The sequence below is a fragment of the Ammospiza caudacuta genome, chromosome 1, assembly GCF_027887145.1.
Source record: "Ammospiza caudacuta isolate bAmmCau1 chromosome 1, bAmmCau1.pri, whole genome shotgun sequence".
Lineage (NCBI taxonomy): Eukaryota > Metazoa > Chordata > Aves > Passeriformes > Passerellidae > Ammospiza > Ammospiza caudacuta.
Window position 1 is genome coordinate 12,340,554 of NC_080593.1, and position 144,179 is coordinate 12,484,732.

The window sequence follows — 144,179 nt, forward strand, 5'->3', positions numbered from 1 at the left end:
CCCATGATGGTATCAAACAGAGCCATTCTGCTGGGGATTGTGTCATAATGGGAGGCAAAGAAACATAATAGAAAGAATAAATAAAAGCAGTCAAGTACATAGGATTATTTACAAACAATAATTCAAGGAATTAACCAAACTCAGGACTCCAGAGGCCTGAGGGTGGAGGTGTCTCATCTCAGATAATGGTGGTGCTTCTAAGAGACACAAATGCAGCACAGAACCAGCTGCCTCCCTGCACTGCTGGCACTGACAACACCCAAAGCACACTTTGAAAATGAAAAACAAAGGAACACAAAGAATTCTCTTCAGTGTATATCTGAGCTCTTCCAGAGAGTGACAGCAGCTGAAGTGCTCCTCCACAAAACCTGCCTGACCTAGGGCAGGTCATGTATTCCCAGTGACCTTTCCCTGCAGTGGGAACATCAGATTTCATCTGCACTTTTCAACATACTAGGCTGAGGTTTTCCCTTTGTACATCAGCTTGAGTTTAATTTTCTTCATTTTATTGTGTCATTTCAGGGGTAACGTGTTCTCTTTTAGAAATAATTGCTGGTTTTCGTTGTGCTGCAACAAACATGATGAAATATCTCACAAGGTCTCATTTCCTGTTGGGTGTTGAATGCTTTATTAATTTCAGCTTGCAAAAACTTTTGCAAGAGGGAAAAAGTGGAAAGAAGAGATGAACAGAAAACCTGGTGGATGCAAATGAAAAGCCCTCCCTTAAGATCTGGACTTCAGACTTTTAATGCCTTTTTATGGGGTTAATATGCCATGGTTCATGTGGGGAATAGGGTGATGAAGTCCTTGAGAAAATGTCATTTAAGCATAGTCTGTTGTTTACAATGAACATTTTGCCTGTTTCATACGGAGCAAGAAAATGTCCTCTATTCTGTTTTTCCTTTTCAGTCTAGAGCAGCTAGAGAAAAAAAATTGTATTTAATTTAGATTCTTTGTAGCAAAAGAATGGCTTGGAGAATTCTTCAGACCAGTACATACTACACTCAGGGTGTGCAGTACAGGACTAGTTTAGAAAGTATGACACCCTATTTCCTGGAGCATTTCACAAAAATTCCAAAGGGAACATCCTGCAGACAATGTCTTGGCTGTTTTCTGGGCAGATTCCCCTGTTATCAGTGTACCTGCTGAGGTTTAGTGCGAGTTACTTCTTTACCCACATATGTATAATCTTAGTTTTGCAATATTCAGAAAGACTATTTCATATCTGCTCAAATTTATAAATCAGAATATATTCTTTATTATCCCAATTCATAAATATTTTTTTATTTATTTAAAAAAACCTCCAACAATTAAACAACACAATCCACCTGAATCAATCCCTATAAGAGAGAAAAATAAGTTTTAAATACTGCTTTAGGAAAAATATATTTGATAATTCTTGAAAGTTGTTGGATACATATAGAATTTACAGCTATGTAGCACAGTGTGTTGGTATATCGTCCTGGACAGAGAAAGAAAATGTTCAGATCTTGCCCTTTTAGGGTTAAAAATGTCAAGTAAGAGCAGGAGAGTCTCTTTGCCATAGTAAACCATCCCCTGACATGAGGCTTGCTCATTGTTACTGCACCCACGTGGCAAACAAATGCAGCTTTGGGGCAAGCTGGGTCCTCAGCTAGCCTGTGACACCTTTCTGGCTCCTGTGAATACATTTTCTTCAAATAGGAACAAGAGTACAGAAACGGGAAGGGAAATGGTATTGCCTCATTCCAACACTGATCCACTTCTTGTCCCAACATGGTCAGGGCATGCACTAAGAGATAATAACAAATAATTACTGTGAGGTGTCTGAACACAGCCTAAGAGAAACAAGAGCACAAGTTCCATGGCAAATTGATGGAACTATTCACTTGAAGTATAAAATAGGCCTTGTAGATATTAAAGCATTAATTTATTTGTGTAAATTCAGTCTTGTAGTCCTAGTTAATCTGAGGACATTTACTGAAGTACATGGGACATTATAAACTTTTTAATTAAATATAGGAATTCTTCAGCATGGTGAGATTCAAACTCTAATTCACAAGATCCAAATAGAAAAGAAAATTATTTCCTGACTGAAATTATTGTGCACTCACCTGGAATGCACATTCCACATTTACCATATTCAGAGAAGGGAAAACAGCTGTTACACAAAAGGACATAACACTCAGAGTAAATATTGGGAGCTGCAAGATGAAACAAGTGTGAAGATGAATCATCAGGAATGTTTTGCTGAGCCTTTGAAGTTGTATTCCCATTTATCTAGAGCACTCAAATGGCAAAAAGCACAATGACCATGCGATAGTTTCAGACTGGCAAGTTGCATTCAAAGTTAAAATGTTTGATCTTATATTTTGTAGCTCTCTCTGGTTACACTGTTGGGCTTGCAGATTTCCTTTTTTTTTTTTTAACTAAAATCTCTTTCTCATTGTAACTCATTCAACTATCATAGCAAGGCTTTTGACATGGTCTTCCAATGTAGCCTTTAATCAAACTGGTGAAATACAGTTTCAATTGATGGGCTATGAGTGGAAAATTGACTGGGCAGCGAACAGGCTGCAATGAACAGCATAGAGGGCAGTGAATCCCAACACTGATCCTCAGGAGTCGTGGGATCAAAGGATTGTGGAATCACTTAGTTTGGAAAAGACACACACAACCAGTCACTGATCCAGAGCATTACCTGCCTGCTCAGCCCCAGCCTGGTGGCTGTGGGGCAGCAGCCTTTGCTGGGGTCAGTGCTTCCAGTGCTATTTTTAATGACTCAAACAATGGAAGTGAATACACTCACAGCAGGTTTGTAGGGAATATCAAAGGGAAGGGGCCAGTACACTGGAAGGTGACAGAATTCCATTCAGAGGAATTCCAAAGGTATAGACTGTTTAACAAAAGGAAATGGAATGTCTGTCACAGACATCTTTTATGAAAAATCCTTTCCTTAAGATTTTTCCTTCTGAGAAGCTGAGAGGCCTCAGGAACAAAATGTAAACATTGATTATCTGCTGCTGTGGAATGCAACAGTTGGACCTTTGATTGGTCCATGTTAGTTGTTTCTAAATAATGGCCAATCACAGCCCAGCTGGCTCGGACAGACAGTCCTTGGCAAATCCTTTGTTATCATTCTTTCCTGTTCTATTCTAAGCTAACCTTCTGATGAAATCCTTTCTTCTATTCTTTTAGCATAGTTTTAATGTAATATATATAATAAAATAATAAATCAAGCCTTCTGAAACATGGAGTCAGATCCTCATCTGTTCCCTCAACCTGAGACCCCTGTGAACACTGTCACAGGATGTCCTTGTACTTGGGGTGGAATAACCACACTCAACTGCCCATGCTGAGTGCTAGCAGCTGGAAAGGAGCTGTGCAAAACACACCTGTGGTCCTGTGGGGCATGAAAATGAGTCAAAACTTTCTCCTTCCAGTGAAAAACATCCTGGCCTCTATTAGGAAGGGCTGGCAAACAGGGCCAATGAAATAATTATTCCCTTCCATTCAGCACTTGTGAGAAGTCACCTGGAGTTCTTTATTGTGTCCAGCACAATAAAGGATATTGTCATACCAGAGCAAGTTCAGGACAAGGGTCACCCAGAGGATTAGGGGGCTGGAGCACAGGATGAGTAGAGGCTGAGAGAGCTGGCTTGTAAACCTGAAAAAATGAAAATCTAAAGGGAGGTCTGCGGCTGCTTAAAGAGAGGGTACAGAGAAGAGAGACTCAGACTCCTCCTAGAGGTGCAAGAGATAAAACTGCCAAAGGACACATATGGCAATAAAGGAAACTCTGACTAGTATGGAAAAAGCATTCACAATGACAGTAAGCAAAATAATGTGCAGAGAGACTCTATCTCTTCACACCGGACATATTAAAATCTCAGTTGGACACACCCTGTGAAACCTGCCCTAAGTCTGGCCCCACTTTGAGCAGAGAGTTGGGCCAGAAAACTTGTAGAGGTCTTTTCTCATCTATTTTATTAAGAAGATAGATTCCTCATTATGGAAATTTATTCCATCCATTCTAGAATAAAGTGATTTATTTTAAGTCCCTCTTTCTTCATGGCCTACCATTATAGAAAATATGTAATTACATAACTGCTGTCTTGTAGATGGCTAGTATTACATGAAATAAATTCAACCTTTACTATTTTTTATCCAGGAAATTTATCATTAAAAGAATACCCTACACAATTAGTACTTGGTTATTTAACACCCAGAACAATCATTAATTTAAACCAGAAATTTTTGAGAAAAACAAACTAAACCTTATATGAGAAGACTGAGGATTAAGAAAATGAAATAGAAATAATTCTATAGAAATCTATTTTCTTGTATAATTCCATTTCAGATATTCAAATACATAGGCCAGTAAAAATCACAAAGCTACACTCCTTAGTTTATATATCAGAAATTAAAAGTATACTACAGAACCATTCAATGATTTCTTTAAACACCTAAGCTTTTGAATAGATCCATTATGAGTTGGCTGTGGCTAAAAACCTCAAAGATTTGTCAGCTGAGATAGATCAAAGAAAATTATGCTGACCTATTTGAGAATAATAGATTTATTTCAAGTGTTTAGCTGATTATTTTTTAGCAACTACATAAGATACTTTAAGCAGACTGATATAATTTATACATTGTGAGGTTGGATCCTAGCCCAAAGCTACAATTTTAGTTGTTAGACATCTAAGCCACAGCTATTCATTGTAAATTCCTTTTATATTGATAAACAACTAGAAATTTCTAGACAATTACTCTGAGAGAGTGTCTAAGTGCCAATAAATCACATTCTGGAGTTGCCTATTTACCTCCATTGATTGTTAAAAAACCCAGATGACTGGAGTAAGGGCATATTGATGTTTTGGGTCAGGAGTGTTTCCAAGGCAAATATCAGATCGTGAATGGGGGCACTGCATTCATCTGCAACCAGAAGATGCATTCCAGGATCGCAACTGAGTACTTCTACTGAGAATAAAGTATTCACAAATAACCACTACAAAACTTGAATAGTTTATCAGAGTTAATCACAAATAACCACTACAAAACTCAGATAGCTTATCAGAACTCCACTCCTCAGAATCAACTGTTTGGGTTCTACAGATTCATTCCTATTCCTTGCATCATTTTCTAATGATGACACAGTGCATAACCAAAATTTAGACCTGTATGTTTAACAAAGACTAATTTCATTTTAGGCATCCAGTCGCTAACAACTCATTCATGTTAAAGACTACTCATTTATGCCACCATGAGGTTACAGCTCATGAGGTTACCATGAGGTTACAGTTTTCCGAACAAGGTGTCACTGAAGCTCTCAATTGATGTTGTGATTTAGAAGTCTTCACTTATTGACTTTTTTGTTTATTTAAAAGAAGAGCAATGACATGAAAAGTTTGATCAGTAAATATTTAAATCTTCACACGGCCTTCTACTGGCATTTGGAAGGGCCCCATGAATGTCATGTTAATGTGAGGTTTAGGAGACAGTTTCTTCCCTGAGGGCCCTTGGGATAGGAGCACTTTTTGGTTTTTTTCCTCTCAACAATTCTTAGTTGTCTCATCACCTGCTTTACAATGAATTTGAAAAGTAACCCTCCTATGATAGACAGTGCAGAAATCTATGATCTTCTCTAGCTCCCCATGTTCTTCTGTGAGATCGTGTCTTGTAGGCATGGTAATAAATTGAATGTACTATCTGACTGGTGATTAAGCCTCACTTTGGGAAGAACAAGTCAATCAGGTCTACCAGACTTGAAACAGTTTCAAAAGTCACAGACTACTGCTGTACAAGATGAATTTTAATGGTGAGTAAAATGATCAAATTAAAAAAATTAGATTTCTATTGGAAATCTCACTGACGGATCACTAGGAAAAGATGGGGCATAACTCACTGGTAATGGACTTAATAATTTCTTTCCAGATTATTTTGTTGTATGTTTATATTTAATTATTTCCTATATTTTTTGCTGTTCATTATTTCTAATGTTTGTTTGTAGTGTTCCTTTTACCTTTACTGTATCAAATTTGTACAATAAAACAAAATAACTCCACTTAACAAAGACGTATCAAGTTTTGCCAGGCAACAATATCATTTTAGCATGGCATGACAGAGTTAAAACATGTAAGTTTTCTTACTTTTAGAATCTAGTGGCAAGCGGCAAGTATAGGCGGCAATGGTACTAGACACTACAAGAGCTTTTCTGTCAAACTACACAGGCCAGTGAGATGGCTGTGCAAAATTCTGTGCCTTACACTGAAGTAAACCCCAAATGACTTACTTTTTCAACTCAGTTATACACCAGGAATATGAAGAGTAGCCATCAATTCCGACTTGCCAGATCTCCCAATCCACAAGTGACAAACACATCAGTCCTGCATGAAAGATGGCATTTTGGAAGGCAGCCTTGAAATCAGGTTTGAGATGATCTGTAGAAGTTATGAGTACTATGCAAAGTCACTCCTTGACACTATTCAAAACATATTCTTTGGGGTCTTGAATCCCTCACAGACAAAATGAGGCAGCTGGCCTAAGGCTTACAAGGCTTTTGCCCAGGCTACGAAGGCTAGAGCTACCTACCGAACTTAGCATAGAGCAAGGAAATTGAAAATTAGTAGTAATTTTAGACATTAGAAGGAATTTCTTCATAGAAAAGGTAACTAGATATTGGAATGAGCTGCCCAGGGAAGTGGTGAAGTCACCATCACTGGAAGGATTTAAGGAAAGACTGGACATGGCAATCAGTGCCATGGTCTGGTTGACATGGGGGTGTTGGGTCATGGGTTGGACTCGATGAGCTCAGAGGTCTTCTCCAGCCTGGTTGATTCTGTGAAATGGACAGGGGCACACTAGAAGGAAAGGAAAGTAAATGTGTCAGACTGTTTCCAAATCTAGAGTCATAAAGAGTGGAGAAGCATGAAATTCCCCAAGTCTCACTGTTGCGTCATCATCAGAGATGCTCCATTTATTGCCAGGAAACCCATTAATGAAATTCTGTGAATTCAAAACAAAAAAAACCCCACAACTCAACCTGGAACTGCAGGAATGTACTGTACAAACAAACAATTGTCCATTTCATCAAGTGGAACTATAAAACAAAACAAAAACTGAGCTGGCCAATAAAAAGATTCTGCAATTTATTGTAAAGAGAAATGTTTAACTTATGGGAAGGGTGGAGACTATTTTCCAACTGCTGGTCAGAGTAAAAGGAAACAATTCAATGCTAATCTGACCAAGAAAAGTGAAAGCTAGGAATTGAACATTCTGATTTTGCACAATAAAAAATTAGATCTGTTAGGCAACTGGAACAACCTAAACCATAAGAAATTTGATTTTTTTCTATACAAAATTTTTCAGCTACATACATATAGGAAGATTGCATACAAGTATCCAAGTCACACTACTGGCATTGCTTTCAAAGCCCATGGTAAAGAGAACCAAGTATTCATTACAGACATAAGTTTTTCTAGTCAGAAAGAAGTGTTAAAAAAAGAATAACTGTTCAAGTTCATTTACTGGTTTTCTTTTATCAACAATCAACAATCTTTAAGTCTCATTTACCTCTGCAGTTAAAAAAAGCCAGTCACTGTAAAAGTTAGGTTTAAAAAATTTCAACATTTGTTGTTTTCAGATCTTGTGGCAAATTACTTATTTTTTATATATAGTATAGTAAATCAACATTGAAAATAATATTTTTATGTATGGCTAAATATCCATATATATACATATTGGTTTAGAATATCTTGCAATTATATGTTGACCATTTAAAATATCTCCCTGAGTTTTGATAACAGCAAGAATGAAAATAAATATATCACATTTTATTTTGGATTATGTGATGGGTAAATCTGTAACTTTATGCTGTGAAATATTCTAGGATTATTGGAAAATAGTATCTTTTGGTAACTATGAATCACAAACCTTTAAAAATACTTAATAATTAAATATTATTTCAAATAACTCTTCTAAAAATATGGGAAAAAAAGTGCTAGAAATTTCAATTCATTGAAATAACTATTCAGAAATACATGTTTCATACTTTTCAGGTTGCATGAAAATCCAGATATAACTTTATAAGACCAGACTTTATAAAATGCCTATGCCATGACGATGCATTTTCCTATAATACCCTGCTTTAAAAAAAAAAAATACTGTAATTGTTACTGCAAGTCAGAACAGAGCTTCTTATGACTGACAAATCTACAAGATTGAGTGGCTTGTACAAATCTTCTAAATGTCCATTTCTGGGAACTGAAAATGAACTGGCTTCATTCTCTCCACATATATTACCTGTTCTTCCCATTCATTTTGCACTGAAGTTAAGTTTCCTAAAGCAAATTGCAGACTGCTTACCACATGTAGCAATTAAAAAAACTATCTTCTATAATTTTGCCACTTAAAAATGATTAAAACCATTAATGTTTATGAAAATTCTCATTAATTTAATTCAGTATTTTTATGCTATCAGTAGATGGAGTTAGTCCAAAACCCTGTTATCAACAATTCCAAAACTACTGTGATCCTCTTAGCACAGTGTGAAAAACCTGTTTTATTATAGAAATGTATCTGCCTTGTGTACATCACTCCTTAATTTAAGCATACCTGCACAAGTGCCATAAGCCCAAAATATTTTATTACAAATGAGGCTAGCAGCACCTGGTTTATGAGGTCGCCCTTTATTAAGCAGAGGAGAGTTTTGACATTAGGTCTCCTACATCAGGTTGCAAGTTTATTTGCCAGGCTTCACATAAATGCGGGTGACTTGCTATGAATTTTTAAAGAAATGAGTAATCCAAAGTTTTCCCAAAAGCCAGAATGAAGGTGCTTAGTCTCTGGAGACTTCCAATGACACTGTACAGCAGCATCTGTTTTTTACCTCCCACTCAGCTACTTTATCAAAGCTGCAGATATGAATGGAAAATTGAAGTCAAAGTCACTGTAGCAGAAACCATCTCAGATGTTTCCATAGTCATCTGTTATGTTTTTATAGATTTAAAAATCCTCATTTCAGGAGTGGTACTTCATAAACAAGGACATTAAATTGTCACTGGAAAAAATCTTTTCATTTTGGATGGTATTATCCATTCTTCATTGTTTTCCCCCTTTCTTTTTTAATCCTGAAGCTTTTCCATGCAGTAATTAATAATAAAAAAAAAAAAAGCTATTGAAAGGCTGAAAGTTATATTCTATATATATATATATATATATATATATATTTCTAATTTCACTGACTTTTTAAATGTCAGAAGTTTTTAATGACATTTTCTTCAGGTAGTTGGTGGAATCTGGTGAATAAAGGCATTTATTCAAGACAGAGGTTAATGCATACTGGCCAGCTATTACAGTGCACATTATATATATAGAAAGAAGGGAAAAGAGAAGTAGCAATAACATTAGGCAGTAATGTCTGCTCTATAAAAAGGATTACTTTGGAACAAGTCCAAAAGGGACTGAATTCATATTGGAGTACAAAATATAGTTTTGTTCAAGACTTCAGTTCTGGAAGCCTTTGAGATGCTTGAATTTATCAGAATTTCAGCTCTTTAAATTCATTTATTCAAGCCATGCAACATTCTTCCCCTGCACACTACTGAGCCTGACCAACATCTATCTCAGATTTAAGCACAGCACAGATCCTGTGTCTGAAACCCTCAAGGGAGACAGTCTGGCAGTTTAACACAAAATGACACAACTCTACTTTAGTGGGAAGACAAAATGGATCAGCTCGAGAGAGAAGTCAATGAAGTTTAGTTTTAAGGCATATCTGGGGAAGAGCAGCAGTGCCTCTTCCTCTTTGTGTAACAAATGAAACACATATTGCACTGGAAGGCTGTGCAGCTCTCACACTGCCTGCACTGCCTCAGCAGGCAGTCTGGGCAGGCACAAGATTTAACTAAAATGTTAACGCCAGTAGGATGACTATTATATTCATCTCAAGTTGGTGCAGCCTTCCTTAAATCTCCAGGTTATAATTTATCCACCTATGTTTCTGACTGGTTTTATCCTACACTGTAAAGCAAAATAATTGTGGTTTTTTTCCCCAAAAATATTGCCCTTCTATTCAATCACAGGCTGATAGAACAGCTGAGATTGGAAGGGAATCTCTGGACATCAGCTGGTCCACTGCCCACGGCCAGGAACACCACACATGGCAGCAGACCCCACCCATGGCAAGGACAAGGAACAAATTCCCTTTTTAGCTCAGTCTCTCACTGTATCTGGTGTTCCAGATCTGTTTTACAGCAGCTGACTTTTCCAAGTACACTTTCCCGAACCTTTGTGCCTAGCTCAGGAGCCCAGAGTCCACATTAGGAAATATGTAAAGATAAAGAATATGAGGAGGCTTAAGAAGATTCTAGAGAGTTGAAAATTGGTAGAGTTTGGCCATAATTAGGTTTCCATTTTGTTGTGCTCTTTTTTCTGTTATTGGCTTTTTTACTTCTTCATTAATTCTCTCCCAAAACAGGAATTTCATCTGCCAATCAAAAAGCATACATTTTTCTGATGAGAATTTAATGAGTTTCCACTATTATTGTACTCTATTACGTCATTACAGCTTTTTGTGCATCTTTTCATGAATAAACTTCTGTGTTAAAAGCATAAATGACTGCTTTTAATTTATGCTTTTAACACAGAAGTACATATTTTTTTTTTTTAATTGCATTGACCTTTAAGTAAGTGAGAAACCCTATGGATTTTAATTAGAACAATACAGTGAATTTTGAGGTTTTCCATTTTAAATTTTGAATGAAAAACTGTCACACTTTAGGGAACAGCTGGACTATATAGCTAATTAACAGACTTTCCATAAACATTTTTGTATTATATTCAGATAGAATTGAGCTAATTAATAAAAATTAAATGCTAGCAAGGCCTATTTTCATTCACACAGAAACAAGGTAAATTCAGAAAAAGTTATCCAAACAAAGGATAACCTTTGAAAGGGTAACGCAAAGTTAAAAGATGCATGGCAATGATTTTGAAAATAATTGATGATTTTTTATGTCATAATTATTTAAAATACCATTTTCAGGGACTGGATGATCAGTACTTTCAGGAAGCCAGGCCTTTTGACAGTGCCTTGGTCTGGATGCCAAAAATATGACATCTATAGTGCTTCATATTACAATATTGGTGAAAGAGATTATATAAACCACAAAGCACTTCCAAACATGAGCTCAGGAATATCTGACACCGAGCTCAATCGTTGCATGAAAAATTTCACACAGAAAGAAATGAATGAGAATTTTAAAACAGATGCACAAACCTCAGGAATAGAAAGCAGGGATTGTTAAATCCTATGGAAGGAAATGATACCAAAAGTAGTAAGGATTAATAATTTTCAAATGAGTTCAGGCCTCACCACAATGTTTAAGCAATCTGATGATTTGTACAATAATTTTAATTAGGCAGTGAAATGATTGTGAGAACTGAAAATAAGGCAACTCTTGAAATTTTCTGGCTTTCAAATTAGAATTCTATCTGGCTGAGTTAAAACTTTTGAAGAATGTTTACACAAGCTCACAAAAGTGTGGAGAAAAATATGCAGGAACTTCTAAAATCACCAAATCCAGCTTCCAGCTCTGGCACACACTGGATTTCGTTATACTTTTCAGCAATTTATAAAGGTCATATGTTAATGCAAAATACAATTTATCCCTACTCCAATTAAAAAATTGTTCCACAATCCAAGAGATTGTAAAATTCCAATTAAATATTGGTCTGTTTGAAATGGTCCCTGTAGAGCAGAGTGTCTGTGAAAACAGCAGTGAAGGTACTCTGGAGGGCCTGGCCCAAATGAAATCAGGAAATCACCAAATACAAAGGCACAAGATCTCTCTAGGGATGTGTTGTCATGGCTGTCACTCTCTCCAACCTACTCCTGCCACTCAGTTATGCCACACACTCAGAGCTTCAGTATTCAAACAATACTTTCCTTTTGAAGCAAATTAAACATTGGTATGCAATCACAATTTAATCACATTTGCCTTTTCTTCTAAAATGTAGTGAGATGTGCTGAAACAAGACAATACTGACAGTCAAGTAAAACCTTCCTAAACATCATAATCATAAATTCAGGTTATTAAATCACCATTGGTCTTCTACATTCACCCTTTGGACTCTTGTATGCCTCATGTCCTAATAGTCATAATTGATAACTCCATAATAATTAATAATATAATACAATCAATAGTCATAACTGCTATCTTCACTTTCACTGAAATTAAAAAGTGACACAATTTAATAGAGTTTGTTTGGTTTTATTTTTTTAAGCAACCTGAATTTCTTATCCATGAAGCTCAGATTCCTGCAGCAGTGACAAAATATCAGTATTCTCTCCCCTTCCTGGTAAATATTTTAGTTTTAGCATTTATCATTCTAAGTTATGATGAATTTGCAAGACAACTTCCTTGTGAAGACCAAAAATGGAAATGAATCTTGTGAACATGGTTTAGATCATGCTGCAGCCTTCTCCACTAGGAATGGTAGGAATGATTACAGGCTGATATGACAGGAGAGATGTGATTATGGTAGGAAAGATATGATTATCATAGGAAAGAGTCTGTCCATGCTCACGTTGTTGAGTCTCCAGAGGCTTTGCTGTTCCTGGCTCTGCCACTGACACAAGCTCTCACTTAGGCTTTTCTGTTTCACCCTCTAATAATATTTAGGTTGCTTCCTGCAGACAGAAAGCCTTCTGTTAAATTTCCCAATGGACACTCTTGTAGAGATAAGAATTAAAGTTATAAAGAAAAAGTGATTGCACAAAGGTCACCAAAATACAAAGTCTGAATGTCCAGATCTTCCAAATTCCATTTTGGAGCCTTAAAGACAATTTATAACCTATATCTTTATGAGGCCTAACAAAAGTTAATTATTTCCTCACTATCAATCATCTTGAACTAGTGAAAGCAATTTTTTTTCTTGAGAGCTATGATGCTATCATTTCAGTTCAGATCTTTACTTTAAAATTCCAAGTGGTAAAGTCAGATGCTTAATTCCCAAACTTGGGTTCCTTTTTCTGAAGAGCAGGAAATTGCCTTCTTTCAGATGCCACTTTCGCTTTCTGCAGTCACGTTTCACAGAGCAAGGTGTGCCTTTTCAAAAAAAAAGGTTAAAAAAAAAAAAGGGTGGGGCAGAGTAGGAACACCCCTCCCACACACATTAATCCCAAACAGAATGGGATCTCCTAGCAGAAGGAATTTCTATAGTTCCGTAGTGAAACAGAAAATATTCCATTACCTCGTTTTTAGAAAATGAACCATGGTTTCCTCTGTCAAACCAGCAGGAAAAGGCCAAAACACAATAAAGACTTTGGTTCTTATGATCAATAAATTTACTGTGAATTATTTTTCATTATTTAATTTTTTTAAAGTCTTTTTTTTGTTTGCAAATGCTTTAAAGAGAAACATATCAGAGCAAAATTTTACCACATCAGTGTTGAAAACCTTATAAGAGGAAAACCACAATACAGGAACAAAATATTAAAGTAAACAAGCCAAAGGTATTTCAGGTGCCAGCCTCTGCCACTAATGGTGTTGCAGTGCACAAAAGAAAATTATATTATCCTGAAATGTGAAGCCTAATGTTGAAAGCCAAGCTGGGTGGAAAAAAATGAAGTGGCAAATTTTCAAACACAGATATTTGTCAGTCATCTTTCAGGCCAAGAAAAGAAGTCTATCATTTTAGCAACACACAAGTAGCATTTATGCTGTTAAGATATTCTAATTTTAAAGGTAAATGCATTTTTTAAAAAATCTATTACTGAAAGATTTGTAGGTTCAAATAAGGTTGTTTACATCACTACAAATTTTATTGTTTCCTCTTTTCATTTTTTCTGATTTTTTCTTCAAGAGAACATATTTGAATCCTGACATTACAGATGATTACAGACCCTCACAAAGGTGAGCTGGAGGCTCACAATATGGTAATTTCATCAGTCATCTGAGAAAAGGCCTCTACTAGCACAAAAAACATAAAGATATAAACCTTTTGATAGATGATGTGTTTTAGCTGCAGCCCCACCATGCTCCTTCCCTGAATACACTCACCAAAGCAGTCAAACCCAATTTTATTTGAGGTACAATAAAATTCTAAAAAGAACAGTTATGATTTTGTCACAGGATACTACAAAATAATCCTGGCTATAAATGAAGATTTAGATCCACATCTGCAGCATCAAGTTAGGTAGTCAGGGGTCGCACACTGAAAGGTGTGATCACATTGAAAGGGCAATCAAGTATGAAAATGTTCCTGGCTCCAGCACTGATGCCCACTTTGCCCTGTTCTTTATTCAATCCTGATGTGGCACTATGCTAAGATAGGACAATCCTCAATTTTACCCTTCCCTAGTGGCTGCAGGTATCGTATGGTAAATATTCAAGTCCCGTATCCAGAATCTACTGCTGAAAAATGTTCATGAGACAGCTCCAAGACAAGATAAAATGAGGCATGTTTTACCACACACATATAGTTATTTTCAGACAAGTGACAGAAGCTGCCCTTAATTCCAGCTGTTAGGTTCATTACAATGCCTGATGATTTCTGAATGGCACAGAGAATTGACATCCACTAGAATTATTAAAGTAAAATTATTGAAGATGGGCAGATATTCTGTAAAGTGGCAAACTGACAAAAGACTACAGATGAAAGTTACAAATATAATCTTTATGTAATTTCCAGAAGCTGGATGTTAAATACCTAAGGACTTCTAAAATTACAAGCAAATCCACCCAGAAAGAGCTTCAAAAACCTGGTGCTTCAAAAACCCTTTCTGTCAGCAAGGGATGCAGTGCCTGATATTTGGCCAAACTATCACAGAGAAACTTCAGGCAGTAAGATGAAGGAGCTCAGATAGGTATGAAATAACAAGAACAATACAGTTGGATGTACAGTAGGCCTGCTTTGAGTTTTAATGGAATTTAAAACTCCCAGGGAGAAAATGTAATGAAATTTTATTGTTCTTACTATTATTCTTATTACTACTACTACCACTACCACTACATTTTCTGATTTTGTAGGGGTTAGTTCTCCTGGAAGTTAATTCTCTTCAATACCTCAAACATTCAGTAAAATAAAATTTTCTGCAGATTACTTCATAGTACTTGATGCAGCTTCTGGAATTACATGTCTATATATACAGAGATGTGACATGTAATATGTGTGTGCATATGAGTTTGTGTTTTATATTCTGAAATAAATATAATAGTTATAGAACTATAAACTAAGAAGTTCACACAGGAAGAGTACAGTTAAGCTTTTTTAATGTTCAATTACTACAATTACACACAAACCACATGGATAAGTTATATGAAATTCTACATTCATACTGTAAATACAGAAGACAATACTATTCATATAAAAGAACAGTATTTTAACACCTGCATGTGAATATTTACAAACTGTTAGTAATAAAGTTATTTTAAAATCAAGTAAGATAAAAATGAACATTTTGTTCTACAGGTTTTAGAGGTTTTTTCTGTTTAAATAAAACCTTCAAGACATGCCACCCACATACAGGCTCGCTGTTGCCTGGAAATCAACACACCTGAAAGGATGGAATACTGAAAGAAGATAGTTTCACTCTGCATCATCTACTGAGAGTAGGTGGTCAGAAATTAATAGAGGTGGAAGACTATTTAAAAGGGAATCAGCTGGCAGAATGGTACCCCAGGAGTCCTACAGAAGTGCACAGCCAGGAGCTGAGTATTATCTACAAGGTAGGCTCTTTAATTCTATTACTGTTTTTCTAGATGAGATTTAGTCACTCATTTAATTTCTTCTTTTTTACTTTACTATTTTAATGCAAAATGAGTTTATGAAAAAAAGTCCCGTTAAAATACAACCTAATATTTAGAAGAAACTGCTCTAAATCATGTTATGAATTAGAGGCAGAAGAGTTACAGGTTAATATGAATTACAGCAAACCACTGGAAAACTGGAAAAACTCATTTTTAATTCATTAAGTAGTACCAAATAGTTTATATTTAGTCAAATTTGCCGCAGTAAATAATGCCAGTTTTCTAGATACAGTATGTATTTATGAAAATAAGTATTTCAAAAAAACAGAAATGAATTTTAAAAAACTCCACATATGCAACCCTTAACATATTATATAAATATAATTATATATAATATATATATAGTGTCTTTAAAAAAGGGTTTCCTCATACAATTTTTTTTATTTATTCATTGGATAAATGTATTTACCTTTCAAATGTCCCACCATAAGAGCTGAACTTGTTAGGTCTATCACAGAACATCTGTAAATACAGAGCACAGTGAACAAGCAGGAGCTAACAATCACCTACACTTGTGTTACTCAAAACTGTAAAACGTTCCTGATTTTATTAAGCCTCCTGTCTTCTTCTCCTAGTTCCAGAACTTGACAATGTATTGCCCTGGGAGCTGCTTCTTCCTCTTAAGTGCCTGCCTTATTGCTACATCCCTTGGTAATCCCCAGCGTAGCAGCCACCAATGCTTCCAAAGTGTGCCGTGGAATGAGGTTTTACAGAAGGTTGAACAACTGGTAAGTCAAAGAGAAAAACACTGGCACAATTGATAGATGTCATTTTCCATCTTTCTTCAGTTTAGGTGTAAGGAATTCTCAGATGTGGAACTGCCAGATTACGATTTTTTTCGCCACATAATTAAGAAGTTGTGAGTCAGATGTTCCTTCTCTCCAAAACCAATAATCCTAAATTTAGATTTTAATTCACACTATTCCTGTTGAATATTTGACATTCGTGTGCCTTCCCAAGAAGAGTGCAGAGTCATCTGGCAGTCCTTCTAATTGGCCTCAGCTGAAAGTGTAACTCCATATTGTGCTTAACCACAATATAATCTCGCTAAAAGAAAAAGACATCCACAGTCACAAAGTTTTTGGTACAAATACTCTATGCAGCTGGTTTTGAAATCATCTATATGGAAAGTTTCCTTACCCACTTTGGCTTCTTTGGTGGCCTGCCCTTTCCTCAACCCTGTACATATTGACATTCCTGAAAAATTTGAAAAAAGTTGAAACAAACAGCTATTCTTCCCATTTCAGACAGCCTTGGGAAGCAAATTAATCTTCTTCAAACTCATGAGATATAATGTCAGTGTTGTCAGTTTTACACTTTATTGTAAAGAAACCAACTGAGAAATGACTTGTATGAATTTTTTACATAATAAACCTGGTTAAGCACATGCTTATAGTTTATTTGTTATTTTTTCCTTAAGAACAAAAGAAGCTTTTCCCTGGAGTGTGAAGAAGTGAGCAATGAAGATTTGTGTTTCCCTGAGCAGATGCTGAAGGCAGTAAGTAGAGAAACACATGTACTTGACATTATCTCACTGTAGTAGCTCTACCTCACACAGCCTATGCATCTTGTCATGAGACTTCTACACTAGAGTTGTGCCACATTGTATTACAGACTTAAATGATAACTCTGACTGTTCACTTTTCAGCCTAAATTATTTCCTGAAGAGGCTATTTATAGAAATCAATGTTTTCTTCCTTCTCCTACTATTTAAGTCACAATGCCACTTTTATAAGGAAAGGGTTAGGTTTTTCTTGTTAGTCCTGCTGTTTAAAGGGGGAAAATTAGTTGGAATCAGTCTGGTATAATAGAAATCACCAGAACAGCATGCTGGCAGCAGTTTCAGTCAGAAGCAGATCCCATAAAGGCAGTGCAGGGGTAATTCCATGTACTACTCAGTACATACATCAATTCATGTGCACAGCTCACTTTGCATCCAGATCTTCAGTGCCACAAAATAAGATACTGGCTGAGAATGTGCCACTGCACCCCAGCAATTCATTCTGCATGTTTCCAGCTCATCTCTTCAATGGATGTTCTAAAATGCACCCAGGGAACAGAAGGACAAAGGATGCAATATTGGCCTCTCCTGTATTTCATCTTCTTCAAGGTAGAGGGAGCTGCCCCTCATCAGACAGCGACTGTGCTTGGGAGGAAAGCCCTGCACAGTCTGATGTCTTGGGCCTGAATTCAAAAGATCTGCTTCTTCCTCTTGGCCTTTTATTGACTATTGCTTATGCATTGTAAATATAAAGGTATATAAATGCAGCCCAAAAATGCAAGATGGATTAATTTTACAAAATAGGGCTCCTCCTTTTTAAAGCAACTTGAATTGAAGCAACTCATTAATTGCAATTGCAAGTTGAACATACAGTTCCCAATTTTCAAATAAATGTCATCTTTGCAATGCATGTTACTAGCTAGAATTTTTGTACTGAAAAATTTAGAAAAGCACAGGAAAATGGTGAAAATTGTTTAACAATTTATGATAATTGGACTCAGGTAGTTGAAAAATTAACTTATGTTTTAGTGCAGATTTTAGAAACTGAATTTGTTTATACTTTTTTTTTTGTCATGACAGGTAAAATATGATAATGCAGCCATTGTTCATATATTGCATGAAATTGCTGAGTTTTTCAACAGAGCAGACACTCCTTTTCAAAATAAGGACTCTTTTCTAAGAGAAATGTATGAGACTCATGCTCAGCTCAAGACATGTGTAAGTACAATTTATTCATTTATATGGCATGATATTCAAGTCAGGTACTCATGGTGAAGGAAACTGACAATATGTATGCTGAAAATGCAATAGAAAACTTAAAATACTACGTTTTTAAATATTGATACTTAAATCTTATGTCTGAAAGTAAAAAGATAGGCATCTTTCAACTCTTTTACTGACCTGTATGATACAGGCAATTTTAAGTTCACACATTTTATTTATGGGCTTATCTAAAGATGTGATGCTAAAAACCAGTATTTCACTTTCTTCTCCTTAAAGACTGCACTAGTTCTAAACAGAATTACCTACTATTTTAAATAATATCAGTTTCATGTGTTTTTCTTCAAGTATGTATGACTTCTGACAAGCCAAGTTAGCATAAAAAATTACATGCAAATTGTAGGCAAAAAATCTTACGTCTGCATTCAGCCTGTTTCAGCTGAGCGAACTACTTGAACACACGTGCAAATAGTCAACTCAGTTGGGGTCAGCTTAAGAACTATTTACAGAGGACAAAGCCTCAGATTTACTGTAGCTTCCCTTGAGCTAATGCCTGTGCCAGGCACCAGATTTGCAGGAGAGCAAAACTGGGCATGCAAAGAGTGGTGCAGGGGAGGGAACCCCTGCTCAGCTCTACGGGGCAGGGAGCTTTCCATGGCTGGACACTGGCCTGGGCAGGAGCACAGGGACACTGACATCCAAACCCACTCTGCTGCTCCTGCCAGGCCAGACCCCAGGACTAAGCGTGTCCAGCCATGGACAATAACCACTGCTTAATACATATATATATACACACATACACATCAATAGTTATTTTGTGCTACTGATCAAACATAATCACCTCTGTACATCTGTAACACTGAATATCAGTGACCACCAGTTATTCTGAAATCTGCTTCCTTCAGACAGCACACACTGACAAAACCAGTATTGCTACAGAACAAAAAGCTCCCTAGACCCTTGCCTTCCCTTGAACGCCGGTATATTTATTTCCTGATCTCTCTGCAGACACTGTGTGCTGCACTACCTCTAGCATTAACCCGTTCAGCGGGCTTGCACATGGCAGCAGAATTACAGCGCTCTCAGTTGATAACCATGTCCATCAGAGGGCACTGTTTGAACTTTTATGTAGTAGTCATTGTTCAAAATAACATTTCTCTTCTCTTCTCTTCTCTTCTCTTCTCTTCTCTTCTCTTCTCTTCTCTTCTCTTCTCTTCTCTTCTCTTCTCTTCTCTTCTCTTCTCTTCTCTTCTTCCCTTCCCTTCCCTTCCCTTCCCTTCCCTTCCCTTCCCTTCCCTTCCCTTCCCTTCCCTTCCCTTCCCTTCCCTTCCCTTCCCTTCCCTTCCCTTCCCTTCCCTTCCCTTCCCTTCCCTTCCCTTCCCTTCCCTTCCCTTCCCTTCCCTTCCCTTCCCTTCCCTTCCCTTCCCTTCCCTTCCCTTCCCTCAGCTGAAGCCCAGACATAACATTAGCCATGAATCTCTGGTGAAAGGCTGCTTCAAGAAAATGGAGGAATTTGTGGCCAAGGTAAGTTCCCTTGGCTGTTTCTTCCTGGCCTGTTTTAATTTAAGGAAGTCTTAAAGATAAAAAGCAGCTTCTTGTGCAAGAAGTCCCATGGCTGATCAAAGCTGCACATACCTGTGAAATTGTGCCCCACTCCCATGCACTATGGATTTTCACTCACTGAAAATCTTCTGGTCCATACTCATGTCAAGGCCAATGTATCATCATGGGCTTTTAAAAAACATTTCATTTTAATTCAGCACCAAAACCCATGGCAGTCTGTGCCTATTTAGAAAACTTTACATCACATTGGTCAGGATTAGCTATGTGTCTGTTGGTGGAAAAGGTCATCATATATACTAAAGAATATTTATACTTTAGATAGACTTCTTAAAAATAATTTTTTTTCTTAAATTTCTTTTAAATAATTATATGCTTCTTCTCAACTCACATTTTGCTTGCCATAATATTGGATGTATTTTTTTTACAAACCAGTTAATAGACACTTCTTAATAACCTTTTTTTTCACAGTCAAATGACCACTGCGTTTGGCAAGAGATCCATGCACATTCCAGAGAGATACTCCAAAGAATTGAAAACTACTCTTTCAGAAGAAGAGCAAAGCATTAGCAAAGTCCGTTCCCATCACACACTTCAAGGATCTTCTATCAAGTCAAGATGTAAAAATTAAAGGAAGAAGCAAATACACTGTATGCCTTTAAGACTATAAACAGATTAATTTATTTCTGTCAAGATATTTTTCTACACTAATATAAAAACTTAAGCCTTAATAAAAAGAATGCAAAAAACCCCTGTGTGAATATATTTGTATTTATTTGTTTTATAAAAACAAAGGTGATATTTTTCATGAAATAGGTATCATAGATAAGGCCCTCCAAAACTGTTTTCAAGCTAAAAAGTCAGCAGATCAGTTACCCTGTTTGATTTCACATCCATCAAGCTATGGAAATACAAACCTCTGACAGCCTAATGCTTTTCCAATGCACATCTCACATTTGCACTCTTGCACTTTTACCACTGCAGTCACAAGGCTGCCTAACCATCCATGCATGACAAGATCAACCTCTTTCCACAACACTGTGCTGCCAGTGGCGAGGAACAGCCATTCAGAAATTCTGAGATTGCAGTTTGGTCATCCAGATGCAAATTTTATACATGTACAGATAGTTTAAAAAACAAACAAAACAAAACAAACAAACAAACAAATCTCCGTGTTCTGTTGTAAAGACTAGGCAGCTCAACAGCAAAATACCTTTAAATGCTCACATGATATCTAATAGGCACTGGCAGCACTGCATACTGGCACATTTTTCCAAACAGCTCACTGATTATTTCAGAGCCTGCAGAAGAAGATAACATCTATGAAACTGACAGTTTTGAAGGAGAGAAGGGAGGGGTACAGTGAATGAACAGTGTTTCATAATATCTTTTAGCAATGTGCTACGCCTTATTCCTGTGGTTCCTGATTTCTAGGCAATGGTTTTCAAGCTCTTTCTTCAGACAAACAAAGATGGTAAAACAAATCAGAAGTCTGCAAAAGATTCTAATATTTACTCTTAACTTAGATTGCACAAAGATGAAAAGAGTAAAAATATTTGTAATACCCTATGGATGTCATTTTCTTACCATTTTTGGACATTGTTTGGTTGGTTTTAAATCTGGTTCTAGTCTTTACAGGCAGCCTAGCATCTCACTTCAGTGTGACTTTCCCAAAGCTATCTCTCCTTTCAAAAATGGCTTCAGAAAAAAACCCCAAAATTTATCTTTTACAAAGAAATATAAGAGTAACCAGTTAATCAATATTAACCCTTTTGGACCATCACTTTGTCACCAAGTTTAACACAAAACTCAGTCGTGTTCTTTCAGGACATATTCATTATACTGCCCTGTTCATGCGTCATCTGAATTGGAAAGTGTTCACTCAGCTGAGACTTGATCAGTGTGCAGACACTGTTCCAGCTGAAAAAAATAACCCCCTGAAGTCACACAGAAATCGGTACATGAATCCATATTCTTCAATGAATAAATTCCACTAAGCAAAATAATACATTAAAATAATGAACAGACTTTCCACATCTTTGAACTGAAGGAGTGTTTTGTATTCATTACTTTCTAAGGCAGATATTATTACATATTGGTGTTATTTTTATTTAAATCTAGCCTTTCCATCATAAAGCGCCAGTGTAAGTACATTATATATAATTATAGCATTAAATACTTAAAAAGAAAAATATAGAAATAATAATAATAAAGTCTTACTGTGACTTTCTAATGTGTTCCCTTGATTATAGTTCAATTTAAAACATACACATATTTATTCTGTAACATGTAGACATTCGTAAACTGAGTTTGAGTATGATTATTATTCTAATGCATATGTCTGAATATTTATTTTAATACTGGTCATAACCTGTTTTGATCAGATTGGAAAGTACAAAAAGCATTTAAATTATTTAATGCAGAAAGTATAAGGAGACAAAAACAACTTTGGAAAAATAAAAGAGTGAAGAGATTCACTGGGCTTTCAAGTTTCAGATAATGAAGCATTTGATGAATGCATCATTTTTACAATATATATCCAAATCTTCTACCATACAGGAAGATTGACTAGTATTGGGAAATTTTTAGGCATCTAGCAGTGACACTGTGCATTTCAAATAGCCAAGGACAGACATTTTAGTTTCTGATGGAAAAGTTGGCAATTTCTAACTTTCTTTGCTCTTCAATGAATAAACCAACCTGTGCTCCCTTCATAGTAACACATTTTTCTGTTTATTCACGTATTTGCAGGCAAGTTAGAGCGATATATGAAACTAAAACATCTGTTATATTCTGTCCGGGGACATCAATCACAAGTCATGGCCACAATCCACTCTGTGTGTGTGCCAGGCAGTGACAGAAAGTTTAGACCAGCAGGTATAAATATATAAAAAATTATATTTATATATATATACATCTATCTACCTATCTATCTATACATATACATATAAATTTACAAAATTTACTCTTTTTTTTCCTTCATTCTCAGGAAAACTCTCTACAGCACAGGGTAGCCCAAAAATACCCAAGCAAACTTCAAAACACTTGGCCATAGCATGATCAACACACAGGCTAAAGATCAATACTTCACTTGGGCTCTGAAGAGAAGAATAACCAAGAGCAATCTTGGTCTTATACAACAAAAATTTAACATGACTCAAAAAATATCAATGCATAACTCACTATTCATGAGTGGTTTATTCAAATTTTTATTTTTCCTGACAAACAGCATTAGAATTGCTAAAGGTTTTTATGCTTTGGGAAAAAAAAGACAGAAGCTATTTAGCATCTTCTAAAGCACTAATTTTGCAGTGAGAGAGAAAAGAAAAGGCTGGAGGGAAAAGATTTTTAAAAGGAAGAGAACTAAAAATATGAAAGAATTATCATGTTAAACAGCCTACACTTTTTCTTGGAAAGCTGTAGATAGAGGATTGAATATATGTTATCTTATTTAGCATATGTTTATGAAGTATTTCAACATGAAAGTATTTCAGAATATAAATAAAGCAAGCAGACTGTACACACTATGAAACATCATCTTTGGAATAGACAAAATTTATTCTTTTTTCTTCTATTTGAAGTCTCTAGCATGCACAAATTTAAAACTACTCTTTTCTAGTACTCTTTTCACTAGCATGCAGAAAATTTAAAACTACTCTTTTCTAGTACTTTCTTCTAGGACTTATGTCCAGCAAATATAATTTTATCTGCCTAGAGGAATTTGTAATATCAAAATTTAAGCATAGCTTACTTTACCTGTTGAGTATTCACACTCAAAATTTCATCTTAAAAGCATCTTTGTGAAACCTTATTCCTCAGTAGCAGCCTTGATAATTACAAGAAGTGTGTATATCCTCAGATGTAGCAAGCACAATCTTTTAAGTAAAGAACATATTAAAAGTATAATACTGGAAGTTGACTAGCAATACTGTATTATATAAACATCATTTTTACTGAGACCAGATTAATGAGTCTTCAATTCCAACCTATGAAAGAGATGAGAGTGGTCACTCTTTCCAACATACATGCAGATCCGTGATAACACTGAAAGTTTTCACCCTGCATTCTTATTTCCATAGGCTTTTCCCAATATCATGTGATGTAATTTGATTTTAAACTCTTCCCTAGTCTGTATTGGATAACCAGCATCATTAAAAGTCTAAAAGTACCCTTGTTATAGTCTGAACTGATAAATGTAATGAAGCACATAGCACAGTTTGGTTTGTCACTCAGATTCAGCATGAACATTTTAGTGTAGCTGATATAGTAAGAGCTCCTAGCTGCCTTTGACCCAGCTATCTCTCAAGAAATGCACCTGGTGGCATACAGGAACGGCAAAAATAGCAGGAGCAAGTTTAAATGGCATATTTATGCTATTAGAATGTGACAACCAAAATATACACTAGTTATTTGATGTTTGGAGTTTTAATCCACTCCATTTGCACAGAGGCATCTCAAGAGGGACAGGGAAGAGCAGCATGAGGCAAAAAGACACAAATGGGAAAATTCTGCTTACTGCTGATTTTAATCAGCTATAGCAACTGAGCTGTTGTTCAGTTTTTAACATAAACTCACAGCTGGAAACAAGAAGGAATGAGTGCCACAAACCAGCTTCTAGACATTAATGAGAATACATGGCTTTCAGTTTAATCTGAGCTAACCACAGCATTGGAAGAAAGCAGCCCCACATTGCCTTTTTATGTGATCTTCACTCAGACATAGCAGATGAAAAAACCTTGCAACAGCACAGCCTGTTACAGGCTGGGGGAGCTACTTGTAGGCTAATAAGAGAAAAAAAGCTGCTCTGAATTATACTCCAGAGAACTCTTCTTCGTCCCTGATCATGACAGAGAGCTTCCATTTAGCTTAAGCTCGTATGAGTCAGTCCACACTGCACATCAAAACACTAATAGCTCATGGTGCTTTGATGAAGGGATTTTATATTGTTTTGTTGGACTTTGTTAGCAACACACTCTTCACGTGAAAGTCTTATTGCTGTAATCATCCTAAGTCTAATTTGCTTTAGATAATTTTGAAATGCTTAGAGAAAAATGGTAAGGATTTTATAGCAACCATGTTGCTCTTTACAAGTTACTTTTAATACTTGATCCACTGTCATACTACGATATTATTAAATTCCACTTCTTGAAACCACTCAAGTCTAGTACAATTTAATAGTCCCGTTTTCTCTAGCTAGCTTGGAATACCAAATGTTTTTTCTAATGGGAACTGTTCACAGACAACACTCTTTCTGACAAACAGAACAGCAGTTCTGCAATAAAGAAGCTTTATAGCTAAAGCTCTTTCCTTTTCATGTTTTTATATTCTCACCCCATCCTTTTTCCTTCTTCACTTGCATTTCCCATGAATATACCACAACTGCACATCAGAAAAACCTAGCAAAGTCTAGCTGAGTTATCAAGTTGTTTTCCAAGTAAGACTTTTCTTGCAGCATGGAGTCCTGAAAATAATTCCATCATCAACAATCTGAGTTCATAAGACAGTCTCACCAGAAATACAGAATTTACCTGGAACCCCAGCTTCCCCTCTAGAAGGGCAGGTCTAGCACAGAGGAACATGTTTAGCCTTTGTCCAGCTCAGCAGATTCACAATTCTTTCTAACTCAGCCTTGAAACTTAAATGGACACATGGCTCCAACGTCTCAACTGTAAACTTGCATAGGGGTCACTTCAAAAACCATCCAGATGCAAAATCCTGTGCAATATTTTCTAGAATGATCCTTCTTGAGCAGACAGGTAGGACCAGATAACCTTCCAGCCTTAGCCACTCTGCTTTCCTCTCTTTTGTCGCAGAACTGAATGTTATTGGCAAGAATGACCTGCTGTTCCTGTTAATGAGAGTGAACATTCTGCTCCTGCTATTTAAACACTGTCCATCTTTTTTTTTTTTTTTGAATAACTTCTGCCTCTTAATAAATATAGATAATATAGGTAAAATTGCCAGCGAATATTAAACATTACAGATAAAATAATGAAAATATTATTTCCATATGGTAGTCTCTTACATCTGAATTCTTTATTCCTGGTCAAAGACATTTTCTTATTAAACTCTCATATCCTGAAAGATATAACCAGATGCAATGTTCATTTTTAAGTACAATATTTACATGGCAAAATTATTTAAAGCTAATTTGGAAACTACTTCAAATTGTTACTCATGTTATCTCATAAGGTTTAACTTTGAATGCCTAACCCAGAGCAGAGGGGAAACTGTGCTGCAAACCTGATGATGTGAACTCATTACAAGGCTGAAAAGGTTGTAAAACTGAATCAGCTCCACGATAAAGGAACAGAGTACAAATCTCCCATTTGCCCTCCCCGTGTGATCTGTGTGCTGGATTTGTGCTCAGCAGCCTCTCCCTCCCACACTGCACCTTTCCTCCTAAGGATGGTTATTGCTGTTTTTGCAGGTGTTTGCTGACTGACAAGCCATGGAAGTAATCGCTGCTCCAGACTTGGCTGCGTGCTGCCAGACCTACTCCACAAGTCATATTCACTTTCATTTTCAGTGCTGGCCTAACTCTGTAGCAAAATCCCCTCCTTTAATGACATCATCTACAGCAGCAGGCACTGTGGCCTCTTCTCAGGGGGCATGGCTTTTGGGAAATTGTGGCCCTAACACCTGCAAAGAAAATGCCTGTAATTTCAGTAATTTTGGTCTCTTCATGCTTCTAACAACTCTCTTACCTGCACAAGGAGGTACCCCTTGGGTCTGAATCTGTCAGCTATAAAATTTTTCCTCTTTTCTCATTAATCACAATCCTACACTGACTCATGCTGTTCACCTACACAACTGCACAGTAAGAATTTCCTCACAGGAGCCCAAATTTCTAAAACGACACCGGTTCTTTCTTAAACAAAATTATTTTCAGGCCAGCTGTAACTTGCTTGGCAGTGGAACCACCTGTGTAAGCCCCACCTGATGCTTTTAGCCTGTACCTGACATTCTTCCCTTCCATGGAAGATGCTATACCATGCTCCAAAGTACATCCTACACTGGGACACAGAGGAGGAGATAATTCAAGTACACCTTCTGATCCCCTGGATGAAAAAGGTTGAAGAGAGCTACACCAAAACACTTGTGAATGCAATAGGAGACCTGTGCCAACCTTCCTCCACCTCTGAGATTCTAAAGGCAAGCTGCTGTGTGAGGCATTTGGTCTCAGCAGCAAATGGGTCACTCAAGGTCAAAGAAACACTGCCTTCCTGGAAGGGAAATGAGCAGCCTAAGAAAATTGACTGTAAACATTGAACATTAAATGTGCTCCATCTATGCCTGATCCAAACAATCACCATTCAATTTACTCACAGTATGCCGTCTACTTTCACATAATGATGCTAATGGTAGTACTCAAATGTATTTTGAAAGAACCTTGGTCACTTACAAAAACAATCAAATAAATCAATTTTTCTTCATTTAAATTCTAAGGGGATTCAAGCAATTATTATGTGAGTAAGAAAAAAAAAAACAAAAAGGCAAGAAACCAGATATTTAATATGTTTGTATTTGGATATTTATTATATTTGAGCACTGGCTCAAACTCTTAAATTCTTCAATTCTATGCTACACAGAAGTTTACAACACTATTTTTTCTGTAAATAAAAGCAAACCCAACCTGGTTTGGACTTTTTACTCAGCTCTGTTCCATAGTTTAAATATGCCACTTAAATTCTCAGTTATACCTGTAAACTATTTCTAAACTGGGGGTTCTGGCATAGGCAATATGTTTGGGCTGTTTTTTGGGGTTTTTTTATTGTGCTTGACTTTTTTTCAGAGGGGAGGGTGGGGGTTGTGCCACAGAATCCGAGATTAGACTTTTTCCTGTGCTGTTCTGTGTGAGGGATGCATACAAATGCATTTTCCAAGGAATTCAATATTAAATACATCTTTGCTAACTTATTAAATTTCAGAGACAAGGAGAAATGGGATGTTATTAATTCCCCTCACAGGAAGAAAACAGATCACATTGCATGAGGCATCCAGACTGGCTTCTTGCAAATGAAAATGGCTCTGCCACTTATTACAGGCTATATTTTTAATTCTGTAAGGGAAGCATTACACTTTTTTCATCCTCTGTTATGATATTAAATCAATGCCATAGAAATATTTAGAAGCAAGAGTACGAAAATTGTAGCAGTTAACTACTATATTAAAACTAACAATGGGAGTGAAAAAACCTGTTATTCTTATCTTCAATTTAAGAAGAAAGGAGGAAAGAGGTGGGAAGAAAGTGGAAAGTAGTGAAAGCAAGGAGAAAAAGAAAATGGATGATAAGAAAATACATTAAAGGAAGGAAAGGAAGGCAAAGACTGCTCTTGAAATGCTAATTATTTGGATGGAATACCTTACTTCATTGCATTCTCTAGGTACTTGTAATCTCTCTCAGAACCTACTGGCTGCTAACAAACGTGTAATGATGATCCCACTCTCAGCTCTGGTACCAAAATTGTTTTTTCTAGTCTCCTCAGTCTTGCAAACACAACTCTGTGGCACGGTACTCCCCAGAGAGTTTTCGAAAGAGACAAAAACGTCCTGTACACTCTGGAACACATTCCATTTACAGCAGTTATGCTGTCCCTCCACCTCACTGCCCCCCAGATCAATGTCTCCATTAGGCTTAGGCAATTTTTACTCTTAATTCGAAGACACCATGCTGAACAAGAGCCTTTGGAGGACTAGGGTCACATAATGTACAATAAAATCTGCAGTCGTGTATCACTCTGTCCATCTGAGCAGTCTGTCACTAATGGCTGCCTGAGGTCTCCACAACCACCTAAGTTATTTTAAGCTTTGCTGGAGCTGCCATTTTCAGGCAAGGCACAAAACTGCAAAGAAAACATGCACAATCTCTATTGCAAAGAGTGAAATCTATCCTCAAAGGTAAAGTAAACCAACAAGAAATATATCTCAAATCCATTATTTAACAGCACAAATAAAAGCAATATAAATTCTCACACTTCAGCAAAAGCATTTGGTAAGTAGGAAGTTGAGGATTTACACTGCAATGGACAACAAGGTCTTCTATTTAACTCTCATGTATTACAAAACATAAAGATTGCAAACTATAAGCCACAATCAGTTTATTTTTAAATAAAATAAAATTCTCCAGTATTACAAGAACTGTTGAATATTTGGGGGAACTACTGCACAAACAAGTATTTGGGAGGACTGCATTCTTAATTCATCATATCAGTAACCGTGTATATGTAACATTTATAATACTTCAACTATATTGCCATGATAACTCTGTAAAATTCTATTCTTTGTGGAAGGGAGCAACCATTGTGATGCTTGTAAAATATCAGAGCTTACATTTAGGAATGAAGTTACACTAACCAATCAAATTAATGAGATCAGATCATTACTAATGGTAGCATTTTTTGAAATATAGTTATGAGCACATAGTTTTAAGTAGAAAAACATTCCTTTGATTTTTTGGTTGTTTTTCTCTTAGACATAAAAATGATTCTTCATGTCATAAAAAAGGAGAAGAGACTACTGTCTCCTTGAGCAGACCTAAGTTGCACAAATCATCTACATTCTTTATCTTTCCTGGTTCTTTCAGACTTTTCCCCTTGCAGGTATTTCCATCAATCCTGCTAAGGGAAGGAACAGAGAAAGCTTCAAGCCAAATTATCCATTTGGCCCCAATCCACATAAGCACTTAGTTGATGTGCTCTGTATTTGTGTCTTTTCAGAAACAAGTGGCTAAACATTATTCTAACCAAACTCTGTCAAGGAATATGATATAACAAATCTTCAGAGAACTCCTTAATATCATTCACTCTTTAACAGTGGTGACCTCCATGTAATACTCCATAATGCACACCTTTATATATATATATATATATATATATATATATATATATATATATATATATATATATATATATATAGTCTAACACTTCAGTTAGGAAGGCATGCTCAATGAGATAAGTCTTGTCCAGGTACATTGAAGCCTTCCTCCACAATCTGCCCACCAATCAAGAGGACATTTTCTGGATGGGGACACTCCAACCCTCCTGGTGAAGTTGTTCCAAGGATTCAGTAATTCAGAAGTACTGTACAAAAGGATAATACCACCTATAATAAATTAGGGCATTCATCTAAAAGAAAGTTCTGCATTTTAGACAATGTTCTAAGGTTACTGTTCACATTTTTACACTTACCATCAAACGAAACAAACATAATTTGAGAATTATCTCATGAATAGTAAGAATTCTCCTTGGTATCTCAAATCCTTTCACACTAGTTAAGAGAAAGCTGCAGAACTATCACATTCTGAGAACACATGAGTAGTCCATATCCTTTTAATGCAGACTGTGAACATGTATACATGGCCCTACCCATATCCCAATACATACCTTTTGTGGCTCACACTACAGCAAGTTTGCAAATTATCCTGTGGTACCAAATGATGGCTCACTGTGGAAATTTTCTAGGAAAGGGTTTCATTTTCTTCGCCCCCAAACCTGGAGAAATAGCTTAGTCAATTGTATGATTGATTAATTGACTAATTAGCACGTTTCCTCGTATTGAAGTGTTCAGCAGGTTTTTTCCTGTTTCTGAGGATTTTTAAACCTCTGAGCAATTATGATACATGTATGACTAGCATGGCTCAATTTTTCCAAAAAGAGTGTATCTTACACCATGTATCTTTTACAGTAACACAGATCCTCTTTGGTCTGCAATAATTTTGGGTGGTATTTAGCTCAGTTGTGAATTTTCCTACCCAATAAAACATAAAGAATAATGCACTTTTCAATTAGGAAGTGGACTCCAGGTCACATCAAACCACAGAAAGATGAGGTTTTAGGGGTTTAGAACTTGGTTGGGTTTTTTTTTCAATAATCAAAGTTTGAAAGTTAGATAACCTAGACATATATAGCATGTTGTTTGATGGCAGCATTAAGCAGTAAATTTAGGAGCCGGCAGCAGGAGGAAGGAAAAACAGTGACACATAATGAACCTGTTGGGCACAAATTAAAAGTGTGTATGTGTCATTTAAGAAATCATACATGAATTTACCAGAGAACAAATAATATCAAGGCTAAAGACCATACTGACATATTTTCCATATAACTACTTATAGAACATTTTCCTTAAAACCCCGGAGGCTTCCAAACTACTATAAGCTGAACAATAGCTTTTGGTTTTAAAGCTATATAACAACACTCCCATTCAGAATGTTTTGGCTAGCATTTAATTTGCTACTGATTTATCATGTTTTACATTTAGATTCTAAGATAAAAACAGAGTGGAAGAAATTACTTCTAGAAAGTACTGTTCAATCATTGTCTTTTATATTTTTATTAACAGTTATAATTACGTAAACATAGGAATTAAATTTGTGCTTTTCATTTACAGAAGTACCATTAAAAACTCTTGTACTTTTATTTCAGTGGGAATTTATTCAATGCCTTAAATTTGTACCTAATCTTTCAAGTGAAGAATCAGTTACAGCAAATTCAAAGCAACAGCCATTTGACATTCAAGAAAAGGTTGTAGCTCATGTTCAACACATGATTTTCCTTCATGATGAATATATGGTAATGTTTTGTCGTTCCTCACTGAAAACAATAAAAAATCCTCTATAGCTGACATGTAGGACCAGGAAATATTGTCGTACGGGAAGTAGGGGAGTATTATGAAAAAAACCAGTCAGTTCTCTTAAAGAAATCACTGTCACCATCTGCTCAGAAATGATATCTAAATGACTTATTAGTTCCTTCTTTTCATGCTTATCTGTGCATTCCATGACTAGCCTGCATAATTTCAAAATGCCAGAATTTCTGTAAATTCTTCCATCTGATTTTCTGTTCTCTGCCTGGTTTTTAATAATACTAAAAAGTTGAATATGCAGAATTTATTTGTCTTTATGATTCCAAAGTGTCATGAAAGAAAGACAGCTGAGCAGAAGAAACAACTCCTCCAAGAACTTTAGACAAACTTGGAAGTGTGGGCTCAGGTACCACAGATGCCAGAAAATCCACACCCTAGAAAGGTCTAGCTGTAGAAAACTGTTTCAGCTGTCTGGAAATCCATTCTTTCAGTTCTAGTATCCATGCTGTAATCTCATTCTCTTTGGGCATAACTTGTTCTTCCCAGGTGAACCTGATTTCAGTGGAAAATGCTGTGCTGGATGTGGTACTGGGTGCACCTGTGGTATCACACCCAGAAGATGAACTGTACAGTTTAAAGCAGCACCTGTAATGATGCTGGTGTAGCAAGGGAAGGTGGGTAGCAAGCCAATGTTAAATGGTCAATCAGGATTTTTTAGGTCATGATAAGATTCAAAGATGGGCAGATATGCTTGACCTATATGGCACAGGGAACAAACAGGAAATGTGAAAAGGATGCACCAGACCACCTGCAATGGTATCAGAGAACAGTCAAACTCACCTGCCCTCTCTGTTCCAGGTAAACTGGTTCCATTTAGTATCACAGTAACAGGACAATTATAACAGCTAATGTAGTGTGCAAATGACCTGCTGAGGCTTTATTCAGATACACAGTTTATCTGAAAAGAGCCTATTCTCTCAGTGTCAGTATGATTTATACATGTGTACCTAGCTGCATTAACAATATCCCACAAGGCTAACACTGTTTCCCCCAACAATCTTCAACCCTTAAGCCAGGCAGTCACTCACTCTTAAGATTATAGGCAATTGTATTGCTGGAAGATATTTAAGTGTATCAAGACAGCCTCAGGAACAAACAGTTCCAAATCCATTCCTCTCCTCCCACCTCTAAAAACCCAACACAGCCAAAACACAATTCTTCCCCGACAGCTCTGTTGAAGAACAAGGAGTAGCTATAATAAATGATGAAAATATTAGCAGATTCCTTGTTACACGAGGGAGAAAAAAAATAATCACAAGTTTAATTGTACAATAGAGCAACTGAAGAAAAAAATACTTTCAGAAAATAGGAGCTCCTTAGCATCGAGGTTGTATTGGGAAGCAACAGGGACACATCTACTTCCAGACAAAGTGTGAATGTTATAGCTACAGTGAATAGCCATTTTTAATAGATGCACCAAGCAAACACTAGGAACAAGAAGTTGTCTTTGTCAAAGTGGTCCTGAGATGACAATGGTCCTTCGTCCATGGTGCTAAAATAGTCATAATAGTTTCTACCAGCAATAGACCTTCTTGGTTTTACAGGTTTTGGATCAAGTCCTGAATCACTCTGTTGAAGAATGCAATGCAAGTTGTTTTCCATTACCATCTGTATGGCAGATTACCTTTGCCAGGTGGGCAGTTTGCTTTATCTCTCTCTTTGAGTGACCACATTCACACCTCCCTCGGGAGGGGACATTGCTGATAACAGACTATTGAATGCCAGTGCATGACTGATAAGAACTGTAACATCCCACTGGGAGATGCTCTGCCCAGAGGGAGGAGCCAAGCATTGCTCCCCAGATACAATCCAGAGGTTTTTGAGACACCAGCATGGCTTTCTCCATGGGATTCCCCAGAGAAACAGCAGCTGCCTCTTCTTCTTCCATGGGATCACAGAGGAAGAATACATCCTTCTCTACAGATCCCCTTTGCTCCAACAGAAACACACCTGACACTGCAGGAGGGCTGCAGCCACATTTCCAATGGGACTGCCACCAACACCCTGACCCACAGGGTGTCAGGCTGGGTTCTGACTCTCAGTGTTGTTCTAGTGTACTGCATTGTTTATTTTATCTTTTTTTTTATTTTCCCTATTAAAGAACTGTTATTTCCTGCACCCATATTTTTGCCTGAGAGCCCCTTAATTTAAAATTTATAGCAATTTGGAGGGGTGGGGAGGGTTTACATTCTCCATTTCAGGGGAGGCTCCTGCCTTCCTTAGCAGACTCCTGTCTTTCCACACCAAGACACACTCAAATACCTTAATTCAGCTTTTGCAGAGTTATTCTCAAATAAAATAACATGATTTCAAATCAAACCAAAATCTTTTGAACACAGCGTGATTTAAGGATTCTATAAGAGAAGTTCACTACCATTATAATCTGTGACTCAAGACTTCAGATTCAGGAAAGAATACAGCAAATTCCCTACAGAGATATTAATGTTCATGGTATGCAATCTATTTGTCAATGAATCGTTTCTGTTTGTCAGATCACACTCATTACAGTCTTGGTGTAGATTTGCAAACTACAAAAAGTGTGGGCTGCCCACACGCTAGGTATAAGTATCCATTTTCAGGTATGGCTTCAAACACTTATCTATGAGTAATTTTGACTGAACTACTCAAATGACTGTACTTCCACATGTGCCTGTGTGAAAGCTGACAGGATGAGCACGTGTATTTTTACGATGTGAGTTGTCTGTGATGTGATGAAGACATTGAATAAAACCAGTAATTAACACAGCAATTAAAACATAAAACTCGAGTCAGCATTTTGATGCTGCTCCTGACTCTCTCCCTGACTTGCTTTATTATTTCGTGCAAGTAAGCTGGCCCGATTTCGCAAATACTTTTACTTATGCAAAGTACCACAAACAACTGTATAGAGGGTAATACAGCTTTATTTGCCTAAATTACCAAAACTCGTGTGAGTACGCACGCTGCTATGATCAAGAGAATTACCCTGCCAGCGTGGGGTTACAATACAGGGAGTTTAAGAGCGCACTTAAGTAGTAGTACTTAGCACTAACCACTCCCCAGGCAAAAGCATCACGGCATAAGAGGAGGACGAAAAGAAAGGCAGGAAGATTGCGATTCCCACCCAGAGCAATTCCTCCCAGCTGCTTTGCCTCTGTTGCTCTCTGACTCTCTGACTCAAACTCTGTCTCAGTCGCCAATACTCACAGAATTCCTGTTCCTACCGGCGCCTGAACGCCCACTGCGGGCTATGGAGCCTCAGCGGGAGCACACACCTGAGGAGCATGAGAGGCCAGAGGAGCAGAGCTCGGGGCCTCAGGGTGTCCCTGCCCGCCCCCGGGCCACGGATCCTGCCAGACGCGGCCAGGAGCCGTCTGTCTGTCCGTCCCGCATTCCCAGCGGGAATGAGCCGCGCTCTCCGCACCCTGCCAGAGCCTTCCGAGCAGCAGCCGGGCGGGCCAGCGAGCCCGAGCCGCCCGAAGGCATCGGGCTGCGAGGAACCGACACGCTGGAAGCGGATTCCCCCCTCGAGCCTCCGGCAGAGCCGTGAGGGCGGCGGGAAGCCGCCGGAGAGCCTCCGCTGAAGGGGCTGCCCGGGGGAGCCGCAGGCGCGACGGAGACACGCGGCGTTCCTCAGCCGCTACTGCGGGGAGGATGAGCCAGCTCTAGCCAACACAACTCCCTCCCCCGCACTGCCGCCGTGCCAAGGCGCCAGCCATGTTCCCGCATCGCCCCCACCTCGGGCGCCGGGAAGGAGCGGGGGAAGGGGAAAGAGGGCGGGGAGGCGGCTCCGGGACTCCCGCCCCGCTGGGGCCGCCCCCGCCCACCTGCCCGCGCCCTCGCCCCGCTCGCGGCGCCAGCTCGGCCGCTGATTGGCCGCGCCGCCCGCCCGTCAGCGCCGCTCCCGCAGGGCTGAGGGGGCGGGGCCGCGCCGCGCCGTCAGCGGCGCGCGGGGAGGGCGCGGCGGCGGGGCAGAGCGGGGGGCGGCGGGTGAGAGGAGCTTAAGAGCTGCTGCTCGGCTCGCTTTTTTTCCCGGGATTTTGCACACAGTCTCGCCCCTTCCCTCAGGTTTTCTGCAGAGATTTACGTGCCGGTGACCACGCACCCACACCGGGCTGCTCGGGCTCTTTTCCCGCAGAGGCCGAACGCTCGGTCCAGCGGAGCGGGGGCAGACCCCGGCGGCCAGGGGCTCCCTCAGCGACCGCGCTCCGCCTCGCCCGCCGGTGCCGCTCCCGCAGCGCCATGGATCACCAGCCCAAGTTCTTCGAGAACCTCTCGGGCGCCGGGAAGGCCATCGCGGTGCTGACCAGCGGCGGCGATGCCCAAGGTAACGGCTCGCACCGTTTACTCCGGAAGCACGGGGAGGACGAGGGGAAGGAGCCGCGGGGGAGCTGCGGGCACGGTGGGGAGTGGGGGCAGCTGGAGGAGAGGGCGAGGAGCCCCTGGAGGGCGGTGTGAGGGGCAGGAAGGAAGGAAGGGCCTCCCCGGCTGGCCGGGCGCCCATGAGGGAGGCCGGGGTAACAGCGTGGGCTGCTCCAGGGCTGGTGTCGGCAAGCCACGGTGCGGCACATGGAGGGAGTGGAGAGAGGGCTCTGGGAGCGGCTCACACGGGATTGCAGTGGTGCTCGGGTTCCTCTTTCCGTGCTGGCCTTCGACCCGGCTTTCCTACTAAGCGCATTTAAAAGATAAATCATTTTTGCACGGCTTGGGCTCTTAAGGTTCAAACATCCCTTCTTCCCTTCTCACCCCTTTTTCCCCGGTTCAAACATCCCTTCTTCCCTTCTCACCCCTTTTTCCCCTCTCCCTCCCTCTCCACGTTTCCTCTGCCCCAGGCTGGGCAAGGGAGAGGGTAGAAACGCTGCTGCAGTAACTTTTACTACCGAGCTGTCTGGTTCCCTGGGGAGATGGTGGGGTGAGGAGGGATGGCTGATGCGAGCGGGGGAAGAAGAGGTCGTGCTGCCCTGCACGGCGGGTGGGAGGCTTGGCTGCGCTGCTGGGGCTCTGCCAGCCCTCGCCTCATCTGCTTTTCACTTCGTTTTGGCACCAGCAACACGTTTATGTTCCTACCCGTGGTTTAGAACGCTCAGATGGTGGTTTACTTTCCCACCCTGTAGGAGTATGTTAGAAACGTGTCTCGCCTTCTTAAATCTCTTCAGTGTAGAGGAAGTCGTAGCTACTACAGGACAGGGCGAACAAAAGACCTGCAGACATTAAGAAGGATGGCAAAGAAAAGAGGCTCGATCACAATATACCTAGTCAAGAATCCATTTTTTTTTACACTTTAGTTTCTCCTTTCCTACCAGAATGGGTCATTTCCAACTCAGCATATTCTGTGATTCTATGGTAATAGTTTAAAGTTTCAGTTAATTAAGATTTCAAACACGCAACGCTCCGTGCTGTTCGAGAGGACTCTTGCTCTGCTTATACGAGGAGAGTTGCTAAAAGGAATTATCATTGATTGAACACCTTCTCTTAATTTACAGTTGGTTTACTTTGTTTTTTTCGCCGGGACTGTCTCGAGAGTACTTTCGCTTAAAGAAGCAGCGGCACTCGTTCGCGTTTGTGAAGAGGATGGGGGGTGGGAGCCTCTCCTTTCGTTCTGCTTGGGCTCGGTGGGTTAGGGACCGATCTCTCCGCAGATTTTACACGGGGAGGTGCCGGGACGAGCCCGCAGCCTCCCCTCTCCCCCTCTCCCCTTCCCCGGGTTTCCCGGCGCGTCCATGCGGTGGTGGCTTGCATGGACCAGTGTCTCCCTCCCTGCTTCCCTCCCTCCTTCCCTCCGCCGGTGTGTACGTGATCCGCTGCGAGTCGCTGCAGATTCCGCCTCTTTGCGTCATCTGGGCTGGGAGAAGCATCCTCCCTCCCCCTGCCCGCAGGAATAACGGGGAGCCCCCGGGTTTACCTAGGATTAGCCGAAACTCTAATCGGGATGAAAGGGATTTGTTGCCATCGAGGAGGAAAATGTTGCAGTTCTGGATGGAAAAAACAAATCGATGCGGTTAAATGGCTTCTCTTACCCCTCGGTGGGGCTACACTTGTTCAAGTTTTAACCAGTTTGCCCTCAGTGACATCGGTTCCACTGCTATATGATTCTAGGAGGAACCGAGAATCTGAGCATCCCTGTGTTAATGGTCTGGTGGCCAAATCGCCATTTTCATTTAAAAGTGTGGCAGGGCACTGCCTGAAGCAGCAGTAGCGTGCTCAGCAAGAGGCTGAGCCCTGCAACTTGCTTCCGCGTGGCTGGAGATTATATAATGCAGCAGCAGATGCATCTCCTTTTATAAAGTACTAATCTTCGCTGGCTCCTGTGTGAATTAAGGCATTTGAAGGACTTGCAGAATCCACGGGTAACATCCAGACTTTACATCTGGCGGATTGCCACAGAAGCACGGAGAGTTCCAAAGTAACAGCCTATGAAAGTTACTGTCTAAGGACTGGGGTTGTCACAAAGACCAAAAAAAGTAAACTGGATGCCTTCCAAGCTGTTTCACTGGCAGCATTGTTGCCCTAACTTTGAAGAACAAGGAAATAACCTTCCCAGCATTTTAGAACTTGATCATTTTACCTGAATCACGCAACACAGCGTGTGTGACCATAACCCTTTACTATCTTGGTAGCAGCAGAGATGTGTAAAATAAGCAGCCTCAAGTCAGTTTGAAGGTTAGGAGTTAACCAAGGGACAGAATGAGTCATGCCCTGTCAAGGTCATTTGCCCTTTGGAGGACAGAGTGTACATGTGTGAGAGAAGTGAAGTCCTGAAGTACACGGAGAAGGAAGTTGCTGTTACTGCTGTTTGAAAATAATCTGTTCCAGCAAAGTGTAGGTGAGGCAAAGCTGCTGACTCAGAAGTAGGCGAAAAAGTTTTAGGAATAAAGTTCCAGTCTTCTGTTTTGTTATAGATTTGTCAGACACTAAAAGTTTTCAAAATATATGTAATCCAAACTAAACTCACAAACAATTGGGTAGAAAAAAAAAACTGTTAAACACAAAATCTTTATATGTGCTAGTATTTAGATTGGGCTGTAAGTCTGAGCACAGACTAAAATACACGTAAAATTATTTTAAGGTGAAATTAATCCCTTTGTTGTTATTTGTACTTCTAATAACTTAAAAGTAGAGTTATGTAAATTTCACAAGGCTTTCTATGTAAGTTTTCAGTTAGTTCCCTGCATTGCTGCTACTTCCTTGAAAGTTTCATTTTTCTTTTTTGTTTTTCTACATGTAGAATTTTAAAGACTATAGAATATGTATGTGTCATACTGGACTTTTTTTCTTTGTGGAGTTAAAGAATTTATCAGTGATTGGTTTCACAGGAAAAAAAGATCTCTCTTTAGTATGCTTATAATATGTATAAATACTAAACTTGACAGTATCACTTCAGCTAACCAGCTGTTAAATTGTGAGCTAAAAATGGACTTTCCACTGTAATCACAAGTACCTTGAGAGGCAAAAGAAGTTCTGACAATCAATTCTCAATATTTATGGGTTGGTTCAGTTTCTGGAGCATTTCTAAATTGTACTGGTTGCAGCTCAGGAAGGTGGTTTAATAAATGGGGTTTAATAAGTCACACTTCTCACTTTGTTGGATTCTCTGGCCATTGTGCTTCAGGTCATGAAGTGCCCTGGCTGACTTTTCTGTGGGTTGGATTTTCTGTGGGTTGGATTTTCTGTGGGTTGGATTTTCTGTGGGTTGGATTTTCTGTGGGTTGGATTTTCTGTGGGTTGGATTTTCTGTGGGTTGGATTTTCGGTGGCTTGCCCGTGGCTGCGCAGGCAGCCCTGCCCACCGTAGGTGCGCGACGTTCGCGCGTCAATGGCTCTTGGCCTCCCGGGAGCCGTTCCGGACCGCGGTGGGTACAGGAAGCGTCGTGGGAAGCTGTGACAGAAGGTGATTGTGCACGCCTGGGGAAGGATGTGCTTGTGGCTCTGAGGCTGCTGCCCAGCCAACTGACTCAAGGTGGTTGTCTGAACAGGGCCATGTTGTTTTTCAGACAAACTCAAAGATTCAGTGCTGAGGAGGACAGCACAAGTAAGGGGTGTGATGCTCTGGAATATCATAGCCCATCCTGCTGAAATAAAGAGCTTTGTATCCCTACGTTCAAAGCGTTCCAGGCTTCCCAAAAACCAAACCCAAGCAAACCAAAGTTCCAAGTCTCTGTTAGTAGTGTAGATATACAAGTTTTGTCCTGGTGACATAGACTGGAAGAAGAAATCTTGGCACTGAACAGATGAAAAAGCTCAGCTCCTTCAGCAAATACTGGGTTTAAAAACAACTTAAAAAAAACCCTGAAGAAGCCTTTTGGATTCCAGAGCTTTGGGTAATACCACTGACCATGACTATGGAACCATGCTCTTGAAGCATTACAGGCTGAGGACGTATTTAATATAGTAGTGTAAATGCATTGATCTTGTCTGGGTGGCAAAATTTCTTTTTCCACCATAAGCTTCTCAACTAATACAGTAAAATAAATATATTTTTTTTAAAGTCACAAGCTAAAACAACCCATACTCTTCTTATGACATCCAAATTAGAGTTTATTTGTTAACACTTATGTGATTTGAACATAGTCACAAGGAATTTTTGAATTCTAGACCCCCTCAGAGGCACCTTTTCCAGCTAAGAATAGTGCATGCAAATAGACATGTATATAAAATGCATATATATGTGTCTATAGACAAGATAAGTACTATTTGTATGTAAAATTAAGGAATGCAGTTATTAATGGATGAGTGTAACTGTATCAATGCATTTAGTATTTTTGAGAAGCTGCTTCTGTAATTAGTGGATTTAATGGTTGAAACTGGTTTCTTAAGATTTTTATTTTAATTTTTAAGAAGGAGATGCATTTGCCATCTGCAATTGTATATATTTGTGCTGTAGAATGTTCTGATCTAATACAGTTGGTGTTCAGGAAAATTGTGTGATGTTTTCTTCATGTATCTAGAATAATTACTGTGATTCTATTCAGTAAAATCTGTAATGTAATTAAAAGTAAATCAAACAAATTCAAGTTGTGTTTTTATTGATTTGTTCAGTTCTTGTATTTGTCTCCTTCTCTTTTGATGATTATAGACTCTTACTGACATAACCATTTACATATTTGAATAAAATCTTCCTGTTTGGTAATGTTTAGACATTTTCCTTAGTGATTTTTGCTATATAGTCTTTTAAGTCTGAATCTTTATTCAGGGTAGCACTGAAACATATGTGCTGAGTCATTAAGCCTGCGTTAAAGCCAATGTTTATCTTTAAAATTGGTGATACTTTATTATTTCTTGATGCTTGTCCAAGATGCATCGTTTTGCTTTTGAATGGTTTATGTTACAGTTATTTATTTAAAGGCATGTCTAGCTGACTAAAGCAAGGCAAACTTGGCTTAAGCACAAACTCATGTAGAACCTCCTCTCTTGTAATGGTGCAAATGCACGTGGACGAGGACGTAGGCACAAGAGAGGGGTACTCTTTAGGAGGCAGAGAGAGCCCCTGAAATAATGTAAAGATTTCTGCAGTACTGTTTGTAACCCTGTTATGAAAACCAAATGCTCCTTTTAAGGACAATTGAATAAACAAGATCAAGGACAATAAATTATCAACTTTTAAATTAATTCAAATGTTATGTAAAGCCCTGAAAGTAGCTGCATTTCACTTAATCTTTGCTGAGTCCAAAAGAGCAAAATAAATATTTTCCTTTTTCCAAGGCTTTAGTGCAAAAGCCAGTAGTAATTCAGAAACATTTAAAATAATACTTATATTATTAAAAACAATACTGGTTTTACTTGTGGCTTTCTTTTGAAGCTGCTATTCTAATCCTATATGTTTATCAAACTGCGTTTATTATTCAGGACTAAATCCACAGTTAACCTGCTAAATCTCTTATAAAGTAATAAGCATGAGTAATAACATTTCATGGTTATTGCAGTAATTCACAAATACTTTTGTAAGATTCCACAAATAATGAAATTTATTAAACAGTTCTACGGAGGTTTCATGATTTTTTTTCTTGAATTACTGCAGTTAAGACAGCCAAACTGTAGAAATCTAAAGCTGCAATGTGTTAACTGTGTTTTGTAGGTATTGAATTTTAATATCCTGTAGTCCTCAGCCCTTCTGAAATGTAAGCCAGGAGCTTGCCACCAGACAACCAAGTCCTTTTTCTCTATAAGGAGATAACATATACAACATGAAATAACAATAAAATGTAGTTACCTAAACTTCTAAAACTGCAGTGGTAGTACTGGGAAGATGCTGTCTGTGTTCTGTGGGATTACACTTTTTTTTCCCCTAGTATTTTGCCTTTTTACAGAGCAGGCAAATTGTGAATTTTCCTATTTTTCATGCAAGAAACATGGAAACTGAAAGGTATTCACTAAGAAATTATGTGGCTGTATTAAGGATTTATATACAAACTTTCCACAGCAAACTAAACAACAACAACCCCCCTCCAAAAAAAAACCCCAAAAGCCAAAACACAACTGCCAAAAAACCTCAGTACCAAGCAGCAACAACAAAAAAGCCTCCCACACAAAATGTGCTTTAATAGAAGCAAGCTGTGGGCTTTGGTGAAAGGAGTACCTTGTGCTGAGTGCTCCTGTTTGTGGAAAATGGCAGTGCTGGGATGAGCTGTCAGTTTGTTAAAATTAAAGGTCTTTGTGTCTCAGGGGTGTTAATTTTGTTATGAAAACTGTTTCACTGAGGAGATAACTTTGCTCTGTTTGATCTGAGATTTATCATGCTAACTTTCCTTTCATTACAGACTGTCAGATGAGAGTCTCTGTTTTTCTTTGGCATCATCCACTTCTTTGTCTAAAGCTGTGCTTTTAGCTGGCTTGGCATTTGAAAGCTTTTTCCAGCTATGCCACAAGGCCAACTCTGGCTGAAAGAATTCTTGCTACAATTTCCTAAAACAGGACTTACGTGAAAACATTGTTACTTCTGATTTTTATCTGAAGTGTAAGTGACATCTACATAAACAGCAAAACCAACTTTTTGGTTGTGGCAAACTTAATTTTTTTGTTTTGCTTTGAGCAACTTCAGGGACTTTCTGGTGTGCTCATAAGTTATGAATCTTTGAGAAAAACTCAGCCGGATTCTTTAGACAGGTTGACTTTTACAGCTCAATATTTTTTGCAGTAAAGGTAGATACTGTGTAAGATTAAATCTTTGGGACTTGCTGTGTTGTTTATATATTCTAGTTACAAGCTTTTTATATCTGCAGAGAGGAGAACACTTAGCACCTGTGTTGAGCAGCAGAGCTTACCTGCTACTTGGCTGTTTTGATATTAAATGCAGGAGTGTTGGAGAATTGGTGCCTGGCACTTCGGGTTGTCATCCTTCTTGCATCCATTTGTCACTAATGTGCCAAGACGCACAGTATAGCCTAACTATTTCTCTCTTTGTGCTTTGTGTGAGCTCTCATGTCTGTTTTGGTGGTATGGAAGCAATTAGTTGATTAGTTCTGGAAAGTTCCTGAATAATGGGTAAGGTAAGGCAGTATCTGAAGGAATGAATTATAAGAGAAATTCATTTGGCTGTGTAGAGGGACCAGTGGAATTCCACTGCTGCTCAGGAGGTTAAGTGTTTGACCATGGGACTTAAATGGAAAATTTTCCATAATTATTGTTTGTCAGATGTCTTGTGAGCAGGGAATTCCAATCAGAGCTTGCATTTTTGGGACCAAAGTGGTGTTCAGACACTTTCCTGTCAAATGAGTCAATATGGTATTATTTATGTTAATTACATTTGTCTTTTTAGATGAGTGTCTGTCCAGGTCAACTTTGGCTCTGCTCCCCCCAAAATGCTGTATATACACCTGTGTTATTTTGGAAATCCCAGAAAATCTGTTCAAATATAATTTCTTATCTGAAGAAGCTAAATTTTAGCTTGCTGAATGTTTTGCATTTCAGACTGGAAACTAACCAATATTGCAAAATTAATTTACTTGGTTGTTCAGTAGCTGTAACTTCTACAATGCTATTTTGCAGTCAGCAGCAATTTAATCTCTGATTAACACACACACTGGCATTCACATAATTATTGTAACAAAGAATAATTCTGAGCCCTTCATACTCATGGGCTGCTTGCACTGTCATTAAGCAAATTTCTGTTTTAATGGATGCTGGTCATTGTCTTTCTTTAGGAATGAATTAGTGTTCCCTTTCTTTTCAAGACACAACACTTTTGCTCTGCAGAAAGTGCTGGATGACTTTAACAATGTGATTTTGCTTTTTCTTCCCAGGTATGAATGCTGCTGTGCGGGCAGTAGTGCGCATGGGAATCTATGTAAATGCCAAAGTCTATTTTATTTATGAGGTTAGTTTTGTTTCATTCATTCTGTATTTTGTCTTCTCACTAAACTTGAGTTTTTGTAAAAACACCATGGAGACTAAATAGTATAAATTAAAAATGTTGTAGGTGCCATTCCTTTTCACTGTGTGTTTTATTTAGTACTTTTGATTTTTATGGAAATTTACATCTCACAAGGTATATTCTTAAACTATGTAATTAAAAGTAATTTCTTAAACATATGGAATTCTTTGTGTGCTACCAAAGACTTGAAAGCATTGTCACCCTGCAGTGAGCTACATATCTGTGCACTGGTTGGATGTTTGGCCTCACTTATTGTACTCCATAAATATTTTCCTAAACCTGTTTAAACCACTAATTCTTAATCCTTTGACTCCATTTTCCTAGAGTATGCTAAGGATGTATCCTCACCCTCACTTCACAGCTTAGTTTTGATCAAGGGTGCTGTGGCACTGGTGCCATCTTGCCTGATGTATAGGTTGCAACTGAAGAAACTCAACCAACAAACACAAAAAAGCCACATCAAAAACTTGACCCTCCTTGGTCTGTCCTGACATCAGAATTTTGTGGTTGAAATTTGTAACTGTATGTGCAGAAATATTGTAAATTTCTGTAGCAATCATGCAATAAGAAAAAAAGAGGGGGCAAGTTTAATGTCAGTACCAAGGTGATGCTCCACTTATTTGTATTCCTGGTATAGACTTTTGCAGTTAGACTTCCTTGTAAAGGACACTTTCAGTTTTTATACAATTTTTGTAGATTAAGCAATACAGTAAATAGATACAATAGATAAGTACAATAAATACAATGCAGTAAATAGATTCTGTTCCCACTGGAATTCCTGTACAGCTCATTAGTAGTCTGAGGTTATTACAAATCATAAGAAAAAATTTCTAAAGTCTAACTTTAATATAAAAATATAAAGTACTAGAATTCATAGAAGCGCTTAGAAAATGCTTTCATTTTAGTTTTGTGCATAGTAAATACAGAATTTGTCTTTAAAAAGTAGCTGTTTATCCATTTTTTCCCTGTCTGCTTATTCCTATAGCTCATTTACTAATGAGATGCAAAGTATATTGAAATGCAAATAAGCAGAGGACTGTGCTCCAAAATTCTTTCCTACTACTGTGCTAGGGCAAGTTGCTCTGAATACTTAGTGTGTGCTAATTACATGGCCAATCTCTGGAATTCCTTCAGTGTTCAGCTGTTGTGCAGGCTCACTGAAATGGGTCAGATACTTCTCTGGAGGGTAGTAAGGAGGGTGTTTTGGGCATCTTTAAGGCCAGGACTTGGATTTGAATTTATTTTTTGATCAAGTTAAAGAATTGCCGTATTTTTTCACCTTTTAAACATATTTGGTATCACAGAGTGATAAATTTCAAGAGAACTTTAAATACTTGTTTTTTCTGAACTGGGCCTATCAAAATAGTGCTATTTAATTTAGGATGCTCCTATGTTTGGTAGAATTCACCAGTGTGAAGTCACAGATAATTCAGAATGAAAAGTGATTGTAAAAGAAGTAGTCAATGTTGGGAATTTTCAGTTTCCCATATGTATTGTCCTTCTGTCTTCAACGTAACAGCAGGGTCTCAGGAAATGCACATTTCATTGCAAGTATGGGCTCTGAAAAAGATCTTGCTTCTGGATTAGTCCATTCAGTTCTGTATTTTGTAAAGTACTGAACACTAAGCTTTGTTCTTCTCTGACTGGTGATAATTGAAATATGAAGTCACTTTTCCTTCACAATGCCTACAAGTACTTCAGAGAAACAGAGTTGCAAGCACTGAAATGAAACAGCTGTTTAATTTTACCCCTTTGAAATGGGAAACAAATAAAGGTGACAAGTGTAATAGAAGGTAAAAGTCTTCTTCTGATACTTGTCACTAATGTTCCCTGTTCTAAGCCTTTGTGTGATGGATAGAGGGGTTGTATTTTTGGGTATAGTTTGAGTTATTTAATGCTTTTAATAAAGTATTCCCTCTGAGTTACAGTTTATTGAATGTGACTTGAGTGTGTAAGCAAAGAGGATAGTGTATCTTAAGCCAACGTTTTGAGCATTTTAACACTTAGATCAGGATAAAATGATATTTGTATTGAAGCTGCTCTGAAATAATGAAGGAAAAACTTGAAGTGACCATATCCAAAAGAAGAAAAAAAGTATTCTTATTTGAATCCAAAAACAGAGTTAAAGGTCTCAGCCTTTTCAAGCTTACTTTGCTGTAGTCATCATATGCTTTATTTCTCCTGTAGCTCTGTCTGTCAAATGAACTTTTTTTGCACTGCAAAACCATCTGTCTTCTACAGCTGTGGGCAGCACTAGTTCCATATTCTAAGTAAAAAAGTAATTCTGTTTTCCTAACTCCATTTTTCTTCATCTTGTGATGAGGAATTACCAAGATAAATGAATTAAAATTGGTAGTGAATAAGATCTGAGTAATTTTCTAGCCTTTTTAAATTGGTTTCATGAAAGCCCAGATAAAGAAACAGTTCCATACTGGACTTCATGGCCTATTTGGACTTCAAGTCCCAAAAGGAAAAAAAGAGTAAACTCGTGTGAAAGTGAAAACTAGAAGATAATTTATATAAAAGCTATTATTTGTTCTATGCCTTTTTAATAGTTTGTATAAAACCTGTGAATTTTTAGCTATAAAATTTTAAAATCCCTTGTATTTCTTAATTCACTGAAGTTAGCACATTTCAAATTTTTGCCATTAATTGCAAATCTATACAGTTCTGCTAGCTTCACAGTTTTGTATTTCTTAATATTTTATTTTAGTCTGTAGTTATCCTTCTTGACTATCATCTTATTATTCCTCAAATCTACTCCAGTCTGAATTAAAATTATAATACCCACAGATTAATTTCACTCATGGTATGGGAATTTAGGAGCTGGAAGTATGTGTAGAGTATCAGGCTCTTCTAGGGAGCTAGTTTAATTTTTTTTTTCACTAATCAGAAACTATTAAAGTCAGGTTAATTTTTATTTTGTCTTGTTTTTCCTTTTTAATTGAGAATGGGAAGAAAAAATGATGCCTCTCATTTATGGCAGCTCAGTTTTAGAAACTTGAGGTCTTAAATATTTATACAAATAACCTGCCCTTTTTCCAGGGTTGAAGCACATAGTTCCCAGCAGATGTGGGCTCTTGCTACTAAGCTATGGAGCTTTTAGATTCTGCATCTTGGTTAAGAGTATTTTTCTGCAGAGGCCAGCATTGGGAGTGCAATGGTATGGCAGTCATGGATTCCTGTGAGGCAAACTTCATGTCTTTGCTTGGGGGTTTGTGCACTCAGTGGCAATATTATTTTATGTTGTTGAGCAATGGCTAAGAATCCTCAGTGAGTAAATTCACATAACTCTTAAAGCCCCAAATGTCTCACATGTAACACATCAGAAGATGATTGTTCTTTTTCAAAAGCTTTTGTCTTCAGAATTCAGGCTGGAAGCCATGTTTGCTCCTGCCACGCTCTCCTGGAGTTGCAGTGTGTGAATGTACCCTGTGAGCATTGAACCCACAAGGATTCCTTCTTCTTCTTCTTCTTTGAATATTTAGGTTTGAAGGATTAAACATAAAATGGAGCTGATATTCACACACACACTTTTTGACAGTTCACTTTTTCCATTCTTGCTACACAGTTTTTGTCTCAGTACACAAGCCACCTGTATTTTTAGGATCTAAGTAAGAATTTACTTTTTTACTATAAATTGACAGATTCCCACCCTCATATTAAGATCTGTAGTCACATCTGCCAGTGATTTTTGGTAACCATACAATTGGAGCAGTGGTAAACCTTCAAACATACATTGTCCAGTCCTCATCAGTGTTTATCTAACTAAAACAATAAATGGAAATCATCATCATTTATACTCAATTGTATTTAGTAATTTATGTTTTTTCCCCAATAGCTGTTTTAGAAAGCCGTTCTAATTCTATAGCTTGTATCTTTTAATGGTGTGGAAAACAATGTGACAGTTCTATCTGCCTTACTCAGAGGTGGCATACACATACTTGGCAGACAACTGAATTAGGAAAAGTTCTTACAACAGTTAAAACAGATCATGATTCCAAAGGTTTCCTACCCTTACCTTGTAGTGGGAGGAATTGTTAATATATCCCCAGTTCTCACTTGTCTGCACAGATATGAACTCCTGACTGAAATGCACAAATTCCTTCTATTTTAAAGAAACATGGTGCAGAAATGGCTCATAGCTCATTGTTAGCCTAGCTATGAGGTGTTTCATGTCTTACAGACAACTTAATCTACTATTTTATCTCTTTACTTTGTTCTGTGTTTTAGATTTGTTAATCTGAAAATTGGGAATTTTATTCCATCAGTCTTATTTCTGTATAGATTTCTTATATGTAATACTTGTTTGGATGCACTTTTGTTTTTCCTCTCAAGTTAAAATGGAAGGTGAATGACTTGAGCACACATGTTCTGTACATGTTGTTGTCAGCTCTCAGTGCAGCTTACTGTAGTCAGTGTTACAAACTGAATTAAGACGCAACATTACACTATTTACTGCCAGTGGATCTCTTGAGTTATTGTAGCGGTCAATGGAAATACTTAGAAAGTTTTCACTCCAGTACTGAAGGATACAAGTAACATCCAATTCTATGTTTAAAAAAAATCAAACAAGCAAAGCAGGTGCTGAATGAACTTAGTAATTTATTAGCCATCATCAAGCTTAGTTGTTTCTACTGCAATGTTTCTTTCTGAGGATCTTTCCACTTTATCTGAGGGAGAATTTTTTTAAAGTTGCTATGTAGATTAAGCATTATTCATTTTCCACTTTACTCTAATTTTAATAAATTTTGTAAATAATGGCTTAGCTCTTCAAGTCAGTGTGTGTGTACATAAACATAGAAATAGCGTGTCCTGTATGTAGGGGCCCACAAGGGAGCTGGGAATATAATTCACCAGGAACTGTAATGATGGGACAAGGAGTAATGGGGGCAAAGTGAAAGAGTGGAAATGCAGGTTAGCTGTATGGAGGGAATTCTTTACTGTGAGAGTGCTGAGTCACTGGGCAGGTTTCCCAGAGCAGATGTGGATGCCCCAAGCCTGGCAGTGCTCCAGGCCAGGTGGGATGGGCATTGAGCAGCCTGCTCTTGTGGGATATGTCCCTGCTGATGGCTGGGAACTGGGACTTGATGATCTTTTAAGGTTCTGTTCAGCCCACACCATTCTGTGTGTATACATTAGATACACCTCATACACACGAGAATGTACAAGATATTGAAAAGGTCTGTTGGATGGCAGAAATTGGAGATATAAGTCGTTTTCCATCTTGATGCTTTTTGCTATTGCTTGATCATATTGTCTCTAAATTATTCAGTCAAGTCTCACTGAGCAGAAACTTTCACGCTTTCCCCCTGGAATCTGTGCTGGAATCCTGAAGTGCCTAATTGAGTAACTGGTGCTTTTGCTGTGTCCAGGTTATCTTTACATTCTAATTTTCTCGAGCTGGTGAGGACTCAAAGTTTGATATAAAAAATAATATATATTATATGAATACTAAGCCACTGTAGGCTTAGTATGTTTCAAAGTTACTGCTTATTGAGTAAATTCTGCATATACCCTGAATTGTGCCAAATTAAATTTTTCCAGTTTATGATGTCACTTTTGCTGTTTTCTGAACTTCTTCTTTTTCTAGTTCCTGACTTTTTTAAAAAAAAGAAACTGCACAGAGAAAAACTGTTAACTGATTGTTCCTTAGTATGGGGAATATGTACACATAATCTAAAAATTGAGACATAAACATTGCCATGGTTATTTTTCTTTAGTAGTTCTTGGTTTATTTTCTTTAACATATTTTCCCTATGGATTTAAATAAATGTCAAAAAGTTGAATGGTAATTCCAGTTTTATTCTGGTGTCTGTCAGTTAGGGTTTTCTAAACTTAGGACTTGGCTGCTTTTTCTCTTTTTCTCTTTTTCTCTTTTTCTCTTTTTCTCTTTTTCTCTTTTTCTCTTTTTCTCTTTTTCTCTTTTTCTCTTTTCCTCTTTTTCATCTCTTTATCTCTTTATCTCTTTTTCTCTTTTTCTCTCTCTTTTTCTCTCTCTTTTTCTTTCTTTCTCTTTTTGTCTTTTTTCTTTTTCTTTTCTTTGTTTTATTTTTTTAATCAATGTTCACAATATCACCTAATGGAAAATAATCTGTAATTGCCATCCTGCTAGTATTTTTGTAGAGAAGAAATAAAGCAAAGCCAGACAAAACTCTTCAGCTGCTTGCTGGATAGTTTTCCTTGTTCCAGATAAGTGAAGTTCTTCTCATATTACAGCATACAGTGGTTTCAGAAGACCATTTAAGTTAAGGTATTAGGAATTTCTTAAATGCATCACTAAAAATTGTATTTCTTTCCTATTAAATGTCTTTTATTTATTGTGTGACTGCCTCAAAAAAATGAAAAAAGGTTGTGTCATCTGATTTCTTGTTCTTTTATGAAAAAATTTGGATTATTGCTCTTTATCATGTTTTGGTTATTACCAGCACTGTGGGGAAAAATGTACAATGTGTTACAAAGATTTCCTAAGTTCATGGCCCCAGGCTGAGATTATGCTTCTAAGGAAAATGTTTTATAATGCATTTCAAAGTTCTTTGTAAATTTTTGAAAATATATTTGAATATTTATTCTTAGAGAAGAAGCACATTACCATTCTAGTTTTATAGCTGTGTAATCTCTGTAAAGTGTTACCTTATCTTGATGATGTTTTTGTAACTGATCCTTTAGGAAGAGGGTTTGTTTTGCTTTTTCCCCCATAAAAGAAGCACTGATACCTTCTTGAATAGTTTCATTTAAATTGAGTATTTTTTAATTCAATGTTTTTAATTAAAGTTTTATTAAAGTGCACAAAGTGAGTATTACTGTAGTGGAAATTTGATGTAGTTTTTAAAATCAGACTTATGAAATACTTTCCCTTTTGCAGGGTTACCAGGGAATGGTTGATGGAGGTGATAATATTGTAGAAGTTTCATGGGAAAGTGTTTCGAGTATCCTGCAAGTGGTAAGTGCTGTGGGGTGAGAGTGGGACCCAAAACCTCTTGATTCAAACAGAAGAGCCAAAATTGCAGATCCAGGCACCTGCTGGAGTTGTGTATTTGCACTGGGTGTGATGAGTGACCAGCACGTGCCTCTTCCAGCAGAGCCTGGTTTCTGCACTGACACTTGCTGGAGATCTTGGTGTGGTCTTGAATTTGGAGCCCAGAAATTATCTTGAAAACCTTTGTTCTAGATTTGCAATGTCACCTGTCATTAGCCTCCTAAAGCCATACAGGCAAGTCTATATTTAGTAGAAAAGACATTATAGGGCTAAAACATGAAACAGCTGTTTTGCAAGGCAATTAATTTCTTACGAAACCCTGTTGTCTTTCTGTGTAAGTGGATTTAGAATTATAGTAAGGAATGTAATTACAGTGCAGTTCTGCAGAGCTCACATACTGCCAGTGCCTTGGTACATTTTTGTTCCAACATTCTGCACTGTGGCCATTTGGATCTCCCCAGCTTTTGCTCAGCATGGTAATGTTGTTGCCTCTTCCAGAGCAGGTGCTATGTTTGGGGAAGAAGCCTTACTGCTTGCCAAGCTTTCTGAAAACTACCTCCAGGTGAAGCATGGGTTTCTTTGGAGTTTTTTGTAAAGTTAATGAACACAAAACAGTTAGCAGAGACAATTTTTTGTTTTTTTAAACCAATGCCCTGGAGTACTGTGAGGTATTTTGTCCCCTGTGTTTAGTTGTTTTTCTTTTCTTCTTTTTTAATCCCATGTCTATCTTGCAGAATTTTTAAGTAGAATCATGGAATATATCAAGTTGACAGGGACCCATAAGGACCTAAAACTAAACAATATGACTAAGAGCATCATCCAGATTAATCTTATGATGACAGGAAAATTGAGTTTTCTTGGCCAAGCCACACAAGAGCATAGGCAGGAGCAGGATGTAGGCTCCTGTACATGTGTAGGGTAAAAGAAAAACATCTTTCTGAGCTTTATTGCTGGTAATGCAACAGACCAACATTGAACCTCAGCATGTATCTTACAGAATAGAATGTGTTGTTTTGATGAGAAAGATTTTACAGCCCATTGTGTATTTGTTTATTCAGAACAAGTAACACTTTGTTTCAAGTACAGTTTTTTTTCCTCTTGCAGCTGTTTTCTTCTAAGTATGAAAATACCTAGTTTTAGAGACATTTTTTAGTTCTGATTTTTTTTTCAGCATCTCCATGGGTGCACATATACCTTTTTTTCTGGAGACAGCTGAATTCTGTTCCACTTTCTTTTTTCTTTCCACTAGCAGCTATGCAACACAGATGGCAAACTGGCCTGAGAGCTTAAACATCTATTGATAGGGTGAATTGTGTCAGTGCAGCCACTCCAGATTTGAAGTTCAAATGTAGATGGATGTGACAGATTTACTACTAGTTAAAGTGAAGGGAATGTTTATGCAAAAGGGATGTAATTATCTCCAGATTTGCTTGCAGGACAAAAAAATACTACTTTTTACTGTGAGAATAAATAAGGCAAAAATTAAACTTCTTGAGTGACTGAACAACATAAACACAGAAGGTGTGTAAATGATGTGTGTGTCCAGCAAAACACCCAGCAGTTTTCAGTGACAGCAGTTCAGTTATTTTTAAAAATACCACCATTTCCAAAAGAAGCTTTTAAATTCATATTAATAAATGCGACAGATAATCAGTAAAAAAGAAAATGTAGCATTAGTCTGGTCTATAAGGAATTAAAGGCATTTATTTCCATAATTCTGTGGAACGACAGTGGGTGCTAATTTTGAATTTCAGGGATACATTTTTTTCTCTTATTGTCTATGTATCTTGTGATATTTGGGAAAAAAATACCACACTGAGGCAAATTAATGTAAATTCTTAACTAGTTAATATATCACTTTTAAATTTAAGTAGCAACCTATTTATTTAAATACTGCTAAAATTAATCCGATGTAATTTAACATTTTCCTTCCAGAGTAGCTCTTTATCAGTCATTTTTGAGTGTTTTTTTTTTTTTGTTTTTGTGTGTGTGTATATCTGTGTGTGTATGTATCTGTCCTTAAACATAAATTCCCACAGGTTTGATAATTTGTCTATCATTACCTTACCTCACTGTAAAATTGAAAGATGGAGGTTATGCTACAAACCTCATCACTGATCCATCTTAGAAATGCACAGCAATGTACTGGAACATTAAATGAAAGTGCTGTTCTCGCCTGTGCTAGGGGGGCACGGTGATCGGCAGCGCGCGCTGCAAGTCGTTCCGCACGCGCGAGGGCCGCCTGCAGGCTGCCTGCAACCTGGTGCAGAGGGGCATCACCAACCTGTGCGTGATCGGCGGCGACGGCAGCCTGACCGGCGCCAACCTCTTCCGCGAGGAGTGGAGCGGGCTGCTGGAGGAGCTGGCACAGAAAGGTCGGTGTGCCCTCAGCCCCCTAGGCTTCCCCTCCGGTCTGCAGGGGAGTTATGAACCCTAACTGCAGGGGTGCAGACTCTATCCACAGGGTGCATCTAAAGTTTAAAAATCAAATATGTCATTCTAGGAAATCGCGTAGTTCTTCAAAAATAATATCTTTTGGTTTCTGTAGATCCGCTCATGTGTATCATAAAGATCCAGAACAGCCAAATAAGTCACTGGGCAGCAATCTGTGTGGCTTTTGTCCTCTATTGTGAGTAATTTTCAGGATCTGAGCTTCATACCTTTTGCTTGAAAAGCTCTATGCCCTCATATCCAATCTGAGGTGGTAATTCCTTTCCTACAACAAGTGACACATTTGTATGTTATTAAATTATGATGCTTTCCTTCCTGTGTGTCATTATTTAAGATCAGAACATGAAGAGGCTGTTGATAGAAGTACAGCCAGCCCAGTAGTTGCCTTTGATAGCATCCAGAAAAATGCACAGGGAAGAGTAAAGACTAAAATAATGCTGTGTTGATGCTATGTGTTACTCATAATGCATAAAAACTCTGATGGGTTCCATCCATTTCTGTCTTTGGAGCTTCTTGAACCAGATGCTGTTAGCAGTCCTTAATGAATTTCTCTTTCATGAATGTATACAGTCTACTTGAAGGCATACAGAATTTTGCTGAAAACACTGTGTAGCAAGGAGTTCTGCAGCTTCACTGAATAATGAAGTTTGTGAAGAATCTTCTTCTGTTTATTTTGATCCTGCTGGCTTCTAGATCATTTGATATCCATAGTTTCTGTGTTAGAGTAAACCATGAATGATCAATCCTGCTTCCTCTCTGCATGCCACTTGAGATTTTACAGCTGTCTTATTTTCCCTTCATCATCTCTTTTTCTAGATGGAAGAATCCTAGTTTGCTTAGTTGTTCCTTATATGTAAGTTCTATATCTTTGATCATCTTTGTTGCCCTTCTCTGAACCTTTTCCAGTTCTACCCTGTTTTGAGGTGGGGAGGACCACAACTGCACCCAGTATTCAAGATGAGGGCAAACCATGGATCTACACAGTAGTATAATGATGTTTGTTTTGTTCTCTACTCTTTTCTTAATATTTTCTAATATTTTGATTTTTTTTTTTACTGCTATTGAGCATTGAAGCTGATTTATTAATGAAAACAGCATTTTTATATTATGCTGGAAATAGTTTTATTTGTTTGTGATGTTAGGGTACATTTTTTTCATGTGTCTTAGTTTACATTTATCTGCAATGAATTCCATCTGATACTTTACTGCTCACTGTGTCTTGCTAGTCTTCATTTCTTCTCAAACACTCCATATGTTTAGATCCCAAATAATTCAGTTTGATCAATGAACTTTGGCACTTTGCTGCTCATTCCCTTTTCCAGGTTATTGCTGAGTGAACAGCGCAGATCCCTGTAGAGCTCCATTGATTTCCTTCCTAAGATACAAGAATTTGTGTTTACCACTGCCTCGTATTTTTTACCTCTGTTTCACATTATTTACTCTATGAAAAGCCTTCTGTCTTGTACAGTGACTGCTTAGTTTCCTCAAAATCCTTTGGCAAAAGACTTTGTCAATGGCTTTTTAGAAATCTAAGTAGAATATGTCAACCAGATATTAAGTCACATTTGGAACTCTAGAAGAGGTTTGTAATGCATGGTATACATTCATAGAAAACATTTTGATTCTTCTTCACAATGTTATATATATCTTCATGGACATTAGTTATATTTTTTCATTATGGTTTCTGCTGTTTTTCTGTAACGTAGACATTAAACACACTGATACATAGTACTTGAATCTCATATTAAAAATTTGGCATTATATTTACTACCATCCCATCCACAGATACTAAGGTAGTTTTAAGTGCTTAAGCATCTAAGGTGTTTCATCCTTGAGATCCTTTAGAGCTCTTGGATGATGCAGCATTGTCATTGCTGTCTTGGGAGACACTGCTAAGACGTAGAATAGGAGCTTTTCTGTTCTGTTTGCTTATTAATCATGAAATCAGAGCCTTTCAGTGTTGCAAAAGAGAAGTCTTCAAAAGTTGGATGCTGGTTTCTAATTGTTTACATATGCCCATAATCACATCCAGTTTGCATCCTTTTGCTTCTTCATTGCATTTTCTACACTGAAACTACAGTTTGAATGCTACTGTTTTAATTTGAAACCATCAATTTTAAGATTGGTTACAAACTTGATAATTATTTGACACTTTGAAATGGACTGAAAAGCTCTTATTTCCTTCCTTACTGTAAGGAGTTCTGTGCAGGATTCTTTTGTTTGGATGTTTGACTGGCTTTTGTTTGTAGTTTTGACTAACCTTGTTGTCTAAAATATCTAAACATAATTTAATGTTTGGATATGTTTAGTTTATAAAAGTAGAGCACCCAAGCAATACATCTAATGTTTTTTTTTAGTAGTCTGACAGTTCTTTCTCTGAATACTTCTTTACAGGAAAGATTGATGCAGAGGCTGTTAAGAAATATGCTTACCTTAACATTGTGGGAATGGTTGGATCCATAGACAATGACTTCTGTGGCACTGATATGACCATAGGTACTGACTCAGCTCTGCACAGAATAATTGAAGTTGTGGATGCCATCATGACCACTGCTCAGAGGTAAATTGAGCATATTATAGAGACTGATAACAAATACACACATGCTTATGCTTTTGTTTAAGTTCATTTTAAATAGAGGTTAGGTAGGTGGGGAAATAAAATTTCTTTTTGGCCGTATGTTTCAAATGTCTTGGTTTCTTTTTTTCTTAATAAGTGCTTTTTCATCATTCCTGTTATGGCAGCACTTCAAGTATGCAATCACAGAGACTGCATCAGCCTTAGGGGCAGACTTGGTTTCAATGTTTTGAGTCTTTTTCAGCCATAGTCTGTTAGAGAAGATCCAGACACACCATGAATAATACAAAAATAGCATCTGTGTTATATAAGCTTTATTTCAGTAAGAATGAAGCAATTAATTTTTTTTAAATACAGCTATACCATTACAGTTCTTAACTTTGGGTCTGCATCATTTACATTTCCAGTAAAGGTTCATATCTTCTCTCATAGCATGTTTTGCAAGAAAGTAGTGAAAATGCATTGGAAGATACTTAATTTGAAATATATTATTTAATATGATAATGATTTTGTTTTTCTAATATTTTTCTGTTTTGCTAAGGAATTCTGAGTTCAGTAATCATAGTAAACACAAGCTGTTTCATGATACTAGGTTCAGTTAATTTGTTTTCTTATTTTGACAGCCATCAGAGGACATTTGTTCTGGAGGTTATGGGGCGACACTGTGGGTATGTATTGTCTTCAGCATTTTGTGTCTTGTACGGGTGCAATTATGAAAGAAATCTGAACCATAAAAGTCTAATAATTTGTTCTGTTTTTTAGCTATCTAGCTCTGGTTAGTGCCTTAGCCTGTGGTGCAGATTGGGTGTTTATTCCTGAATACCCACCAGAAGAAGGCTGGGAAGATTCAATGTGTGTTAAGCTTTCAGAGGTAATTTGTCAATGTGTTTGAGATTCCCTCATGTCTTTGTGCATGTTTATTTAAGCAGTGATGAAAAAATGTGATCAGGACTTTGAGCAAGTCTTTGGTTTTGGTGTCACATAAAGTTCTCTGTGATCTTGAACATTTCTTTTCTTGTACTCTGTGGTTGTTTTGAGAAGTGATATGACCTGCCCTGGGAATTGCATAAAGTTAAATCTGTATAAGCCATATGTGTACATTTCCTCAGCAATTTGGTGTTAGACATTTTACTTAATCAGTGAAAAGATGTGTATGAAAATAAAAGGCTGAGAACACGTCACGTATGAGTGATCAAATACAAGGAATGTTTCCTCAAATCCTAGCAGCTTAATGTATAGCAAATGATTATAAAATTATGTTGTAAATTACTGTTGGGTTTTTTTTTAACTACAGGAATATGCTTTTATTTTTATTACAGAACCGTGCACGAAAGAAAAGGCTGAATATTATTATTGTAGCTGAAGGAGCTATTGATTGCCACAACAAACCTATAACATCAGAGAAGGTTAAGGATGTAAGTGTCAACATCCCTATGATACAAGATTTCTGTTCATAAGATGGGGCTTATTGTTAACAATAACATTTCTGTAGAGTAAATCTGTTCCCATTAAGTAGCTTATCACACAATTGTATTTTATCCTTGTGCTTTATCATCTAAAATTCCATAGTCAAATTAAAGGGCAATGTTTTCAGTGGCAATTAATTGGAACCTTTTCTCTTTGTAATGCAACACAGCAATTCAAAAGCATCTGCTTCATGTGTGCCTTAATTGATAGTTTGAAATCAGCTCAAACCTATATTTATAATCCTGTTTTACTTTGTATGTCTTGTAAAATTTTTAATATTGGTCTGTCTCACAGTGAACTAATACTGTGTGCTTTGGACAAAGTCTTGTCCAAATGGTTGCTTTGCTAAAAATTTCATTGGTGTTTAAGATTAAAAAAATTTTTAAGCTGCATTTTTATGCCTTTTTTGTTTTTTTAAAGGGCTCATTAAGAAATAAATTGGGAAATAGTCATTGGTGGAAAGGAGCTATGATACTCTGGCTTTACCTGGGATTTAACTGTCCTGTGACTATGAAGTTCTGTTTTCCATTAGCTGTCGGTTTTAGAGATACTTTTGACTTCATTCAGAATTGCAGTTTTGTGAAGTAGCATTTAGCATTAAGTGGTGTTAAATGTACATGATGCTAACATCTGTATAAATAATGGTAATGATAAACCCACTGTATTTTGAAATTCTTTGCAGCTCGTGGTTCAGCGGCTTGGTTTTGACACCCGGGTAACCATCCTGGGCCATGTGCAAAGAGGTGGAACCCCTTCAGCTTTTGACAGAATTCTTGTGAGTATTCCCAAATAACTGCTCATGCCACCACACAGGACAACTGCATTTTATTACTTATTTGGGGTGGGATGGTTCTCTACCTGATTAACTTGACAAATCCAACTGTTATCTCACACTGACTGTCTGAATAGCTCTAATTCAGAGTAGTGAAACACTTTGTGGGAAGGAATCCATGCTTAAGATCGAAGTGCAAAGCTTAATCATCCATACTTATGGATGTAAACAGCCCACAACTTTTTCACCTTACCAAGGAGTGATTTGTGGAGAAATCAGGACCATTTCTGTGGTTGGAGGCCTTGTGTGTTTCAGTGCTTGCTTGACCACTCAAAGGTTCTCTCCTTGCAGGCGAGTCGTATGGGTGTGGAAGCCGTGCTTGCCCTTTTAGAAGCTACTCCCGATACCCCTGCCTGTGTTGTGTCCCTGTCTGGAAACCAGGCTGTCCGTCTGCCTCTGATGGAGTGTGTGCAGATGGTGAGGCTCTGGCAAAAAGCCAGTTTATGTTATTTATTTACTACAACAGATTACTATGTACAATAATTGCCTGTCCTCATTAGGACATTGATGGAATGTGTTCAGCACTTTCCCGTGTTTGGGAATGAATAATGAAGTTCATATATGTTCTCTATGTGTTACTATTCACTATTCATTTGCAAACTATCAAGGAATAACAAATACATAACTTCTTAATGTTTTCTAAAATTTCATCTCAGATCTTCTGTTTTTATTGTTACAACAAATTCTTCAGATGCTTGCATCCATTTACATGTCATACACAAGTCACGTTTCTTCACTAAAACTGCACAGTTTAAACTGAAAGAAAAATGTTCACAATAGATACGTTGATTTCTTTGTCCCATTAAAGCTTTAGGTATTTGTTTCTACTTTCTTCTTCTCCTTCACCCTGTAATTTATTCTATGAGAGGTGGTAGCTCATAAATTGAGCAAATGTCAGTATTTCTTTTTTCACTGTGGAAATATATTAAAACATGGAATATACTAAATATTTGAAGTCCTGTATTTTTTAAACATACCGAGTAATCAACTTGTTTTTTCAAGACTCAAGAAGTCCAGAAAGCCATGGATGAGGGAAGATTCCTTGAGGCTGTGAGGCTTCGTGGAAGGTATGGCCAATAGCTTATATCAGTTTATTTGCTGTAGAAAGGAATAATTGTTTTGCTGTTATGCTGGCACATGACATTTTATTTTAAATATTTTACTAACTGTATGGTTTTATGGGTTTGAGAATGAGAGGAGACAGAAGAGTTGCTTAAATAGAATAACTGAAATTTTTACTTGCACCAAAACAAAGCAAGCTGTAATTCTCTGCTGTGTCAGACTGGGAGCTGTTCCTGGGCTAACTGGTAACAAAGCAAAAAGCTTCTGTGCTGTATGACCTGACTGGTAGCTGCCATAAGTTTGTTTATTCATGAATTTGAGGCCAGTCCTGTGAGCTTGTTTTTAAGTAGTTGGTAGTTTTCCAGCAGTAATGTTGGAGGAGGTATTCTTCAGTCCTGTCCGGAGAGTGATTTCTGTTTCAAGTCATCTGATAATAAAATGCTTTCTCCCCAGTCTAGATAACTAATTTATTACCTGCATAGTTGTTTTACATTTTGTGACTCTTATCTTAAAGAATTGAATATTTCTCATTGTTCTCTCATTTCCGGTTTTTGCCATGTTTTGCATGTGCATTAACAATGGTGTCAATATTTAATACCAGTTTTTTAATGTTTCTGAAAAATTCAAATGTTTCTTTAAAATAGCTATGAGTTTAAAATGTTACTATTTTATTTGCTTATCTTATTTGCTCCTTTGTTTAGGAGCTTTGAAAACAACCTTAACACGTACAAATTACTGTCGCACAAAAAGCCAGATGCTGAGCTTCCAAAGGTAAGGGGGTTTGTTAAAGTGCAATGCATGTCTGCTTTGGGATCCATTAATAACTCCCTTCAAACCTCTATTATAGCATAGGTTACAAATTAAATATTATGAAGATACTTGAAGCACACTAGTTTATTCTAATAATAGGTAACAGTTTTAAAGTGAAATACAATTGTAACTAGAAAGTTGCTGAAGACAGTTTCCTTCTGTCTTGGATGTACAGCTGGTCCCAGTTGTTAAAATGTCTGGTCCTAATAGTTACTATTTTGCCCTCTGTTTCTTACCATGGAGAGAAGGAGGGGTGATAGTTTAAGATCATGATTAAGACTCTGAAAATATTTCAATAAAGGAGGGTTCTATATTAAAAGAATTCTAAGCCTTCCTTTTGAAGGGTAAAACCACTCAAGTGTAAGGGCAAATACAGGAATTCATGGAAAGCAGTACTGAGGACAGATCCATCACCTTCATGTGAAATAAGTCACTATGCATAATACAGTTTAAATTAAATAAATGGACATTTAGATTCTTTGTAGTTCCTAAGATTTGTATAAGAGGAAATTTGGATTTATTTAGGAAGCAGACACTAAATTTTGTGTGCAAACAAATCTTAGAAGGGATTTATTTTTGGTTTATTAGAAGTTTACTGAATAATTCTGTTTGATCATAGTTGGTGACTATGTCATCTCATCTTGTTAATTCCTCTTTTAACTGTGGTTTGTGACCATTTGTTGCCTTATTTGCATAATGATGTTGCTGTTATACTTCCTAGAAGTCTTTTTCCCAAATAAATATTTGAGTAACGATGACTGGTGGTAGCTTCTCAATATGATAAAGGGGCAAAATTGCATTGATAATACAGTAAGGTCCTAAGACTGACCATAAAGAGATCAGGGAATTCAGGGTTTTTAGGTGGATATTTAACATTTTCTTTGGCAGATCAGGTGTTTGGGTGGTGGGTTTTGGTTTTTTTTTTGTTTTTTTTTTTTTTTTTTGTTTTTTTTTTTTTGTTTTTTTTTTTTTGTTTTTTTTTTGTTTTTTTTTTAGTACAGCAATCCAAATCCAGGACTGTTAGCCCTGGGCTTTTGTATTTTTTTAGATACTTCTCTTATACCTTCTGTGATAAATGGCATTAGAAGGAAATGTAGGCCATGTGTAATTACTAACTACCCAGATTTGACCATACTAACAAAACCATGTGCCTTCAGTAAAAGAGGTTGAATAGGAATTAAAAAGTAGATGAAATGTGCATGTCACAGGAATTGAGGAGAGAGCTAAGCTGATCGGATCAGGAGAGCCAGCTGAATGCTCTGCTTCAGCAGTGCTTCTGCACACATTATATTTTGCTGTTTGTGTTTACATTGCATTTTTATACAATCCTTCAACTGTACAAGAACAAAAAAAAAACCACCAAAAAAAAGGCCCCTACATATACTCTGGTTTGTGTCTCTTTTATTGTGGTTTTTGGGGGGGGGCTGTTGTTGGTTTGGGTTTTTTTTGTTTGTTTGTTTGTTTTTGTTTGCTTGTTTTGGTTTTTAATCAGATGAGATTCTATGATAGTTACCTAACAACTGTTCTATTTTTTTTTTTTTTGTTTTGTTTATTTTTGTTCTCTTCTTACAGAATAAAGCTAAATACCTTCTACCTCTTCTGCAGGACCAAATTGTTATAATTGTCATTCAAAAATATTTTTAAAACTTCCATAATCTGAAAATGTTTGGTGTTGGGAAAGATGCTGAGTGCTTGTGTTCACTAATGTTTTGTCAGCTGCTTGAAAAACCTGGCCAATAGCTTTAATTTTAAAACTTGCCTGTTCCTCTCTGCATTGTACTGATGATATACACATAAATGCTGTGGTGCTAGAGTCTCTTTTCTTTTGCTTTTTTGTTGTCAATGTGTTTGCAAAAAAAATTCCTGCTTTAGTAACATGAAGCTGGTTGAATAAATAACAGTGGCCAGGTTGGGTGGAGCTCTGAGCAGCCTGGTCTAGTGAATGGTGTCCCTGGCCATGTCAGGGGGTTGGAATGAGATGATCTTTATGATCCTTCCAACCCAAACTATTCTCTGATTCTATTTTATGTTTCTTGAACCTGGGCTAGAATATAAAAACCTGAATAATTTTACTTGTAAACCAAATGGAATTATGATAAAGTCTTATTTAAGAGCAAACATTCTTTTTTTTTTTTTTAATTGTTTTTCTCTTTGATATTCTGCAAGTGGGAAAATGTGTCTGCTCCTTGCAGTTAAGTTCAAATTTTCAACGTGTTTAGGGGCTTTGAAAATTTTTTTTCCTGCATTCCAGAATTTAGCAATTGCATATTATGTACAAATTAACTATAGTGTGGAAATCAAAGTCCTTACTAAATACAATTTTCTGTCTTGCAGAGTAATTTCAATGTGGCAGTTTTAAATGTGGGTGCCCCTGCAGCTGGAATGAACGCCGCCGTGAGGGCCGCAGTGAGAGTTGGCATGACTGAAGGTCACAAAATCTTTGCTGTCATTGATGGCTTTGAAGGCTTCGCTAGAGGGAAGGTCAGTGTCACGTGTGTGTTACCAAGTGCTAGGTACCCCATCCCACATGAACACAACCTTTGTTCCTGTTCTTGGAAGGTATGTTCTGCATAACTGCTCAGGGAACTGGCTCTCCAAGTGCTTTTATTTCATAAAGATCTCTAAACCTAGATTGTAAGTATTTCTCAGCTATTCAAGTCTGTAAATTCATTTATGCTGAGTGTTGCTAATCACATGCTGCAGAGCTACAAAATGAGTTCAGATGAATCCTGCCTTTGAGTTTTGGTCAATGTTGAGCATATTGAAGTTTTTTCAGAGTAGCAGAATAATCTCTGATTCTGAACAATGAGCTATTGCACATGTATTCCTTTGCTATAAGAAACTTTGTAATGGTGCTTACTGAGGGAGGAAGCTTTTCTTTCCTTAGGTAAGTTAGATTCTTCTATTCACCTGTTTTTAAATGTTATGCATTGGTTGGTGTACTGAAGAGAAACTGAATGCAAGATTGCTGATTTCTGTGCTTGGCTGGAGGCATAGATCCCAAAACTTACATCAAAGACCTAACTTAGATTTTTTTTGCTTCACATTCAGTAGGAGAGGATGTGAAAATAGGATTGAGATATGAAACACAGAGACAGGTTCATCTTGGTCTGGAAGAAGAAAGAACAAATGGAATGGAAAGGACTTGCAGCCTAATGCAAGGCAACAAAGCAGTTAGGGTATCCAGGGGTAACACCGAAAGGGATTATAGTAGTTCAGGACAAATAGAGTTAAACTCTTGATGCTGTTTTCTTCCTTGGCCTCATTTAGTTTTAGTGATGTCACTGCCCACAACTTCTTCCAACAGCTTTTCATGAAGTAGTACCTGTTGTTTGCTGCAGCTCAAGAGAATGAATTGAATAATCACTGAACAAAATCTCTGTTTTTACTTTTATTCAAAGATTAAGGAAATTTCCTGGGGAGATGTTGGAGGCTGGACTGGTCAAGGAGGATCAATTCTTGGTACAAAACGGTAACATCAATATTTTTGTCAATTGATATGATGAACTCTAGTGCTTTATATAGCCACTGTATGATTCCATGTTCTTTTCTTCCCATTGAGTGTTTTTAAGTCCTCAGTTTTTGTACATTGGGGTTTTTTGAGTTTGTCTTTTGTTCAAATCCTTGTGTTCCAACTTGGGTATCTTTATAGTGCTGAACCAGCTCTGAAGAGTGGGACCTCAACTTAAAAATTTCCAGGGGGTCCTTAACACTTGAAAGAATTTGAAACCTGCAGTTTCCTTACACTTGACATAAGTCCTTATTGTTTGTCTGGAGGAGATACTTGTATGGATAAATATGTAAAAAAAACCAGTTGTGTTGCCTGCTGACTTTATGGTTTCAGCTTAGCAATGAATTCTTAGTGCTTCAGAGTATGTGAATTGTTTTTATTTTTCTTTTGGTTTAATGATTTTTAGTACTCTTCCTGCAAAATATTTGGAGAAGATTGCTGACCAGATGCGCACTAACAACATTAACGCCCTTATGGTTATTGGTGGATTTGAGGTACACTGAAATATCTAATTATGTCTAAGTAGACTAGAATTCCTAACAAAATTAATAGTTTGGTTTGATTTTTACCCAATCTTCATGTAAGATGCATTTGGTTCTATGTGTATTTGATACATGACATAGATAGTGTTTAGAATCCTAAGTGTTGTCTATCAGTGGTTCTCTGGGAAGCTGGCATTCAATACAGTGCCTAGAACTGCTAAAGAGATGTGCTAAATGAATAAATGAGGTGAGATAGTGTTATAGTTTTTTGTAATAAAATAAATTAATGACTTCTGCTGTGCAAGTTTCAGTCTGTACTGTATCAACACTTAAAACATCTTTGCAGAAGTTCTTGACTCTTAGTAGAAATTGCACTATGTTTCCTTATTTAAGCCACTCCTCTCACATAGTCCATGTCAAAATCTGTAATGGGTCTAGAGAAGTATTTTTTTTCCTGTATTTCATGTTTGCTTTGTTCTAAAAAAACAATTAATTTTGGAAATTTTGATTCAGGAAAGTGTTTTGCCCACTCCTTGCAGAGAAGAATGTGCTCATTGCTTTTTGATAAAGAATGTATCTTCCTTTTTTGTCCAAGCTGTTAGCTATTACCCTAATTCAGGAATATCAAGATTTTTAAATCAGGAGTAACAGTACCTGAAGATTGGGGAAGTAGTTTGTTTTGTTGAAAACCAACTTTCTGTGCCTAAATTGTTCATTTTCAAGAGAACATGTGCTCTGTTTATTGTTTTCAAATATATGTCTGTTTCTAATACTTTCTTTTTTGTCTATGTTAGATTTTAGTGGTTCCTTAGTGCTCTGACTTGCTGAAGTGTGCTGTGGTAGAAATGGCTCCCCCTGTGGCCCTTCTCATTTTGTCACTCCCAACTCTGCCCTTCATTTATTCATCCTAATTTTTCACCTGATGCCTGTGCCCAACAGGCTTACCTTGGACTTCTGGAATTGTCAGCAGCTCGGGAGAAATATGACGAATTCTGTGTTCCAATGGTTATGGTTCCTGCAACTGTATCCAACAATGTACCGGGTTCAGATTTCAGCATTGGTGCAGATACTGCTCTGAACACTATAACTGATGTAAGTCTGCTCTGGTGTGCATATACTAACAAAGCAGTTGTTTAAACTTACTTAATTGGCTACTACTGGATATTTTTGTAGACCAGAACTTCAGAAATGTGATCTGGGAAATTATAATTACTTGATATAGCCACAGTCATGGCACCACTGTAGAAAAGAGAAAGTCTAGGATCCCAAATGCTTCCATTTAGTTTCTGCTGAAACTACAACGACCTCTGAATTTTTTAAGTGCAAAATGGCATCTCTTGTTGTATAAGAAAGAAAGAAACCTAAAGCTGAGACTTGGATGATCATTTGCAGTGTAGAGGGGAAAAACCCCGTGTTCATAATATAGAGTTGTAGTATACCCAGCTGCAGCTCTGAGGAAAGTTGCTCTGTTGAGAAGGAGATTCTTAGTTATGTGACATCTTTACTCCTCTAAGACAATACATAAAATCCGTATTTCTCAGTACTAGGCATTACATTTATTCTCCTAATAGCAGATTTAATAAATAGAGTTGAGACATGTGAAGTAGTTTTTTAAAAAATCAAATCCATTAATACAACATAAAGTAAAAATTGAATGTTTAATCTCTTATGAGGAAAAAGCTTCTCTACTTTGAGTGTGATAGAGCAGTGGAGAAAGCTGCCCAGGGAGGTGCTGCAGTCTCCTGTGGAGATGTTCCAAACCCTCCTGGATTGTTCCTGTGTCACTTGCTCAGGTGTTCCTGCCTTGGCAGGGGGGTGGGCTGCATGACCTCCAGAGGTCCCTTCCAACCCCAGCCATTCCTCAGTTAATTTCAGTTGAACAGAAAGCTTAGTCAGTTGGACAAAAAGAGTTTCAAGTTGCTTTTGAAAACTAAATGACAGTTCTCTTATCACTTAAAGGTATTTGAAAATTTTAATCATGATAGCTTTTTCATGTCAAGGATTCTTCAGGTGCCACCAACTTTGAATGCACTACCATTTTTTTTCCCACCATTCTAGTATAAATAATTTTAACTTCATCAAAGGAAACCCTTCAGTTAGGAAATACCAGTTTCCTGAAGTATTGCCTTGAATAAGACTGTAAGCTAACTAAAATTCACTGAATTAATTGTTTATTGACAACTTGGGTTGTATATCAAACAACTTGATGTTGTTTCCAGTTCTGGTAAATAAAAATATCTGTCCAAAATGACTGATCATGAACTAAGGTGAGTAAAATGATTGTGCATAACATCTGCTTTCCCTCTTTTCTTATCTTCATAAACTTTGTTAACCATACTGACTTCTTTTTGTAGGTTATTTCATGCAAAGGAGATATGTAGTAGTCAGGCAGTCTGTGTTGTTTGCTTTTCTGTTTAGGTTTCTAGGTGTCATTTGCCTTCATTAGATATAAAGGTGTTTGTATTTTCAATGTGAGAGTTGAAAACTTTTCAAAAGCTTTTATTTTTTTTTGCTAATGGCTTTCTTCTGGTTGTTTTGCACTTAATTTTGCCTAGATTTTTCTTTGGATTAAATATGAAAAGTAATGGCTTTGCAAGATTTATATTCAGTTGAGTAGAAAATTAAATTTGGGGGTTTTCTCTTTTTTTTTTTTTGTTTGGTTTGGTTTGCTTTTTTTTTATTGGAGGGAGCAGACTTTTCAGACTTTTGCATTCGGAAGACATCATTTCAGTTTTTTGCTTTGATTGTTTGAATGTGATTCACAAAAACTCCCAGTGAAAAATGCATCCTTTCATTCTTCTGCCATGCTCAGATGAGGTGCAGTAGCAACTGTGACCCTGTTAAATGTGACCAGATAAGCCCAGTACCTGTCATACAATTGACTATCATAAACCAAAGTACGAGATGGACATGAATATCCATTTTATCAAGTTTATAGATAGGTTTTATTCCTGTTACCACAGTTAGGTCAATAAATGCATCATAGTTTTCAGTGCTGTCAGAGCACCAAAAGTGCTCAGTTTTTCAGTGCTGTCTGAACACCAAAGTGGCATCACACTCAGTTTTTCTGTGGTATGGTTCTTACTTGTGTGCTCTTGCCTACCTCTAGTCAGGTAAGTACAATTGTGCTGGTAATCAGGGATTGTTGCTCTGTGCCATCATTAGACACTTGGCAGTTGTTTTAACTTGTCAAGTGTAAATAGTATGCTGAAACATTGGCTGATAAAATGTGTTAAAATTCTGCATTTAAAAAGAAAAACAAAAAACATACTTAACAGATAAATAACTTATGAATGAGAGATTAATGAAGAGTGTGCTCCTCACAAAGGCATAAACATTGCTCAATAACTACTTTAGATTCTATAACAGATCATGGGGACCCTTCTGAAGTGTTCAATTTTTTCCATTTCTGTTTTAAAATCTTGGCTTCAAATTTGATTTATCTTTTGAATGGTGTTTTAAATTTATGATAAACTGTATTTTTCACTTCACTTTTCAGAATATTAGAAAAACTGCTAATGACAGCATAAAGTACCTGGGAAAAGCTGGATGTTTCTACCTGAGGAGAATATGCTTAAGGCTGATCTTTATAGGCATAAAAAGTTACCCTTGTAGGATTACAGGATAAGAACATGAACTTCAAATTTTCTATTAAACGAAGCATCACTAAAATAACTACTATAATAAAAATATCTATATTTTCAAGTATGTTGCTAATTCAATGAAATAAATAGGATATTATTTTAGACGTAAGACCTCAGGAATGTGACAGCCATGAAATGAAAGGAAAGGTGTCAGCTAGATGAGAATAATGGAACCTGAAAGGGAGAGGCTAAAACTTTCCACTGTGTTTCTTTGACAATCATACCTTTCTTTTCACCAAGGGAAAAGGGGGTACAGATTGGTGATTTGGTTTTGTGGGGAAAAAAACCACAAAACCTTTCCCTGAGGAACAAAGAAAGCTACAGTCAGATGCCTTAAGGTACACATTCCCCATGGAAAACAGACATTACTCTGAGCTAGAAAGCTGAAAATTAGCCAGGCCACTAGCTAACCTGTTAACTTTTCATCTCCTTCAGTCCTAGTAACAGCTGATGTGGAGTAAGGGCAGTAACTCCATTCCCTTCAGTGGGCATTTGTATTTAGATCATCTTAAAGTCAACAAACAGTAGTCTTTGCTTGACTGCAGAATTTTTATAAAGCATCCTTGGTTATGTTGGTTATGGCAACAATCTTTTTAGTAACACAAATCCAATAAAAGGGTAGGAAATTATTAAACCATTTTATTAACATAGTGTAATATCCCTCTATGGCCTTACTGTAGTAATGAAAAAAAATATTAGCATAGCAGTTGCTAAAACCATTGATCACTTATTTACTCTTTACAATTAAGTGACTATATATTAAAAGCATTTTAATGTTTTGCCACAGTGATGCAAAGATGTTGCATATAATCATCTAATGCTCGAGCTTGGTGAAGGTACAGTCATTGGATATGTTGCTGAATCACTTGCATCAAATAAAATGGCAATATTTAATGCAAGTACAACATATCATAACTTCATCTTAACATATCATAAATGCAGACTAACCAGTTATGTTAGTTATTGCTCTACTTCTCCCTTTGACTTGTTTTTCCAGAAGTCTTAATATAAAACCCTTTAGAGAAACTCATGTTCTGCAGATCTCCAGGAAGCTGTGTGGTTTTACCAAACTGCTGTTACTTTGTATGTCTTTATTCTTTTAATAGAAATAAAAGTTCAAAGCAGCCTGACTGAGCTGAACCAGGCAATTACTGGAATTTCCTAAGTGAAGTCACAGCCACTCAAAAAACCAAATCCCAAATAAACCCCTCCTATTTGTTGCTCCTGACTCTAGTTCTTCTGAGCTCTTTGGGTCTGAAAGTGCCATCTTTTAGACTGTGTTTCAACCTCAAACTGAAAGTATAGCATTGAGCCATTTCATTTACAAAACAGTGAGAAGAGAAATTTTTTAGAAAGTTGGTTTGAACTTATGCACCTACAGCCATAAATATCCTGTCTTCTCACTGAACAGGATCTGCTCTGTCTAGAACAAAAGCTCAGAAGGAGAACTCTCACAGGTAGGGGATTTACCCATAATTTTCTTCTAAGATTTTCCTTAAACCAGTCACTGTGCAGATATGCCTGGAGATACCTCAGTAGGTAGCTAATTTTGATCTGCAATAATTGGCTTCTCTGAACCCATTTGAGAAATCAAGAAAATGAGACTTCTGTGAACATCAGTTTCTGGGAGAAAGAGATGAAAACATCGTGTCCTACATAATCAGGCTTTCTGGTGGAGAGCCATTACACAGGCAGTTTGAAAAATTGCCACACTTCATGAGAGATGCTGATGAGTTTAGATTAGAAATAATTGGAATAATGTAATGTATGTTTACTTAAAACAGCTGCAAAATCTCAACATTTATTTTGACATCCACTAGGAGCACCTAATCCTTTTGACATGATAATATATTTTGTAGAGTTTGGAGTCATTCCAAGGACCTAAAACTGCTTTTCAAAGAATCCTCGAACTATACTTGCAAACTTTATTAACTCATCCATGTGCATACGTTCCTGGATTTTTCTAGGCCTACATCCAGTCTGTGTTCACAGAGGCAGATGTGTGATGTTGATAGAAACTTTGAAGGCATGGGTGAACTTTTTTTCCTTTCTCTTGGTGGAAATAGATGCGTGTCTTGACTTTCTAGGATAACATAGTTTTTTAAAAAAGTGTCTTTCTTTAAGCATTTTCTTCAAGTTGCAAGGGTTTTACTAGTTAACTTTCTAAGCTCCTTAGCATGTATCAAACTGTTCTTTAAGTTCTTTCTTGTGGAATGATTTCCAGTCTGCCTTTGTGCTATGCTTTCCTACCCAGCTGCTTCAAACCTCTCTGCACACTTCACCTTCAGTCTGTACTAACTTGTACTAATCCTCTGCATTTCTTCAAAGAGCATTGTGCCAATGCAACCCCAGTGCACTGTTGTGGTATGTACAGGATATTTCCACCCCCCCAAATAATCTCACCAATTGTATTTACTTGGGCCAATGGACAGCCACATTTACCATCACATGCCAGGAGTCATTAGCAGAGCAGCCCAAAGCCAAGGAATGTTTCACTCACACTTGTACCACTGCTTCAGGCCTTTGAAAGTTGTGTGCAGCTCTACGAGGCGCGTGCCAGCTTTGAGGAGTTTGCAGTTCCTATATGTGTTGTGCCTGCTACTATTAGCAACAATGTGCCAGGCACAGACTATAGCCTTGGTGCTGACACTGCCTTGAATGCTATTGTGGAGGTAAGACTGCATATCTTTTAAAAGTTAAGATGATAAAATGCATAAGATGAGGTTACTTAAAGACTTTGAAATGTCTGGTTTTCTTAAATAACTCAGTTACTTGTGTTTTTTAATAGTTAATACTTCAGATTTCCAAGACTGATTAAAGATTAATCTTAGAAAAAATATGTTAAATGCTTAATTTTTGGGTACTATCTTTAGTTCTTCAAGACTCCTGCATTAGTGCTTAAGGTATTTTTACTGGGAATCAAATTTTTTGCTTTCTTCAATTTAATTTTTATCTTAACTTAGGTAAAAGATTACTTTGGTAAAAGAAGAAAGCACATATTTTATAAATAAATGCCTCATTTGTTGGATGACCTATTGACTGAGGTCATAGCAGTAGAGCATTTTAAGTACATGATTAACACTAAACACATGAATAATCCCATAAACTCCATTAGGCTTAACTTACATTAAGTGCATATAAATGCATGGATAGTATAAGCAGTTAAGTGTGTCACTGATGTTCAGCTAAACAATTCAGGGTCAGAACAGTCAGTGTTCTAGTTTTAGTCTAACATAGTTTTTTCCTTGGATACAACTGCTTTATGAGCTCTTTGAGTCCTATTTACTCTGCTTAAGACACAGCAAAGGGAACTGAGCTGAGATGTAATGCAAACAAATGAGTAAATCTTACCAGCTTTGAGTTTTTATCAAACCCATCATTAGCAAGCCATATAACTAAGCATGAAGTAATTTGCCAAGGAAGTCAAATCAAGACTACAGGTCCAGGGGGTTAGGAAAAGCAGGTTTGTTTTCCTGCTTTATACAGTGTTCTTACACAGTGAGTGAAAAAGCTCAGTAGATAACTGGAAGAGCTGTGGCAGCAAACAGGGTGGCCTGGCCTTTGGGAGCTGCAGTGCAGCATCCCTGGGCTGAGATGTCCTAAGGTGTCGTGTGGGCTCATCATGTAACAATGTTCATAGGCAGGACATGGGTACTTCACCACTCCTTCAGCTTTCCCCCCCCTTATCCTGACATTTATTCAAGTAGCTAAATCTTGTAATTGTGAATGATGCACCTTCAAAAGTGGTAACTTTGGAAACTCAATGGGGCAACAAATGATTGCATATAGTGCTGCTTCCTCTTAGGTAGTTTTTTGGGTACTAAGTTAATTACAGTTTGTATACATATCAGTGATGCTTTCTGTAAAACAAAATATGGTTGCATCATTTGAATTTTATTGTCATTAGGATGTTTAGTTAATGCTAATAGCAGAACACTTGATTTGGTGTTTCAAACATTAGGATTTCTCATTAAGCTGGGTCAGTTCATATGAAAGCTCAACTAGCAACAGAATTCCAAAATGAGTGCTCAGACCTTGTTTGTGATGTCTGAAACCTGCATCAAGCATTTGAGGTTTGGCTTTTCCAGCTTGTAGTGTAGTGTATGAATTAATAATTCATTTAAGTCTACCTGTGCCAATTTCATATTTGGGTATTTCTGTCACAGTAATTCTGAGAAAGCAAGAGTAGTGGAAAGTTTGTACTCCATCTCTTGTATGGTCAAGGACAGAAACCCCTCTAAGTAGATTTTAACTGATTAGTCCCATTGGCAATGACTGATTTACCTCCTTGCTTGGTACTTGGAGATTCTCAAAAGGCAGAAAATTCCTCTCTCCTGCCAGCAGATGGAAAATCTATTTAGAAATCTTGGGATTTACAAATACTAGAAGTCTCTCAAAATGGTGGAAATCTTCACATGTGTCTTTATTGTCTAAAGACAAGATTGCTTTACAATGTAAGTGAAACACATAGTACCTATCCAGTTTCAGGCAGCTCTTTAAAAAATGAGTTAAATTTCTCCAATGCTAGAGTATTCTGCAAAAATTTTCATGAAAGAATGTCTGCAAGGAGAAAGTAAAGTGCTTGGTGACACTGTAAAACCCAAGAGACGAAAGAAAGTGTCATTTTGAAAGACTGACAGAAAGTCAACATAGACTTTTGTGACAGAGTTTGTTATGGAGATACTTCTCTGCTTGGGATAACAGAATATCCATATTCTGAATAAATTCATGTGAATGCTGCACTTTTGTGTGTGAACACATAATAGGCATATATGCAAATAAATAAATAAAATATGTATAAATTAAATTACATGTATCTTTTGCTAGCTTGACCAAAATACCTGCATATACTGGTCTTAGTCTTTAAATGCATTAAACTCTCTTATATTAGACATTCTAGAGTTTTTATATTAAGTTTTCTCATATATCAGGTAATGATTTGTTCTGTGACGTGTTAGGTATGGTTTTAAGGGCCATATTGCTCATAATCTGAATTTCAGAAGTAGTATTTTCAGTTAGCTGAATGAAGTTCTGGTTTTAAAAAACCATGAACTAGAAATACCTCAAATATTACAGCATCTACAGTTACTCATTCAAAAAATCAGAAAGTTGGGGGATTTTTTAATGTTACCATAATTCAGGTTGCAAGATGACAACTTTCCAGGTACTTTCAATTTTTGTTAAACAGAACTGGTATTGGGACACTACATCAGTTTCACAAAATTCTTCGTGTCACAAAGTGTGGTATATGCTATTTATTTGTTTCTAAGACAAAGAAGAAAATAAGGCCTCTTTATTTCTCTGACTTGCTTTCTGAAAGGAAAATACATTTATCAACAACTTTAAAATAACTTCAAATGGTAGAAAAATTCATTCCAGGAGGTTAGTTTGTCAAATAGATTCTTGAGTATTACTAAAACCTAAAGGTGAATAGTAAACTATTTTCTGCATTTTCCTGAGTTACAATGTTTTCCTAAGATTCCTAGGTCTTGCCACACTGGAGATTGCCTCTGTCTTTGTTACTTTCCTCTTCTCTTAGGCAGCTCTAAGAACTAACTGGTTTCATGTAAGTAACAGATCTCCATGTAGAGAACATTCCTTATGCTGGGCACAGTAAGGTGCAAATGAAGATTCCAGTCTTGTTACAGTAACTATGTACCTGTTTGTATAAAACCAAAACCATTTTAAAACATGCATCAGTAGTGCTTGAATGAACTCTGTTAATCTGGAAATCATTACTGGAAAGTAAATGGGCAGTACATGCTCCGGACTTAAGAAGTTCAGTATAGATGGGAATGAAGTGAATTTCAATACTTCCAATACTAAGAAGAAGTAAGCTTAAGTAATGAATAGAGTTAAAGAAGAGAAGTTTATTCATCCCACAATTCCTTGAAAAGCTTCATTATATCTACTTGTATCTGTGTTAGAAAACACAGATACACAACTGGTTAATGCCACTACAAACCAAAATGAACTCTTCTTTCAGTGTTTGCAGGAAGCAAGTATATGTTAAGAATTGCTAGTAGAAAAACATTTTATTTCTACCCTGGTGTTCAATGTATGATTTATAAGAAATCCTTTATTGTATAATTATTATAGTTATATGCGCTATGCCGTTTCCGAATTCTTTAAAGATTCATTCTTTACAAATGCTTTATTTTTAACTCTTTTGTTACCAGTAGGTGACACAAAGTTGCATGACATACAAAAGCGTAAGCAGTGAGGGGTTGTAGTGCATACTCAGGCTGTGGTGTCTCTGAGCAGACGTGTGACCGCATCAAGCAGTCGGCCAGCGGCACCAAGCGCCGCGTGTTCATCATCGAGACCATGGGCGGCTACTGCGGCTACCTGGCCAACATGGGGGCCCTGGCAGCAGGAGCTGATGCTGCTTACATCTTCGAGGAACAGTTTGATATCAGAGAGCTCCAGGTATTCAGCACCTTTTTTTGCTCATTCTTAAGTAGATCTAAAGCTGTTGTACATGTGTATTGTAATGTGTGTACTTGAAGTAGTTGGTTCATGAAAGAAAGAAACAGCTGAGGTGGGGCCTAAAATCTGGCTTGTCGTGCCAGTTCCTATGCCATAACGTTATATAAAGGAGTGTGTGGAGGAATAGAATGTAAGAGAATAGTGCAGAAGGCAGTCTCACACCTGAGGAGTTGCAGCTGTACTAATCACCAAAGATTAGGAACAGCCCTGCACTTAATAGGCCACAGCTGTGTCCAATGAAAAGACAAGTGCTACAAAAGACTGGGTTAGCTGGTTGAAAAGGGAGCTGCAGTTTGTGAGTTGTGCTGTGAGGAGCTGCCCTGAGAAATCACCGAGAAGGTTTGGAACTTCTGCAATAAGATGATAACAATTGGTGACCCCAAGTGATTCTGACATGATCCTGTGGTGATTCAGGTAGAGAGAGCAGTAAGGAGGTGATCCTGTGGTGGTTTGGGAAAAAGGTCTTAAATATTAAGCAACGTGATCCCAACGTGATTCAGGAAGATGACTGCAGACCTAAGAGAAATAAGGTGAAAACAGGAGTGTAGACACAATCACTGTTGACACCCACGTTCACTAAAATGACAAAAGTAATTGTATTGGCTATTAAGCACTACTAGATTATTGGTTCATTTTTAGTCTTCTGATTGAAATTCAAATTAAATGAACAGACCTGGGTAGTTTTAAAATAAAGCCAAAACCAAGAGAACAGTATTTTCTTATTATGGTAGAGTTGTATTTAAAGGCTGTTCAGGACAAGAACTGACCAGTATGTCAGGTTTATTAGATACTGACTCTGTTACCACAGCTATTCAGAGCATGTCTGGAAGTGTTACTGAAATAAAGCCCTCAGGCTTTAAGGATTATGGATTATGGTGTACACAAGCTGATATGGAACTTGTCTCCTGTGAGGACTTTTCACTTCTGAGATGGTTAGTGCTAGCTGCAGTCATAGGCAAACACAAAGTTAAAAGGATAGAAATTTCCTGAGAAGCACAGAGATGTGAAATGAATCAGAATTTATCCCCATGCAGTTGTTGCCAGGACCAGAAGTAAGGGCAGGCTGTAAACTTCAGTGGCAATTTGTGTATTTTTATGTATATCAAGCTGGATGCTGTAGCAGTATAGAATATAAAAAACTCCTTTGATTTAATAAAATCTGATACTTCTGATATAGAGAAAGATGTTAATTTTAACCCAAGATGAATTGCCATACACAGCATGTTATCCTGCATCTCCAAAAATCTTGATCATTTCAATTTGCACATAATGCGTTATGTGGAATATTCAACAGAAGGTCTCAGGAAATGTAGACTCATTAAAGTTGTTTCAGATACAGAGTTCTGTATGGATTTTTAAAAATACTTTTGTTTCTAGGCTAATGTGGAACACTTGACTGAAAAAATGAAAACCAGTATCCAGCGTGGTCTAGTGCTGAGGTAAGTAATAGTTGTAATAGATGGCATCAGTGATACTGAGCATTCCCAGCCAGGTAGGCTGCTTGGCCACTTGGAATGACACTCCAAGTCTATATTCCTTGATTGTTCCTTTAACTTGAGATTTTTAGAAAAGCTGTGCTTCAAAAGGCAATTCTGGGACCTGTCTGGAAGTGCAAGTCTAAAACTTCTTTCTATGTAAATATTTGCTCTGTAATCTAATACTTCATCCTGTTTTCAGTCTGTTTTCTCATTGGGTTTGTCTTTTATTCCAGATTCCTTCTTACAAAAGGTAGTGTGTCACACTATGACCTTTACTGTAAAACCCCTAAAAATCATGAGCCTGTTACTTAAAAGTGAGTGTGTGTGATCAGATGAAAATGTCCCAGCCAGGATTACTGCTATCAAGAAAAGGGAAAAGACTTGTCATTCAGTAGCTGCAAAGGCATCCAGTGCTTTAGAGTAAATTTGCTAACTGTCTGGCCTTAATTGTTACAGAAATGAGAATTGCAATGAGAACTACACAACTGATTTCATTTATCAGCTGTATTCTGAAGAAGGAAAAGGAGTGTTTGACTGTCGAAAAAATGTATTGGGCCATATGCAGCAGGTAAATACAAGCCTAGAGTTACAAACAGCACTACACTATTCCACATGTGAAACAGGTCTGACTCAAGATTAAGGAAAAAAATGTGGATTTTTGTTTGTAGGTAACTCAGAAGGACTTTTTATCATCAGGTTTTATTGCAAACCCTTTTTAAAAATCTAGGAAAAATGCATTTGATTCTTTATTAATTTCATTTTTCTTCCTCTTCTGTCTCTATTAATAAATAATTCCTCTTCTTATATTTAATTGTAATACCTTCCTAATAATACAATTATCTGCCTATCCATAATGTGTCTGCCTCTTGAACCCTCTTGAAGAGCAGAGATTTCATGAATCTATGCAGATGGGTGTTTTTGTGGAAGAGACAGAAGTGAGCTACTCCTTTGGCCTGTGTTGTCTGCATGGCTTTATCTCACTGTGCAGCTGGTGGGTGGGCAAAGGGAGGTCTTGATTTGGCTACACTTATCACTGACCTGGAGGAGAATGCACAGTCCCCTCCATTCTTCTAAATAAGAATTAGAACTGATTCTGTGGGAATTCCACAGGTGCTGAACACAAATTTTAGACACCTTAGACTGACTAATGGGGTGGGGCTTTTGGTTTGTTTTTCTAAGTGAGGGAAATGGAAATAAGAGGTAGAGCAGGCCGTAAGCAGAGATAACTGCTAAAACAAACACCAATCCTGCTTTGATAAGCTAACCCAGAATTCAATTTTTGCACAGGGTGGAGCACCTTCACCATTTGATAGAAATTTCGGGACAAAAATTTCAGCAAAAGCTATGCAGTGGATCTCCAAAAAACTGAAGGAAACCTACCGGAAAGGTGCAGAAACGTTTGGTGCAGTTTCTTGTTACTGTCTTTGGTTGTCAGTCAGTATGTAAGGCTCCTTCACTTTGCAAATATATGACAATTTGTTAGTCAATATTCTTCTTCCCATCTTGGTGTTTTTTATTATTCAGTAGTGCCTTTCTGTGCTTCTTGCTGTATGAGCATTTCCACTTGAGTGAGGTCAATAATTCAGATAGCTGTTTCATCATCCTCTTAAAATAGCCAGTGTGATGGAAGGTTTACATGCATGCAGGAATTGATGTTTGTATAGTTACATTTGTTCTTTTTTGTTTCATGCTGCCTTCATGGGAGACAGAAGGAGGTAATATTTAGTCTTTGAGAATTATTGTAAAGCACTACTTCCTAAAATCTGATCTAAAACTGGATGCTAAAATTCAAGCATTTTGTTGTTTAACTGCACTGTTATTTCATTGCTAATCATTGAAGTTAAGCTAAAAAGATCTAATCCTATTAAAGCACTAATTTGATGTTATATTAATCTATTAAATAATCAGTAGCTGAAATTAGGCTACTGTAAGTTTTTGTTCAGTTTAATTACAGAAAAGTGGTATTTGCCCTTCTACTTGTAAGAAAGATGCTGAATTACTTCATTTGTTTTAGGAAAAGTATTTGCCAATACCGATGACTCAGTGTGTTTGCTGGGAATGCGGAGACGCAACCTTGTTTTCCAACCTGTGGCTGAGCTGAAGAGTGAAACAGACTTTGTGTACGTATGCCCTGCCTGGTGTAAACACCTCCCCACAGCCTGCCTTGCCCCACTCCAAACAAACACTTCCCAACGCCTTCCTGCTTTTGCCTGAGGCCTGAATTCTCCCAGATCCACTTGGGTTGTTTGCTTCTCTCTTGCTTTTGTGCTTTTACTTCATCCTCCGTACACTTTAAAGTCTCATCGTGAAGTCTGGGACTCTGCTGTCCTGTTAAGTAACCTCCATGTGATTGCTTTTGCCTTAATGCCTAGAATTACTTTACTTCTGTTTCCATTCACTGGGGCAGCATTTTTGTGCCAAATTGGGATTATGTTAAACACTTCCAGTATGACCTGTTCATTTCTTTGGGATCCTGTCCTTGATTCTTCTCATTTGTGTCAGTGTTTTACATCCCCCCATGATGGTCAATGCCTGATGCCATTCCTAAGGAAGGTGTTTGCCTTACCCCATGTATTTCACCTCCCTGTTTCCCCCCAGACACAGGATTCCCAAGGAGCAGTGGTGGCTGAAGCTGCGACCGCTGATGAAGATCCTGGCCAAGTACAAGACCAGCTATGATGTGTCAGACTCAGGCCAGCTGGAACACGTGGCCATGCTCCCAAAGGAAGCTGAGACTGGAGCCATCTAAACACACCACATTTAGATTGTTGTCATAGATGCACATTGTGAGTAACAATGCTTTAGAATCGTTAAAGCTTTGTTTTGTAACATTTAAATTATTGTTCCAGCACTTTATGTGAAACAAGACGTTCAGCTGTCACACAGATTTTGTCCTGTTTGTGTGTTATATTTGAAACAAACCCTTGCATCTAATGGAGAACACCAGTACCCATACTGCCCTTTAACAAGCAAGTGCAACACCGTTCTATGCACTCCGTAAGTTACTCATCTACTGCACTTTGTATCAGAGTACTTACACCCAAAAATAAGTGTAGATGGCTAGTTCTTGTGTTGAGTTACAGGATGTGCTTAATGTTTCTGAAATGAAATAAAATACTGTTGCAAACATCTCATGTGTGTGCACTTGCTTTTAAACAGCTGGGAGAATAATACTTGAAGGATTCTCTATAGACTCCAGTGAAGGAAAAAGAAACTCCCCTTTTCATTCCTCAGCTCTGCAGGAAGTAGTCACACCAGAGCAAGTGGTTTTTCATTGCTGCTTCAGGATCAGGCTAGGAGTTGAAATAATTTCCCCTTGTACAGGAAAGATAAAGCTAGTTCTTGGGGTTGGGAGTGGGGAAGAACAGCTTCAGCAAGGTGAGATTCATAAGGGAGGAACCTGGCCCTTGCTTCATGTTTCCCTTTTCTCAGAGCTTCTTTAAGATCAACACCCCCAGTACTGATCAGAAAGGGTAATGAGGCAGAAAAACAGGCAAAAATGTTTTCTCATGCTAGTTTATGTTAACTGCACCTTGACAACAAAGTAAATACTAAATCATGGCATATCAAAATCTGACTGAATGTTGCCCAAACTGTCAAGCTAAAGTGAACTTTATACAAAATAGACTCCCCTGATTGATTAGGGATTTTCCCACTGCACTGCACACTCAGCTTGGTGGAATGTACTGTCACAGACTGCTCAGGGTGGAGGTGGCTTATGCAAAGGCAGCTGGAATTACCACACCACAGAATGAAATCTGTCAGTATGAGAGACAGCTCTTTATATACCCAACACAAACATAATTTCAAACAAAACACCATTTAAAACTAGAGTTTTACATATACAAAAATATTTCATTTATATAGTATTCGTATGTGATTGGAGGAGTAGGGCTTCAGTAAAAGATTAAGGTCTGTCTTTGCCATGCAGAGCATGTAATTCTTGCTCTCAAATACTGTATGGTTAGAAAATTTTTCACATTGTTATTTTGAGAAGGGGAGCTTCTAACTGGTTTGGTGAACACTTAAAAACCAGCAATGAATATTTCAGTTGGACCATAGCACTGCTAAAAGTTACTAAAAACCCCTAATGTTGTAGTGCTTGAACACCCAGAGAAAAGCCAAAGTCATCGTTTGACCCATGAGGGATCTTTGGTGATATCTGCATTTTCTGGGCCAAGTACAGCTTGACCACGAGTGCTCTTCCCAGCTGCAAGGTACCTGGAAATAAAAAAAACCCACATAAACAAGTGACAAACTGCTACATTTGGTTAACCACAGCTCTGCTGTGAAAGTTAAAAATACTCCCATCTCAGGAAGAGTGTCCTTTGCTGCATACAACTTGTGTTGTGCCCACTCATCACAACAGTCTCTCCTTAACCCTCTACTTGGCTGTAGTGGAATTCTTACAGCTACAGTGGAATTCAGAAGTCACACACAAAATGCTACAAGTGGAGTAGAACCAGCTCATATAGTGCACTCATACCTACTCATGCAGTCTACCCAGACAGTTCCTGGGCCTTTCAAAAGTAAATAAAACCCAATCTCCCACAAACTCAGAGTGTAGGAGGGAATTACCTGCTAAACATGCAATAAACAGGATATCATTAACATATCCTTTTCTAGGTTACAGAAGAAAATAGTCAAAGTAGTATGAAAGACCAAGGGAAGAAAATCAGTAACTTAAATATGACAACTGAGCAGAGGCTTACTTGTTTGATACATCAACCAAGTTATCACTGTTGACAGCAAAAAGTTGTTCTCTGTGCGACTGCTTCATTTCATCTGAAATGCCATACAGGAAATGACCCATTCCTAGGGAAAAGAAAACAAAACCACTCACTGCTCTGGTGCACTGGAATCTGTCACAGCCACATGCAGGAATGAGAGCAAACTACAACAGGAATGTGTGCTCAAAAGGAATAGGGACTTCCACTAAACCATCATGCTGAGAGAATATCCAACTGGATCAAGCACAGTAAGTTAAAACCAGGGTGAGGTAGTAACAGTTTCCTATTTAGGAAAAAAGCAATTCTATTTTGGCAAATGATTTAGTTTGTCAGAAATCTGAATGTAACAGTGGTTCAGGAAACTCAAACATAATTCATTCTGAAGAGTGTTGGTTCTAACAACTTTTTAAACAAACTGCATTTCATGAAGCTTCTGTTTTTGGAACTATTTTATTTCCAGTCAGTTGTGATGCATCTGCAATGTGAAGGTTTGCTCACAGTTTTGTACTACACAGAAATCTGCACACAAATGCTTTAATGTTTTGTTGGAGTATTTGCCCACAGCATTTTAATTGCTCCTTGAACAACCAGAGAACTCCAAAATAATCACAGAAAAGCTTTTTGTCAGGCAAATAACCATAGGGAAATAAAGGTAGCTGGAAGGATTTGAGTCAACTTAGTCCAACCTCCTGCCCAAGACAGGGCTGACTTCCCAGCCAGGTAAGGTTTTCACATCCATCTGCAGTGCCCAGTGACTCAGGAGCATGAAGGGACAGGCATTCCTTGCACCAGTTCCCAGGCCTCTGGAACAGAGCTCTCCTGTTCAGGGCTCTGTTAAGATCTGTGTTCAAATGCCAAAGAATGTTCATCATCCCTCACTGACACCAACACCCAACGTGTGGCACTGCACTCATGTGCACCTCACCCATTGCTTTTTAACTGCCCAGACCAAAACCAGATCCTGACAGGTAAAAGCTTAATTTGAAGTCTTCTTGTTTAAAAAGTTAGTGCTAATACAAGCACATTTTAAAATAATGCTGATCTTAACCTTGTAATTCCTTTGTGAATGGGAAGGAAATGTGTTTTAACTGGGCAAGTTTTGGACTGAAATTCAGCTACAGAGCAAGGGAGGGAAGTGAGGACAGCAATGCTACATGTCAGTAAAAGATACTACCATTGCATCATGAATGTGCAGATCTGCAGAGAAGCTAAAAACGCCCTCCACCCCAGCAGACAGACTTCTGTGCTCTATATTCAGAGAACATAAGCACAAAGGGCTAGTGACATTCACAGTCAGTATGCCTGCTTGAGTCAGGAAGGTAATCCCTCAGCTCTTTTTGCATCAGAGGAGCAATATTTCTTTTCATTTGTCTGCATATAATGCTCTCCAAACCTAAAATAATTTCCTCAATCAACCTCCATGTGACACAGAGGACCAATAACACAAAACTTCAGCAGATCCTGAGTGGTTTCTGAAAAGGAGCAACAGGAACCAGTAGATTCATCAAAACTGCCATTATCTCTCATCTTCCAAACATGAATTTTAGCATCTAACACAGTTTAGCAAACTATATTCTTCCCTTTAAACCAAAATTAAAAAGCAAATAAACACTGACAGGCCTGGGAGGATGATGAGAATGTACCTTTGTCTGAAGGAGCTATTGGTGCATCCACAGCAGCAAACACTGCTAGTTTAGCTTCATCAATATCTTGCTGGGTGAATTCTCCAGATTTGGCCCATTCGACTGCTTTTTCAAATGTTTTCAAGGTGGCTAATGAATTTGGGTCTCTTAGAAGAAAAAGAAAACACAAAAATTGATTACTTCAGTCTTAAAAAATGAAAAACCAAAATTCCTTTATTCTCACTTCATTCATAATTTACTATGCATCACACATGGGGAAAAACAAATTATAAACTTCAAGATAAACTTCATAAACAAAAAGAGGTTCTGGGGTTTGGTTTTGCATTTCTTTTCCAGAAGAAAAATATTGTTACAAACCAAGCCGATTCAGAATTTTTGATACAAAGGTACAGAATTTCAGCTGCCTAAAAGTAGTTCCAAGATGTTGCAGAGAGAAGTGGTGTAATAAAAGCAGGTCAGGTAAGCCAGTGCTGTTCACAGTGGGCTCACAAAGCACCACTGCCACTACTGCCCACACCAGGAATATTTATGATATGCCCTATCTTCTCTCAGTTGCTTTTCTTGCCACACCTGTTTTTACTCTCTGTAAAACAGGTGCCACAGGTTAGCTACTACTGGCAAGTTGAGGACTACTGCCAGGACAAGTCCTACCATGCTGAGACTTCACAGAAAGGCCAGACTGCTCAAAGCTCAGTGAGGCACCCTGACCAAGCACTGTGCCAGCCTGCCTCTGGGCTAGGAAAACAGCTGAAGCCAGGACTCCAGCCACACAACACTGCTAGTGGGGATTACAACTGTAATATGTCCAGTTGAAATTTCATCAGAAAGTGCCTTGGTAAGCTAAATACAGGGTAACTGTTCTGGACTGGCAAAAGAGAAGAATAGAAAAAAAGAGCAAGCAGTTCTAGCTTATCACCAGCAATGCCTTCTGCTGAATCTCTGATGATTTCAGCCACTTGTTTTAAGGAAGTTGCATATTTTCAACTCAGGACCTTAGGGAACACCACCATTCTACTTCATGGTCTCAAATTTAGAGTAATCTTAAATTTCCTTTTTTAAGGCCTCCTTAACCCAGAAATAAACAAGTGCAAGCCAGTTATACATAAATCTGAGATAGTAAACACCTAAGTGCAGAGGTGCAGCAGTGGTTGCTACTAGCAGAGATAAAGTAAGCTTTCCCAAGGATACAAACAAGATAAAGCATGGATGGTTTTATTGGCAATCTAACTTCATCAGCACTGAATTGCTCACTTAATTTCATCCCTTCTATTTCATTTCTTGAAAGACTGCTACAAGAAGGTCACAAATAAGACACAGTGAAATGCAGTCAGTGGTCCCCTCAGCCATCAAGAGGAAAGAAATGCACTGTTACCTGTAGGAGTAGAATGTGAATATTCCATTTTGACTAAGTTTAGCACCTCCACCATAAGCCCCTCCTTTCTCTCTGATTTCTGTATGTAGGAATTTAGCTGTCATGAGCCGTGCGAGAATTCGAAGGCTGAAATGAGAGAAACAGAAGCAGTGAAGATGTGAATTGAGCAACAGTGATAGTCCCAACTGCCTCAAAAGGTCACCCAGATCCCCATCTGCAATGCACTGCTGCTTGTAATCTATGACACTTTCAACAGCAATGCTCACTATTTAATAATAGCTGAATAATGTCACATCACTGTAAGAGGACTCTGAACTTTGTTACATGCATCAGGACTGTCAACTCAGGACATGTCCAAGTAGGTGGGGCTGTTTATTCCAAGGTAGGGGACAGCAGCCCCTCATTACTGAATCCCAGCATTTACAGGACTGCTCTGAGTCCAGCCATGCAGCAGCTGCTTCATAAAGATTTTGTGACAAATGCACTGAAAATGATTGCCTATCAACACTCCATTTTCTGCAGTCAGCTCAACCCTTTCCATTGTGCTTTGTGCTGTGCAGTGCACTGAGAACTCCCTGATGTTCTGCTCCCCACCTGGCATAGTCTGCAGCCGTGTAGGGAACGGTTCGAATGCATTCCCCGATATAGTTCACTGGGAAGGGAAGGACAAAGTGGGTCTTCATCTGGCATGGCTTGAAAGTAGGATCCTAGGAAGAGAACACATTATTGTCACAGCAGCACAGACAATCCACCCATCTGAGAACTCTCAGTTTTTTGAGAACTAGGAAATTCTGCCAAACATACACACAAATAAATGCTAAAGCTGTCACTTATCCTACCCTGCAACCAGTGACATTTCCCTTGTGCCTGTATCAGCAATCCAGTACAAAGAACGGCCTTGGAAAGCTAAAGGAGAGGGATACCATACATCAGCTACCCATCCTTTGCACTCCTCCCTCAGTTCTGCAGATTCTGAATCACTACCCAGGAGTTTGGATTTAGCCACAGATTTACTTCGACTGAAATGTGTTTGTAACTCTTTACTTGTGTCACACATGTACATGTCACCATATCAAATCCCAACCCATCGATTCTAGACATTGGAAACAGAGCCAGGAACTGTGTACCCACAAAAAAAGTAAGCTATTTATGACAGCAGCTGTAGTATAAACTCCTGCTCAAACATCCCCTGCAACAGACTCGATTCTTCCTTACAACCTCACTTCCAAACTTCCAGCCCCCTTCATGTCTCTGGGCCTTGGCAGAGCTTGCTCCTCTGCCTCTCTGACACATTCACCTGCTTGTGTGCACAAGCAGATCCTTACACACCTCCAGTGCCACTATTTCAGAAATCCCCATTCTCTCTTAAATTCAGAAACTCCATTCCCAGACCCTCATACAACTCTGGCTGGGCCAAGCAGAGCAGTGCATTTGCAGCACTGGGCTGAGCCCTCTCTGTCCCTCTCTTCTAAAAGGAGAGTTCAGGGTATGCTTTTCATCCCTGTAGCCAAATACAGATCTTCATTTTCACCTAATTTTCCACTAATGCTCTTCTGTCAGCTGTCATTCACACTAAGAATCATTTAGGGAGGAGACCAAGGAAAGGAAGGGACTAACTGGAAGTGACTGAGTTTGATGGTTAGTTGTGGAACTGAAGGGCATGAATTATGTTTCAGTGCTTCTGTAACAGTTTAAGATGGACCATTACCATCAGTAACAGCCCTGTAATACCAATACCCCTCACCAATAATGTACTTACATTAACTAATTTCCTTGTGATCTGCACACCAGTACCCATTTCACTTCCCACAGGTTTTGCTTCTGAAGATTTCTACAAGAGAGCCAGTTCTCATATTAAAAGATGATTTAACAATTCAGACCAAGACTACTACAAATGCAACCCCTTCCACTCAAACCTCTCTAAGGCAATTATCAAACCATGTCTTCACAAACATAAGCAAGGTACTTGATTTTATATTCTTTATATTTCCTAAACAAATGCCAAATCATTTTCTTCCAAGGGTCATCTGGCACTGAGAGACACCAAGACCCAGATTAAATGAGGCCCATAAATTTACAAACTGTCATTTCACTCATGGGTAAGGAACTGGGAGCTTATTCCAGTTTCATCAGAAATTAAGACAGATCTGCATAGAGACAGAGCAGATCCTTTGTCAACTCCACTGAATCTAGCATATTTTGTGCCAAATGTCCTGAACACCCTGAAAACAAAACAAACTGACATACAAGTGAGGAACTGCACATCATGCCCTATTTGCTTTTGGCCACCATTTCAAGTAAAGCTCAGCTAAAAGTTTTATGCAACAAGGAAAAGAAGAAATTCTTTTTTCACATCCCACACTGAAGGAGTAACCCCAGGGTAAGGCTTAGCAGCTGATCTCCTGCATTTCTATTGTCCACTGTGCTGCAGTGAAGACACTCCATGGCAAAACAGAGCAGCTGATCACAGAGATGTCTGGCAGATTTCTTCAGACATGGACACAACATCTGACTTCAAACTTTTCTGATTGCATAATGGTACTGACATGATCGAGTCAACTGTATCTGATGCCCTAATGACAAATGACATTTTCTCACCTCAATCACATGCGGACGAACAGGTTTTCTCTCTTTTTTACTTCTGGCTATGCCCTTTAGAAATTTCTCTACTTCTTTAGATGCTTCTGGTATCTGCTGAGGTGCTGCATTCACAGAACATCTGTCAAAAATACATATCAAAATTTTAAGTATGGTTTTATGTTTTCAGAGAGTCTTTTATAATTTGTACCACTTTGTGTTTCTAAACATTTTCTATTAAATCATCAGAATGTTAGCTCAGTGATCTCAGGTAATCATTAACAGAGAGAGGGGAAAAATACTCAATCTAGCACCTGATGTGGAAAAAAAAAAATTACAATCCAATAGCTGCTCTTTTGCTCATCCTAGACCAAAAGTTGAGCAGTAGCTGTCAAACCCCTTCTGTGCACTAGACAGGACTAGCTCAGTTTTGCAAACAAAAAGGTCTCTGAAGGAAAATAATGCCCTCTGTATCCTCTCTTTACAGGCAGGCCTAATATGGTTTTAAACACTACAGATATTTACATAACTTCATTTATCATTTAATTCTTTAAAAAACAAAATTTTGCAACTTATGTCACTTCAAACAGATCCATTTTGCGAACTAATGCATCTGACATTAAAACTCCTTAATGTGCTCTCTTTACTTTTTCCAATATATGCATAGAGCAAGTTTCAGAATGTCACTCCTTTCCTTCTAGGAGTGAAACAAAAATCCAAACCAAACTATATTCAACTGTTACAAAACAATACAACAGTATTTGTCCAATGGACACCTTGAAAGGAAAAACAAAAGGCACATTTTTGACTGTTTCTGTAAAATCACACAGGTCACTTACAAGCTTTGGGTACAAGTGTTACCTACAAAATTTGCTGCAAGTTTCTCAAACCATTTAAAAACTGAACAAAATGAGCTACCATAGCACCATAGCTCCTGCTCTGTAAGCAAGGGGGATGTAAATTAACATTTCTGTAGTTTTTCCACAGACATCCCATTTTATAAAACGCCAGTACACCATGAGGTGCACTGAGAAAAGCATATTCACAGCCCATGGCCTCTCTTTAACCAAAATTCCCCTTTCTTTTTAGCTCACCTGATGTTGTCACTGTTTAATAAATACTTCTTAATGCGTGGCAGTTTGCGCAGTACTGGTTTAATATCAGGCATTTCTGCTATTCTCTTCATCAACTTCACCTGGGCAGCAAGGGAAGGCAGAAAGACCACAGATTAAATCCACAGGAAGAATTAACACAAACCAGCCTGTAACTCCACAGTCAAGGATTTGGGCCTTGCTGAAGGGCATCATTAACATCTCACCTGATCCATCCCACTGAACATTTCCTGCAGCTCTCCAGAAGGTGTAAGGTTTTTGCTGGCTCTAATAGAGGCATATAAATGCCCACAATCTGGAATGCCATTTGACAGCTCCTGGGCAGTCTTCTTAACCAGCACTCTGAAATGCTCTTCCTCCTCAAATCTTGGGCTGAAAAGGAACACAAACATGTCTCATGCAAAAGGACACCAATGAAATTTATTTTTCATCATCCCAAGTTCAACAAAGTGCATTTAAACTGGTCGTTGTCCATTTAATCCACTATATAGTCATGCTTTTGATGCAATATGTAAATTTAGAAAGACAGAGATAGAATTATGAAAATAAATCCCAGAGTAAGATCTCTAAGAAGAGAAGAATGGTTGGGGGAAGAGTGAAAAAGAGAACCCCAAAACACATGCAAACCCCCAAACAAACAAAACCCAATGTACTGTACTTGTTAAATATTTCACTCCATAAATTCATCATGTCTGGCAGATTTCTATCCAAGCACAGAGATGAAAAGAGCACACCCTGAAGGAAAAAAATAAAACACAAAAAACCCTTCACACAAGACAACCACAGTAATGGCCCAAGAAATTCACAGTAACTTTTCATGGATGTGATACAATGATGCCAACCTAATGCTACACATTGCAAAATCACTCCAATGCAGGCTGTGCTACTGAAATGAGAGCAGCCAGGAAACGTGATCACTCTTCTCACAAAGCAAGCCTGGTAATTCCTCAATTTCTTCTTCTCAACACCAAGCAGCATTTCAGACACAAAATTTTGTGTTTTTTCCCATAAAGTGCAAGTTCTGTTCTGGGCTGCATGTTTCTCCAAAGGAATTCCTTTAATTTAACTCCAGGATCCACACAAAGCAGACCCCCAAAAATCTCAAGAAATATTGCAGAACTGTTATGCCCAACAGACAAATCTAATGATGCTGCCAAGAGTGACATAACACATTAGCAGCAAACTGTGTGTAACACCACACCTTTCTGTTCCCTCCCTCTGCTCCCAAAATATTTTGGAGCAGTCAAAAATATGGTGACAGATGCTAGTGAAGCATTGCTCTAGACACAACACCCACATCAAGCCCTCCCCTTAACACAGAACACTAAGTTACTGTAATTATCTAATTTATATCTTACAAGGACTTTCACTGCACATTATTCTGACCCTTTGCCTGGAAGCCCTGACTGACCCTTAACTACAGAACTGTCACTGCAAGTGTAACATCTGCAAAGTTATGATTAATTTACCTGTTCATAGACATCGAGGTGTGAATCATCTGGAATGATATGTGGGCTGACAGACATACCACCTGTTTTTAGTTCTATTTTCTGGGCTTGTTCCCTGTAATCAAGGGCTCCACATCCCATCCTGTGAAAAACAAAAGAGATTTGTTTCCCTCTTCAATGTATGCCAAAACCAAAATTCATGTAGCATTAATAAATCAGTCTGTTTAGGACAACGCTTATTTAGCAACTAAACAATTTAGGGCATCATCAAGAAAACATAATACTTTATGTCTTATAAAAGCTTCCCACCAAGATTTTCCATTAAAGCCTCCTGCTAATTTAAAATGCTGTATTAAAAAGCATGCTTTATGTGCAGGCTTGCTACCAACATCCTTAAGAACTATATTTAATAACATAAGTTATTCTCATCAACAAAAACACATTCCTCCCAGCCCAGGTCACTTGTTCTGCTCTGTGCTCCTCCTTCCCTTGTGATGGGGTCATTCTTTCTGTCCCCATGTGGCAAAATTGCACCAGAAGTCTATTCAAGCAAAAACTTTAAACTCTGCTAGGCTATTTCTCATTTGTAGAAATTTTCCAATCTGTTGAGGGAACACTTGTATTGACACTGGCAAAAAGGCAATGCAGAGACTGGTGGAGAAGGGGAAACAATTTTGCAACACTGGGGAATAAAGAAGACTTTTTTTCTGCAGAAACCAACTTAGCCTTTCCCTTGAATAGTAAGAACAGATGCTGAAATTATTAAAGTCAGTATTAGTATTTTGACAAGCTGTATCACAGCCTTTTCCTTCAGCTTCTAGGAAAGCAAAGCTCTCACCTGGTAATGACATTGCAGAAGAGTGGCACATATGGCTTGAGCTCCTCAGGAAGTGTGTTCAGGCTGGAAACAGCTCGGAAATAAACCACCCCATTGGTTGGCTGAGCACAGTACTGGACAGGAATGTCATCAGCTGGGGATAAAAAAAACAAAAGCAAAGAATAACCAGCAGCTTCCTACTACAAACACACAAAAGTAAAATGAGTTCCTACAAGAACATCCCATTAAGAATAATTTTCTGTTGATGTTTCAGAGCCACTTCTTGTTTAAATTTTGCACATTATACTGAACACTGGACCAAAGGGGTCTTTCTGTTTCTATCCATAGTAAGGTAATGGACACCTGGACAATTTGAAAAGAGAATTCTTCTAACAGAGGTCATATTTTAGAAATAAAAATCAAGTAAATAGTAACTTATTACTGAACAAATAAAAAATTTTTTCTTATTTTTGCCATCATCCATTCAAAAAAAATTGAGGAAAGCAGCTTCTTGTACTGTACACTCTTCCTGAACCAGGCCATCAGAATATAAACATTAGAATTTTCCCAAAACCAGGTCATTTTTTGCATCAAAATTAAACAGTCTTGACACTTGTCGATAATTTTTGAAGAAAAAAGTCTCTTAGAAATATACTAAAGAACAGTATTTACCTGCAAAATTTTGACAGAACTGTAACAAAATTCAGAACTACCACTACTATCAGTCCCTGGGGAAACCACTAGCAAAGCAGGGAAAAACTTTCACTGAAGTTATGAGGAATTACAGTAACATTTTTTTCCTGTGGATCCTCTATGTTGTATTCTGTAAAAACCAGGTAGGGAGGGACTGCAGTAAGGAAGGCTTGCTGCCCCAGCTGCCAAGATTCTGCAGCCTGGGTGAGCCTTTGGAAAGTGAGGAGATTGCTCAAGAGCACTGAATGTGCTGGCCAGAGACTGCTCTGAGTGCAGGGCACGGTGGGAGCATGCCTGCAGCAGGGAGGTGCCAGCAGGAGCCCCTGCCAGCCCTGGGAAGGCAGGAGGCTGCTCCATGTCCATGCTGCCCCTCAGAGGGCATGGCTCTGTGGATCCACTGCCATGTCTGCCAGAGGTGCTGGGCTGGAGTGGAGAAAAAGAGCACAACTATGGGCCACAAAGCCAGTCCATGTGCTGGGCAAGGGGCCACAGCTGGCCAGCAGCCAGGGAACAACCCAGCAGTGCTGCTCTTTGGGACATGAGGCAGTGGGGACACCAACCTGTGAGTGCTGTCTCCAGCACAGTGAAGGGGATTTTGGGCTCAATGTCAGACACTTTTAAAGCTGGGAGACAAGAGGTATCCTGAGGTTTGCTTTGAAGGGCAATTAATTCCAGACCTAGTAAGAAGAGAATAGCAAATTGTTATTTTCAGCTTGTAGTGAAAGTGCTGTCAAGACCTAAAACCTACTGAGATGATGCAGACCAGAAAAACTCAAGAGTCAAGTCTGGAGTCTTCTAAGGGCAATTTTGCAAATATTTTCCTTAAGCAAATTCTGCAGATTATCATGTAACAACAGCAAAGAAAACACTCTTGTTAGATTCTCTTTCCAACTCCCTCTTCACAACCTGTTTACAGTAACATGCAATTTCATCTTTAAGCTGACACCTGCCAGTCTGTCCTGTCACTCAGCAAGCATCGACCCAGACCTGGCAGATAAGGAGCTTCTTTCTAACCCAATCTGTTCCAGTTCTTACTCAAGTGCTCTGTCAGAACACTGATGCAGCTAAATTGTTGTGATTACTTTCACATTTCAGACTTCCAGACACTAGCTGGTCACCTCTGAGTACTCTCCAATTTATCTCTGTAAGTAGAAAGCCTCCTCTGATTTCATGCTCCCCTATCTCCTGTCACATACCAAAGCTTCAGAAGATTAATGCCACAGTTTTGAAGGATTTCTGTGACTAGACACTGCTTTAACAAAATTAAATGACTGCCCACAGTTTTCAAGCATAAGTTATTCTTCAGAATAAGTTAAACCCAGCATTACTTTTATAGTTGGTTTTTTAACCAGAAAATATAAGAAATATAATTACAAAATATAAGTTTTACAGGATCATGGAGCAGACTTCATGCTCATAAATAAACAGCTTCAAGGTACATGGTATGTAACTATCTGAAGAGAGGGTGCCAAGAGGATGGAGCCAGGCTGCACTTGGTGGTGCTGAGCAAAAGGACAGGAGGCAACAGGCACAAACTGATGCACAAAGAAGTTCTAATTGAACATTAGAAAGAACTTCTTTACTGTGCAGTGACCAAGCACAGAACAGATTGCCCACAGAGGGTGTGGAGTCTCCCTCACTGGAGATATTCCAGAACCCCTGGATGCAATGCTGTGCCACATGCTCTAGGATGTCCCTGCCTGAGCAGGGAGGTTGGCCCAGATGACCAACTGTGGTCCCTTCCAACCTGGCCCATTCTGGGATTCTGGGAATTCATCTTCCACTCAGTGCAGGTTAACATGGGAAAGAATAAACAGATTGGTATTTTAAAGCAATTTCCTTCCTTCTGCCCTAATGAAGACATTGATCATTCTATTTTTGATTGTTAAAACAGATGAAATATACCAGCCATACACGGTAATGTAAGCACTGCCCTGCACAGCCCTGTAACACATACACACAAATTTGCAATGAAAAAACCCCATCCCTTTCAGAGCAAATGCTGCAGAATGCCTGAAAATTTAAAATATTCTACAGAATAACAGCTAAAAAACTGCTATACGAATAAAAATGTGAAAAAGCAAGTTAACCTTTTTCAAAGATTTGTGTTTTTTCTTCTTCAGAAAGCGCATTGACCTTTTTTTCCAGCTTTTCTGCTTCCATTTTAGCTTGTTTATCATGGTAGTCTTCCTCTGGACTCATTGACAGAGTCAGTTTGTGTGGATTATCCTGCAGAAATAAACCCCAAAACAAAGCATTAATTCTGAGGGCAACTTCCTTGCCTCAGCTTATTGCTCCATCAGCAGCAGATAAACAGCCTGTGCATCATTTGGCTTGTACGTTATCAAAAGCATCACAACCACACAGACTGAGCCCTTGGTTTCATACAGACAAGCTGCTGTGGGGAAGAGGCTGCTCACCACTAGAACAAGCACGAACAGCCTTCTGCTAAGTTTCACTCTGGAGTCAGAATCCCTCAGCAGCACACAGCACTCATTAGTTTAATTAAATCCATGTTAAACAACTGTACATAACTCTACATGCTGTAAGTTTTATCTGGAGGCTGTAAGATGGGGAAATTCTGTTAAATGCAGGAGGGTTTGAATAAACACCTCTTCCAACCTGCCCAAGCTTGAGTGCACAGAGATCCCAAGTGATGTAGGATGTGCAAGCCTTATCCTGCTCAGAAATGCTTTACACATCACTCTCACTGCCACAGAACTGCAGGCATTACGCAAGGGCCATAACTGCTGCTGAATTCTTCTTTGTTTACACCAGACCACGGAATTTTAATATCAAAATTACTCGAGCAGCTTCCATTTTCCATAATAGGAAAGAAAGGCCAACCAAAAGACAGTGACCTCAAAAAATGTCCATTTCAATGTAGGAGTCAAACAGCAACATCTGGCACTGACAAGCACCAATAATTTGGGACAATGTAATCAGATTCTGTTTTATGAGTTTATCTCCCCCATGCCTGTGTGCAAAGACTCCAGAAACCTGACTACAGAGTTAAGGAGAGAAATGTGAGATTAACCAGCCATAGTAAAATGGACAGGATTAACAGCATTCTCCCCCTTGCTCTCTGCCTGCCTGCTTTAGTAATTTCCCAGCACGAGGTATAACAATACATAACTTTATTATGTAAGAACATCCAACTATTTTCATCATTTCCTACTGAAATGTGCCTTTGCCTCAGCCCCTTCAACAGAACCGTACAGTAAAGGACATCCACAAAAACACCTGTATTTCTTCCCTATAGAAGCCAAAACTTTAACAGCTCCCTACTACCTCCAGACACTAATTAATATTCTTAGAAAAACTGATTTCAACTGATGCTACTGACTTTTGGCTTTTTTTGGAGTATATTAGAATCTGGTTTTATTCCAATCACGATAACAGTTACTTTTAATAAATCTGCCTTTCAAAACAAACAAGCTGACTAAGGAAAAAAAAACCAAACAAAAACGTATCAAGAAAAGCAAACAAACAAAACAAAGCCAACAAAACAAACAAACCCCACAAAAAACCCACACCACTTCTGCATTGCTATCCCTGATTTGGTTTTGTTTTTTTTTTTTTTTTTTTCTGGAATTATCTAATACAGGGCTCCAGAACTATTCAGCATTATAATGCCTTTGCAAGGCAAATGAGATACACCTTGCTATGACAATACTAAGGAACACACTAGGTCCAAAATTCTCTGTTCACATCTGAACTTCTAATCAGAAAAAAGAGAACTTCTACAGGAATCACAGTTTGGTAAAACTTTAGCATTTTATCAGTGTTCTAATAACTGTGGTTCCAAATGACCGGCGAGGTAATTTTTTTCCCCTTTGAAATTGTGGAAACTTAAACCATTAAAATTAAGATGTTTCATTTGAATATATTGCTGCTCAAGTCACACCTAGAAACAGGCAACACGGTGATAAAAAATTAGTCTTCAGTTTAACTTCAAAAACAAAATTGTGTTTTAAAAATTAATACAAGATAACTTTCTGTACGTTTGTCTACCTTGAAGTATGTTTTAACTTTTTCCTGAAGAAACCTGGGATTTTCTTTAAGACACTGCTTGAACTGAGACACTTTATCTGCAATCTTCAGAAGCTCCACTGGATCCCCATCTTGATTCCAGCATGAGGCTATGAACTGAATGGGAAAGAATAATTAGGTAAGCAGGACAATCCATCTGCATTTCTCTAACTGACAGCATCAGTGTTCCAAAACCACCTTAACACTTCTACTTGAATAGCAGACAGAGTGAGTAATCCTAACATAGCTGCAGGGGGAAAAACATTGTTCAGATAAAAGTTCTATCCCCTGTTCTCTCCATTCTTGCCTCTAATTTCACCATACCAAACCACCATTTTTTAAAATTATTACCCTTTTTTTTGCATAGCTGTGCACATTTGGAAATATACTGTAATATTATTTAGTCCTCCACATTAAAATTAGTTTTTCAGCTCAAGAAAGAAGGAAAAGAGAAACAGGTGGTAGAGACAAAGTAGTACATGCATACTACAGTTTTGTATCAGCTAGATGAAATGATTTATAGGAAGGTGACTCAAATATGTAAGGTATGGAAATTAGATGAGACTTTGGAGAAAGAAAATACTAAACAATCAGAAATATCCCCAGGATATTACTTTTATTTTCTAATTTGAGTTTGCTTAAGTTGCTATTGAAAGTTCTCCAAAACAACACAAGTGCAAGATACCAAAAAGTTTCTCCATTTCTACTCTGTGTGAATGGGGAAAAACCAAAAACAAGACAAAGTATAAAATCCCTGTCAAATTCACCTACACATTTCTCATCTCTTACTTACATGCAGGTTCATAAGCCTTCACCATTTTAAAATAATAACTATTTTCATCTATTCTGTGGAAATTCCCTAATATGATACAAAGCAGAGTATTATTTTTGAACATGCTTGAGCTAATTCTCCTGGAATAGAAGCAGTCACTCCTTATTTGAGGTCGCTGTGGGGTTATTACAACAGTTCAGTCCTGGTTCTCAGCAGGCAGCCTGAAAGTCTACCCATGTATCTGAGAGCATTGTCCAAGCAGTTTTTGAGCACTGACAGGATTGGGGACATGACCACATCTTCAGTGTCATGGTTCATCCCTGGCAGCTCAGCTCCACACAGCCACTCACTCGGCCCCTCACAGCAGGACATGAAGGGAGGATCAGAAGGGTGAAAGTGAAGGAACTCGTGCTGAAATAAATGCAGTTTAACAGGTAAAGCAAAAGCTGTGTGACAGCAGAGCAAGCCAAGGAATTCATTCCCTGCTTTCCAGGGGCAGGCAGATGTTCACCATGCCCAGCACAGCAGGGCTCCATCACATCTACTGCTGGCTTGGGAAGACAAACACAATCACTCCAAACATCCCCTCCTCTCTTCTTCCCTCAGCTCTTAGTGCTGAGCAAGGTGTGGGACAACCCTTGGGTCATTTGGGGTTGGCTGTCCCCTGGTGTCCCCTCCCAGCTCCTTGTCCATCACCAGTCTCCTGGCTGGTGGGGTGAGGGGGACAAGCAGAGCAGGCCCTGACACTGTGCCAACAGTAAGCAATAATGAAAACACCTCTGTGTTAGCAGCACAAACCCAGAACACAGCCCCCTCCAGCCACTGGGAGGAGATTTAACTCTATCCCAGCCACCTGGGAGAGCTTGTTCCAATGTCTGACCACGCTCTTGTGAACAGCTTTTTCCTAATATCAAAACTGATGCCACTTATCTTGACTTTAACAGGGACTTTCAAAGTCCCACGCAAAATCCTCCATTGTTAGATTGGAAAGATATGGATTTGATGGGTGGACTATGGGATGGATAAGGAATTGGCTGGATGGTGACATGCAAGCAGTTGCACTCCAATGGCCAGCATCCAAAGGGAGATCAGTGACAAGCACTGCCTGTCCCTCAGGGCTCTGGACTACTTTTATTTATTACACAGCCAGTGGCACTGAGGGCACTCACAGCAGGTTTGCAGATGACACCAAGCTGAGAGGTGTGGTGGACACTGGAGGGAAGGGATGCCATCCAGGGGAACTTGAGGAGTGCACCTACATGAACCTCACGAAGTTCAAACAAGGCCAAGTGCAAGGTCCTGCACTGGGGCTGGGCAATGATCAATAATCAGTACAAGTTTAGTGATTTAAGGTTTGAAAGCAGACCTGTAGAGAAGGGCTGGGGGATACTGGTGGGTGAGAAATTGGAAATGGGCCCACAATGAGTGTTCCCAGCCCAGAGAGCCAATTGTATCCTGGCATGCACCAGAAGAATGAGGGCCAGCAGGGTGAGGGAGGTGATGCTGCCCCTCTACCCCACTGCCATTAGAGCCCACCTGAGGAACTACATCCAGCTCTGGGGCCTGCAGTGCAAGACAGACATTCACCTGTCAGAGGAGGACCACAAAAATTTTCAAAGTGCTGGAACACCTCTCCTACAAAGACAGGCTGAGAGACTTGAGGGTGTTCAGCCTGGAGAGGGAAAGGGCTTTGGAGAAACCTTACTGTGGACTTTCAGTATATGAAGGGGGCTTATAAAAAGACTTTTTACACATCCTGTACAGACAGGACAAGCAGCAAAGGTTTTAAACTGAAAGGTGGAAGATTTAGATTGGACATAAAGAAATTTTTTACTATGAGGGTGGTGAGACAGTAGAACAGGCTGCTGACAGAAGCTGTGGGTGCTCCATTCCCTGGAAGTGTTTGAGGACATGTCAAAAGTGCTCTGAGTAACTGGATTTGGTGAATGATGGCCCTGGTTATGGCAGGGAGGTTGGACCTGGATGATCTTCAAAGGTCCCTTCCAAAGCAAACCATTCTATGATATCTATGACGACTCATAACTAGGTCCCTGTAACTAGTCCCTCTTCAAAGCCAACTTCTAAAACATGACTTTAGGGAAACAAACAAACATAACTCTGCTCTATGGGAGTATTAGCACTAAATGCTGCAAGACTGGTCTTTCAAAGCAAGAAATATTCAAGAGCTTTCTTTTCTACAATGAAGGTGTAGCAGTTGAATTGATTTCAAGACTTAAAAATGTTGAGGGATTAAGTTACCTGCACAAATATTTCATGAGATAGAATGACTCACAACATCTGAAGACATGCCAGAAAGTACTGACTATTAAAGTCAGGCATATTTTGCCAGATTTACCATGAAACATGACAGGCACTTAAATATTCACAATTTGCCTATTTGGCTGTATGGCAATCTGATTTGAAACAGCTTTTGTTTGTGCTCACCCACTTAGAAATCTCCTGTTAATTCAGGGTTCTGCTTCTTTGCCTAACTGTATATATCTAGGAATGAAACCCTGCTGAAGCAAAGAATATACATCACCTGAGAGACACAAAGCAAAAGAGCCACTGAGGAGCTCAAGTTGCTGCAGAGCAGAAAGGAACAGAGGAGATTAAAGAATGAGTGGCTGAAGGAGACCCTGATTTCCACAGTGACTGCAAATGCTGCACCTCACTCATTCCCAATAAAAGATGACTTGCAGACTCCTTCAAGACACAACATTCTGCTGCAGAATGGATTTTCTGTAACAATTTGGTATTAAAATTTGAGGCCAAGAATTGCTTTACTGTACATTTTCCCTCGTGAATCTAGAAATGAACTAGCAGCAGTACAATCCTGCAGTCCATAGAAAAATACAGTCTTTCTATTTGGCTTTTAGAAAACACACAGGCATCTAGCCAAAACACACAGTTCCCAGAGCCAGTATGATATGCCCCTCACAGAATAACCAGTGCTACTGCAATCAAAGCTGCTATTCAGGCAAAGACAACAGGCTCCCTGCCTGATTAACTCATACACTGGGAAGTCCACAGACAGTCTGACAGCTACTGAAAAGAAAGATGTACACAATATGACAAAGGAAGAGCCCTTAAGTGGAAAGTTTTACATATCAGGAGCTGACAAAATGAACCTGTAATTTACAAAGACATAGGTGTTAGATTTTTTTGTAACTATTCTTAAAGTATACACACAGACTTACAGACGTCAGGGCAAGTCCAAAACTCGTGGACTGATGCTTCAACTGTATTTCAATTTTGTGAAGTAGAGCTTCAATCCTATCTTCCTCAAATCCTTCCCTTTGGGAAGAAGTGATAAGAGAAGGAAATCATATCCATTAACACTGATCACTTTAAGTGAAGTTATGAAAATGAATTATTAGATCAATAAAGGAAGCACTACAACATAACGTCTTTCACACTGAATTATTGATATGAAATAATGCAATCATGTTGTATCATTCAGAGAAACTGAACTAACATCATTAAACTCCTGAAGGTTACACTGATGAGAACAAACTACAATAAAGGAAGTAGCAGACACAAGTGGTAAGAGTACTGATCAATATTACTTCTGCTTTGGGGCCTTTATTGCAATATAACTCAATTTTTAAGGCATGTTATTATATACAAGTCTGTATTATTACATGCCTACATATTATTATATTAACTAAGAGTATTCTGAAAAATTTAGCATTACTCACACAATAACTTCATCGATTGTTCTGTCAATGATCTGTTTCACAGTATCAATGTCTCTTTCAGCAATACCCTGTAGACCCACACTGAAATAAGCTTCCCTTGTTGAGCCATTAAACCTAGAGTAAAACATAACCAACTCAGTGGGAAGTACTAGACATTAAAGCATTAAAGCTGCCAGGAGAGGCAAGAGAAGGGAAAAAACACCTATTGTTTCAACATATACAAACAAACAAGATTTAAAAGCTAGACAGAAAGTAAAATAATTACCAAAGAGGCAAGAAATGGAACTTAAAAGCATTTTTGTCTAATTTCAGTAGTAACAGCCACTTAAGAAAACCCACAGTATACAGTTTTGGAGAAGAAAAACTGCTACAGAAGTAAAGCTGGTATTTTCTGTTCATCTTCCCATTCATCTGTAATTTCTTTCAGGTACAGAAGTCTTTTTAAGGTGGAAATTTTTGCTGTGTGTAACACCAAACACATACATTTTACTTAATCAGGTGAGTGGAACAGTACTTCTGAAGCAGTATTTGTAAAGTAAGTGGTTAAGGTGAAGCTTTCCATGTTTACTGCAATTGTTATCAAATGTATTAAAAAAACTTATAACAGTAAAGACAATTCTATCCAAGCTGTCAGGCAGGGTTAACCACAACGCTCATCTTTACAGGGACAAAATGGCACTTGCAGAAATACAGAACACCTAGCAGTTCAAAGCCAACAAACAAAAAGCAATAGGTGCTCATGCACTAGTAAAACCACTATTACATGTCTAAAAAACACAGCAGGAATTCAGTGACAGGCTCAGGCCCTGGATTCTGCAATACTCATCTCTGGGCTCAAACTTATGCCTGTAGATTCATCACCACAGTCACTAAGACAAATTAAAGCCAGCTCACAGAACAGTTAAACTCTACATCAATCCAGTCAAACTGGAAAAGAACCAGCTGACAAAAAATACAACATAATCCCTACTTCAGTGTCTAAAGAAGGATTTCTACTGCTATGGAATATTAAGATGTCTACATGGCACTGGCATGCATCACACAGGACTTGCACAAAGCCAACTACTTCATGTAGAGACAGATCAAGCCAGGCAAAGTAAGACACTAAAATTATGGGCGAGCATAATAAGGTTTTCCATTCAAAACACCTGAGAGAGCCACTGAACAAAAAGGCATGAGTTTTGTCATCCCAAGTCTAAAAATCAGGCAGATGAATCATGCCTGGGAAGCACTTCCTTCTTTGTGCTGACAAAAAAGGCAAAATGTGATGAGCAGCTGAGCCCAAGTTCAGTGCAGATAATGCACCCACCCTCAGCCTGCAGCGTGCTCAGGAGATGGGCTGGGAGCTGCAGCTGGAAGCAAGGACTGGGAGCTCCAGCTGGAGCAAGTGTCAGCTGAAATGCCCTTTTGTAGTGACCCTGAGATTAGCTGAGTTGGTTAGAGCATTGTGCTAGTAAGACTTGCAGGTTCAATCCCTGTATGGGGCCATTTACTTAGGAGTTAGACTTAGTGATCCTTCCAACTAACAATATTCTGTGCAACATTCTTTACTGAGGTGATGGCAAGTTAATAGCACCTGATTGCACAAAGGCACATTTGTGACAAGCCTAACTACTACTAAACCACAGAATAAATACAATTAAAGCCATGTGGTTACAGAGAATAGCTCACAAACACTTCAGAGTAATACTGAAATGTCCAGGATCAAACACCCAGGTAAATTAAGGCACTGAAGGTATTCCGTATTTTATCCATATTTTATCCTATCTATCCAATTTTTTTTGGTTCATAAGCTGTAAACAATACAACTTTGATTAAACCAACTTAGCTTCTAAGTACTTTGATGAGACAAAAGTTAATCTGAGAATACTTCACAGTTCATTGTAAGAGGAGAAATTCTTACAATGTTTTAATATTAAAATAAGATTACTCTATTACTCTGGTGTAAATTGCTAGTATAAGAGATGAGTTCTTCCAACTTAGAAGTGCTTTTTAGTTTTTCTAACATTGCTTATAGAGATGAAATGTGAATTGCAACACTTACCCAACATCAGGAGAAAAATCTGTACCAACACCAGACTCAATTAAGGCTTTGTAAAAAGGAGAATTAGGCCCATCAACCAACAGTGAAGACAACAGGCTTAGGGTGAACGTTTCAAAAGTGTCTGTAATACTGAAGAAAAACAGTTAGTTCTTAGTTAGTTCTTAAAAACCATATGTGACATTCAGTATCACTGAGTCCATTTCAAAAGAACCAGAAAACAAAGGTAGAGGGAGCAAGGGATAAATAACAGCTGTGAAGCCCACATCAGACCTTAGGGAAATAGGAAGGCTTCACATCTTTCACTTGTTATAACTACCAGGACAGCAATTTAAATTGGGCTGCAAGGGGAGATAAGTTAGCAGCAGGGTCATACAGAAGAGCTGGCACATGGCAGGAAACTGAAAGGAAGACAATGTTTTCAAATGTCTCATCCACTGAACAGTTCTGTAAAGTAACACCTGATTTGTCTTGTGTCTATCCACTAAAGCAAATTATTCAGCAATTAAACTCTTATTTACTAAAGCAGGACTGAGCTATTTTCCCGTGGCATTATTTTCTTTAGAGACGACATTTATCAAGAGGGACTGGGGACAAGAAACATGCGTGCACCTTGCTTTAAGATCTAAAATGAACCTTTTATTCAGAATTTCCTTTTGATATACTTACTCTGTCAACAAGTAGCTGACACTGACAGTGGTCTGCTTGGAAGGATCAGCAGCAAAGGAGTCTAAGCCACATGTTACCCTGTGTTCTCTCTATAAAGCACAATAAATGATACACAATAAACTCACAGCAGAAGTTACAAACAAAATGTAACTTGCACCTTCATAGCACCATCTTTCCAATTATTTAAAATAATTTCACAGATGCTCAAGAATAAATTCAAGATCCATGAGCAAACACACAAACACACAGTATCTTGAAAAATTAGTGCAAGCTCAATGTTTAAAAGTGGACCATATAGGACAGGTTGAAGAAAGTCTGGCCATAAGTAATATTCTGAGCTACTTTTGAAAGGAATGTTTACATTTCTGGACAAGCCAGGGAGGAAAATGAGGAGAGGGGAAAAAGAGAACATGAAAATTATTTTTGACACCAATGTTTGGAAGGTTAGATACCATTAGAAAGCATATTTCCTGACACTAAGAACCAGTATTTCTTTCATTAGTCCTAAATGCTTTCCATTAATAAGTGCTTCAGTGTTTCAAATGACAAGGGACTTCAAAATTGGAAATAAGAAAAACAAAAAACTGCAGGCAATCATTACAGTACTGAAACTCAAAAGTAACTGCAGTCTGTCCCCCATGTAACCAAAAATAAAAATACTTCAGCTCATTTACACAATTCTAAACAAATTAGTAACTCCAGCAGGTTAGGGTAAAATATTAACCCAGGAGGTTTTTGGGTTTAGTGTTTTTTGGTTGTTTGTTGGTTTTACTTACAGGCTTATCCCAGAGTTTCTGTTTTGGGATGTCAGTATTTGATTCAATTCTTTCAAATTTTGCCAATGCTTCCTCATGTATTTGCTTCAGATGTTGCTCCAGAGGAAAATTACCATAAGTGAAAAATCTGCATTTCAAAAAAAATATTGGGATTATGTAGTTGACTTAATACGAAATTTGCAGTAGCTACCTATATTATACTCTGAATTTCATGTGCTTTCCAGTAATTCTGTTACATCTGGAGTGGAAAATAGTTTGGTGGGTCTTCAACCTATGCAACATATATAAAACTCACAATCTCTTGATAAAAATCCACATTTCTCAGTTTGTGGACCACAAAACACCTTATTATTTTCATTATGTTCAGGTATATTATGTTCAAATTTGTTCAGTTGCAGGAATATACAACATTTGAGAAAAAAAAAAATTAGTAATTGAAGCCAGAAACCTAGTGTCCCTAAGTTTCAGAAGACAAAATTCTTATGGTCGTCACACTTTAAGTATACAATACAATGATCCATGTCCTAGGTTTTGTCAGTCTATAAAACATGGCTGGACTCCATGGGTCACTCCAGCAAACACATACCCACAGCTGAAAGACTTCCTCTGGACCAAATATGAGCACAAGGTTTGCCACAGGTAAATCTCATCCCCTGACTAAAATCTCAATGCCAGTACAGCAGAATACTTAGGATGATGAGAAAAATCAACAGATTGTAAAGTCACTGTCATGACACAAGCTGATGTTCCACAAGTGTGCTCCACAATCAGAGTAACAGATTGGCCACAAAATTTGTACAGGAGAAAGAATTATTTCCTTGCATGTAACTTTCAAATTGACTTCCAGTTAAAACACCTTATTAATACCAACCAAATCAGTACCTGAATCAAACAATTATCCGTTATTTAGAACTCAATACAATGATGCAGGAGGAAATGAAATCATTCTTTTTTAACTTCTAACTCAATCTGTTACTTCAAAGAGGACAGGAACCCTTAAATTAATCTCTGTTACTTGTATATTAATCCCCTAATATATATATATATATATACACACACACATATATACATATATATATATACATATATATACACACACACATATATATATACATATACACATATATACATATACACACATATACATATACACACACAAATATATATATTATTATACTAATATATAATAAGCTAAGCGCTTATTAGTATGCTCCCTTCCCCCCAGCTCATATGAGTTCAGGTCAATTGATCCCCAAATCACATCTGCATGATCAGGCAAACAGACACACCTGAGAAAATCAGCCACTTTTGCCTCCTGCTTTCAACTCACTCTTCACTGCTCTTTCTAGAAAAAATTCCTTGCCTCCATGCAGTTCCAACTGCTGAAGGGCACAGGTTATCTTTGTTGCTGGCCATGTGGATAAGAACACTGTGCTTCTGGTTTTCTCCTCACAAAAGTACAAAGAAAGCACTAACCCAGTAACCTAGCAAGTTAAATCATCAATTTCACATACCTGGAATTGCTTGGATGATAATGTGTGGCATGGAACTGCTTAAGCTGCTCCCATGTAAGGTCAGGAATACATAATGGATCTCCACCAGAAATTACACCATAAGTGTGATCAGGAAGGATTTTGTTCTGCAGGTGCTGTGCAAATATTCTCTCATTATCTGTCTTAATAGGAAAACACCACATTTTGAAAGCCATCAAAACACATTTAAAAGAGAAAAGGTGCTCAATGATAAGACCTCAGAGCTCTAACTTTCACAACCTCCTCACATGCAGTCCCATGTACTCTAACAAAATGAGTTATGGTTCCATACTAATGTAAGAGTATTTTACATTAAAATCCATTAACAAAGTGCCTTTCTATATGTAAACAAACTTTTGACAGGCTAACCTCAAAAACTAAAATCTATGCAACAATGTTGACTTAACTAAGGATTTAAATTTTCAAAGGGAGGAATGGGAATCTCTGGTGCAATAATGCCATTGATACAGAAACTACTTCACCATCTGAAAGAACTGAAACCAAACATCCACAAAACTTACAAATGCCCCTTTCATTTCATTAAAAACAACTCCTTTGAAGACTAGAGGTGTCTGAGGATCAGCTGGGTTCTCATGTTCTAACCTCCAACCTTCTTGCCTGAAAAATGAACAACAGAAAATGTTGAGAGTTTGAAGGTTTTGCTGATTTGAAGGCAGGGGGAAGCTTTTTCTTTTTTTTTTTTAATTTAAGGTTTGCATGCATCTCAAACTGTCTTACCAGAAATCTAGCTGACGTAGACATGGAAAGAAAGCTGCATCCAGGTACACCGACAGGAGGTTCTGAAAGTCCTTGGGATTTTGTGTTGAAAATGGATAGAGTGTGTAATCACTAGCTGCATAGAAATAAACACAAAAATCATCAGAACTTTTGAAAGTCTAAGACATGTTTTGCCATTGTTGATTTTTAATTTCTCATCCATTTAAATGTCTGGAAAAGAAGAAATGTACTAAATGAACAGTATTTTTGCTGAGGAATACACATATTTAACACTGCAGCTATTTTACCACGAAAACTTTGCTTTAGCCATATATCCATATAAATAATTAAATGTATTTCTGGATACTATAAAGCTCCAGCTCTGCTGGGATTTTGTAATGGACAAATGAACGAGACTTATTTTGCTGTCTTGCCTTGTTAGCTTTCTAATATCTCAGAACACTCACACCCAATAATAATGGCTCTCCAAAGCCAAATTAGGGAGAGCCAACAGAGAGCTCTACTGCAATAAAATCTCATGCACTTTAAGTGGCTTTATTTCTTTTGACTTACCTGTGAATGCATTCATGAAAGTGGACAGTGACCTGTTTAACATTTTAAAGAAGGGGTCTCTGCAGGGATACTTTTGGGAGCCACAGAGCACCGTGTGCTCCAGAATATGAGGGACGCCGGTGCTGTCCATGGGAGTGGTTCGGAACTGGATACTGCAAGAGAGCAGGGAGAGGGATGCAGTCACTGGGAGGAAAATGCCCCCACTCCTGCCTGCACCTGTGATTTATGGCAGCATCATCACTGTAACAGCTAGCATGGCACACATCAGATACAGAGTTTGACTCTTCACATTCTTGAGTGCTCAGCCATCTCTTTCAGAGTACAGCCTCTGCACTTCTATTTCTGGAGTTAGTACAGAAGTTTTCAGCACAAGAGTAAACACATTTATTTTTATCCAAAAGGCTCAAATAAAACAACTTCATGGAAGGCTGCATAATCTCTGTCTCTGAAAGTTTTCAAGGCAGGAACTGGACCTGAATTTAACATTGATCCTGTTTTGAGCAGGATCTGAACAACAGACTTCATGATATCTGTTCCAACCTGAAGAATTCTAAGAAGCCCTACAAAGGAAGGGCTGTCCTCCCTGTTATCAGAGAATAATCCAGCCATGATGCCAGATTACAGCTGAAAAAAACACAAGGTGATGTGGAGATTGAATGTGTAATACCTATATTAATGTCTTACCTGAACAGATTATTGGAGTCCTCCCGAGCCACATGTAAGTACCTGGCTCCTGTCCCATCGTGACTAAGCTTCACTGCAGTCAGGAACAGCTCAGGAACAGCTGTCACCTGCATTGGAAGAAAACATCTGTATTGCAGTGTGACTTCAACTAGGTCAAATAAATCATTCATGATATAGGAATTACAGTTTGTTGGTCTTATACATAATACTGGCTTACATAGTATGAAAAAATTTTTTGCTCCTATGGTTTGAGGGGAAAAATAATTACGCAAACAGAAAATAAAATTTAAATGAAATTTTTAACCCAATGAAAGTATACTACCATCGAGGAACCATACTCTTGTGGTATAGATAAACAGTCAATCCAAACTACAAAAAGCAAAGGCATATATTCAACTGTCAGTGGCTAGGGAAGATACAGAAAAAGCAAGGACCCTGTTGTATCACTAGCTCTGTCACTAGCCATCACTTCTCACAAATAACCTTTACTCTCCACTCCTGCTTTTTCCCTTTGAAAAAGTAGAAATAAATTCAACATATTTCCATGGCAGCTTTCCAACACAGGTATTAAAAGCATCTGAGGAAATAACGTTATTACTTGAATACACTTATCAAAACACATTCACACAGTGAAGTCCTGTTACCTGTCAGGACTTTCAGAGGGCCACACCGACTGGTCACATCTGCAGCAGACACATCTGCAGCTCTTAGAGTGCAGTATTTTCTCTAGAATTAGCTCCCTGCAAGAATATGTATTAATGGCACCTAAAGTATTTGTCGGCAGAGAAGTAACGACAAGGAATTCCTGAATCATTTTTACGACTGACCACCCAAAGCAAGTATTTAACGCGCAGACGCCGGGCCTCACCCAGTGCCTTGTAAGCCCGGGGAAGTTTATGTACACAAACAGAGCAACGCTGGCAGCGGCGGCGCTCACCTGCTTCACGGTGAAGCCGTGGATCTGCTCTCCCACCCGGTACTGCAGCGCTCTCTCGTTCGCGGCAATGCTCTTCCACCTCCACGCCCTGCGGCTCAGCGACCTGAAATGACAAAAAATTCCCTGTGAACAAACGCGCTCCGGCCGGCGGTGCGGCAGCCGCGACCGACACCGGCCCCGGGGAGCAGGGCCCTGTGCCGGGGCAGGGGCTCGGAGCTCCGCAGCCCCTCGGCCGAGCGCCAGGGACCGGGGCCGCGCAGGGCGAAGGTCCCCGCCCGCTCCATGCTCGCTCACCGGCCGCGGCCCAGCAGCCCCCGGTAGCGGCTCCACATGGCTGCGCGGGGCCGGCGGGCCGGGCCAGGCCGCACAGCGGAGCACAGCACAGCGCGAACCGGCGCAGGCGCCGCCGCCCCGCCCGCATTGGAGGCGGCCCCGCGGCTCCGCCCCGCGCCCGGCCCGAGCGGCGGGGCCTGCCCGGCCGGCCTTGGGGCCGTGTTTGTCCGTGCTGCGCTTGCCGCTCTGGGGACGGAGGCCTGGAATAGCAGGGGAATCTCTGGGAAATGCCTTTGCGTTGTTCACGAAGTTCTCAGGAAAATCGAAAGCTCCGTTGGTTGTGAAAGGAGCGACTTTTGAGCAGAGTTTATTGCTTGCTTTTCCAAATTAAAGAAAACAGCAAAACAAAACACCCGAGATCACTGTGTTCCGAGGGCTGCTTGCTCGTGCCTTGCCGGTGTGTCGCTATGTTAATGCAAATACATGAGGAAAATGGGCAAGGGCAGCAGCAGTAGGTGGGCATAAAGCCACTGTAATGACTGTCGGAACTCAGTACATCCCTCTGGCTGTCCAGAGTTGCCGTGGATCCTGTCGGGGGGCTCGGATACCCTGGCGCGCAGCCCAAAACACTTGTGGATTTGATTATGACCCGTGGAGCAAATTACCAGCTTTGTATGAGGACCTGGAAGTCACAGAAGTTTAAACAGTATAATAATAAAATTATCACAGGGTGAAAAGGTAGATTTTAGGATTTTTGGAATGGGGGTTTTGGGGACGAGATGGAGGGACTTGGGCGTGTCTATCCTTTCTTCTTCTTGGCTTCATCTTCTGCTGTGATGCTGGCACTTTGGGATTGGTTTAGAATAGAAGCTCACTGTCCGACATAGGTGATAGGTCTTGGAAAATAATTGTAAATATGTTATATGTAGTTTGTAGCATAAAAAGACAACACCGCCCTGAGGGTGGTCAAAGTGCCGCTGGCTGCCCTGCTGAGCAGACCTCGGCTGGGCAGAAAGAAAATTTTATAGATAAGACTTAATAAACAACTTCAAGACCGAAAAACTGAAGACCTTTGACTTGTTCTTCGGACACATGGGCCGAAACAGAGACTTTGCACGTATCTCAGGGCTGCAATTAACAACTAAACTCCGAGAAATGACCTGTGGCTGTGCCCTGCAGCCACACGAAGCCTCTGCACAGCCCAGATAAGCTTGGAAACATCTTTGTCACTGTCGTGGTGGGACCTCACTGTGGCTGCACAGGCTGTCATGTCCACTAGGAAAGTGCTTGTACATGCCTGGGCTTTTATTCCTCTGTTTTGTAAATGAATAGGATTTTGAGATAGTAACTTGAAATTTGATTTCATTCTGCACATTCATGAGGTTGCCCAGAAGGAAAGCACCTATGAAGTATGGCCACCAAATTGCCAATCCCTTGTTCCAGGATATACGAGCCTTGTTACCTCATTTAGACGTAAAATGCCTGCCTGGTGCCAAATGAGAGTATGTGGGATCTTATATGTGGAGTAAAGGGCAGGTCTCACGCCTCTTGTCCTCAATTCTTTGGCTATGATGTAAACAAAAACCAAAAAAACAACAACAAAAAGAAAGGAATTTAAAGTATGCTGGGAATTTTTGTGTCCACCGTCTTTGATCTCTTCTCAGGCCGGAGTTGCCTGCCTCCAGCTACTGCTGTGGTCAGTCACTGTTGAGATTTTATCACCCTCTCATGACTCTGGATGCACATTAGCCCTCCTGCCTGGACACTGTCCTCCCCAGTGGCCACGTGGCTCCTGGTTGCTCCAAGACCCTTCATTTTCTCTGGTTGCCTCATTTGTGTTTTCCATGTAATTTGCTGATTTCATCAATTTTTAAATTAAATTAAAAAGCCAATAGCTTGCCATGTTAAAGTCTGAGTGTTGTTCATTAACCTATATAACCTGTCATCTATCTTAATTCATACCTTCTTCATTCTTTTTGAAGGTTAGTGAAATGATCTAATACTTCTTGTAAAGCTTAGATCCTGGATACTAGCAAATGCAATTTGTTTGCTACCTCTTTTTATTATACCGGATTTCTTCATTACCTCCTCTCAATTCACCTCCTCTCTTTGTCCTATTTTTATGTATTTGTTTCTGATTAGGTTCAAATAACACCCCTTTTCATAGGACCTGCTTCCAGTATATGTTTATTTTCAGTCTATGCCTATGTTTTCAGAAGTATATATGTTTATTTTCAGTCTATGCCTATGTTTTCAGAAGTAATGTCTAACACTGTCATGATAGCAACTTCAACATTTCTTCAAATTAAAACCAGACAATGATGTAAACATATAATGAACAATGTTCTCAAAATCATGAACATATTTAAAAAAAAATTTTTGAGCCTTGTGTAGAACTATGAGATTACACTGCATGGTTCAGTTTTCAAATAGTTCTGAGTGTTTTCATATCCTTATTTATTGGTTGCAACAAGGTCAATTTGTAGCAATTTTTGTATTCAAGGATATACTGTTGTTTCTGTTGACTGTTCAGCTCCTTCATTTTACAAACAGTTTGCTAATCTGACCATAAGCTGCTGTCTCTCTTTACAGATTTCTTGTCATCAATATTTAGTTTTCTTCATGGCTTATAACATTCATCTTAATGGAACATCAGGCTGGCATTCTGCTGCAGACATTTATTTACTTTCAGTTGATGTGTATATTGGAAGGATGATTTTCTGGCTGTCTGTTTTCATATCACTGACATAGCGTTTGACAGGCAACCTTTCACAAACTTCACCAGGCTGAGCAAGCAGAGTTTCAAAATACATCAAACACCATTCCTAAACTTAATTACAAGATGGAAGTCTTTTATATGATCCTTTAGACAACTTTAAAATATTTTTTCTTTCTTCCGCCATTGTCTCTGATATGCTTTGTACATCAAAGCTTTTCTTCTGTGAAGCAAAACAAACTGGTTACAGTACTATTTTTTTTTCCATTTTCTTGCTGTCTAAGATCTCTGGTGATAATGTAAGAGTAGTACATTGTATTCTTTGTAAAATATAGTCATATCATATATATGCAACATGACTTTTGCATCTTAAGAAAAGAGTAATTCAGAAAAACCGCTAGTATGGGAAAATATAACATATTTAACATTAGTTTTGTTGATTTGTCTTGATAAATGGCATAAAACCATTTGATTACCATGACCAGATTTTGCTTTCAGTTATTTAGTGACAAATTCTATGTAACTGTAATTGCATCAAATGAGCTTTTCAAATGGTGAGAATGAGATGATAATTTAATTCTCAGTGTTTGAGTAGAGAGATACTTTTGCTTAGTATTATTTTCCTTCAAAAGATTTTGTTTTCTATCACATGTTTATGTAAGTTAGATATTTGGTCTAAAAAGTCCCATGCCTACACAAGCTGTTTCTTTCAAAAAAATTCAACATACTCTGTTCAGGAATGGAAATGCTATTTTGTGTTTAGCAAGAAGTTCCATTCTTTATCCTCTGCAGCAGAGGTTGGTCCCTCCCACTTGACAAATTCTTCTTATATTCATAAACAATGAGGCCCAAAGTTTGCCAAGTTAAAATATCTGAAAAAGAGATACACTCTCTGCCTACCAGCCCTTTCCTGAAGGCCATGAGTAAAGGCTTTCTTTATGAGTGAAGGGGGTTCATGACAATGGTGTTAGCTGGTGGGTTGAGAATGACTTTTAGCATCCCAGATGCCAGCCCTGCTCTACCCCAGTTCCCTGCAATCACCACCCATCACCTTCCTGAGAGAGGTTCTGCTAATAATAAGTCTTTGAAAGGAGAGGATCATGATCCCAGCTTCAGTTGTACCTTGAGCATCACAGAACCCTGCTAGTACCCTTTGCTTTTGTACCAATTTTGTTTCTGGAATTTATCATAGAATCATACAACAGTTTGTGTTGGAAGGCACTTCAATGATCATTTAATTCCAACACCCCCTGCCAAGGGTGGACACCTTCCACTATTCCCAAAGCCCCGTCCAACCTAGCCTTGAACACTTCCAACCTGGCCTTGAACACTTCCAACCTGGCCTTGATCACTTCCAGGGATGGGGCCTCCACAGCTGCACTGGGCAATCCACATCAGTGCCTCACCACCCTCAGAGCAAGAAACTTTTTCTTAAAATCTAATCTAAACTTCCCTCATTCAGTTTATGGCCATTACCCCTTGTCCTATCCTTTACAAAAAGGATGCCTTTACATGCCTTTACAAAAAGCCCCGTTCTAGATTTCTTGTAGACTCCCTTTAGAAATGTTCATGTCTATCTTTAAGTGTATTTTCTTCGATAACAAAGCCTCAGCAAGCCAAGGATCTTGTGTCACAATTGTCAGGCAACATTCAGTGGGGCACTGAAATCAGTATTTTGCAAAGCCACATGGAGAGGAATCCCATGCCTCGGCACACCTTCTCATTTAACTTGTCTTTATTTTTTTCCAGATAGGTTTGCAAGAGGCAGAGACAGAAGCTGATGGTTGTACTGCTGATGCTTTTCTTCCTTCTTCCTAATTTCACAAGTATCTCTTTAGCCTGAAATTTAGGATTTGGACTTCCCTAGGGATTGTCTGCCCACTAGCAGCCTCCTGTCTGTAGCATTTGGACGATTATGAAACAAATATTTGTTAAAGAGAGGGGAACATTCCCCACAAAGATTTTGCAGTAGAAATCAAAATTTAAACAAAGGGTGATGTTTTTTGTAGAGTTTATTTCAAGAGATCCCATAAGGTGGAAATAGGCTTTGCACTGGGCTTGGTGACCCCATGCAGGACTACAGCTGGCACATGCAGACCCTGCTTTGTACTGTCTGTCAGAGAACAGGATACTGCTATTGCTGCAGTGCCAGAAGTAGGTTTGTTCCCAAATGATCATTTGAAAGAAGGAAAAAAGGAAACTCATGCCTTGCTAAAAGCCTGGATAAGGTAGTATATCAGAAGTGCATCTGTGTTTAAGGGTTATTGTAAGCCAACCAGAGTATCTGGTTAGGGTCAAAACAGAAACCTTACTTAATAGTTTACATTTCAAATAATTTTACCACCCTCTTAAAAAATCTTAAAATATAACATTTTGATCACTCCTTCTACTAACAAATAGTGTGACAGTGAGGAATTAAGGGACAGGAAGGTAAAGAGGAAATAAAGGTTTGGGTCAAGATTGGTAAAAAGTACCTGGTCCTGTAATTTTATGCATACCTATAAGTGAGGGCACATATCAATGTTATTTGCACAAAACAGGATATCATGAAGAAATAAATGAAAAACATTGCTACAGAATATCACAAATGTAGAAGTGGAAGTTTGCTCAACACCTCATTTCTCAGGAGTTAAGCAGAACTTTGTGCATAACTTGAATGCTGTCTCCAAATTGCAATTTAGTGTTGTGTTCAAGCTCTGTATGAGTCACTTGTTGACAATAGCAGCTGAAGGAATATTATTCTGTTTGGAAGGACCTTCCTTGGCTGGTTGCTTATAATACCCAGAAATATTCTGCTATGTAGCTTACCTATTCTTACCAGACTTTTCATTTATCCTTTTACAAAAATATTTTGGGAATATCTCCACTTAATATTAGTAATGTTACTTGCTGTAGGGAGGTAGCTCTAACATGGATTATCATGAGTTACTTTGAAGTCCATTTTTCTCAACAGAAAAAAAAAACAAAAGCCTCACTGAAAAGAAATTTCAGGATGTGTTGTTGTCACAGACCTGTTCATAAACTATAGTCCACAGCACCAAGAAGAGGATGAACATATTCTCAATATTGCAGAGTGATCTAGATTTTATGAATTTTCTTTTAACCTTTGTTGGCTAACCTTAGTTGGATTATATTTAATTTCTCAACTTCTTTGTTGAACCACAGTGAGACAAACCAGGGTAGAGATTAATGCTGGGCAGATGTGGTCTCTCACATAACTCTAACAATGTTCATCAGTCTTGCTCCTGTCACCCTGCTGACAGAGAGCCTTTATTAAGTCCTTAGCAGTGCAGAGACACAAATAGCACAGCTACAGGCCAAAGCAAACTCTTTGTGTGTGGGAATAACAATGTCTGCATAAAAGAGTTGTGGAGTTCATGCTAGAATTTTCATTTTCAAAGGGAGCTCACTGCCTATATCTGCAAAATCACATTCTAGATCCTGTGGAGATGTAATAATGGAAAAAAAGTGAAATATTTGCCTGCACTATAAATGAAGCATATATTGAGGACAGATGAGATCTAGTCCATATCTGATGCTGTCCAGAATAGATGGCAAATTGCTCTGCATCTATTTATGTTTCAACTACCACTCTGGAAATAATTTTTTCACATTATCTCTTACCTTTCATTTTGGGAGGAGGAGGAGGACTAAAAGGAGAGAAAAAGTATTTAACCCTTCAATTTCCAGCAATTTTTACATATTTAAGTGTCACAGCATAAATTGCAGTCAAGACAGCCATGACACACAGAGTGACACCATACAATTTCAGAAAGTTTCAACCCATGCACAGTAACACCTTAGCACTTCAGAAAGCTTTCATGTGTCTGCCCACACAGAGTCACATCAGAAGACTGAAGGCGTAGGCTCTTCTTGTTCTTTATCCCAATCTTTTATCCCCTCCTGTTGGTGCATGGCACCTGTGTGCCCTCTGTTCTTTGGTGGTCGGTCAGTGCCCCTGGGCACTCCCTGGCTCCTTGCTGTCAGTGCTGCTCACCTGCTGCTTCTCACAGCTGTGCCCACTGGGGATGGGGCTCAGCCGCAGCCCCGCTCCCAATCACCACAAACTGTGTACCTGCACTTAAGTGTCAAAGTTACAGGGTGTCCCCATGATGAAAAGCATCTTCAATTGCAAAGCCAGAGAGAGAAGATTGTATAAATTAAGACACTTAGCCCATGGTCTCCTCAGGTTACGATGTGGCCCTACAATATAACTGAGGAGAGGGAATTTTAGTTTAAATTACCTGAAATAGTGAGAGCTGTAATACAGCTTACTGGGGCAGTGCTATTATAATATGAAACTGTTCTTCATCCCTCTTTGTGTGGAAAAACGGCCTTGAAGGAATCTGAAGCGCAAAGCCCTGGCATTAAGTTAATAGTTGTATAAGGTGATGGCAGCCTAACCCTGTAAAGTCCTGTTCTAGTTGTCTTTTAGAAAAGGTTTTTGAGCAACTTATCTCCATAATTTTACCAGGTTTCATTTCAAGACTAGGTTATTCACTTCAAAAGCCTGAGAGCGAATTAATGTTTATATTATCTGAACCACCAGGGGATGGTATTGCCAGAGTCTGTACTCCAATAGCCAGAGGAGCAATTCCTTACTGATCTTCAGCTTTCCTTATTATATTTGAATGCATAGTGTACTCAGCTGGGTGAACTCAGACATGCTGAAGTAGCTGTGACAGTAAAAATGCCATATTTTCAACTGTGACTACCTAAGGTAACAGAAGTTTGTTATGTAAAGAGACAGGTGCTTGCATAAGTTGTGTACATTACATTGAAGTGAAGACATTCCCCATTGTCTGTCCCCATATTGCAGTGCTGTCAAAACCTCTCATCCCTACTCTGATTGTTCATTTCCTGTGCTAGCAGTGTAAAATCATAGAACCATTTAGTTTGGAAAAGACTTTTAAGATTATCAAGTTCAACCATTACTGTCACATTGCCAAGTCCACCACTAAACCATGTCCCAAAGCAGCACATCTACATGTCTTCTAAATTCCTTCAGGACTGATGACTCAACCACTTCTCTGTTTCAGTGATTGACAACCGTTTCCATTAAGATATTTTTCTTAATATGCAAATCTAAACTCCCCCTGATGCAGCTTAGGGCAATTTCCTCTCATGTCTTTCACTGGCAGAAGAGGCTGATCCCCACCTGGCTGCACCCTCCTTTCATGGAGCTGTAGGGAGCAATGAGGGTTCCTCTGAGCCTCCTTTCTCCCGGCTAAGACCCCCAGGTTCCTCAGCTGCTCCTCATGGAACTTGTGCTGCAGACCCTTCCTCAGCTCTGTTCCCTTCTCTGGACACAATCCAGCACCCCAGCTCTTCCTTGTCAGGAGAGGCCCAAAGTGAGCGCAGGGTTTGAGGTGGGGCCTCACCTGTGTGGAGTGCAGGGGAGCCACGCCTTCCTCAGTCCTGCTGGCCACACAAGTTGTGCTGGGTTGGACTGAGGTAGAATTAATTGTCTTCACAGGGGCAGGTACGGGGTTGTATTTTGGATTTTGCTGAACACAGGGTTGATAATTTAGCAATGTTGAGCTGGGCTTACATTAAGCTGAGGCCTTCTCTGCGCTTCATTCACTCACAGTGGCCAAGGAGGTTGGGGGAGCCTGGGAGTGTGAGAGGAGACAAAGGCAAGACAGGTGGCCACAGCCAATTGACCAAAGGGACATTCCAGACTGTGTGACATTGTGCTCACTATATAAAGTGGGGGAAAGAAGGAGAAAAGTGACATGTTTGGAGTGATGGGGTCTTCACAAGTCACCATTATGTGTGATGGGGCCCAGGTCTCCTGGAGATGGCTGAACACCTGCCTGCCATGGGAACCACCAAATTAATTTCTTCTTTTCTTTCCTTTGTTCTTGCTTTCACCAGGTCTTTATCTCAACCCTTTTGATTTGCTTCCCCATCCCACTGGTGGGACAGTGAGGGAGCAGATGTCTGGTGCTTGGTTGTTGGCTGGGGTAAAACCACAGCACAAACTGTGATGCCATGGGCCATCTTGGCTACCTGAGCACCATGTAGGCCACCTGGGCAATCCCATGCTGCAGCTGATTTGGGGTGATGCATGGGCTGATTGCTCAGCAAACTGAGCATGTAAGGGATAGGCTCTTCCTGCTTTTCCCTCATCTGAGCACTCAGCTTTTCTGTTGTTCATCTTGTCTCTTTAAACAAAACATGTAATCTAATATCCTTGGGACTTCTGCTCTCATCAGGTTCCATTGCAGTTAGTTGGCAGAGTAGAGGGGAACTCAGTGATGGGCAGGAAAAGCATGAGCTGCATGTCTAATTTTCTTAGCAAACCAAGATGTACAAAGGATATCCAGTTAAAGTAATCAAAACATTCTCCAGTTCACTGACTCTTTCTGAAAAGCAAGGCATGTTATATTCTGAGTAGTACTTGGTTTTAGATTTTGTACTGCGTCTTAAACAGCTGTTTAAAATGCAGCACAAAATGCAACTTGACTTACACTTTATGATTGTAAACAAATGCTAAGCAGAAACCATCTGTATCTTCTACTGTTAATGTCTACATGGTGCTGCAGTTGGCCAGCTCTTATAAACACATTGTAGACATGAGACACAATTTCAAGTCTTGTTAAATGTCTTTTTTGTATCATCATTTTGTGCCATTGAAATTAAACTTTAAAATGCGGGTCATTTTTCTGAAGATTTGGAGTCAAAACCCTTCAGAAATGTTGAAGATTGCACATTACTTTTTTAACTTGCTCAAAACCCTTGTTTTCAGTTAATTCTCAAGTCTCATGGGTCAAACAATTTTTGCTAACTTGCATATGCCATAGTAAGTCATATACTGAAATAAACAGCATTTCATGAAGTACAGATCAGTGCAGTATTGTCCCATGGTTTTTGTTCTTTCTGGTTCTTTCTCCATAGCTGCTGTTACAGTGGCAGCTGACTGGAAGGAGAGCTGCACAAGTACTGCTACAACCAGAATAGCATCCTTCTGACAGAGCTGCAGCTTCTGCAGTCCTTGAGTTTCAGGCAGGGTACAGGCATTCCTGTAAATCTCCTGGGAGCTACACCTACGTGAGGTTGCAGAACTGAGGCAGGGTTTTATCATGCACCTTTCACTTCTACTTACAGTTTTCAGGACATGTAAGTCTCTCTCCTTTGAATAATCCATAAAGTCTTCAAACAGGCAACATGACCTAATCTGCTGAATGATCTCATGCTTTGTCAGATGTAAAATTTCTCATCTCATTTCCAAAGTGAACGAAATGAGATGATTTGAAGTTTTGAAAAGTCATCTCTGAAATGTATGAACATATTTGTTTCATCTTCCACATGTAACCCAAATACAGAGCCCATTATTATGTACTCCACACAGTATACAGTTCATTATGTTCAGCAACATGTCTCTCCCTTCGTGTATTAAAGCAAAGTATTCTCTTTCATCTCTGTTCCTGATAAAGACCTGCCACCTTTGCTGCTTAATAATTGAAGGCAACCTACTACAGAAGCTTAGTGTTGGATGACTGCCTGCAACAATAACATGAAAATTGAGTTAGTATTTTTGATGGCTTTAGTAGTTATTAAAACTGAATCCTCTATGTCATGACTCCAGGAACCTTAACTTTGCCACTGACTTACAAAAAGAAGCCCTGACCTTGCTAAGGTTCATGGTGACTTTCTGCCTCACTATAATCTCTACTTCAGTCACCAAGTCTCTCAGTCTCATTATTTCTCAAAGGATACATGAGTTAAGGTTGCTATTCTTATCTGTTTTATATATAATAGGATTGCATTAATTGATCAGTAGAACTCAGGAACAATATTAATTTATTTGTCAGAAACCTCTGTGTTGACATATATAGGTGAAACTTCTGGAGTTCCAGGAAAGTTGGCACTTTTTATAGAAATGCAAATTTATTTGTATACATTTGAAATTCAAATGTATGTTGCTCTTAATCCTTCATTATGACTTTCAAAATAAGGTAATTTTTTGAAACACTTATTTTACATAAATGGATTTCCTACACAAATGGATCTAGTTTAAACACAGACTAAGTCACCTCTATGGTGATTTTAGACATTTTGAAAACTTTAGGGTTTTTTTGTGCTATTTTTCTTGGCAACATGAAAATTAATTCAGCAGTGAATCTTTCTCAAGAGCAGCAAATTCTCTAAAGCTTGCTTTTTGCTGATTTTGACCAAAATCATAGCCAAAAGCAGTGTTAAAAGAACTCATGATGTTAGCTTGTAGCTACAGCCTCCTGCATTGTTAAAACAAACAAACAAGGAGCATTTCAGAGTGGATTTCATCCATATGTATGGGGAATGTACATGTCACACAGCTTTCTATCCCTCTGCAATGTCACCTCCCATGTCTTTCACAAACAAATGGAGAATAAAGAGGATGTGAAAAAATGCTGATCAAATCAAGGACCACTCTGCAAATAGGGTCAGCACAGCAAGGTTTCAGTTAGAGGTTTGTCCTTTCATTTTATCAGGAGAAACTGGACTGAACTATGGCTAATGGGGTATGAAGTCACAAACAGAAAAATTCCAGACTGAAGTTGTGAGGCTATGACAAAAGGGAACTAAAAAGAGATTGGAAGATTCTAATTTAAAAATGTACAGCTGGAAATATGGAATCCTTGGAGCCTCCAAATCTTACTGACAATAGAATATATATAACATTTTTCACTTTACCTGTTCTATATACTTCACATTTCTGTGCTTAGCAAGTCAGAAAAAGGCACTCTGCTTCTGAAGCATCAAATATTGTTTTTTAATTTTCCCTATAAGATGAATACCCAATAAAAACATCCAGGCAAGGCAGCATCTGTCAGTACACTTTGTCTCTAGAGTGACAACTGAGCACAAAAGTGAGCATGATAATAACTTTGACTTATTCAACTCTTAAACATAACTTAGGGTGCAATTGCATCCAGATGAGGCAATGTCTCATACAGTGCTGCTCTGGGCCAAAGCTTTTGCCCTTTTGCAGTTTGTGTGCCATTATTATGATAAGCTCTTCTATTGTGCTTAACTCAAGCACATACAGTTTGCCATTCAAAACAGAACCAACAGAGCTTTCAATAAATGCAATAATGTACATCCTGAATGTCAGATACAACATCAACCATTAGAAAAATTACCATACGTGGAAAAATCATTGAATATACATGCCCCCAGGCCTGCTTACAGATACCGTTCTTTCAGTAATTTATCTATTAAAAGTAGAGCTCACCAAACTCACATTTTGCCTTCAGATAACTGTGTTTGGCTAAAATAAACTATTTAACTGTGTGCTGTCTAATGTGTCAAGCACCCATGTATGTTGTACACATGCAAACTATTTAAATAAATTAGCAAACATGCCAAGAATATATCCAGTTTGAGATTATAGATTATAGACTATAGATTATAAATTATAGAATATCAATTATAGATTACAGATTCTGCTCTCTTAATGTTGGCCCCAAACCTTCTTCTAGTACAACAATTTCCAGAGGAAGGTTTGATGTAATTAAATTACAAGAACGACTGCATTTATTTGCAAAACTGAACAGTTATATTTTCTGCTTAACACATTGTTCAAAAATAGAAGATATAAAGTCAAGCTAGGAATTCAAATACATATTCATTTTCAAAAATAACAATTTTGCACAAATAGGCTTTGAAATAATATCTCATGGGCAAGCTTGTTTTGAGAGAAAATTAATTGGAGAATTACATAATGTTGTTAGTAAGCAACTAAAATTCAACAGAGCCTTAAAATTTACACCTTAGGGAACGCTGGTCAAATTTACACATCTTTCAAAAATAAAAGTACAAACTGCTTCCAAAATGCTATTACATGCCATGCATATTTAAGAGTTTTCTGCTAAATGATCCGTTTAGCATTGCTTAAATTATCTTGGGAATACTCTTTTAGTTTAGTGACTTTGGAACTGTCAAAAAATTATTTGTCCTCCACAACTGAACAGGTTTTGTTACACTCAATCCATTCCTTGGATGACAATTTTGCTTTTTTCACACATATTAATGGTTCATTTTTTAAGGAACTAATACTGACAGTGGAGAATTTTAGGTTGATGTGATAGTAGGTGTTGGATTAGTGAAAAGTTATAAAACTCTCCCATCTTCCCCACCTTTGAAGACTTTGGAGAAGGTAGAAGGAAAACTAATAGAATGCAAGACAAAGCTGGTGGGTATTTGTACCACACATAGGGTATTTAAAGCTGGCCAGAGAATAGGGAAGGAGAGGAAAGCTGAACTGAGGCTATGTCATGGGAAGGGAGGATATCAGTTTTAGGTGAGATCGAGGATCATGGCAGACTTAATGTTCCAGAAATGGTATTGGAAAGTGACACATGCTCTGATTTTTGCAGGAAAGTCACAGTTTGCAAGTTTGTAGCTCCAGAACCTCCTGAATCATCTTACAGGTAGCTTTAGAGTTCAGACTGATAGCTTTAGTGTTCGGTTTTTGCAGTGGATTTCATGGTTTAGCCTCAGACAGCAACTAAGCCCCACACAGCTGCTCACACACCCTCCTCAGTGGAAAAGAAGAGAGAATTGGGAGACTAAAAGTGAGGAAACTCATGGATTGAGATAAAAACAGTTTAATAGGGGTGTGGGGAAAGCTGCATGTGCAAGCAGAGGAGACCAGGGAATTCCTTCCCTGGTTCCCATGTGCAAGCAGGTGTTCAGCCATGCCCAGGAAGGCAGGGTTCCATCATGTGTCACGGTGACTTGGCATGACAAACTCCACCACTATGTATGTTCCCCCCACCACCTTCCTCCCACAGCTTTGTACCCTGGTGTCACATGGTGTGGGACATCCCTTGGGAGAGCTGGGATCAGCTGTCCCCTCCAGCTGTCCCCCTTCTCTGGCTCCCCGGCCTCCTTGCTGGTGGGGCAGGCGGAGAAGCAGAAAAGGCTTTGACTGTCAGCACTGCTCAGCCATAGCTCGAACATCCATGAGTTAGCAACAGTTTCCAGCTCAAATGCAGAGCCCCGCCCCACACTAGCTATTGGGAAGAAAATTAACTCTGTCCCAGCCAGAACCAGCATGGACAGCTCCCAGGCCTGCACACAGCCCTCTCCTGCCAGTGTCCCTGCAGCCCAGGAATTTCCATGACCTGAGCCTTTCCACACCTGAGCTGCAGTGAAGGATTTGTGAGCCCAAGAGAGCCAGGTTGGTTGTTGGTCACCAAGCCTCTGGAGAATGAGGGCTCTCCCCCTCATATCTTAAAACCTCCTGGATAAAGCATTGAGTTCTGTTTTGCAGCATTACTTCTATCCCAATCTTATTTAAAGCTGATGCCAGCACCCTTTTTATGGCAAAGCCGTGGCTTAACCTCCACTTTCCTGTCAGTCACCCTGCTGGTTTTAGCTTCCCTCCTTTTGCTGCTCCAATTGCATTATCGATTGGGCTGCCTCCAGGAGGAGCTTTTGTTTGACACAGTTGGCAGTGAGACAAGCCGAGCACTTAGAGCTCATTAGGTGGGTGGGATTAGACTCTAAAGCTAAAATCTGACACTGCAGCAAAGTGATAAAACTCCTCCAATGCTATTCATAACCTCCTCTGAAAATTGAAGGCAGTTATTGCATGTGCAATTTATGATTTGCTGTCTTAAAAGATCTCACTGGAGATGTGGTTCTCCACTGAAATTTTACAAATTTTTTAATATGTGGTCTAGGCTGAATTTTTGTTGTTTATCTTTCTAGAAATCTGTCCATGACATGACAAAACTTTGCAATGTGATTATTTTAAGCTGAAACTAGGTTCAAATTCTAGGTTTGCAAATGGAGCGAAAAAGTGTATTTTAAAGGGTCATAAAACTGCTGCCATCACTGAAAAAACAAGCTTAAGGTATTCTGTAATAGGATCAAAAACCGATAGTATTTTTCCTAAACAAAGAAGAGCAATGTCTCCTTTTATACAGCACAGAGAAGATAAGGCCATGGCTGTGTGATACAAAACAACACCGTGTTCCAGATCCCTCTGCCAGCTTCAAGTTGTTTGGTGTGGCTGAAGAGCAGAGCACATTCCCGTGCCAGGAATGTCCATGCCCATGCTCATCTGAGTTACAGAAACAGTGGGGCTCTCATTCCATGGCAAAAACATTTTAAGACAAGTTGCAGAGTGACATTGGTACATTTGTAATGCTTTTAGTTTTGTGGCTGGCCTGTCCATCCCTGCACTGCTTGGTGCACACAAACCTGGAATTTATGAACACTTGTGAAGAATGGAGCTATGATATAGCATGGAAAGGCCACAAAGAGATGGAACACCCTATGTACACATTTGGCTCTAAACAGCACACAGTAAATAAGAGCCCAGTGTTGAGTGTCCTGAGAGTTACCAGGAGTATTATTTTATGGTATACTAGGTATTATCACCACTAAATAACATTGTAGAAAAAAACAGTGCATGATCAAAACCAGTATTCATTATAGTTAACTATCTTCAGTTGTACGTTTTCCTGTGTGCTGGGTTTTTTATACCAGTTAAAGTTTCTAAACCTAGTTTTGTGAAATAAAATGCAAAGATTGGTATCTAATGAGTATTTTTCTAATGGAGACAGGATGTATGAGAAATGTCCCACTGAGCAGTCTGGGCAGGAGTAATCTAGAAGGAAAATAACTGAATTATGAAGAAACAACCTGAAGAGTCGAAGCCAAGACTGCAGAGTCTCTGTAAAACTTCCTGGCTGTTAAAGCTCCAAAGGGAACCACAAACAAGAAAAGAGCGGAGACCTTTCAGCTTCAGATGTAAGAAAACAAAGTTAGAGCACTCACTGATCAGTGAATACTGCCCTGTGCAAAACATCATTCTTTAATTAAAACTCTTCCTGTCTGCCAAGGGAGAGGACACCATGCAGTTTTGCTGGCAGCTAACTTTAGCCAATAGATTGTAGCAGTCTCTATACACAATATTTTCTTAAAGAACCGGAAGGTTGTGGTTGAAAGGAATGAATGTTTCTGCCCTTTGCACCCTTGAACAGAGGGAAACACTAATTGTCCATGAGGAAACAGCCAGCTCGGTTTTCCCATGGCCACTCAAGCTGTTGCACATCTGCACAGAATTAAAAGTTATAATTTCCAACTAAATAGACATACATATGTAGACTGTGCATTAATTAGCTGTGGTTGTGTTTAAAGGCCATGATTAAAGATCGCAATCTTCTTGCCTAAAGGACTTTCCATGAAAATAAAAGGACAGTTTTTGTCCCCTGACTGGCTGAGGGAAATCCAGTTGGAATATTTCCCCATTATGAACTATGATTAAGCAATGCCTTGAAAACTATATAATAAAAACATTCTCCATCATTTTCAATTGCAGTTTTCCAATTAAATCAGAGCATAACCTATTTAACAATTAGCACGCAATGATATGTGTCCTTACTGGTAAAAAATATCAGTTTGACTTTGCTATGATGAAAGCTTTTACTTTTCAAGGGTTGATGCACTCACGTGTTTGGAAGTAGGCTGATATCAGATATGTCCAGCTGGAATATACATCCCACTCACTGATGGAATCTAGTGAGGGGTGTTTTCCGTGGGCGAAGTTCACCAGAAAGGAAATGGAAAAGGGGCCAATATCAAAAGGCATTTCGAGCTGCACAGAGAATACTCCATATGTTGGATTCTGAAATCAGCAGGCAGAGTGCTGAATGACACAGGGTGGCAGCACAGATCAACAATACTGCCTTCTGCCCATAGAAAGCATAATAAATCCCCATGTCCTTGCTGAAATTTATGGTTTTTATTGGGGCTTTTTGTTCATGGTTTATTGTCACTGTGTGATAGTTTTCCTTAAAAGATTGTTCACCTCAAGTTGGATTGAAGTCAAGGTAATTACTCTGGCTCGTTCTAGTGCTAAATTAAGTCATTACTGGGTAAAGAAACAAGCTCCTAGGGTGGACAAAGTTAGACAATGCAGGTGAAATCCTGGAACATTGTTGAAATCAAATGAGTGGGTTTTTATGGACTTTAATGGGACCTGGATTTCAATGCTAGACTGGGAGTTTCAGCAGATCAAAGGAAAGGGCAGTAAGATTCAGGCATTTAAGTCATTTAAGTCCCTTTGGTTTGAGGACAGTGTTGCAGAGGATGGTTCTAACTTGTTTGAAAATTCTAATCCCAAATCCACATTCAGTCACTTGCCTCACTGACCTGATTCCTAGGAGTTTTGCATTTTTACACTCCCCGTTGTCTGAATGCAAATATGTTGAGAAAGTGTGTGATGTTTCCTTTAGGCAGCGCTATTCCTGGAATTTCTGTCCTTTAAAGGGTTCAGTTTGAAAATTTAATATATTGTTTTAATTTCCACATATTCCTTTTGTGTAATGATATACAAAAGGCAAAATTAACTTGTAACTTTCAGCAGAACTACACTTAAGATTTATTTCTCCATGTCTGGGGTGCAGAAATTTGCGTTAATTTTTGTACTCATAACAGCTGCCTTGTCCATCTGGGTTTCCAGCCCACAAAGACATATGCAGCTTCTTAACTTTAAGCATACTAGTTTTGCCATTGCAATCACATGAAATTACTCCCATGTTTTAAGTGCATGTTAGCAGAATCAAGGACCTTAAGTACACTGTGAGGTAGAGATCATTCTCTAAATTCTGTGACTCAGTGGGAAGTAATAAATGTGTAATGCCCTTGCATTTTCCAGCCTCAATGTCAGCATTGCTTTAATTTAATCCATTGTATTTATTGTCTCAGGAACAAAAGTCTCATTTATTAGTAAGTTTGAAAAAGAAAAAAAAAAAGGGTTTTCTTCCATTTGCTTAGTCATTATTCTTTAATGCGCTTTCAGCTCTTGTCCATTGTGAAAAACACTATAGTAACTGGAGATACAATGAAATTATGACATCTCAGGAGAAAAGAGACTGAAATCTGTGCAAATGAGAGAAGAAAGGATTTTTAGCCACTGTTCATAACTCTTTTCATTCATTTTGAGTGATATCTACTGAGAAGCTCTGTCTACTAAGCATTATATGAGAAAATAGGTTTTACTTTTTTGTATAGCTAACACTGAAAATAGGTGCTTTTTTCAGATTTGATTTCTTGTCTTTTGAATTAAAAACCAAAACACTTCACCCATCCTTTAAATGCTGCAGTGAAGATAAAGGTCAAGTGCTTTATCTTCATATAAAGATGATTACAATAATCTTCTTACTCATTCCCTTCAAAAAGGTGACTTTTCAGTGCCCTCCATATCTTTCATGCAGTCCTTTGCTTCTGGACATCCTTGTTTCATTCCCATTTACTGGGTATGAATGCAAGAACGCTGCTTTGGTCCAAGTGACTGCACATTGCACCAACTATCATTAGATACAGGGAAGATAATAAATGGAAAAGAAGTTAGCTATAAGAGGAAAGAATTCTCCATGAGTTGAGGCAATCTGTGTCAATGTCAAAAGGAGGAAGGACATTTTCATGGCATATATTATGCAGCTCTAAACACTTCCTTGAATATACATTCTGAGCACATAGTCTCTATGATAGAGGTTGTAAGGGGATTTTTAACTTTTATTCCTCAGGGCTTCATTCTGCAATGTGGTGTTGAAAGGCTGCAATTCCTTCTGAAATCATGAAAGTGGTGGCAAAACGTTAGCTGATTTAAATACTTGTAGACCCATTCAAGTCTTTCTCCTTCTTTCAGTAACAGTTTACCCCAGCAAAAATCCTAGTCCTTAGAAAAAGGAATTTAACAGTTTCAGAAGCTGTTCATTTGTTACAGGATCAAATCAGCAGGCATCAACAGCACCATGAAGCATATTCCCAAGAGACAGCTGGGATTTCATATATCTTGGGTATCTGTCAGAATTCTGGTGCTAAGAAAGTAAGCACAATTCAGAGAGGCAGAAAAACCTGAGCAGTAACTACTTTGTTGCTAATATTGAGGTGGCATCTGATATTTGAAGCTCTAATCCTACTATATTATGATACACTCAGATTAGACAGTAAATGAATTTTTAAAATAGCCAAAATGGCTAGGGATAATTGCAACCAAATTGTCCTCAGTACTGTTTAAAGAATCATTAAGATAATAAAGATCACTAAAAAATTGCCCAAAATAGCTCCAACTATATTGTCTCACCTCCAAGTAAAAGTACCCAAGATGATTCCATCAGCACATCAGAGCACTGAGAATTTCTATGGAGATGTGAGGTGTAACGGATAATCTGACAAATGTAACTATTATGGTTTGAGCACATCACCAAAATAGCTCCCTGCCTTCTGGAAAGTAACAGTACGTTTTAGAATAGCTCAGACTCAATTCATATTGATCCACATAAAGAATAATGACCAACCACACTGTTTCAGTAGAATTAATCCAATCTCTTTCCCTACTTCTCTTGTTGAAGCCTCAAGAGAGAGTTATTGATTTCTTATACTGTTATGCTCATTCACTTACTGTGTGGCAATGACCTACTTTCTGTTTAACACAGCGAACGCAGAACTCTGACTGCACCAACATACAGCATTAGGCTTATGCATATAGAGCTGTGATTGTCAGAGATAAAATCTGACATCCAATAAGTCTTTGATCTTGAAAGGAAATGGTGCTTATTTGCATCTAAGTGCTTGCAAGCAATTGCAGGTAATCCAAATGGAGAATCAAAGCCAGAGGAGCTTTTTGTGAGTAATTCACATTTTAAAATTCTAGGCAAAAAGCGGCTTGGTTTTGATTTGCTCAGAGAAGAATGGGCACTAAATTTGTTGAAGTTTATAAAAGCAGCTCCTTTCCAAGTCCCTGTGACCTTGCCTTTGGCCATTGCAAAATAAATGCTAATTAATGGAGCAAAAAGTGATATTTATTTGTTCCTTGGAAGTCTCTTACTTGAGAAGGATGCAACCTGGAGGGCATGTTGATATTGATTATTATAAAAAGAAAATAGCATGTTTCCTCCTGTGTTACAATCTTGCACGTGTACTGGGGAGGATGGAAAGCCAGGTAATGAATAACAGAAAGGTTTGGCTGAAAGGCTTGTGGAGTGCACATCATCATGCCTCAGGATGAGCAGTGTGAGAGACACATGGCTTTATGGCAGGACTGCTTTGGCACTGGGCAAAACTGTCATAATCCTGTGTGCTTTGTGCCAAGACAATTGATTTACTTGAAATGTGGAAAATTGGATAATCCCACTGTCAATTAGTGATGTCCTTCATGTGAAGGTAGGAAAAAGGCTCCAAAAATTAAAAAAAAAAAAAAAGAGAGGTTTGAAAATTTGGGTTGAGAAGAACAAAACTTCCACTGCAAAAATTCTCTGTAAATGGAATTTTCATTGGTGATTTTGTTTTAACTTGTTTTGTTTTGTTGGTGTTTTAGGTTGGGGTGTTTTTTTGGTTTTGATTTTTGAAGAAAGGCCATTTAAAAAAAAATGCAGCATTTTGCTCAGAGGTACTGGGCAATACTTTGTGACACAAGTAAGACTTTCAGGTTTTGTCTAACTTAGATTCTTCAAAATGAATGCAGGCTGTGGTACATACAAGTTTTGATTGAATTCATATTGTAAGGCAGATTTTCATACTTTTCTTTTCAGTCAGCATTCCTCCAGTGTCTTCAGAAAATTCCTGGTGAAGCTGGGCATTGCTCAGTCTAGATAAAGTTATCAAGCAAGCTCTAAATGAGTATTTAGGACAGATCTACATGAGAACCTTTAGCCAAAAACAGAGTTTATCTCCTCATCCTGGTGTGCATGTCCTAGTTTTCTACTGTTATAAGCTTGTGAATCATGGCTACCTGGGTAATATATAAATGTATGTGTCCAAAGTTTCTTTATTTTTCTACTGCATTTGTTTGAATAAAGTAACATTTTCATCTACTCAAAAATAAAGGAACTATGAAAAATTAAAAAATGAGTTTTTTATATAGTCTAGTGAAAAAAATAAAAAAATTATATTTTTTCAATTTCTAGAATCTCTTAAAAATTAATTTTATTTCCTTTAAATTGCTCTCTTTCTTATGTTTAACAAAAATGAAGCCATCTCCTGAAAATGAAAAAAACTTCCATAATAAATGAAAAGCAGTATTGCTACAAGACATTTCCAGTGACAGATCCTTAGATTTACTTTTAATGTGCATGTATGACAACATATTTTTAGAAGTTCAGAGCTGTGCCTCTGTAGCTGCTAGCTGCCCTGTGTTACTTGACAACCAAGTCTTTTACAGTGCATCAAAAAACAGGATCACTAGCCATTTTTCACATGCCAAGTTTCAAATACAATTTTATCTGGTTTTTGAGTGATCTTTCTGGGGGCAAAAGTGCTCCTATCACTTTTCTTTGTTCACAGTTCAGAAGCAGCAAGGCTTTTCACCTTCTCATAATTCAAAATACTTTACCAACTTTACTCTTGCTGTAAAAGTTAATTAGCAGCTATTATAACATTCCTTTCACTTTCTGACAAGACATATAGGCTTGTGTATATATACATATATAATTATAGTTTTACATCCTTTCATTCAGTGCATTGCATCATCTGAGCCTGCATGGTAAATGACAATTATTGTCTCTGTGTTTTCTAGTGGTATTAATGTTCAAAGTCACAGCAAACTGTCCTTCATAAAAAGAAGTTTAATCCTAGAGTAATTAGGTTCTTCTTTCATCTTCTCTCACAAGACAGAGAAGGGGGAAAAAAAATCCAAACCACTAAAAACATGCAGGCATTGAGTCAGTCGTTCTGTGATGATGTAAGTGAACAAATAGACCGCAAACTTTCTGGGACAGTCAGGAGAAATCCTTTCATGTGGGGTGGATCTCAGAAACCCTGTTTGCAAATGTCATGTATGAAATGGATCACGTTGGAAGTCAGGCTGCTCCCCTGCAGCAGCTTCACCAAAATCTGTCTTGGTTTGGGAAGACAGATGCTTGCCAAGGAAGGCAGGAAGTGGAAAAATGTAAATCCCCTCCCTCCAAATTGTTCTAAATTTGAAATTAAGGGGCTCTCAGGCAAAAACATGGGAGCAGGAATAGCAGTTATTTACAGGGAAGAAAATAAAAAGATGAAATAAACAATGCAGTAATACAAAACAACACAGACAGAGTCAGAATACAAACTGACACCCTGCTGGTCAGGGTATGGTTGCAGCCCAATTGGAATTGCAGTCCTTCTTGAGTGTCAAGTGTGGTTCTGTTGGAGCAGGGATCCTGTAGAAAAGTGTAATCTTCCTCTGAAGATCCAGTGGAAGAGGCAGCTTCTCCTCTGTTCACTGGTGCTTTCCAGGTTGATTGAAAGCAATCGGCTGGAAGGACCTGCCTACACAGGGAAATGGCACAAGTGGCCCTTGCTAAGATGTGTAATTTCCCTCTTATTATGCTAATTAAAGAAAATTGCTCTCAATAGTACAAAATGATATATCTATATTGGTTCAATTTAACTAGTGTTCCATAGCTGCAAAGGCAGTCCACAAAAGCAAATAAAAAGATATTCAGGTACAATTTGTGGAGAGTGTTCAAGCAGCTCTCCAAAAGAAGAGCTAAGGTTTAGTGTTTCCACACTACAGATCCTGCTTTATGCTGTTCAAGGGATTTTCTACACTGTTTTTCTGATTTTGTAATATAACACTTGCTGACTCTCCTGATAAATCTGATTCAATGAAGACAGTATTACAAAGTGAAAAATGCTGTCTCGTTTGACAAAGAGAAAGCACATTTTTTTTTGGTCAGAATTATGTAATTTCATTTCCAAAGAACAAGAACAAATAAAACAAAAATCTTTTTTAGGTTTGTCCCAGGCTACTGAAGATTCAGTGGGCATCTTTTAAGTTAGCATTAATAAAAGTTCAATCTAAACTGCCTTAACTCTGATTTAAAGGGAGGAAAACAAGTCATGCAGCAACTACACTATACAATGTGGAAAATATAATGGTTGTTGTCAGAACCATAGTTTTGTATTCCCTGATTAATTTCCAAACTATCATTGTATCTTTGGGATACACTTTCATGTAATTTCCATTTGTTTTAGGTGAATAGAAAGCAGAGCAAAATTTATGGTTATAGAAGTATTCTTATTTATTTTGAGAAAAAAAAATCATTGTAGAAATAAAATGTAACTTGATTGACTGCAATAATCACAGTTTATATTCCAGCAGCAGCCATGAAAAATCAACCTTTTCTGGATGCTGTATCCTTTTTTCTCTAAATGTGGGAGATTATGAACTTATATATAAAAAGGGTGCAGCACTTTATTGTAGTTCTATGGTGACTTGGTAACTATTGGGGTGCAATTTTTCCGTGTATGTGTAAAGTATAGGTGTTAGCTTTGGCAACCATAAAGTTTGTGGCATTTGTGGGAGGATCCATTTCTTCACACTGTGTTACTGTTTTCCTAGTACTGTGGGCAGGAGCCTAAAAACACACCCACCACCAGCAAATGAGCTGGAGTGATAAAATAATGACACTGTCATTGCTGACAGTCCTACAGAAAGTGCCAAGAAAAGTTAAGTTGGGCTTTAACCTGTGAACTTAAGGAAAGTGGAAAGTGGAAAGTGGAAAGTGGAAAGTGGAAAGTGGAAAGTGGAAAGTGGAAAGTGGAAAGTGGAAAGTGGAAAGTGGAAAGTGGAAGGAATCCCAGCAATTCCAGCTTGGAAGCACACCCCGTCACCTACAGCAGCAGATGGACCGTGCACGCTCTTCAACTCTTGGGAAAAGATTCCATTTTGAAATCTGTTAAATATTAAAACTTGTTCTGCTTGGATGGCCAACAAGTCACCAGTTACAAAGTGGTTTCCTGTTCAAAGAATGAGGTGCAAGGTGTCAATGAATTTCATAACCATCCCCTGAGAGGTTACACTTTGATTAGGTTTTAATTGATAATCAAAGTAGAAAGATTCTGTCCAGTTGCTGGTTTCTGAAATCATTAAAACTCTCACCTCTGGTCAAAACTTATCATCTTCAGCTCATATTTTAAGTTAAATGAATATTTGGAAATCTCATTTATAGCAAAGTGACAGCAGGATGAATGAATTAATTTATTTTGTAGCATTGGCAGGAAAAAAAGAAATGGGCAAAGTAAAATATTTCAGCCTTGCTGGCAAGAGATGCATAAAGTAAGACCTGTAGTTTAGCTTTTAAATAATGCATGCAAACTCTACACTGGGGTTCCAGTCAGATCACCTGATTTTTCAAGTAACAGGGTTTTTTTTAGGGTCTCCACTCTCTGAGAAGTAGCTGGAATTCACACTTTGTTTTCGCTCTGTGCTCTCATTGAAGTTTTATCTGTCTGCACCTTTTTTGGATTTTTTTTTAAATTTGTGTTTTGTTGGTTTTTTATTTTATATTGTTTCTTTGGGGTTTTTTTTGTGGCTATACTATCTATGCACCTGACAAGATTTTTTTTTTTACACTTAGAACAGTCCTGTTAGGATTTTTTTGAGTAATTTTGCAAATAAATTACCACAATACAAAATGGAAATTCTCCAAGGTCCCTCTTCAAGGGCTATAAATTCAGAAAAAATTATATCACCTGCCACTTCCTGGCTGCGTGACTCTGACACCAAATCATTTCTATATTGTGGTTATTTTTTTCTGCACAAATGGCAGCCACTGAGGTGCTGTGTAGCTCTCTTGGAGAGCAAGCTAAGCACTGGGGGCAGGTGGAACATGCCCAGTTCTGCAAAGTGAGGGGTTTTGGGTGTGTATTCGGCTGGGGCAAGTCTTGGTCTCTGCGCATGGTCACCACCGTAAGGCACAAACAGACCTGGGGATCCAAACCACACCATGAATGTGCAACATTCCCTGCTACAAACTGGAGGGAATCTGTTGGGAAAAAAGGAGTAATCACAATAATACCATTTATCCATTAGCTGTCCAGTGATTCTTCTCCTCACATTGCAAATTTTGGCAAAAATCAAACTGCTCTGATGAGAGGAAAAAAAATGAAGTGTGTGGGAACTAAAAGCAAGGCATCACAGATTTGCAAGAGGTTGTTTTGTTGTGACAGGAGTAAATGATCTTAGAGTGACTTCTAGGTAAAATTGTGCAAACTTGCAGATGTTTCTCTTGGAAGAGGCCTACCTAATCTCTTACAAAATCTATTTTTAAGATTTCCTATGTTACCTTTCTTGAACTTTATTTGGTGTAAAAATGAGTTCTAATAATACCATGAAGACAAAGAGATATCAAGAGAGACAAACCTGAGCTGTTTAGTGAGATGATAGAAATTTATTATTCACAGCTGCATACACACGATTTTGAGTTCTAACAGCCAGCAATTAGTTTAAACAGTAATACCACCAAGGGAAGCATAACTTAGTTAAAATTTACATTTAAATGAGATCATTTGGAGAAATCAAATGCAGAACAATCTGTTATTTTTATATAACATTTCATAGTAGGTTTTCTTAGCAAGGTATTCCTCACAATATAGTTTTATTGCTTGCTGGTTGGAAATTGCTGTGATTCATTTGTATGTGCAGTGCAAAAAAAAAAGTCTCACTAACCATTTGTTCATTAACAACCTGATGCAGAAAATTATCTCTGTTCAGGAAAGCACATTAACCACGTTTAACTTAACTTTATTTATCTTGGCCCTGCTGAAAGCTCAGCACGTACTTAAGTGTTTTTCTGAACATGAATTGAAATTCCAAATGCATTTTTTTTGCTCTGTTCAATCATCTTCTCAACTTACAGAGATAAAAACTGTTTCTGGTATGATGCTTTTTGAATTTGCCAGCTATTTTGAATGCTTGTAACCAGTTAAAAACAATGATACATCATCTTTCACTAAGACTTGGTGGGGACTTTTATGTCAGATAGGAATCTCTTGGGATTTAATTGTGAATTTTAGAATTAGAACAAAATGAAAATTGGATATTCCATGTTCTGGGAAGCTCCTTCATTTCTGTCTTTTTTTTTAATCTGAATTTTTGACTATTATTAGAATTAAAATGATCCCCAGAATAAAAATTTTCTAAATAAAGATTATTGACATTCCCAAGTCAAAATTAGTCCATTCAGTTTTGTCTTGATGTTAAGCATTAAACTGCATCATCTAATGAAGGAAGAGTATTTATAGGGTTTCAGGAATCTTTTTTCCAATTTCCCCACACAGCTGGATTTTCTGTCTGGACTTGTAACATAGAATATATAGTTTTTAAGGACTCTGGAGAGTAACTGCCTTTCCTCTGTGGCAAAACAAAATGTCCAGCTATCAGCTTTAACAGGACCCAGGCAAGGAACAGGGGAAAGCTTTTGGGGCATAGCACTCTGGAAAAACACCTTGCAAGGAGATTGGCAGAGAAGGACCCTTAACCCTGAGCTCCCTGGGGAGCCAGGAGCCATGCATGCAGCCCGGGGAAATGCAGAGCATTCTGCTCTGGGGGCTGATTCCTGGAGTGCCTCTGCCTGAGCTGGCAGGCAGCAGGCAAAGGCACTGACAGGAATGTGGCTTGTGGAGTTTATCAACAAAAATACTGCCAGCCAGGACTCCGTCTCCTGCTGGAAGGACTACAGTGTGTGCCTGTATCCATGAGACACCTCTCTGCTGAATAAACTGGGTATGACAGAGTAGACCAGGGCCTGTAATGGATGGCTTCATTATCCATCCTGCACCTAGAATGAGCAAATGTTTCCTAGAGGACAGAGTAAGATGGGTTTGTGACAGAAAGCATTTATATAAAGACTTGATGGGACAGCTAATAATGAAAAACAGTTACATACACAGAATTAGAAGGTCCAGACACAAAGGTAACTGAATTGAATTTATATTAATAGTGAGAGTTCTGTGATCTATTAATTATGAAAGAATATACTCTTTCATTTCTTATTTTTATCACTATTATTTCTTATTTTTCTCCTTTTTTTCATCCTCTGACTTACTGCAGTGGTTTTTAATACATCAGTGGCATGGCATTTTCTGATTAAATGCTAAACTGGGCTCCTTGAGCTTTCCTCTCACCACTAGACAATGCTAATAAAACCTCTCTTGAAAAGCATGAGGTAAACCTATTTTGAGATGGGTAATTGGATGGGGATCAAAAAGGCCTGTGCCAGCAAAAAAGTTTAAAAACATAAAAGCGAATGGTCAAGGCCAAAAATGATGTAACTTAATGAAAACTTGGCCATCCTCAAGCCCGAAACCCAGACTCATCAGTCATTCCTGATCACTGCTGCAAGCTCCAGTGTAATAAAACAGAGTTTTAAACAGTCTCGTTTTGACATGTTTATGCATTTGTGATGCACCCTTGTCTCTATCTGCAAACGACCCTCTGGCAATGTCAGCAGACAGAGAGACCAGGATGGGACAGCCTTGGAGGCACTCATTGCTAATGGTCAGCTGTGTGCCTGGTCAAGAGGGAGCAGGGCACGAGAGGCAGCCAGCCCCCAAATCCCCTGTGCTGGCCTCGTGCCTTGGTGTTCCCAGCTGCCACTTACAGAAACACTAAAATTCATGGTTAAAAATGTTCCTCTGAGGAATTTTAATAGCTGGCAACTAAGCTCTAAGTGGTGTCATTTGTTCAATTGAAAAGTTTCTTTTAATTATCAAGTCAGTTTTCATTGCGACCTCTTAAATGTGTAGTTCCAATGTTTGTTTTCTTTCAATTGGACAGGTCCTTGTGTAAAACACAGCTTTTCTCTCTTTGCTGTAGGCAGAGTGACAGCTTGTCAGGTTTTATTACAACAGTTGCCAGCAGTTTTCCTTCAGAGTTAGCGGAAACCTGAACGGGAATAACTTCTCAGGCTTTGGCATTTCCTTTGTGCAGCACAGACGCGTTGTGCAACCAGGCAGTTCAGGCTGGAGTGGGGTGTGATAAATATTTGGCCACCTGACGCGATCAGCTGATAGCAACTGGGCAAACCCACAAGTGTGAAAATGCTGCAGGATGGATGATTCATTCTGGCGTGGGGCAGCAGCCTCCTGGCTTTGTTGGGCTTTGCCTCAGACCCTGAGCTCCCAGCAGACTTTCAGATGTCCCTTCTGCTGAGCATCTGGGTGACTTAAATTAGAGTTAACTCCTTGCTATGAGGGAATTTTACTGCAGGTTGTTCACATGAAAGAAAAAATTATCTGCAATGGCTACACCAGTAATGGCTCTTTAGAGTCAAGATTTCTTCCTTATGTCATATGTGCAAGGAAAGGCTTTCTGCTTGCTGCTGCTGCGGGCAAGCCCCTTGCCAGTGGATCCAAACAGGGCTTGAATTTGCATTTGCCATCCACAAATCTGCAAGCAAGGGACACATCTGCCTGTCTTCAACTTTTCCTGTCCTGAAGTACATTGGTAGAATTGGCTTTGAGAGAAAACTGGTCTTTGTAGAAATATATGCTGCTTCCTTGCACACAAACCAGCCTCCCTCACACAAGCAGAAATAGTTGTTCTTATAAGAACTGTGAGTGAGGTAAATATACACTAGATCTGTATTTTCAAGAATTCATAACCATAAAGTTGGTGTCATACAAAGGCATATTTGAAACATTGAACTTGATTTCAGTAGCATGGCCATTGTTGTTTGTAAGGAATAAATCAATCTGCATACCTCCAGAACTGGACTTGAATTTTTTGGTATTTAAAAATATTAAAACTGACTCATTCTTAGGGTATATGTCATTTTTAAGAACTTTCAAAAATAAAATCATCCTGCTGTGAATATTTATAAACCAAAATGAAAATTGTATTTTAACTAGAATGTAGAACTAAATAGAACTAAAATGTATTTTAACTAGAATTCTGTAATATTAATATCTGTTCTATTAAAACAGTCTGGCAAATAAATTTCAATTTTTTCAGTGGAGAATGAAAATTGTGCAGCTGCTTGACTTAAAAATCACCAACATTTTGCTTTCTGTTCTGTAGAAGAAAGAAAAAATTTCAGGTCTCATTTGGAAATTTTTAGATTTCATATAGTATTGACTTCTTATTTTCCTTTCAGCATTCTCACTTCTTAGATATTCTATAATAATGGAGTGAAACTCAGCATGCATTACATTAAACCAGCTGAAACCAGGAAAATCTGTGTCAAGGAGGTGCCTCTGCAGTACAGAAAGGGATCAGTTTTCCACTGTTTGTTTGCACTTTTAAGGAATTTGTCCTATCTGCACTGCATGAAAAGATTGTGTTTTTCTTTCCTCAAAGATACAGACATTGTACTGCAGATGCTGGATAGACACAGCTGACTAATCCAGCTGTGCTGGCTGTGGTGCAGGTGAACAGGGCAGGAGAGAAAAGATTTTTCCTTTTCTGGGAAATCATGCCCTGGCTTGAGCAGATTCCACAAGCATCGATGCCCAGGTGAAGGGGGGGATGCCCAATGACTCATAAGTGAGCAGGGACAGCAGAAGCCATTGATCTGTCCTTTGGTTTAGGATGGTGAATAAATGCAAATATGGTCTTCACTTGTGTTCTTTAAGGGAGCTTTGCTCCTCCTGAGCTCTCCCAGGGCTGTGTGGAAGAGCCAGGATCGATGGCAGGCTATGTGCTCACCGTGGCTCCCGAGCTCATTTCTGCTTCAGCAAATAAGAACCTGGTGCACAGACTGACACGGGGCACACTGCTGAATGGGGATGGGAACAGAGATTAAATCACTTGAGATTGTGTTCCTCACTCCTGGTTTTGCTTCTGTCTATTTGAAGTGCAAAATAAACTGGACATGTTCATAAAAAGTTTCAGCAAATGCTTGTTATATCTTGGCTCTTATTTTCTGTGTGTGTTGATCAAATAGAGACAGATGGAATCTGGTGGTGATTTAAGACATTAATGTGGCCACAGATTGTGCTGTAAACCATATTATAATCCATGTTTCATATGGAAGCTGAAATTCTAGACTGAATAACAATTTTACTGTTCAAATACAGTGCATTCACTGTCATTTATAACATAAAAGGACAACTGCAGAGTAAGAAAATAAATAAATATATGGGGTTACTTGTAGGAAAGCAGAATATTTATCTATTTGAGCTTGAAAAGGTGTCCCAGGCTGTGATTTAAGAGGGTAATGATTACAATAAATCAAATGAAGCAGGGGCTTAGATTAAAGATGAGAAAGCTAACATGGCCAAGATAAATGCATTTGAGTAAAGTTACTTATTTGTGATGATTGCAAGATTGGGTTCTGCAGCTGGTGTAAGACCCATCTTAATTTTCCTGCTAACAAAACAGGTTTATAGGCATCGTGTTACTTGCTCTATAACTCCATGAATCTTGTATTTTAACTAGAATTCTGTCATATTAATGTCTGTTCTATTAAAACAGTCTGGCAAATAAATTTCAGTGTCTGGAACATGCTGAGGTGTATCATGAACTGTCAAAGCTTTGTACCCACAATTCTAATTCAACCATTTAATTGCCTGTGGCCATAGGACTCACAATACCTGGAGGTAAATCAAACATACTGTGCGGACATGTGTGTACGTTTATATATTTAAATGTCTGTATATGAATAAGTAGGTTTTTTCATTTATCTGTATTGTTATACATAATAACAACAAGATTAATTTTCCTTATTGAGGCCATTGTCTGAAAGTACTTTGTTGCTAATATTTTCCATCCTTGGTATCACTGGAGACTTTTTTTTGAAAAAAAACAGAAGAACACAAATGTTTATAACTTTATTATTTTGTATGCTTCAGCCATTTTATCTGATGTAAGTATTTTTAAATTATTTCATTTTTAATCTTATTTTACACAATGAATAGAGCAGTGGAGAAACTCATAACAGAAATTGAAAGCACAGGGATAAAAAAGATGAATAAGGGAATGTGATAAAAAATGCAAAATAATAAAAAGTATAGAAGAAATAGATCAGGAGCATCTGTTCTCCCTGTCTCATAACACAAGAATATGGGGGCTTTTATGAAATTAAAAGGTGGCAAATTCAAAACAGATAAAAAGAAATATATTGTTGCACAGAGCTGGTAAATATTAAAGCTTCTTAGAAAGAATGCTTTTAAGGCTGAAGACTTAGTAAGATTAAAAGGTAGCTGGATGTTTATGTAGTTCCCAGCAATGTCCCCATCAACAATAGTGAATGATAATATAAATTCTGAAAGATTTAATAAGCTTCATGCCACAGGTTTGCTGCAATCTTTATCTGTCCTAGCTCTGGGCTCTGTCTGGCAGGCATTGTGTTTCTTGGTTATGTGATCACCTGCTTCTGGTGATTCCCTGGGAAAGGGCTGCAAGTGATACTGGTGTTCCTACGAGGAAATATGGCCTTTTTGGGTAATACTGATATTCAAGGAGCTTCCTTGTATTCCTTAGAGGCTCTTACTACAAAAATGTGATGTTTTATACAGAGTTTCTATAAAGAGCTCTCTGGCTAAGACTACAGGCAGGCTCAGAGTCTGAGGTACCTCTGTGCCCAGTGTTTGTTCCTCACCACTGAGGAGCTGGGGGTGATGAACCAGAGCTCCCAAGGGCTGAGCCTTCACTCATCCCTCTTCCCAGGGAGGTGATTGTACATTATCACACCTGACTCATGAGACTGGGGTGCATCTGAGATCATGGGGACTTGTGGGCTGCAGCAGCATGGATTTACTTGGGCATCTTTGAGGGAGAAAGATGGAATGTAGAGTAAATTGGGGTAAGACATAGAAATATTCTGAAACACACAGATTATGAATCATGCATTTTCAAGGATATGAGCCAATTTTAAAAATCCAGCCCCTGGGGATTTAAATTAAATATATATAAATATATATATATAAAATATATATATATATTAAAAAAAATATATATATATATTCAAGGAACACAGTTTATAGATTTATAAAATTGTGAACATTTGAAAGTGGGAGGAATTGGGGGGTTGGATTTGCAAAGAAGTACAGAGGGATTAGTCGGGTCCTCTTTATTTTAATTAAAAAATGAATTGTTTCACTCTCTCTACAGCACTAAAAATTAGATGATATTTTAAATGGACAATGTATAGTTAAAATGCCTTAGATGAAATTTTAATCCCAGTCTATATTATTCCAGCCCTGGCAGTGTTCCCTTTGTCTCTGGGCATTTGACTGACTGCAGTGCTTGGGCCTCACGTGCAGCAAGTGCCTTGGATGGGATTCATCTGGGTAGATGTAAGCACCTACCTTGGACACGAACAGTCTGGATACTGACAAGCAGAGGACACAAGGCATAACTCCTCAGAGTCTGCTCCTGCACTCTGGCCTTTCTGACAGACAGCTTTGGCAAGGGCTCATTGTCTTCTAACTCTCTACTAGGAAGAAGCACCATTCCCAAACCATTCATTCATAACTTTTTCTCAGAGCAATGAAATATTTCAAACAATTTTCTTGCCTTATTACTCTGAATTTTCTTTAAGCTTTTAAACAATAGATAGAGACCTTCAGGAGCTCAGGAATTACTTGAAAGCATGCCTCTTTTTCAAAATTTTGTCTCTTCTTCTTTGTCTCTTGCTCTTTACTAAAAACTGAACTGCAAACTTCCATTCCACAGTGTTTCACTCACTTTGCTCCAGTGAATTCCTAAGCAGCTCTTACAACCAGTTGTTCATCTTAGCCAAGTCTTCAGACTTGAAATATTGGCACATCCCGGTCTTTAAGCACTGCCTTGTCCCAAAGCATTTATTATAAACAGATGATAATTAAGATTCATATGATAATTAAGGTTTAATGACCATTCATTATAATCCATGTGCCAGATGCAAATTTACTTCCAGTGGAGTGAAGTCAATATAGAGTGAAAGGAAGCAGTGATGGTAAACAAGCATCACATTTATCATGGCATGGTGAAAAATTCCCAGTATCAAGTTGTACGTAGGGAGGTTCTTCAAACACACAATTGGTCACAGTTCACTTTATAGGTATGGATTAGTTGTCATTTATTACTCCTTTGTTTGACTACCCTGCAAGCAAATGAGTTCACGTCTGACATTATACATAGAATAATTATTGTTTGAAACCTTTCATCAGTTCTCTGTCTTCATGATTTTTCTCAACTTTTCTTGATTTTCAAAAGCTGTTCATGTCTACCAAGAGACACAATTCAAATATTCAACTTGAGAAGCTAGCAAAAGCCTTCTTCACTTTTAGCATGACAGTCATCCTACAGAAGGGCATATATCCCACAAATAACAAAATTAGTCTTCAAACATTTCCTTTCTCCCACACTAATATGTGGAATGCTAAGCATATGCAGAATCCTTGCTGAGCCTCTCAGTTCAGTTTTTGGTATTTAAGTGGAGAATTCCCTTAATTATTCAAACAAATTAACTCCTTGTTTAATCAATTCTTGGAGATCAAGTCTCCAGATAGAATTTCAAGGGTGGAGTTTTGATGGTCCAATAGATTATGTCCTTTAAGACTGTGGGGAATTCTGTACCAGAGACAATAAAATAAGCCTATTTCAGTGTACATTTGGTGGAATTTAAATTCAAGAATGATACCCCCAGTGCTAAGAGCGTTTGTCCTACAAATCAAACAAAACTGCTGACTGCAATAAAAAGTGACTGCAGCCTTTGAGAAAATGGAAAAAATCATATGGGACTGAATAGCCTAGCACCAAGAACATAAAAGAGATGGAAATGTTTGCAAAAAATAGCATCACGCTTTGTAGAAGGATAAATGTTTACATGGGTGCTGGGTGCTTGCTTAAATCGCTGCTAGAATTCTTTTCCCACAGCATCTAGAATCAACAACCTGAATTAAGAGAAGAATTTAAAAGGGGTGTTTGGTTTCAGAAGATATGTCTGGGAAAATTTACCATGTCTACAAATGCATTTCAAGTAAATTGTTAATAAGCATAAGAATAATTCTGTTCTGATGGATGACCTCTTCATTTTTAACCCTGCATGTACTCCTATATTTAGTTGCAGTCTACTTCCTTACAACTATAGATGCCCTAAGTTCATATGTGCTTAGAAGCAGATTAATTAAATTATATTTATGATTTTTCTAACATGAAACATTTTCCTATCATAATGACGTTGAGGGGCTTTGGAGTAGAAGAACTCTCCTTTTTTTTCTCTAAGGAACTAAGAACATAACTATGACTTTAATAGAATACAAATCTTCAATAAGCAAATGTTCTTAATATAACCATCACATCCCTTCTGATTTACTCCAGTCTGTCTTGTACAGTTCCATTGAAATGAGTTAGTTCCAACTTCCTGTAGTTTTCCTCAGGTATTTTAACAGCAATGGAGTTATTTCTTGCAATAAGACTATTTCTTGCTCATTAGCATGCAATTGCCATGTTATGAATGATGATAAAAGTACTAAAATAATTATTCCATTTTACAAGCTTAGGTTCATGTTAATGAATATTTTAAAATAGAGAATGACATAACATTTGGTTACCATCCAGACACTCTCTTGCCCTTCAGAATATGGCCACATATTGTACACTGGTCATGAGTCAGAAACGAAAGGTATTTTTATAGCTAATGTGAAAGGCCGTAATCTTTACACAGTATTTATCTTTTTAAAGCAATCTTTATATATTATTTGGTTTGATTTTAAAGGTAAACATGTATGTCTGAGTAATAATTGTAAAAAACCCCACAAAGGCATTCCCTTTATTCCTTGTAAGTGGAAGGTGGGTGAGGGTTTAACCTCAGAAGAGCTGACCTAGGGAATGGTGACTTACTGGGCTGTGCAATTGCGCTTATGGAAAAGTTCCAAGTTTGAGGAAATCTGGCAGTAGGACACAGACAGAGTTTTATGCTGATGATCAAACATGGCAAAGGTTCTGGTACTTGTAAATTCCAGTCACATTATCTCTTCCTGAAAAATGATGACTTGTTTTGACAGTGTGTCGCTAAATACATGCCTCCTAAATTAGGAGCCTGGGCTCTGGGGGAATGGATACAGGATGGGGGTTTGAGAAATGGTAAAATCCAAACTCTCCTCCACTGCTGACCTGCTCTGTGTCCAGAGGCAAGGTCATCAACTCTCAGTCTCAATTTCCCCCTTGCAAAAGTTCTCTGGTCATCTAAACTAAGCATTTATTATGGATAATTAAAAATGTCTCATTGCAGGGCATTGTTTCAATGTTCTTTTCCTATTCAACATTTTCCTATTCAACATTCAACATGTAACATTTAGTATCAAATATTCATTTACTTCTGGCTTCTTTGAGTTCAAGGAGTCTCAATCTCTGTTTATTTATGTTTATACATCAAACTAAAGGCATCAATCTTTTGTGTGTGTGTGTGTGTGTGTGTGTGTGTGTGTATTTGCATTTGAAATCTTTAACGGCAGGTAAATAGTTAAAGAGCCTGTTGAATGTGTAAAGTGCCCAACTATGATTTGTGATATATCAGGCTTTCTTGCTGTATGAAATTCTAGCTGCTTCTGTATTTTTGAAGGTTTTAGGAGATTACTGGGTTGGATCCTTAGCTGGTTTCAACTGCCATAGCTCCACGGAAGTCAGTGACAGTGTGTTTTAAATCAGACCTGCAGGACCCAAGCATGACGGTGGCCAACTGCATCAAACTGTCATATTTCACATGATATTTCATATGATATATTTCATATATCATTCTGTATCAAAGCTAAATGCAAATGCTGCACTGCATATGATACATTGCTCAGGAGCCAGTCAGATCCAGCCAATTTACATCAGCAGATTAGCTTGCTCAATTCGTATGACCAAACATCCAGCACTCACAAAACCTCCAAGAAATTGAAAAAAACGAACTGTGGGGGACAGTGAAACCACAGACCAGAGGTACAGGCTGGCCCCACATGTGGCTGCAGTGGGGAGACAGGGATGCCTGGGGTTTAGTTCTGTTGCTGTCACTGATTTATTGAGTGACCTTGGAAATGTCTTTGTGCCGCAGTGACCATCTGTAGCACCACTTAAATACCTTGCCAGCTTAATTGCTGCTTCTCAAGCATTGTAAGACCCTTTGGTAAAAGACATCATGTCTGTTTAATGTCACACTGCTTTACTTGAAACCCAGAAATGTTCAGAATATGCAATGCTGAATGTAACGCTGTTCAAAACCATATGTCTTATTTCAATAATTCACTGTGAGTACCTAGGGAAAATGCTATGCAATAAAATCCCATGTTAGCCTTCCTTAGATACAGTAATTGTAAGTTATCTCAGATGTCTGTAGATTTCAATCCGAGCGCTTGTCTCAAATTCCAGCTGCTTTAGTAATTTATAAATTACAGATCTCATCCAGCTCCCACTGAAATCAAAGGAGGGACCTCCACTGATTTTGCAGGATGCTGGAACTGGCCTAAAAAGAATATTTGAGAACCACAGCCATTAAGAGAAATTCATGCAGCACCGCCATGTTACACAAAAGAGAAGAGATGCACAACCAGTCCTGGGATGGTGATACTCAGTTTTTAATGGCAATTAAAAGGTTTTGGTATAGGTGAGCTAAAGAAAGAGTGAAATAAAATTACCTACACTATGTTATCTGAGGTGGACTGGTAATTTTCATATGAAATGATGCATATGATAGTGTAATTCAGCTGGTTATAACAGGAAACCTCCAGGTCTCACTGACTAATTTGTTACAGCAAGTCCATATTAGCATGGATCCAATTTTTTAGTTTAAGTACAAAGAAACTGAGGAAGTCTCTCACAAAGTGCCCCTGTCAAATCTCAGAGAGAAATTCTGCTTTTTACAGTGTGTTTTATTTGTACTTGGGGGCATGTTCCTAATTACAGTTGTGGGAGTAATTTGTAGAGGGTATGCAATTTGAAAAATAGAGCTTTTCTTTCTGCTGACAGAAATATTTGCAAGTGGATGATGGTGTCCTCCAGTGTCTGCTCTGAGGTTCACTTGGTGAATCTCTCTTCCAGGCACTTCACAGAGAGCAATTTTAAATGCCAGAATAAAAAGGCATCTTTGCCTCCTGACCCCCCATTAGGCTCTTGTTGCATACTGAAAGAATGAGAGGAAAAGTTTGGCTGTGGCACACACCAAGCTGAAATTTTTTGCAAGATGGTGTAATTGGAAGGTTTTTAAATTTATAGCACTTGTCCCTTTGTATCCCCTCATTTTTTCTAGTTTCATTCTTCAGGAAAAATAATATGTTCTGCTTCTCCTTGCTATGGCTGAGCTGCTGCTAAGAGTTCTGTCACATTTACCTAAACAATCACAATAAACACCATTATTAATCACTACATTATAAATCATTTCTAAAACATGAAAAAGAGTCTATAAAAGTATAATTTGTTTTGTTTGCAATATATTGTCTTTCCTCAGTGGCTGAAATTCTTTGCTGTACAGAAATTTTACCTACCAGACTCCAGAAAACACAGTGACCCAATGCTCTTCTGTCCAGGTCACATCCAAAGGACCTCAGCATAGACTGACAAAGGACAGATAATCCTCATAATAGTGCCTGTCTTTGCCATCCTTAAGGTATAAAAGGGCTCTAAAGGAGGCAAAAGTGGTCTCCAGAGGATACTTTATGAGAGCTTGGGCACAAACAGTCTTAAAGCCTGGCTGAACACTGGTAGACATTTTAGGATTTTTCAGGAACATTCTGAACACTGAATAATGCAACCCTTCTGTGCCCTTTGGACACCAAGGGAAGCAGATCTGTCTTGTACAAAGAGCTGAGAGGGTTCTTGTACAGCCCCTGCATTTGGGTAATGAGAATAAAGC

The 144,179-nt window shown here is 38.4% G+C and overlaps 2 protein-coding genes across 5 annotated transcripts; one reads left to right on the forward strand and one right to left on the reverse strand.

Annotated features, from left to right (window-relative positions):
• Nucleotides 1–35,675: 35,675 nt before the first annotated feature.
• Nucleotides 35,676–78,962, forward strand: PFKP (phosphofructokinase, platelet). Of its 3 annotated transcripts, XM_058821254.1 has the most exons (23): nt 35,676–36,022; nt 43,931–44,004; nt 50,927–51,004; nt 53,226–53,415; nt 55,886–56,051; nt 56,690–56,734; nt 56,829–56,937; nt 57,386–57,481; nt 58,216–58,308; nt 58,657–58,782; nt 59,368–59,432; nt 60,129–60,198; nt 62,572–62,718; nt 63,639–63,709; nt 64,155–64,242; nt 65,170–65,322; nt 70,394–70,546; nt 74,139–74,303; nt 75,741–75,802; nt 76,298–76,409; nt 77,129–77,228; nt 77,856–77,961; nt 78,440–78,962. In XM_058821254.1, exons 1-23 carry the CDS (start codon nt 35,938–35,940, stop codon nt 78,588–78,590), a joined length of 2,505 nt encoding a protein of 834 aa, XP_058677237.1. In that variant the 5' UTR covers nt 35,676–35,937; the 3' UTR covers nt 78,591–78,962. The 3 variants fall into 3 exon arrangements, with proteins under 3 accessions (XP_058677237.1, XP_058677219.1, XP_058677229.1); XM_058821236.1 differs by lacking the exon at nt 70,394–70,546; XM_058821246.1 differs by lacking the exon at nt 65,170–65,322.
• A 636-nt stretch (nt 78,963–79,598) lies between these two features.
• On the reverse strand, nt 79,599–107,039 carry PITRM1 (pitrilysin metallopeptidase 1). Of its 2 annotated transcripts, none has more exons than XM_058820882.1 (27): nt 106,962–107,039; nt 106,668–106,770; nt 105,731–105,837; nt 105,047–105,198; nt 104,495–104,609; nt 104,278–104,374; nt 103,739–103,872; nt 102,225–102,351; nt 101,449–101,537; nt 100,783–100,911; nt 98,739–98,852; nt 98,238–98,334; nt 94,248–94,382; nt 92,324–92,462; nt 90,794–90,910; nt 89,562–89,694; nt 88,745–88,865; nt 87,934–88,010; nt 87,482–87,647; nt 87,258–87,358; nt 86,185–86,305; nt 85,346–85,417; nt 84,181–84,293; nt 83,587–83,712; nt 82,215–82,360; nt 80,554–80,656; nt 79,599–80,062 (listed from the first exon to the last, which is right to left on the reverse strand). In XM_058820882.1, the coding sequence occupies exons 1-27, from the start codon at nt 106,997–106,999 to the stop codon at nt 79,969–79,971; spliced, it is 3,066 nt and encodes a 1,021-aa protein (XP_058676865.1). In that variant the 5' UTR covers nt 107,000–107,039; the 3' UTR covers nt 79,599–79,968. The 2 variants fall into 2 exon arrangements, with proteins under 2 accessions (XP_058676865.1, XP_058676856.1); XM_058820873.1 differs by having other exon boundaries at nt 103,739–103,899.
• Between the last annotated feature and the right edge of the window lie 37,140 nt (nt 107,040–144,179).

What these genes read in the sequence shown, in the direction of transcription:
- PFKP (XM_058821254.1), top strand. Translation starts at nt 35,938, where the DNA reads ATGGATCACCAGCCCAAGTTCTTCGAGAACCTCTCGGGCGCCGGGAAG. An exon ending in CAGCTTTTGACAGAATTCTT is followed by an intron (nt 58,309 to 58,656) that starts GTGAGTATTCCC and finishes CTCTCCTTGCAG; the next exon opens with GCGAGTCGTATGGGTGTGGA. An exon ending in CCTTGAATGCTATTGTGGAG is followed by an intron (nt 70,547 to 74,138) that starts GTAAGACTGCAT and finishes GTCTCTGAGCAG; the next exon opens with ACGTGTGACCGCATCAAGCA.
- PITRM1 (XM_058820873.1), bottom strand. Translation starts at nt 106,999, where the DNA reads ATGTGGAGCCGCTACCGGGGGCTGCTGGGCCGCGGCCG. An exon ending in AAGTTAAAACATACTTCAAG is followed by an intron (nt 92,463 to 94,247) that starts GTAGACAAACGT and finishes TTATTTCTGCAG; the next exon opens with GATAATCCACACAAACTGAC. An exon ending in TTGGTTGATGTATCAAACAA is followed by an intron (nt 80,063 to 80,553) that starts GTAAGCCTCTGC and finishes TTTTATTTCCAG; the next exon opens with GTACCTTGCAGCTGGGAAGA.